This window comes from Mustelus asterias, chromosome 9 (assembly GCF_964213995.1).
Source record: "Mustelus asterias chromosome 9, sMusAst1.hap1.1, whole genome shotgun sequence".
Taxonomy (NCBI): domain Eukaryota; kingdom Metazoa; phylum Chordata; class Chondrichthyes; order Carcharhiniformes; family Triakidae; genus Mustelus; species Mustelus asterias.
In genome coordinates, this window is record NC_135809.1 from 105,185,931 (window position 1) to 105,307,826 (window position 121,896).

At 41.1% G+C, this 121,896-nt stretch overlaps 1 protein-coding gene across 1 annotated transcript; it reads right to left on the reverse strand.

Moving 5' to 3' along the window:
- Positions 1 to 31,923: 31,923 nt before the first annotated feature.
- rras2 (RAS related 2) lies at positions 31,924 to 121,665 on the reverse strand. Its single transcript, XM_078220746.1, has 6 exons — positions 121,274 to 121,665; positions 48,068 to 48,155; positions 45,696 to 45,798; positions 39,913 to 40,021; positions 35,103 to 35,221; positions 31,924 to 33,481 (listed from the first exon to the last, which is right to left on the reverse strand). The coding sequence occupies exons 1-6, from the start codon at positions 121,373 to 121,375 to the stop codon at positions 33,394 to 33,396; spliced, it is 609 nt and encodes a 202-aa protein (XP_078076872.1). The 5' UTR covers positions 121,376 to 121,665; the 3' UTR covers positions 31,924 to 33,393.
- Between the last annotated feature and the right edge of the window lie 231 nt (positions 121,666 to 121,896).

Sequence of the window (121,896 nt, forward strand, 5' to 3'; positions counted from 1 at the left end):
GATGGGGATGTAAGGCAGAAATTCAGGGAGTTAGGTTGGAAGCTTAGGGCTAGAACAAACAAAGTTGTTATCTCTGGTTTGTTACCCGTGCCACGTGATAGTGAGGAGAGGAATAGGGAGAGAGAGCAGTTGAACACATGGTTACAGGGATGGTGCAGGAGGGAGGGTTTCAGATACCTGGACAATTGGGGCTCTTTCTGGGGTAGGTGGGAGCTCTACAAACACCTGAACCAGAGGGGTACCAATATCTTGGGGGGGAAACTTGCTAATGCTCTTCGGGAGGGTTTAAACTAATTCAGCAGGGGGGTGGGTGCCTGAATTGTAGCTCTGGTGTACAGGAGGTTGAGAGCAGTGAGGTCATGGATGAGCTTTCAGGGTCGCAGGAGTGTACTGGCAGGCAGGAAGGTGGTTTGTAGTGTGTATACTTCAATGCCAGGAGCATCCGGAATAAGGTGGGTGAGCTTGCAGCATGGGTTGGTACCTGGGATTTCGATGTTGTGGCCATCTCAGAGACATGGATAGAGCAGGGACAGGAATGGTTGTTGCAGGTTCCAGGGTTTAGATGTTTCAGTAAGTGCAGGGAAGGTGGTAAAAGAGGGGGAGGTGTGGCATTGTTAGTCAAGGACAGTATTACGGTGGCAGAAAGGACCTTTGATGAGGACTTGTCTACTGAGGTAGTTTGGGCTGAGGTTAGAAACAGGAAAGGAGAGGTCACCCTGTTGGGAGTTTTTTATAGCCCTCCGAAAAGTTCCAGAGATGTAGAGGCAAAGATTGCAAAGATGATTCTGGATAGGAGCGAAAGTAACAGGGTAGTTGTACTGGGGGACTTTAACTTTACAAATATTGACTGGAAAAGCTATAGTTCGAGTACTTTAGAGGGGTCAGTTTTTGTCCAATGTGTGCAGGAAGGCTTCCTGACGCAGTATGTAGATAGACCAACAAGAGGCGAGGCCACATTGGATTTGGTACTGGGTAATGAACCAGGCCAGGTGTTAGATTTGGAGGTAGGTGAACACTTTGGTGACAGTGACCACAATTCGATTACGTTTACCTTAGCAATGGAAAAGGATAGGTATATACCAAAGGGCAAGAGATATTGACTATCTAGCTGATCTGTGCCCCTCATTATTTTATAGTCCTCTATAAGGTCACCCTTCAGCCTCCTACCCTGCAGAGAAAAAAGTCCCAGTCTATCCAGCCTCTCCTTATAACTCAAACCATCAAGTCCCGGTAGCATCCTAGTAAATTTTCTCTGCACTCTTTCTAGTTTAATAATATCCTTTCTATAATAGGGTGACCAGAACTGCACACAGTGTGGCCTTACCAATGTCTTGTACAACTTCAACAAGATGTCCCAACTCCTGTATTCAATGTTCTGACCAATGAAACCAAACATGCCGAATGCCTTCTTCACCATTCTGTCCACCTGTGTCTCCATTTTCAAGCAGCTATGAACGCGTACCCCTAGATCTCTTTGTTCTGTAACTCTCCCCAATGCCCTACCATTAACTAAGTCCTAGGATCTTTAAAACAGAGATCAAACTTTTCTATTTGATTCCAGGCAGTAACATACTTTGCTCGCTTGTTCGTTACCTTGGATGACATCATAAATTTTCAAAAGTAACTTGCTTAATTACATTGTACCTTTCACATCTCAGAATTGTCCCAAATTGAAAATAACAGTGTCATTGGGCTGACATTTCCGTTAATGTTTATGGCATCTCTTCTTCAAAAGAAACTTTGTTCTGATATCCATAGATAGTGTTCAGCGAGACAAGGTGGCTGGGGTATAAGAATCATCTGGGGGGGGATTCTGAGCAGACATCCACTTGGGTTTGGAGTAGCTGGTGTATCTTACCACAGTCCGTCTGTGTGTTAAAAGGGACTGTGTGTTACTGAGACCATTATAACCCACTATATACTTTGTAACCTCCGTTAACGTTATAATCTATGTTTGTGAAGGTAAGGGGGAGTAAAGGAGTATTGTATCATAATCAAACTTTTCATGTTTAATAAATGTGACTCTGTTTCTCCACATTTTTCTAAAAAAAAGTAAAAAGTTATGGTCTTTTCATTGTGGGATCTTCCCGTCCAGTCATAACATCAACTGGTCTACATGGAGATTAAAGTCACCATGTTATATTGCTTTTGTTACAAGCTCCAAAAACCTCCTGTTTCATGCTCAGCCCAATGGTTTAATTACTGTTGGGGAGTGGATAAACTATTCCAATCAGTGTTTTCTGACTTTCGCTTTTCCTGATCTTGACTCATATTAATTCTACTTCATTATCCTCTGAGCCACGATCATTTCTCACTAATGTCCTTAGAACCTCAACTGTTTACAATCTATATAAATGATCTGCAAGCAGGGACAGAGTGTAAGATAGTAAAATTTGCGGATGATACTAAAATAGGTGGGAAAGCAGGCAGTGAAGAGGATATAAAGATTCGACAGATGGATAAAGATAGGCTAGGAGAATGGGCCAAATTTAGGCAGATGGAGGTTAGTGTGGATAAGTGAGTGGTTATCTTTTTTGGCAGAAAAAATAGAAGGGCAAATTATTTCCTAAATGGAAAGCAGATTTAAAATGCGCCCGAGCAGTGGAATCTGGGAGTCTATGTTCATGAATCGTAGAAAGTTGGTATGTAGGTGCAGCATCTAATAAAAAGGCAAATGGGATGTTGACATTTATTGCAAAAGGACTGGAGTATAAAGACAGAGAAGTGTTGTTGCAATTGTATAGGGTGTTGGTGAGACCACATCTGGAGTATTGTGTCCAGTTTTGGTCTCCTTATTTGAGAAGGATGTGGTGGCATTGGAGGCAGTTCAGAGGAGGTTCACCAGATTGATTCCAGGGATAAAGGAGATGACAGATGAGGAGAGATTAAATCGTTTGGGCTTGTACTTGGTGGAGTTTAGAAGGATGAAAGGGGATCTGATTGAGTTATATAAAATTTTAAAAGGAATTGATAAAGTAAATGTAGACCAAATGTTTCCCCCTATGGTGCAATCTAGAACAATAGGTCACAGGTATAAGTTGAGATGAGGAGGAATTACTTCTCACAGAGGGTGGTGAACTTGTGGAACTCGCTGCCCCAGAGCGCGGAGTCTGAATCATTGAATGGTTTCAAGAGGGAGATAGATATATTTCTAATTTAAAAAGGGAAAGAGGGATATAGGGAACGTGTGGGGATGTGGATTTGAGATCAGGGAGAGATCATGATCTGATTGAATGGCGGAGCAGGCTTGAAGGGCTGAATTTGCCTACTTCTGCTCCTAATTCCTATGTTCTTCCTTTTCGATGATAGCTACACTTAGTCCTTTTCCAAAGTTTTCTTTTGCCTGAATACTGTTGCCAGTGCCCCATGATGTGAAACTCCTCCTTCCCACACAACTCTGAGCCACTCGTCTCATTCTCAAATCTTAGCTGGGAGTGTCGTAGCTCACCTACTACCTACAAGAGGTGTTGGTTTCACTTGATTTTTAAGTCAGTTTGCTGTATTGGCCATTTATTTTCATCGCGGCAGAGGTTTCAGGTAGAATTGTACTGCAAGTTATGAAACTTCAAAGACTAAAATAATTAAAGGAAAACCATACAGCTGCCATTAGAATTTAAGGTAAGAAGTCTCACAACACCAGGTTAAAGTCCAACAGGTTTATTTGGTAGCAAATACCATAAGCTTTCGGAGCACTGCTCCTTCGTCAGATGGAGTGGAAATGTGCTCTCAAACAGTGCAAACAGACAAAATCAAGTTGCAGAATACTGATTAGAATGCGAATCCTACAGCCAGCCAGGTCTTAAAGGTACAGACAATGTGGGTGGAGGGAACATTAAACACAGGTTAAAGAGATGTGTATTGCCTCCAGACAGAACAGCTAGTGAGATTCTACAAGCCCAGGAGGCAAGCTGTGGGGGTTACTGATAATGTGACATAAATCCAACATCCCGGTTTAGGCCGTCCTCATGTGTGCGGAACTTGGCTATCAGTTTCTGCTCAGCGACTCTGCGCTGTCGTGTGTCGTGAAGGCCGCCTTGGAGAACGCTTACCTGAAGATCCAAGGCTGAATGCCCATGACTGCTGAAGTGCTCCCCCACAGGAAGAGAACAGTGTTGCCTGGTGATTGTCGAGCGGTGTTCATTCATCCATTGTCGTAGTGTCTGCATGGTTTCCCCAATGTATCATGCCTCGGGACATCCTTTCCTGCAGCATATTTGCTACCAAATAAACCTGTTGGACTTTAACCTGGTGTTGTGAGACTTCTTACCGTGTTCACCCCAGTCCAACGCCGGCATCTCCACATCATTAGAATTTAATACAGTTAATTAGCATTTTGAAGGGTTTTTAAAATGAGGATAGACTTTTATCTGATTGGCAAATCGCCTCTATTGTCTTACACAGGAAGCTCATCATGGTGGGTTTGTAACCTACTGAAAAATATCCAAAAACAATTTAAATATTGTAGAAGTCAGAGGATACTGATTTACATGATTGGACAAATAAGCAGAGACACGAGGAAAAGGAAAAAAGTGTAAATAAAAGAAGAAATTGTTCTAATACCTCATTGCAGAGTGTTCCAAAATACTTCACAACCAGTGCATTGCTTTAAATGTCTTCATTATCATCGTCTCTGAAAACAGGGCAGCCAACATGTGGATGAATGAATGATTACATAATTCCTTTCTTTTTTTGGATGGCATTGGGAAAAAAAAATCCACCCGGCAAGTGGTGTCTGGAATGCGCTGCCTCAGAGTGTGGTGGAGGCAGATTTAATCATGGCTTTCAAAAGGGAATGGGATAAGCACCTGAAGAAGTGATAGTCATTACTCCATTGACCTGGCCTGGCTATTATCATTGTGTGGAGATGCCAGCGTTGGACTGGGGTGAACACAGTAAGAAGTCTCACAACACCAGGTTAAAGTCCAACAGGTTTATTTGGTAGCAAATACCATAAGCTTTCGGAGCGCTGCTCCTTCGTCAGATGGAGTGGAAATGTGCTCTCAAACAGGGCACAGACACAAAATCAAGTTACAGAATACTGATTAGAATGCGAATCCCTAAAGCCAGGCAGGTCTTAAAGGTACAGACAATGTGGGTGGAGGGAGCATTAAACACAGGTTAAAGAGATGTGTATTGTCTCCAGACAGAACAGCCAGTGAGATTCTGCAAGCCCAGGAGGCAAGCTGTGGGGGTTACTGATAATGTGACATAAATCCAACATCCCGGTTTAGGCCGTCCTCATGTGTGCGGAACTTGGCTATCAGTTTCTGCTCAGCGACTCTGCGCTGTCGTGTGTCGTGAAGACCGCCTTGGCCTAAACCGGGGGGGGGGGGGAGCTGCAAGTTAAGTAAAGCCTCCATTTTATAATTTACATCCTTGCTTTCAATCCCTCCAAGGTCTTGCTCCTCCCCATCTCCGAAATCTCTTCCAGCCCCACAGCTCTCCATACTATCTACATTCCTGTAATTCTGACCTCTGTTCCATCATTTGTGGTCATTAGCTACCAAGGCTCCAAGTACTAGAATTCCCTCCTCAAACTTCTCCATTATCCTTTTAAGTTCATACATATAGACTGCAGCAGATACCCACCACTTCCTCAAGGACAATTAGGGATGAGCAACAAATGCTGGCCGAGTCAGCAACGCCAACATTGCAAAAAGTGTGTTTAACAAAGGCACTTAACCTATCACTTTTGGTCATCTGCCTTAATATTCCCTCTCATAGCTTGGTGTCAAATCTTACTTTATAACAAAGTGATTTAGACAAGGTGAGTGAGTGGACAAATACTTGGCATATGCAGTATAACATGGATAAATGTGAAGTTATCTACTTTGGACAGAGAAACAGAATGGTAGAATATTATTTAAATAGTGATAGATTGGGAAATGCTGACATACAAGTGGATCGTGACATCCTTGTACACCAGTGACTGAAAGTGTTGTAGGTAAATAATACCTCTGAGACTCGTCGTGAGTCAAAGTACAGTGGTTTATTTTCACAAGCTTGTGGGAGAAGTCCGATTCCTAACACGGTCTCCAGACTTCGCGCTGAATACAAGTTAAGAGCAAATATTTATACATATATTTTCGCCCCTGGTCACGTCCGCATTTCCTCGTGATTATTGCTGCCTCGGCGGTTCCGTCCTTCGCGTAGTCCGTGTAATTGTAGCCATCTCAAGGCTGCAATTGTCTGTTCTGTCGCCTCTATGTGGCGGACATCTGTGGTTTGTTTATCCGGCATACAAGATTATAAGTTTGCACAAACAAGTTAACTGAAGTACAGGGGCCTATATAACAATTGATATCGGTATATGTCGGTAAGGATAAATAGTATATAATAAATATATATGAATCTATTATACGATCACAGAAGGCATGCATGTAAGCTCCACCGTGTTAAACAGAAGTACATAATATAAAAGAACACAAAATGGATACTAGCTTATACTAGCTGGGTTAGCCACATTCCTGAACACAATTAGCTGGGAAAATCATAAGCTTGTGTACAACAGCAGGGATAGCTGCTTCTCTTATCTGTTTTTGGATACACGAAAACAAGTTCTACAATGCCTTTTACAAATCTCTAAGTATTACAAAGTTCATTAATCCGTTCCCGTCTTCAGAAAGCAAGCTTTTTTTTTTGTTCATTCATGGGACACGGGCATCGCTGACTGGCCAGCATTTATTGCCCATCCCTAGATGCTTGAGGACAGTTGAGAGTTAACCACATCACTCTGGCTCTGGACTCAGATGTAGGTCAAACCAGGTAAGGATGGCAGATTTCCTTCCCTAAAGGGCATTTATGAACCAGATGGGTTTTTCCGACAATCAACAATGGTTTCATGGTCATCAGTGGACTTTTGATTCCAGATTTTATTGAATTCAAATTTCACCGTCTGCCCAGGTCCCCAGAACATTAGCTGAGTTTCTGAATTAATAGTCTAGCAGTAATGCCACGAGGCCATCACCTCCCCTTTAAGCATGCAGGTACAGCAAGCCGTTCGGAAGGGAAATAATATGTTGACTGGAATAGAGGAGCAAGGATATATTACCACAGGCATACAGAGACTTGGCAAGACCACGCCTGTGTGTAGTTTTAGTCTCCTGATCTAAGAAGGGATATACTTGCCATAAAGAGAGTGCAGTAAAGGTTCACCAGACTGATTCCTGGAATGGCAAGATTGTTGTATAAGGAGAGATTGGGTTGACTGAACCTGTATTGACTGGAGTTTAGAATGAGAGATCTAAATGAAACACAATTCTGACACAGCTGGACAGACATTGAATGTCACAGCAGGTTTGAAAGGTTGAATAGCCTATTCCTATTTTCTATCTTAACATTTCTGCGTATTGCCTTGGGATCTTGTATTGCAATAAAGGCAATATATAAATACAGCACCAGTTGTCGTAGTTTCTTGGATGTTGGCTGGAAAAGGATTTCAACATCAACCAGGGTGGAAAGGGGCTGTGGTACAGAGGGGGTGGCAGAAGAGAAATGTATCTGCAAAAACAGTGGGAAAGGGGTAGTTGATGTCATGGTTACCCAAGTGCAGGAGAGAAGTGCCAAAGTAAATTGTAAGTTGGAAGGAAATTGGCAGCAATCAACTGACTGGGAAGAGAGAAAGAATAGTCGGATTGTGTGAAAAGGATAGTGATGCGAGTGCCAGCGCAAACTGAGGATTGGACAAGGGTCGGAGAAAAGATTGGCATTATTACCAGGGGAGATGATAAATCAAAAATTATGTGAAGAGTGCTTCCAAGTCACTATGGCAACCACATACACCATTCAATACCATTTTAGGAATCAAATCTAGCAAGAGAGGCTGCCAGTAAGCAACCATAATAACTCCATTCTTTTACAAGGAGGGATCATTCCCACAAACGCTGTCAGTGTACTGTTGTACAAATGGCGAATTACTGAGTGTACCTGCAGCTTAAAATTTGACAATCCTCTGCTGTGCTTCTTCACCTCCCGAATAGCTGCTGGCTTTATGATCCAGTTGTCTGCATTTTTAAAAAATTGCTGGGAAGTTTTTGTTACATTTCAAATTGGCATGTACGTTTTTTTTTCCTAACTCAAAGATAGCGACAGTCTGAGAGATTAACGATAGAGAGCCCATGCCAAGGAAACCACTATAGTCTCAGTAAAGGAAAAAGACAGAAAAAAGGGAGAGCATAAAATGAAAAGGCGACAGGAAAGAAATTCTAGTTTGAATACCTCATCATCTCCATAACATGTTCCAAAAAGAAACACAACCAATGCATTATTTTTGAAGCGCCTTCACTATTATTGCTTAGGCAAACAGAGCAGTTAATCTGCAGTAAATGACTGAGTGATTATATAATTTTTCTTTTGGGATATTATTGATTGAGGGTATGTCGAGTAATATCGTTTGGTGTGGGGGTGGGTGGGATGAGCCAGAAACAATGAGCCACTTCACTGTAAAATTAGACATGATTGGACAAATGTTGCTGTTATTGTATTTTCCTATAATAGATCTTTGAGTACAATGCAGAGGAGAGAACTCGGGCTGAGTAGCTTACATAACTGCAACAGAATTCATGCTATTTTCCATCCAGTAATTTAAAATGGACACAAAATCAAGTGGGCTCAGTTATTCCACACCACCATCACAATGGGATTTAAAAAATTTTGCCATGTCAACAAATGCTTCCGAAACATATTTTGCACATATTTTCAAACGGGAACTCCTGTCCATATTCGATGCATTTATCAATTCCATTACTTATTACTCATCCACTTTTGATTTGATTTTTCACAGGTATTAGTATACATTGAAAAGTATTGTTTCTTGTGCGCTATACAGACAAAGCATAATGTTCGTAGAGAAGAAAGGAGAGAGTGCAGAATGTAGTGTTATAGTCATAGCTAGGGTGTAGAGAAAGAACATTTTAATGCAAGGTAGGTTCACTCAAAGGTCTGACAGCAGCAGGGAGGAGGAAGCTGTTCTGAGTTGGTTGGTATGTGACCTCCGACTTTTGTATCTTTTACCCGACAGAAATAATACTGAAAACTGAAATAATGTTTAAAAACAAGTTATTTTATTGCTTTAATTAATGGTTAATCATTTGAAGTTTGATTTATTCATCAGTTAACTGACTTATTCTCGGAGTTAAATTCTCTGCTGAAACAGGGTGTTTTTGGAGTGGGGTTTTTAGTTGTTGTTGTACAGGTATTGAGTAACAACTTGCATTCCAAGCACTTCACAGCATAATCAGAGAAGTATTGACAGGAAGCCAAAGGAGGAGACTTTAGGATGGGTGTCCAAATATTTGGACAAAGAGGAAAGTTCCAAGTAGGGTTTTAAAGTAGGGATAGTTTAGGGAGGAAATTCTCACACTCAGGGCGTTAATAGTTGTAGACATAGTGGAGTGAGGTGGGATGAAAGAAGTGCAAGGTGGACAAAGAACCAAAGTTGGAGAAATGCAGTACAAAGTAATTAGATATCTTTAGCATGTGCACTTGTTCAACAGAAGACATGTCAAGATGAGAATAGAGAGAACACAGAACTTTGTCAATGCAAATCTGCAGGAAATGGGAGTTCTGCAAGGACCAGGGTTCCAAGATGTGTGAGATGGCAGGGAAGGAGATAGGGGCTGCAAACTCAACACCAGCATACATGGTGAGACAGAGTCATTAAAAAAAAACACACAATAGCCCAACCAGGGCAGGCAAGCTAACTCTCAATGCTTAAATCTCCACTGCCTTGTCGATGTTTAGAATGGAGGAAAGTTATTTGCATTACTAATTGTTTGCTCAAAAGGATGAGGAAGTCGTAAAAGTCAGTTGTCGTGAGAGACAACCTTTCTGAAGTGATGAACGTCACAGCGTTATTTATGTCTATATGCCTGTGTCAGTCATATCTTAACCGGTAGCGCACTTGCCTCTGAATCAGAAGGTCATGGGTTGAAATCCCACTCCAAGATTTGATCTCAAAAATGGCCAACACTGCATTATAATAACGAGGGAATGGTGGACACTGCCTTTCAGGTGATACATTAAACTGGCAGGTTCTGCCTATCCTCAAGATCCCATGGCACGATTTGAAGAGGAGCAGGGGTGTTATCCATGCCAATATTTATCCCTCAAACATCATAAAAACAAAATTACCCAGTCTTTATTATATTGCTCTTTATGGGACTTCACTATGTGCCAACTGGCTGCTGCATTTCCTCCCTTTCCTACGCAGGGGTAAGATGATGAAACACCATCTCTCCTCACTGTCCAAGGCCCCAAATATCTCCTCCAGGGGAAACTATTACATGTACTACTTTCAATTTAGTTTCGTTGTTCAATGTGGTCTGCGCTACATTGGAAAGTCATGATGTGGAGATGCCGGCGTTGGACTGGGGTAAACACAGTAAGAAGTCTAACAACACCAGCTTAAAGTCCAACAGGTTTATTTTAATTTTAGGTTTATTATACAGGTTGGAAAGACCAAACGCAGATTTGTATGCTCGTGGAACATCTTCATTCAGTCCACAAGCAGGACCCAAAGTTTCCAGTTACCTCCCATTTTAATACTTCAACTGCAATATTAAACCTGAATCAACATGTGTCACACCAACCCAGCACGTAATATTTAATCACTGGTCCACCTCCACGTGGTCTATCACACAGGGATGAACATGTTACAGGGTGTGGAAATATATACCTCTGCTTGGTCATGGGAGAGAATTAATCATCCACCAGAAAACTTGCAAAGATACCTTTCCCAAACTAAATAAAGCTTCAATTATCCAAAGGATTTAACATTGAAGTTGTTTACTACCATGTCACTGTGCTAACCCACTCAGAGTGCTCAACACAAATTGATTTGTCACCTGTTTCAAATTATTACTTAACTAATTCTCAATGAGTTTCCAATCTAAATTATCTATGGAAATACAATGTCTCTATAGGGGAGGTCATGGCATAGTGATATCTTCACTGGACCAGTAATCCACAGATCCTTGTTAATGTTCTGGGTACCCAGGTTCAAATCCTACCACAACAGATGGCAAAATTTGAATTCAGTAACATCTAATGATGACCATGAAACCATTCTCAATTGTCATAAAAAAACAATCTGGTTCACTAATGTCCTTCAGGGAAGGAAATCTGCCATCCTTATCCAGTCTGGCCTACATGTGACTCAAATTTTTATCCTTATCGCTATTGTAATTTTAAACTGGACCTTTTCTGCTGAGTAAAGGAAATTAAGATAGCTGCTACAAGTCATCTGATCACTAGGTTGACCCTCCATCTGGGAGTTATCCCCAGTTGTTCAGGAATAAATTAATTATTTTCAAGTTTCTGAAATGTCACACGACATTTGCCTAGCGAGCTACTAACAGACTCGAATCACAACTAAGTGTGTTCAGAACAATTTCAAAGGCAACTATAGAGATGTTGCTGAATTTGATAAGCCAATCTTCCGAGTGGAGTCAGTAGGCCTATTAAGACAATAGGCGGAATTCTCCCATCCCACCCGTCACAGGAATTGTACCACTGTAGCGGCGGGGGGTGTAGCAGGCCACACAAAGGTCCATTGACCTCGGACAGGATTTTCCAGACTTGGGATGAGCACGGCCAGAAAATCCCACCCTCAACATAGTTGACATCCCTTTCAACAACTAATGGCCGAGACATTATCAATCCTGAAACCAGAGCCAATTCCAGATGCTGAATAAACATGCCTGTGAAGTCATTGCAGAGAAGGAAGGGTCTTTTAAACAGTTGAATATTACATCTCCGGTCATCACTGTCAGACTGCTGTTTTAATCAACTGCACAGAACTCCAGCAGGCAAGCCGGGTAAGCAGTCTCATTCCACTGAGCCTGCTTGATTCTCAAAGTCTCTGATCAATGCCTGCCAAGTGGCCTAAACACAAAAGCCCATTGTGCAGCAGCATCATTTGTTTCAAGGATTTTGGTATAATTTAACCAGCCGGATACTCATCAGAATGGAATCCCACCATGAAGGAAACACCCTCTGGACTCTGACTTTGGACTCGCACTCTCAAATGATTATTAGTGTTTATATAGAAAAACTCCTTTTCCTTATTTGCCAACCCCAACCCCCAACCACTTTCACTGCATGAATGTGTGCAGTGGGAAGTGACGAACACTCCTTTATTCCAGGTTTTGAATATATAAAATTAACTCACCCGAGTTCATTCCAACTCAAATTTGCTGTGGGTTCTTGGTAAAATTGACTCTCTCAACTGAGAAGGGCGACACTGTGGCACAGTGGTTAGCATTACTGCCTCACAGCTCCAGGGACCTGGGTCCGATTCCCGGCTTGGGTCACTGGGTGTGGGGAATCTGCACGTTCTACCTGTGTCTGCATGGGTTTCCTTCGGGTGCTCAGGTTTCCTCCCACAATCCAAAGATGTGCGGGTTAGGTGGATTAGCCATGCTAAATTGCCCCTTAGTGTCCTGGGATGCGTAGGTTAGAGGGATTAGTGGGCTAAATGTGTGTGGATACAGGGATAGGGCCTGGATGGGACTGTGGTCAGTGCAGATTCGATGGGCTGAATGGCCTCCTTCTGCACTATAGGATTCTATAATTCTACGAATTCAAAATTGGGAAAACACGCCAATGCTTATACTCTGAAAAAGTAATTCAAAACATCTTCTACTTACAGACAGATGGCAAGAGGAAATTAGTGCCATTTGAACTGTCCCTTTCCTGTCCATAACATCAACTGTGACTACTGGGACATCTGCACCGACCACAACTCCTTTTCCTCTTTCCTGACTTCACACTTTCTTCAGACATTATCTCAGGTTGAAGTAGGATGTACACACAGTCAGCATTCAACACAACACTGAATTTAACTTGCAATTCCATATTCTCTAGATCACAAAGAACATCCGCATCCACTTCCTTCACCCACCCATATCCATTCCAACCCGAGTCACCTAGGTGACATATCCTGTCACCCACAGACTCAACAATTACAATCTTCTCCTGGCCAGGCTCCCCATCTCTGTCTATAAATCCCTGCTCATCCAAACTGTTTCTCCCCATCTATTATTCCATATTAAGCCTCATTTCCCATTCACATTGACTTACATTAAGTCCTTGGGGCCAAATATATAGTTTCAACCTTGAATTTTAATCCCTCCATGGCCTTGCACCTTTCCCCGACCACACCGCTCTCCTATCAGTATCCATTCCAATAATTCCCAAGCTTCACTTTCTGTCTCCAGAATTGTGTGCGCCCCAATTCTCCAATTTGTCCCATTATTTGTTTTGTTTTTTTTGGGTGCCAGGATCCCAATGCTGGAAATGCAGCATTTGCCCTTTTGCAACCTCCCTTCATACCACTGAACCGTAGAAAGATTACAGCACAGAAAGAGGCCATTCAGCATTTCTCACCTGCATCAGCTGAAAAGAAACTAGCCATCCATTCTTATCCCACCTTCCAGCACCTGGTCTGTAGCCTTGCGGGTTACAACACTTCAGATACAGATCCAAGTACCTTTTAAGTGAGTTGACAATTTATGCTTCAACCACAACTCAAGGCAGTGAATTCCAGACACTCATCACCCTCGGTGAAATAGCTTTGCCTAATATCCAATCGAATCATCCTATCAATCAGCTTAAATCTGTGTCCCCTGGTAATTAACCTCCCTGCTTGGGGAAATAAGTCTTCCTTATTCTACTCTTATCAAGACCCACTCATAATTTTGTACACCTCAAGTCACCCCTCGGCCTCCTTTGCTCAAAGGAAAACAACCCGAGCAATTTATATAATGTGGTGACCAGAACTGTACTCAAAATTCCAGCTGTGGCCTAACCAGCAGTTCCAGCACTACATCCCTGCTTTTGTATTCAATGCCTCACTCAATAAAGGAAAGCATTCCATATTCATCCTGTAAAACCTTATCCATCTGCCCTATCTTCAGGCATCTGTGGACATGCACTCAAAAGTCTCTCACTTCCTCCACCCCTCAAGATCCTCATTTATTGAGTGTTCCTTTGTATTGTTTGCCCTCCCTAAATGCACTCCACTTACCAATTTCCCACCCACTCAACTTATCTATTGACATTATTCTGGTTCCACAGCTATCCTTTTCATTATCAACTACATGGCCATGTTTGTGTCATCTGCAAGTTTGCCAATCACATCTCTCACATAGAAGCAGAATTAGGCTATTCAACCCATCGAGTCTGCTCCACCATTCAATCATGGCTGATATTTTTCTCATCCCCATTCTCCTGCCTTTTCCCCATTACCCCTGATCCCCTTAGTCCAAGTCATTAATGTATACCACAAACAGTAGGGGACACAACCCTGAGCTCTGTGGAGCTCCAGCAGAATCCACTTCCCATTCACCAACATCTCTCAATTATTACCCTTTTCTTCCTGTCACTGAGCCAATTTTGGATCCAGCCCGCCTCATTCCACTCCAACCTATTGGCTTTTACCTTTCTGACTTCTGCCATGTGGAACTTGTCAAATGCTTTCCTAAAATCCATGTAGACACTACCTTCAACAACCCTCCTTGTTACTTCCTCAAAAAATTAAATTAAGTTAGCAAGACATGACTTTCCCTCAACAAAGCCATGCTGACTTTCCCCGATTAATCCATGACTCAGTAACAGTTATCCTGGCTCTCAGAATTGATTCTCATAATTGGCCCACCACCAAAGTTAGACTGAACAGTCTATTGTTATTTGGCCTCTGCCCCGCACTTTGTTTTAAAACAATGGTACAATAATTGCAGACCCCACCTCATCTGTATAGTCAGGATTGAAAAATGATCTTCACTGTATCCATTATTTCCTCCCCGACTTCCTTTCACAACCTGGGATGCAACCCATCCAGCCCTGGTGATTTATCCACCCTCAGGGACGTCAGTCCTTCCGGTACTTCCTCTCTCACTATTCTTATTATCTCTAATGTTTCACACTCCACCCTCGTTAATTAGAAAGTCCGCAACAGATGCAAAATACTCAAAAGCCAACACTACCCACATCATCTGCTCAACACAGAAGTTACCTTGTACATCCCTGTTAAGCCTTACCCTTTCCTTTCCAGTGTCCCAAATATTCCTGCTAAGTGAAAGAGTAATTTACTTCTATTTCTTCCAATTTAGTATGCGGTATTTACCTATTGTTCAAATTTACGCTGACCAGGTAATTGCTTTGCTCAACACATCCACCTGTGTGACCCTGAACTCATGGTCACTTGCCACTTGAATTTTCTGTCACTCTCTGACCTGGCATTCTGTACAGTTCCACTGTAGCTTGAAGAGCAGAACCTCATCTTTCTAATAGGGATTTAGTAACCTTCCAGCTTTTAACATTGAGCTTAATCACCAATCCCATTGCGTCTCAGCCATCAGGTACTGATTATGGAGGGTGACTGTACTAGGAATGGAGGTATAGGCTAGTGCTTAAGAGTGAGGCTCCCTTATCAGTAAGCGGTCGGCAGGGTAGTCTGCACTCTCTGGGGTCTACTTACTATCGTTCTCTTCAGCAGATTTTCCATTCTTCTCTGCCCCTCTCATCTATACTAACCACTTACCTCTTTTATCTTTATTGTTTGTTTCCAGACTTGTCTCCTTATCACCTTGTTATACCATCACTATCATATAGACTCGTGCCAATTATAGGCCTCTTTGGTTCTTTTCTTGCACCCTTTGCCCATGCTTAGAAGCTGTGTATCTGGATCATCTTCAAGTTCTGATGAAAAGCCAGAACTTTGAAATCATAAAACACATATATATATATATATATATATAAGGATATATATATATATATATAGTTGATTTAAATACTTAAAGCATTCTGCATTACCTTTATGTACATGTGAAAAAGAAAACCTGCATTAAAAGGTGGTGTTTTTAATTTTTACAAAGGGCACAACATTCTATAATTTTTTTTAAATAATCAAACCCTGTTCCAAATTTTCTGTGGTCCTCTATTCATCCTGGTGATGAGTGCAGATCGCCATTCATGCACTCTGCCACTAGAGGATGCTGTTTATCAAAGTGCTGAATGAAATCCCTTTTAAACAGTTCCTGAAAAAATTGAAAGTTTCACCTTTTAAAGCAACAAATAAATGTTTCCTTAACTTGTGATGCATGGTCTATTGTTAATTTTGATTCATTGTATCCCAATACATGTGACAGTGAAAAATATTGTTTCTTGCGCACTATACAAAGCCTACATGGAGGAGGAGAGGGTGCAGAATCTAGTAAACCCCATCTGGTTCACTAATATTCTTTTAGGAAGGAAATCTGCTGTCCTTACCTGATCTGGCCTATGTGCGACTCCAGAGCCACAGCAATGTGGTTTGACTCTGAAATGGCCTGGCAAGCCTCACAGCGATGCCCATGGAATGAATTTTTTTTAAAGTTCAACACCTTCGATGAATTTCAAAATGTACAATTTTTGTGAGGTGTATTCTCCAAGTAAATGTAATGAATGGTAAATATTTAACATTCATAAAAGGGTGCAGGATCTTTAAATGTAAAGAGATAGAGTTACTGCACCGCCTCTTACTCCAGCTCTGAAGCACCAAGTGCACAGTGACAGCATGCACATGAGAACATTTTTAAAATATACATTTAAAAGTATTAAATTACATGGTTAAAACAGAAATCATAATCAGCGAAGGACTCAGACATATTGATGTCTACGTGGAAAACACCAATTTTATTCGTGCCAGGCAAAAACTGAGCTTGGTTCTGACATGTTACAGAAAGTTTATGTTGTTACTTTCTGCTCAGCTGGATTGAACAAGTGTGGAATAAATTTATCCAGCAAGAAAACTCAGCAGATTCCTGCTGGATTTAATAGCAAGCATTTTGATTATATTACTCCAAATAACTGCAGCTTTATCATTTTAAAAGAGAACTTGGAATTTATCTAGCAGCAAAAATAATGTCCCAAACTACAAAAGAAGAAATAATTAAAAAGCAGTAAAGCAGCAGAGGCCAAGCTATGGCAAAAGATGTAGGACGTTTGGTCAAAGTGATGGGTTTATTAAGATTTCAAATCTTGAAAGATAAGCTGTGAAATGGAGAGAATATCAGATAATGGGGTGCCCCAGTCGCCCGTGTAAAATGGAGGCGCAAAATGTGTTGTCAGGGTACTGGAGGCTGTAGATACAGGGCAAGGTAAAGTCAGACAAGGGGCAGGATTTTCCCAAACAACAACTGTCATTTTGGGCGAGAAAACCGGTGTGATTTACACCAGACATGCTGGCGCGAATCAGATCACAATTTTCCAACACATAGTCATTTTCTTTTAGGAGACTGATGAGTTTCGAACTGGTTCCGAGATGGTCGGAATTTAAACGGGAAATAGGCAAATGGGTCAAATGCGACACATGATATGGTTGACTGAGTTTTGAACGAGTGTGAATTTATGGAACAAGGAGGGCAATAGAGGAATCAAAACTCGAGGTAACACGTGCTGATAAAACATTTCAACAATGGAAATGGGCAATAGCAAGATGGAAAGTGCCAAAATGCCTATGAAGGTATAACTGGCGGCCAAAATTAAAATGAATAAAAAGGAAAGAGGCACAAGATTGGATGCTCGCGCCCAAACCACCCCCTGCATGCATCACATCACTTACGCAGAAACCTTTCCTCATACAATAGCAAGGTTGCATCAGGCAACTGCAGGTAATTTAAGCACATGTTCTTCATACACACACACAGATACTTTTCCCTCCTCAATAAAGCCCAAAGATCAGCACTGTGCACCAATTCAAACCCAAAATCAATGGAATTTGAATTTGGAACATGCCAAAACTTAAGATTTTATTATTTCACAGTTCAAATAACACCTGAATGAAAATGAAACAAATCCATGACTTTGCTTTAAAACAAATCGATAATTAAGGTAAACTTTCAGTAGCAAATGGTTGATCATCTTGATAGTTTATAAAAGGTCTGAGTTTATTCAGCGTTATCCATACCAGTGATTTCAATAACTCCCAACTATTCAATGCATCTTCCAGAAGATTATAACTTAAGTGTTTAAATTGACCTTAGAAGCCTCGAAGAATCCTTCTGAAAAATAAAAATGGAGGTCAACTTCTACAGAGTACAAAATGGTGTAATGCCAGTGTTAGTGCCGGTGGCCACCATTCTGAAATCCAGAAAAGCCACCAGTTATTCAATTTAAATCAACATGACACATTTTATTGAATGAATGAATTCTACAAGGAAACCTTCAGCCACAATCAAAATGTTTTAAAGGCTGTTGTGCTTTCAACTGTCAAATTACTCGTTTTCAGCAGCCGAAAGAGTTTATCAAATCCCTCGAGTCGCTTTGGTAACAGCGTCATAAGGGATCCCACTCTGGATCAGATCTGATATTATCGAGTTCAGAATCACCCCTCCACAACATATCTTCCTCCCCACCCATTGAATTGGATATTGTGTATTTTTTGAACGATCTTATGAAAGTTTGTGCATTAATAGTATTCCAAAACCACACAAATCATCAAGTAGGCACAGCACGCATATTTCTACTGTCACAGGTTTTTCTCTATCTATCCAATTCAACACGAACATAACCCTTGAATGGCTTGTTGAAGCATGCATCCAAATATTGAACTATGGACCTCGTGGACTCCCTCGTATAACGGCAATGTGTGCGCGCTCTTCCTTCGCAATGATCTCTTGATTTCATTGGTTATATGGGCTCCGAACATGTCCCACAGTAATGAGTATGTGGTATTCTTTGTGTAGGCTACCTGGACACTTATTCCACACATTTAAAAGTCTTAAATTACATGGTTAAAACATAAATCATAATCAGTGAGGGACACAGACATATTCATGTCTCTGTGGAAAATACTAATTATATTTGTATCAAACAAAAACTAAGCTTGGTTATGGCATGTTTCAGAAAGTTTACATGGATAAGGTTTCAACAGCAGTAGACAAGAATGAAGCTTCCACTGATCTTGGTTGAACACAACCTATATTTATGTAGCACCTTAAACAGAATAAAATCAACCAAGCTGCTTCACAGGCACATTACAGAGCAAAACATGACCCAGAACTACACAAGGAGATAATAGGGCAGATGGTCAATTGCTGAGTCAAAGAGGTAGATTTTAGGGAATGTCTTAAAAGAAGAGAGAGGTAGAGGTCCAGAGAGGTTTAAAGGAGGAAGTTGGAGAACTCAGGGCATTGGCAGCTGAAGGCACAGCCACCAACGATGTGTTTAAAAATCAGAGATGTTCAAGAGACCAGAATTAGGGGAGTGCAGATGTTGCGACATTTCTCCGCCAGCCTCATAACCCACAGAAAAAGAGAGGAGCAAGTCTCTCGACGGATTTGAAAACTAGGGTGAAGATTTTAAAATTGATGTGTTGCTTAATTGGGAGCCGATGTCAGTAAGTGAGCACAGGCATGGGTGCATTAAACTTGGTATCAGGAAGGAAACGGGCAGGGGGAGCTCTGGATGACCTCAAATTTACAGAGGAGAGAACATGGAACATCATTGTTACCTTGACATTGATTATTCCAAACGCATAGAAGGAGGTTTCAACAACTGATGAGTTGAAGCGGGGCTGGAGTTGGGTGATATTATAAAGATGGAGAAAGGCACTCAGTGACACCCAGGTTATTCGGTCAAAAGCTCATCTCAGGACCAACTATGACACGCAAACCTGTATAGTCTGTTTCCATAAGACCATAAAACATAGAAGCAGAATTAGGCCCATCGAGTCTGCTCCGCCATTCAATCATGGCTGATATTTTTCTCATCCCCATTCTCCTGCCTTTTCCCCATAACCCTTGATCCCCTTATTAATCAAGAACCTATCTGTCTCTGTCTTAAAGACACTCAATGACCTGACCTCCACAGCCTCCTGCGGCAAAGAGTTCCACAGATTCACCACTCTGGCTGAAGAAATTCCTCCTCATCTGTTTTAAAGGATCGTCCCTTTAGTTCGAGGTTGTGCCCTCTGGTTTGAGTTTTTCCTACTAGTGGAAACATCCTCTCCACGTCCTCTCTATCCAGGCCTCGCAGTATCCTGCAAGTTTCAATAAGATCCCCCCTTATCCTTCTAAACTCCAATGAGTACAGACCCAGAGTCCTGAACCGTTCCTCACACGACAAGCTCTTCATTCCAGGGATCATTCTTGTGAACCTCCTCTGGAGCCTTACCAAGGCCAGCACATCCTTCCTTGGATACGGGGCCCAAAACTGCTCTCAATCCTCCAAATGGAGTCTGACTAGAACCTTATACAGCCTCAGAAGTACATCCCTGCTCTTGTACTCTAGCCCTCTCAACATGAATGCTAACATTGCATTTGCCTTCCTAACTGCCGACTGAACCTGCACATTAACCTTAAGAGAATCTTGAACAATGACTCCCAAATCCCTTTGTGCTTCCGATTTCCTAAGCATTTCCCCATTTAGAAAATAGTCTATACCTCCATTCATAGAGTCATAGAGGTTTACAGCATGGAAACAGGCCCTTCGGTCCAACTTGTCCATGCCGCCTTTTTTTTTTAGAAACCCTTAAACTAATCCCAATTACCCGCATTTGGCCCATATCCCTCTATACCCATCGTACCCATGTAACTATCTAAATGCTTTTTAAAAGATAAAATTGTACCCGCCTCTACTACTACCTCTGGCAGCTTGTTCCAAACACTCACCACCCTGTGTGTGAAATAAATGCCCCTCTGGACACTTTTGTATCTCTCTCCTCTCACCTTAAACCTATGCCCTCTAGTTTTAGACTCCCCTACATTTGGAAAAAGATATTGACTATCTACCTTGTCTATGCCCCTCATTATTTTATAGACCTCTATAAGGTCACCCCTCAGCCTCCTATGCTCCAGAGAAAAAAGTCCCAGCCTATTCAGGCTCTCCTTATAACTCAATCCATCAAGTCCCGGTAGCATCCTAGTAAATCTTTTCTGCACTCTTTCTAGTTTAATATCCTTTCTATAATAGGGTGACCAGAATTGCACACAGTATTCCAAGTGTAGCCTTACCAATGTCTTGTACAACTTTAACAAGACGTCCAACTCCTGTATTCAATGTTCTGACCGATGAAACCAAGCATGTCGAATGCCTTCTTCACCACTCTGTCCACCTGTGACTCCACTTTCAAGGAGCTATGAACATGTACCCCTTGATCTCTTTGTTCTGTAACTCTCCCCAATGCCCTACCATTAACTGAGTAAGTCCTGCCCTGGTTCAATCTACCAAAATGCATTACCTCACATTTGTCTAAATTAAAAGCCATCTGCCATTCGTCAGCCCACTGGCCCAATTGATCAAGATCCCGCTGCAATTGGCGATAACCCTCCTCACTGCCCACCATGCCACCAATCTTGGTGTCATCTCAAACTTACTAACCATGCCCCCTATATTCTCATCCAAATCATTAATATAAATGACAAATAACAGTGGGCCCAGCACTGATCCCTGAGGCACACCGCTGGTCACAGGCCTCCAGTTTGAAAAACAACTCTCTTCAACCACCCTCTGGTTTTGTCAAGAAGCCAATTTTGTATCCATTTAGCTACCTCACCCTGGATCCTGAGAGATTTAACTTTATGCAACAACCTACCATGCGGTACCTTGTCAAAGGCCTTGCTAAAGTCCATGTAGACAACATCAACTGCACTGTCCTCATCTACCTTCTTGGTTACCCCTTCAAAAAATTTAATTAAATTTGTGAGACATGATTTTCCAACTTTCAAAGCCATGCTGACTGTCCCTAATCAGTCCTTGCATCTCTAAATGCCTGTAGATCGTGTCTCTCAAAATAATTCAATTCCCCCTTCCAAAGTACACAACCTCACACTTTTCCACATTGTATTCCATCTGCCACTTCTTGGCCCACTCTCCTAACCTGTCCAGGTCCTTCTGCAGCCCCCCCTGCTTCCTCAATACTACTTGTCCCTCTACATAGATTTGTATCATCCGTTTCAGCCTCAGATAATTGCCAGGGAGAAAGGTGGAATGGTCGAGGACGGTATTTGTAGCAGGAATCAAAGACAATGTCTTTGGTCTTCCCAATATTTAATTGGAGGAAATTTCATTTTTTCAATCTTGGATGTCAGATAAGCAGTATAATAATTTAGAGATATTAGAGGAGTCAAAAGAGGCAGAGGCGAGGAAGAATTTGGGTATTGTAAGCGTACGCGTGAAAACTGATCTTTTTCAGATGTTGCCTCAAAGGGGCAGCATGTAAATAAACAGAGGGGGCCATGAATAGATCCTTGCAGAACACCAAGAGGTAACAGTGTAGGAGTGGGAAGAGAAATCACTGCAAATGATTTTCCAGCTACAATTTGGATAAGAATGGATCCAAGTGAGTGCAGTTCCACTCAGCATGATGACAGTGGAGACGTGTTGGAGGATGGTTTTCAAAGATTGCAGATAGGTCAAGGACGATGAGGAGAGAACGTTTACCTTTAGTCACAGCCACATAGGATATCTTGGCTTTGTTAAGAGCTGTTTTGGTACTGTTGTAGGAATAGAAACTTGATTGGAGAATTCAAACAGAGCTCTGGGAAAGTTGAACATAGTCTTAGGTGAGAATATTCAATGACTGGACAAGAAAGGGAGGCTTGAGATGAGGCAATATTGTTTTGCAAGACCCTTTGACAAAGGGTCATCTGGACAGGAAACGTCCGCTCTTTTCTCTCCTTACAGATGCTGCCAGACCTGCTGAGATTTTCCAGTGTTTTCTCTTATTGTTTTGCAGGGTTTGTCAAGTGAATGGTGCTTTTTGAGGAGACAGGTATTGACAGCAGGTCTGAAAGAATAATAGTAGCTGTAAAGAGAACTATTAACACTATTGGCTAATGTGGGAAAGGAGGGGGAAGTTGGGTCCTCAGCAGTTTAGTGGACAAGATGAGCTCAGAGCAGAACTGGGTGATAGGACAGAAACTAGGGAACAATACAAGTTCAGAGCTAGGCAGGGGAAAATTTCAGAGGGTCCAATTCAATGGGTTAGGGGAAGGATGTAAGTGGCAGAGGCTGCTGATTGGATGGTCCAAATGACAAAGTCCATGAGCTTTACAAACTTGCCGCTGGAGGCGAGGGGCTTTTAATAGGGTGGCTTGCAGTCGTGAAAAGAAGCCTCAGGTGGTTCATCCTGGAACAGTGAGCAGTTTTCACCAACATGAACAGGATCTGATAACGCTTCATGGGGCCCAATCAGACATGATGTTGACTAAAGCAATGGTAATCCACAACCTCCTTTCAAATCTGCACTTCTTGGATATAAGAGTGCCGATAGGAGGGAATAGTGAAGGTGACTTAATAATGATTTCAGTGTTGGCTTCCAAATTGTGCAGATGCAAAGCAATCCAGAATGCACAATGCAGGCATTCTTAGAGATATTGCAGTGAAACAAAGGCCTTGCCTAAGAGTGCGCGCATTGGTGGGGACTATGGCATTAAAATGGAAGTGAGGGCACAGTTGAGCAAATCAGCAGCTGCAGAAATGTCATGATAAATGGAGGGCTGAGGTGGTTACTTTGGGATTTTGAAGATCCCCTCCTCTACCTACCATTACCATTAGGCATGTAGGGACAGAGTCATGTGATACCAGAAGTGGGAAGAGATAGGCTTGTAGCAGAAAAGCAGATTCCTTTTCACTTTAAGGGTAGTTGCAGCTGGTTAAAGGCACAAGCCTGGAGGCGCTCTCTCTCTCTCTGAAAAGACCTTTCTGAAAGCTTCAAGGCAGTTAACCCAAGTCAAAAGGAAGTAAACCTGGATTTGCTAACTATTTTTAAAGAGGGGTTTAGTCTGTGAGAAATATTGATTAATTGGAACTGAATAGTAATTAACTTCAACTGACCAGAAAAACTAAACCTTGAAGTTGAGAAAAATAATAGAAATTTCAGCCAACACTGGTTGAAAGCAGATTAAAGGAATCAGCCATTCAAGCTCAGATCCCATTGGTGCAGTGCAGGCAGGCTGAAGATGACAGAGTTTGGATCCAAAAGCTCTCTGTTACTTAAAGACAACATTGGTGGAAAATAGAAAAAAATGGAGATGGTCATGAGCAGAGTTGAGAAGGTTCTGCAGGAGTATTTTGGTGGCAACTGTGCCCATGGAACTTGGGTTGGTTGTGTCCTGCAGCCAGTTAATTACAGGTTAAAGAGATAGCCAAGTTCTGCACACATGAGAATGGCCTTAACCGGGATCTTGGGTTCATATCACACTATCTGTAACCCCCACGATTTGCCTGGGCTTGCAAAATCACATTAACTGTCCTGGCTGGAGACAATACACATCTCTTTAACCTATGCTTAACCCTCTCTCCGCTCGCATTGTCTGTACCTTTAAGACTTGATTACCTGTAAAGACTCACATTCCAACCATTATTTTGTAAATTGAGTGTGTGTCTTTATGTGCCCTGTTTGTGAACAGAACTCCCACTCACCTGATGAAGGAGCAGCGCTCCGAAAGCTTGTGGCTTGTGCTACCAAATAAACCTGTTGGACTTTAACCTGGTGTTGTGAGACTTCTTACTGTGCTTACCCCAGTCCAACGCCGGCATCTCCGCATCCTTGTCAAAAAGGCATGGGCATAAGAATAAAAAAAACTGAACCATATTGAACCTGGAATGACTGGAGTTGAAAACATGGGCAGGGAATGAATAAAATGATTTTACTGAGGTTCAGGTAAGAAAAAGGTGTTGACAACAACTTGACAAGGAACAAAGGCTATCAGAAGCAGGGTCAGAAGGAAGGATTGGCATTCTTTCAAGAGTTGCTTGACTTTCTGGTCTTTGTTATCTCACAAAGAATTACTGTGCAATTTTGTTATACCAACAAGTCAGTCTAACAGGATTTTGCTGTAACAAAGCTATGCTGACATTTAAGTGGCTTTATTAGTCCTAATATTAAACATTTCAACACTTCTCTATGAACTTAAAACTTCAAAATAAATTGCAGACTCGCGTAAAGTCTGGAATTTCTTGAACTTACTCATGCGCAAACTGACTAAAGTTCAAACATTTTACCCAGTTACATGACAGTCAGCAAGAAAATGCTCATTCATTTTCAAGCATTCTCAGTGCTGATCCTCAATGTTCTTTTGGAAGAATTTTAAATATATTTTGATATTAATCAAATGTTTCGCAAGTAGAATCACATTATGGGAATCCTTGGCTTTGACGGAAATGCCAAACTGATGTAGAAACTTTTTTTAAAAATCGTAATAGTCTTGCAGACTAAAGCTGTTACTCATTTTTAAAATTGGTGGGCAAGCACTTGTGCAATCCTACTTTAATGGACGAGAGAGAGATGCAATTAACAAGGTGTCAAGCTCAATTTCCTTTGCCCCGTCACACCTGATGTCTTTTATTTCAGTATCTATGCAATGCAATTCTGTAGTCAACCTCCAAACAGAAAGCTGAGTTTGTTTGGCCCATATGTAGCCATACAACGATGTGGACTTCAGGTGGTTCGTGGACAAAGTATTCTTCGGTTCAAATACTTAAAGACGGTCACAAGAAGAAGCCTCAGAGAAAGCAAAATATTTGGCCAGAGACAACTTGCAATTGTGGTCAAGTTTTAATCACAATTCCAATTAATGCAGGTAATAACTCAACCAACATTTCTCCTTTGGATGTTAGCACATTTGTACAGATACCTCGAGTTAAAATTCAGATCCACATCTTGCAGAAATACAGAGTTCCAATTACAGTACACAAATGTATCCCAGTATTTAATCTTCTTTCCCCTTTTATATACACTGCACTGTTCCATTGTTAGATTGCAGGCAATCTTATCAGACTTGTCAATTCTAATTGATCATAGCAGTCTTAGTGATACTTCCTTAACACAGCTTTACTAACGATCAGCAGCCCAGCTAAGACAAAAGCAAAATACTGTGGATGCTGAAAGAACAAATAAATGCTGGAAAAATAATCTCAGCAGGTCAGGCAGCATCTGTGGCAAGTAACAGAGCAAACATTTAAGGTTAATGATCTTTCATACCATTCTGATCAACCCTTCATCAGAATGGCCATGAAACGTTATTAACCTGAAACGTCAACTTAGCTTCTCACCACAGATGCTGCCTGGCCTGTTGAGTTATTCCAATACTTTTTGTTCTTGGCCCAACTAAGTACCTACTTTATTAATAAAAACCTGTTTTAGTCAAATGCAATCAATTTAAATTTGAGAACTATGCAGGTTTTAAACACACCTTTTAAAAAGCAAATTTGTAACATTAATTTGTTTTGAACTGAATTTAGAGACAGCATTAATTCCCATTCCATGCTGCTTCATGTCAGACTTTAAATATACTAAGCTTGCATCTTCTGTTGATCAGTTCATCAGAACGAGCTATATTCAACACTTCCATAGGATTTCTGATAGAACAAGATATTCCACAGCAATTTATAGGTCATTGGATACAGAGGACAAACATGCCAGAAGGTAGCAAAAATAATGATCAGAGAGTGATTTCAATGCAAGGAAAATGGTAAGGCATAAAAGGAAGACAGCGATGGAAGTAATGTACTCAAACACAGCTGGAGAGGAACGCAAAGCTAGAGGGGGCAAAACAACTGAGGGATCAACTCAACAGTCTGGAAAAAATAAGGAGCCAAGCATCAGCCCTCTCCTTTCTCCACCTCTGGTGCTTGTCTTTTAACTATAGAGCACTTACAATACTCTCTATATACTGCTTGTCATGCCCCTTTTCCTTAAAACCTAACTGTTCAACTATTGCTTTTATTTATCCCTCCTAACAGCTTATTCAATGGGTTGGTGTCCATTTTCTGGTGAATACATAATTGCTTTGGGATTTTTTAATTAAAAAAAAACTTAAATTCTCGAAATATAAATTCAAAGTTCTTCCTGATGAAGGATGTATTCAAAATGATGAACCTTTGAGTTTTGCTCATGTGAAGACATGAGTCAGTGGTCGATGTGCTTCATAGAAGGCCACCAAGGAGCAAATCCATTCTTGATTTGGCAAAATGTGTTTACGGTCAGGTTTTGGCAGCAGTGCAGCAGATAGAAACAGAGGTGATGAAAGAAAGTGAGCAAATGAAGTTGAAAACTTGCGTGGGGTTAAGAATACATCAAGATTATGCATCTCTCAGCTGAGAAGAGGCTAAATATTTTGTAAATTACATTTTCGCGGGTGTAGGTTTCAAATGTAAACTGTTTACAGCTCGTAGTTCAAAATTGATTTAATATCATTGGAACATGATAAATGGTTTAAAATCACAGTTTCCAAAACAAAACTTAACAAAAATCAGCTCCCAAGGAGTTCATAAATATAAAAGATGATATTTAACTATTGCCTACTTTCCAGTCACATATTACATCAAGCCAATCCGTGATCTTCATTTAACAGCAGATGTGACCCTACATTTGTTAAACTTCGGTCATAAAGGCTACCCTCTGAAAATATTTCTGGTTGCTGCATCCATGACAGAGGAAACAAGATCTTGAAATTGTGCATCAGTTAATTTTGGATTTTTAATTTTACTAGTTTACCTTAATAAACAATCATACTTCAAACTTGTTCACAATAGATGTTTCAATGTCATTCGTGCTACAGGATTGCAAGCTCCACTAATTCATTGCACTTACTCTTTAGGTGGAGATGGGGTGGCACTTTGGCACAGTGGTTAGCACTGCTGCCTCACAGCACCAGGGACCTGGGTTCAATTCCCGGCTTGGGTCACTGTCTGTGTGGAGTTTGTACGTTCTCCCTGTGTGTGTGTGTTTTTCCTCTGGATGCTCCGGTTTCCTCCCACAGTCCGTCCACAAGACGTGCTGGTTAGGTGCCGTGCTAAATTTTCCCTCAGTGTACCCGAACAGGCGCCAGAGTGTGGCGACTAGGGGATTTTTACAGTAACTTCATTGCAGTGTTGATGTAAGCCTACTTGTGATAATAAATCAACTTTTTAATCTTCCACCTGAACGCACTGGAAAGAGGCATTATTTCTGGTTTCATTTTAATAAAGATTGTGATTACAGTGAAAAATTAGATGTGTTCAGTTATTAGTAAAATTCGTAGCATTAATGACAATTTGAGCATCCCAATTACATGAAATGAGATTGATCTGCTTTGCTTCTTCTCCTAAACTATAATTTAGAATGTCAGTTTTTCTACTCTAATCCAAATATCTTTTATGCATTCCTTCAAAATTCCTTCTTCCCTTTTAAGTTCGCCAGCTACCATTAATCATTGGATAGTTGAGTGAAGTGCTGTTTCTTGACCTCTTTACCTTGCTCTGTATATAGCTACTAACATAAGTATGTGGCACCCTATATTTTGTTTTGAGAAAGCACTCGGTTTCTGGTTAAAAGATCAGAAGAGGCACAACAGAGAAAAAAAACGGATGAAACCTAACTGGATCATCCAGCCGGCCCCATCCTGAAATATTGCTCTCGCAGGCATCATTAACCCAAGATCTTGTGTGTTCCAGCAAAAAGTAGGGACACAAAACAAAGCTATTTTAGGAAATTCCATAAAGTTCAGGAGACCATTATGATGTTCTATAACTTGAAATGCCTTCCACTCACATCAACTTGTCCAGCTTCCTTTGAAGGGCAAATTCACAACCACTGCATGTGTTAACCATCTACAAATGATGTTTGAAATATACTTTCTGGTACTGAACCTACCTCTATGATTTTATTTTGCCTTCAGATCCCCCTACATCTCTCTTCCCCTCCCTACCCAAATCATCTCAAATCTCTAACCCCTGAACAGAATCTATTTTCATCAGTTTAAAGATTCCAGCTTGTTTATTCCTTCTAAAAGCATAAATTGCCACACACACAGGTGTCATCCACAAATGCAAGGCCTATACACCTGATGCATTCCATCAAAATCATCAATAAAGGTGGACAGAAACAGCTGCAACAGAAATTGTTAAGAATTTCAAGTGATCAAACCCATGCAGAATTGCTTCTATCAATAAATATCCTCCTTGAACTCAGAGTCCAGTTTAAAATTTGACTATTATTCAGGCTGCAACTTTACTGAACAGCCTTTTGTGTAGGACTTTATCACAGACATACTGAAGTACAAGGCACACACTATCAAACAGGTTACCACCATCCACAAAATTTGTGAGCACTTGGGGGGGGAAAAAAAAATCAACCAAGTTAGTTGAGAAAAGATCCTAATTTTCATAAGCAAATTGTGTTTCTCAATGCTTTCTTCTCTTTGCAAATGGCATAGTGCATCTCTAATAATTTATCTGGCAAATGGCCTATAATGTCAGACTAAATAACTGTTTATAGCTTGCTTTTGACTTGTTCCCCTTAATTTAGGCAGCATGTGGACCACCCTCAAATCTATCTGAACAATCCCAAACTTGAACAAACTGTTAAATGCATGAGTCAGTGGTCAACAAAGTACAGATCCCATTGCTTTTAATACTCTTACTGTAAGTACCATCAAGCCCAGCAACCCAATCTGACTTAAAAGTCCAAATTCTCCATCAGTCTAAATGGATTCTATTTAAGCGTCAATCAGCCCAGGCAATTCTGCATCATTAACATGTCTTGGGCCTCGACCCAGACGTGCCTGCAGAATTTCCCCAAGGACCTGATGCAGTTCTTGGTAACCAAAACTGAACAAAACTATGAAAAGGCATGATTTCACTGCCATATTTATTCAATTGTATTCTTCATTGCTCTTTTGAACTGATATTAGATTAAGTATAATGGGTCTCATGTTTAATCTTGATAATTGTGTATTTGCTAAAATTATGTGCTCATGTTGGTTTGTCTGCAGATGTGATCATAATTTAATCTTACACCACACCTTCCTTGCAATTCAGGGAACTGATTATGATTTCCCATTGCTGAGTGTGGCTTACAAAAGGTATCCATTTATCATCCCATCACCCAGTGAATATCTTGGTAAATGCACTTAAATCTGATGTTCCAAGTACTGTGCTTCCCCATGTGAAAGTTCTACATAGATACTCAAACAAGCCTATATTCAACTACACTGATTGATTATTTTTACATACATACAATATCTTGGTTAATAATCCATATGAAATTACTAGCTGTGGGCCAGATTGATTTTTGGGTGGGGAGACACATTATTTCATGCTTAAAATTAGGTATGCCTCTCTTTTCACATTGAATGCCAGCATTCATTGCTCCTAAGTCAAGTGCAACTCCCACATCCTGTCATTTGCATTGCCATTCTGCCCTAACAGCCTCGGCTCTGTGGTAACCAAAGAAATGTGAAACCAAAATGGCTTAAAGGTGACACTCAATAACAAATTAAACAAAAACACATGTATAATCAGACAAAATACTTTAAAAGGCATCCTCTGATCAATGGCAGCATTCTGACCTCACTAAGTCAGAAAGCAGTGGGCTCAAGCTCCCTTCCAGCAGCTTAAGCATCAATTTCACCCGATACTTCAATGCAGTACTGAGGGAGGGCTACATTGCTGAATGTGTTATCTTTTGAACAGAACATTAAACAAAACGCTCTTTGTTCTCATCCAGTGGTGAAAGATTCATTGATAGTATTGTAAGAAAGGACATCTGATCATGGTTCTAATCAAACTTAATCCTTGAACTAAAATCACAAACACAAAATATCTGTTTAAGGGGCTTTGCTGTATGCCGGGTTGCACACAGCAAAGCCCCTTCCGATACGACAACAAAACAGCACTTCATAAATACTTGACTGGTTGTGAAGTGTTTTGGGACATGTGAAAGGCCGAATTGTTCCTTTCTTTAGAAAGCAATCACACACAAACATTATTTTCCTCCAACTACTTTGGTATATCATTAGCAGTATTTCTTGACAGTGGCCATGTTGTGTATTTTTAAATATGATGCAATTTAGTGCCAAATCTTGCATAATATTTTTCTGCAGAATCAGAATGAAGACCAGAACAAATCGAGAGAAACTGTTTCCACTGCAGACAAGATCATGGGTAAAAGCAAACAGAAGGATTGGCAATAGGACAGGTAAGAATTGTGCTGACTTAAGATCTAAACTGCTCCCCCTGAAAGGGTGCTAAAAGGAGTTCTAAATTGATTGACTGGCCTTTCCTTGCCCTTCATTTTTACATGTTCACACATTTAAACTTTCAAGTAGAAATTGGAGGTGGACTTGAAAAGGAAAACAAATAAAAACTATGGGTAAAGAACAGGGAAATGGTACTAATTGAAATGCTCCAAAATAGCCAGCACACATATGATAGGCGGAATGGCTTCTTTTGTTTAGCAATATTGAAATTCTGAATTCAATTTGAATTGCAGTTCCAAATAGCTTAAGGCAAGATTGTTCCCTATCTGCAACATTACAATTCATGGTTATATTCAAACACACAACAGATTTTGATGTTGGAAGGCATCAAACACACAACTTGATGTTGGAAGGCAACTCCAAAGACAATTTTGACAACCTTCATCCTCAAGCCAAATTTTGTGGTACGCCTGTAGTGACTTAACTCAACATAAGCAAGGTTAACCAACCTCCTCCCCCTCCCCCACCCCCCCCCCCCCCCCGCCCACAGCTTTTTAACCTATTTACCCGTCCATGAGGAATTCTCTCCAATGTGTTCTAGTGACCAACACAAAGTGAAGCTTCATCCCATTTCTGAAACGTTAAGTTTCTAAATCCCACAGAATTATTCTTTGCAACAATGAAATGGCAAACCCTGTGATTTATATACTATTCCATCTGCATGGTTAAATACACAATGCATGGAAGCTTTGCAAAAATATTCTACAGCTGATAAACTTAGCACACTGCCAACCTTTTGCGATCAGACATCAGGACTGCATATTAACAGGAACAATTCATCTCAGAAGACAGGAAAAAGCACCAACCTACCTTCCAATTGACAGTCATAAAATGTCAAAGGCAGTGATTACAAATAAATCTTGAGCCTCACACACCAATTAGCAGAAGGAAAAAATGTCGCAGCAAAAGAGGCAAAGATAAATAGGTCTTCCACTAAATTAATCATCTTTTATTCTAGCACCAGAAGCTATACAAGGATATAGTAAGACCAAACTTCAAGGAGTTGATGTATAGTCACCATCTGGATAGTTGTGTACAACCTTTCAGTGATCCAGCTCAAAGAACAAATCTCAAACCAAGTTACAAATCTGCTGAACTTGTACTCAGAGCCCACTCACAGTCAAACCCAAAAGAAAAAATCAGCAGGAGTTTCTCAGATTCCACACTTTTACATAATAGATCCATCTTCTGCAATGCCTGGTTGGAGCATTCTGGAAAAATCAAGTTAAACTCTGTAGGTCAACTTTGCAGGCACATGACCACATACAGCTGGGTATACCCAGCTCCTACGGGGACATTAGGAAAGGACTACCACAGTTTTGTAAATTATACCTATAATTTTGTCAGTTAAAAGTGAAATGTGAGAATTAAATACTCATCTTTACATATACACAAGTTATGCCATGAAAGCATATTTGTTTACAAACATATAAAAATACTTGTTAACTAGTTTGATAAGAAAATAATGTATAAAAGTATATAGCAAAACATTTAATCATCTTCATCAATGGAAGGATCAATTCCATCTCTTTATATTACATGAGGAAAAATCAACTACAATTTAGCACTTTGAATCCCTTATCCCGAAATATTCTCACATCAAAAGGAAGACAAATAGAAAGACTTGGAACTCCTCAACAATGATGTGAAGTTGCTTTTTAAAAAAAATCTAGAATGTTCATATCCAGTGAGATCACAGGTTCTTGGCCACATTATTTCTTGAAAATCTCTCTGGATTGTTTAAAATAAATACAGTAGACTGACTGGATTTGGCCACTGGAACAAACTGCAGCATTACATGAAACTCAGAGACTCTTAGCAACAATGAGGTGTTGTTTAAGGCTTATTTCTGTGTGTGTTATCCAGGGCAAAGAAATAACCAGTTCACCCTTACTTGCTGCCCTTTTCTTATCAATTTATAAGGTTTTTTTTTCTTGAAAATAAAGGATCCCTATGTACAATAGCTGATTAGCATGTAACCATACCACAAGAAGTTAAATGGCACTTTGGACAAGACGTGTGAGCATGGATTTTAAACACTTCACAAGGCAAGTTAGCTCAAATCAACTGTGTTTACATTCCAAATTTTCTTTCATGATTAGTAGAAATATCATTCCTCAAACAAACAGAACTGTGTGACATTCGAAGTAGCAGCCTTAGTGTTTGTTTTCTTGAAATTTAACCTTTGGCCTTGAGGAAAGAGGGGTGACAAAATTCTCTCCCCCCTCAAGAGCCTAACACAGCCAACTTCTTCATCAGACTAAGGCTCTCTGCGACCAAACAGTAAGCATGCAGGTAAAGAGGCAATACTGATAGACACAAAATGATTGAAGGCAGAAATAGGGACAGGTGGTTTGGCAGCTGTTGGGTGAGTACAGGAAACAACATCTCAAAACAGAACACAGTGACAGCCACTACTGTCTTTTTCGTTCCGTGAAGGTTCTGGAGAAGGAGGACATTCTTGCTCTTGAAATCTCCTACAGAGAGAGGAAAAAACACAATAGTAAATAATTCCCTCCCGGCATGAAAGCATGAATTTTGCAGTATTAAACAGCACAGAAGATGGTCATTTGGCCCATTATGCCAAAGCCAGCTCAATAAATGGGCAATCCAATTGCTTTTGCTTCATAACCTTGCAAATTTACTTTCGTCACCCAAATATCAAATTCCATTTTCAAAGTTGCTACTGAATTTGCTTCCAATACCCCATGGGGCAGTGCAATCCAGGTCACTATAACTCACGCCATATATTTTTTAAAATCTCATCTCGCCTCTGGTTCTTTAGCTAATTACCTTAGACTCATCTTCTGGTTACCAACCCTTAAACATCACTTTGCACTTCCCTGCATTAAAATTCATCTGACACGTCTTCCAATTTAATCAATTTGTCTGTGTCTTTGTAAAGTCTGCTACTATACTTATCACTGTTTACTATATGTTCAGCTTTGCTGAGATCAGCCCATAATGACCCTCTTCTGGGTATGCTAAACTGCAATGATGGCCCTCATTCTCAGCAAGCCAATCACCCTCATACTTCCTGACAGCACCGGTGTGCTTTCAGAGGTATTGTCCCCAGTTTAGAAATCTCTACCTTTAGCCAAACTATTTCTGAATGAGTTCCTACATTTGACAAGCAATCAATATAAATTCTTTTGTCATACATATTGAACCATGGCATGCTGAAAAGAAGTCACTCAAAAGTCAGCTATTTTCACAATTCATTCATGGGGTGGGGTGCCACTGGCTAGGTCAGCATTCACTGCCCATTCCCAATTGCCCTCGAGAAGGTGGTAGTGAGCTGCCTTCTTGAACCGCTGCAGTCCAAGTGGTGTCAGTACACTCTCAGTACTGTTGGGGAGTTTCAGGATTTTGCCCCAGCAACACTGAAGTAATAGCAATATATATCCAAGTCAGGATACTAAGTGGCTAGGTGGGAAACTTCCAGGTGGTGGGGCTTCCATATGTCTGTTCTCTTCCTTCTAGATGTTAGAGATTGTGGGTTTGGAAGGTGCTGTCAAAAGAGCCTTGGTGAGCTTCTGCAGTGCATCTGTAGATGGCACACACTGCTGCCACTGTGCATCAGTGCAGGCGTGAATGAATGTTTGTGGATGGGGTGCAATCAAATGGGTTGCTTTGTCCTGTTTTGCTTTCTCCACCAATGATCACAGACTGTTCTCAGCATGTGAACTTTAAAAAAGTGCAAAGATTGAGAAATCCAGAGGGACAAGAATTAATCATTGGTGTTTAAACACAAATTATTTCCCCCCCTCAATGTCCAATTGCATTTTCGCCATTCTTCCCGCCACCGCAATTTAACATTTGATTAAATGTCATTCTAAAATAAAATTTTGAATTGCATTTTTGCTGCTGTTGTACATCCCGATAAGTCCCTTTCCATTCAAGGAAATAACTTGAAGCATAAGCCTTTAAATCCAGAGCTTAAAAAAAACAATTAAGCCATGATGGTGAATCTCATCAGAATTTTTGTGGGAGGATTCCAAGTTACGTTGAGGTTTACTCTCCAGTGCAATTCTGAATGCTTCGCTACTATCCCTCCCAAAGCGAGGGGAGAAACCCTCAGATGCTAACAATTCCCACCTTATAACTCGGACTAGTTCATGAAAAGCTTGGTCTACATTCAATCGAATTTTGGCTGAAGCCTCCATGTATGTTACTTTGAGCTGCCGAGCAAGTTGTTGCCCTTCTTCCGATGTCACCTGTGGAGTTAAAAATAAACATTAGATTAACCAATGAAAAAAAGCCACTCTGCAAAGAAATTGAGTATTCTGTACAAGTTATATTGAGAAAAGAAACAACATTGGAAAAGGGAGGTGGTTTAAAAAAACCAAAAGGTTTGTGATCAAATCCTGGAATAAAACACAGCCAAGTAAGCCATGATTAATAATACTGCTGTGCCAGTGTTTACCCTCCAACAAATTCTTTAAAATTCCAATTACTCAGATTACACAATTGAATATGTAAACATTTGATACATCTAATACTTATCTAAAGGTTAAACTGAGCAAATACACATTTTCTAAACTTATGATGCTTTTATTGGAAGCAATGGCATTGTGTACAATATTTAGTCTGAAAGAGAAATTATTCCAAGGGCAAATATTACCCTTGGAAATATAAATTGATCCAAATTTGACATTCCCCACAAGATGAGCCCGCTTCAAAGTAGCTTTGCTCATTAAATTGAGGAAAGCTTGCTGATTGCTCATCTGTATAAAATAAATGACAATAACCCTGTATACATTACAAGAAGAACATATTGTGCAAAACCCTCATTATCATCTCATATAATGATCTTCCCCCCCACCATCACTTCCCATCACCCAATCAGGTTTACATTGCAGCATGATACAGGCTGAGTCATAAATGACATCCTCAGTGACTATGGTGATGATCGAACTTGCAGTCATCATCCAACATGACCTCTTCTTGTTCTTTGACTGTCAACTACATCATCCACTCCCAAGTGTTTCTTCCCTGGCAGTCTTGCTTGATTCCACTCTGGTTATCCAACTATCAGATCAATGCTCTGCAGCCCTGCCACATCCAATCATGAAAGATGGTGGTTAATTGAACTAGCCAGAAGAGGGGGGTCCACAAATATCCCCGTCCTCGATGATGGGGAAGCCCAGCACATCAGTAGAAAATACAAGGAAAGGGAAGAATACAATTTAGAAACCAGAAAATATGAAGCCAGCATGGTTTTCACAAAAAAAGGCTGCCATGACCAATTTCATTGAATGTTTTGAAGAGGTAGCAGAGAAAAGTGTAATAGAGTAGTAGTTTGAGATTTTCAAGAAGCCATCATCAATATTCTTCGATATTAAAGGCATACTGCAATTTATTGCACAATAAATGCCAGTGCCAACCACATCCCAAGAATGAAATAAAACAGCATCTGTATCCCTTCTGAAATTTAATCCAGGGTTGAAAGATTTGATATCTACCACTGATCCCCAACCAGTGATCCTTACTTTAAGGTGCACATGTGGGAACACTGGTGTGGGGAGAAAACGTGACCAAGAACAACAGAAACAAATAAAACTATTATGGCTCTTGATACCCACTCTAGAGATTCACAAATAACAAACGGTCACTTGGGTGGGCACAAGAGAATTATGGATCTTCGTGGAACTGGATTCTAGCAGTAGCACTGTCAGCAAGGAGGCACATTTTAAAACAAATAAGCAAGGAAAATACATCTGTCCAGTATAGAATGTATTTTGTTCCAGAGAAGCTCTAGAGTTGTAAACCTAGAAGCAAGGTTTTTATACTACGTTTTCTGACCAAATATTGATGTTAAAAACCTAACTATAACTCTGATTTGATTTAGGCTTATTTATATGCCATTCAGCTTAACTGTAAACCAAAATCAGTAAGATGCAAAACAATTCCAAAAATTACAAAGTTCTAACCTTATGTACACTCACAATCCACCAAATTACTAAAACCAAGTTGGCTCCAAACTGGTTATTCCATAGATGTAGAAACATAGATATACATCAGTAATGCAATATAATGGAACTGCAAAATGCTTCTGCATCTTCTCTGCCCACACTGTTTGTTCAGGGCAGGAACTTCTCCCATTGCTGCTCTCTCAATAATCAGTAGGTGGAGTGGCAGCAACCAAGGCTACACTGGCCTCCAATTTTCCTTTTTGTAACTGTTGGTGGGAAGAAATGCCTCCTCCATTTTCCATTACCTCAATTAGCATGAGCAGAAAAATTTATAGCAGTGCTAATGCAGGACACTACATGAGGCCGAATAATTATTCTGTTCAGTTGGTATGACCCCATCATTATTTATCTCAAATGATAGTACACATAGTTGCCGTTGAACAGTGGGAAATATTCGCCCATCGACATACTTGTGATATCAATAGTTCGGCCGAAATGATCTGGTATACCTTCCCACCAATCTTTTCAGCCAAACTATGTAAATAAGATTCAAATATGTGGTGCTCTAACTGAGCTTTGCAAAGCGCTCCGGGTGCAGGCCGGCAATGGGGCAGGGGTCAATGATGGCTTACTCCAAATACAGCCAGAATTTTCAATTAAATGTAATGTCAAAGAATTTTATATAGACACTTAAGTTCCATTTTAATCTCTCAAACACAATAGGATTTAAATTTTATTTTTCACACAAGTTGAACAAAGCAGTTTATGCTTCTCCCTCTCCAGTGCCAAAAGTTAAATTTGCATAAATGGAAATGAAGCCAGGAAAAACAATTAATTCGCACTGCATATCAGGAACTTAAGTAATTCTCTTCACCCAGGCTTCCTCGTCACTTGATCTACTCAAGTTGTCCAAAAAAAAAAAAAATCAATTTCTTCATCCTTTCCATATACTAGGCCTTTTAGCCTGTTGTATATTCTTGCTCAAGTTCAGAAAGATCACAGAATCCCTATCGTGCAGGGAGTGGGCCATTTGGCCCCTCAAATCTGCACTGACTCTCTGAAGCAGCATCTTACCACCCCACTCCCGGCCAATCTCATGAAATCAAACAAGATCGAAGTAAACACAAGAATTTCTATAACCATTCTAACGAAAGGTCATTTACTTCAAATGTTATTCATTTCTCATAAATACTGTTAACACTTTTGGCCAACATAAATACGTTTTGATTTCCTGTTGCTTGCATTGCTCAATTACATGAAAGTCATCACCAAGAGCAAAATATTTCAAAGCACAACTGTAGATTTAATTTTAAACACTGCCATGAACAACTGGGAGACATCAACAGTAAAGCATACGCTAGAGGCAATAAATAGTCACACCATTGCAAACAGTACAATAAACACAACTACATGAACACTTGTGATCCATAAATGCATAAGGCTATGACATACAATTGGTGCCTGAAAAGGAACTTAGCAGCATTACATTCATGAATTCAATAGTGTGTTTGGAAATGCATATTGAATATTCTACTATTCTAAACTTTCTACTTACTGTTGAAAGAAAGCTGTAGAAAGGCCAAAAGTGTGACTTAGACCATTGAAAATACCAAAGTAGTCCAACATGGTAGAATTCCTTTATGTCTCTTGGTAACACTTTATTTATAGTTTAACTCGAAGGCCAATTGGAAAATGTGAAGTACCATGAAACAAAATTGTCAGAATCCCTACCCAAAAACAGAATCAAGGGAAATCATTTAACTGTCTGGGCCTGAAAGCAGAATAGAGGTAAAGGAAATGTTTTTACAATTCTCCATATGCTTAAGTGAAACGTGTACAGAAGATGGTTGGTCATATTCTACGTTTGTTGATTATACTCATTTCTTTCCTCTAACTCAAAAAATCTTAACTGGATTGAAGTAAATCCAAGATGTAGGAGGATTATGAATATTCTAGACTTAATTTTAATACATGTTTTTGTAGTCAGAGGTTCACAGCATGGAAACAGGCCCCTCGGCCCAACCTGTCCATGCCGCCCTTTCTTTTCTAAAACCCCTAAGCTAATCCCAATTGTCCGCATTTGGCCCATATCCCTCTATACCCATCGTACCCATGTAACTTTCTAAATGCTTTTTAAAAGACAAAATTGTACCTGCCTCTACTACTACCTCTGGCAGCTTGTTCCAGACACTCATCACCCTCTGTGTGAAAAAATTGCCCTTCTAGACACTTTTGTATCTCTCTCCTCTCACCTTAAACCTATGCCCTCTAGTTTTAGACTCCCCTCCCTTTGGGAAAAGATATTGACTATCTAGCTGATCTGTGCCCCTCATTATTTTATAGACCTCTATAAGATCACCCCTCAGCCTTCTATGCTCCAGAGAAAAAAGTCCCAGTCTATCCAGCCTCTGCTTATAACTCAATCCATCAAGTCCCAGTAGCATCCTAGTAAATCTTTTCTGCACTCTTTCTAGTTTAATAATATCCTTTCTATAATAGGGTGACCAGAATTGCACACGGTATTCCAAGCGTGGCCTTACCAATGTCTTGTACAACTTCAACAAGACATTCCAACTCCTGTATTCAACGTTCTGATCGATGAGCATGCCAAATGCCTTCTTCACCACTCTGTCCACCTGTGACTCCACTTTCAAGGAGCTTTAAACATGTGCCCCATGATCTCCTTGTTCTGTAACTCTCCCCAACGCCCTACCATTAACTGACTAAGTCCTGCCCTGGTTCAATCTACCAAAATGCATCACCTCGCATTTGTCTAAATTAAACTCCATCTGCCATTCATCGTGTTTTTGCAACAAGCATTTGCCATTTTAGCCAAAATAGGCTATATTCATTGACATTTGTGCAGACATCAGGAAGCTACACATCAAAAATCAAAATCAATAATGCCTGAAGCCACCTGACTTTTCATTTTATTTGTGTTGCCTCCACTGAACAAAGCTAAAAGTTCAGAAATGTCACTTCATAGTGCTCACCTGCCTTTGATGTTCCAGGTCAGCTTTATTACCCACAAGGATCATAGGGAATTCATCACGATCTTTTACTCGAAGGATTTGTCTTTGGAACTTGTAAATTTCTTCAAAACTGAAAAGAAAAATAAAATTGCACAACTTAAACACAATTTTTGAAGTGTTCTCCATCCAAAGGCTTTTGAAGCCTCAATCCATATTCACCTGAATGGTTAAACACTTCTGATAAAGTGGAACTCGTTTCGATTCATACCAATGTCACCTTCAACTGGTCCTAAACATGTACCGTATTAACTCGTGGAGAAGTTGAACTTTTGAGACCGATGTTTTAGGAGAAGCCAAGAAGCCAAATTTTACACAGCAAGCACAGTGGAGATGGGTGAACAGGACTTGATGTGGGCAGTAGAGTTTTAGGTGAGCTGAATTTACTGGAGTGGGGAGGATGGAGTCTGTCAAAGACTGCCAAATCTGGAATTCAAATGCACAATTAGGTTTGACAGACAAGTTGAAGCTGGCAACGTTAAGACAGCTAATGGAATGTGATCTTCTATTTACAAGAGGTATTGAATATAAAACTAAGGATGTTGTGCTTCAATTACACAAGGCCTTGGCGAGGTCACATCATGAATATTGTGGGTCATTTTGGTCTCCTTATTTAAGGAAGTGGTTCAAAAGAGGTTTAGTAGATAGTCCTGTGAGGAAAGGCTAGACAGACTGGGCTTGTTTCCACTGTAGTTTAGAAGAGTGAGAGGTGACTTGATTGAAGTATAAAGATCCTGAATACTCTTGACAAGTTGGAAGTGGAAAGGATGTTTCCTCTTGTGGGCAAGTCCAGAAATAGGGGCCAAAGCTTTAAAATTAGGGGTCACCCTTTTAGGATGGAGATGAGAATTTTTTTCTGAGGGTTGTGTGACTTTCAAACTCTCTGCTTTAAAAGGTAGGGTTATAGAATATTTTAAAGGCAGAAGTAGATAAATTCTTGTTAGGCAAAGGAATCAGGTTATTGTGGGTGGATGGGAATGTAGAACTTGAAACACAAACAGATTCATCATGATCTTATCAAATGGCAGAGCAGACTTGAGTGGCTGAATGACCGACATCTGCTCCCATTTCACAGGTTACTGAAATGGAAACAGACAATCTTAGTGATATATAAAAAAGACAGGGTCGGAAGCTAGCTTGAGACGGAGTCTCACACCAAGGTTGCAGGCTTATGGTCTGCTCCAACATAACTATGTCTAGAAATTAATATGGATACAGAATTTGTAACAAGTGATGATTATGAATTTGGTCTTCCTAATATTGAACTGGAAGTATTTGTGGCTTATTCAAGAAAGACAGACAACACAAAGGCTATGGAAAAGTAGAGGTAGAAGCTCCTAGCTTATATGTGGAACCTAACCTTTCATGTTCTCAATTCACATTCTCCAGGGGCAACATGTACAGCAGCACGGGGAAGGAGCCATGGATAAATCTTCGGGGGACTCCTGAGGTAATAATGCAAAGGGAAGAGAAGAAATAATTACAGGAGAGGCTCTGGCTACGGTCAGCTGGTTAAGATGCAAACTGCATCACAGAGAGTCACCGAGGATGCCATTCGGTGCTTTGCTTAGGCTTCAGCATCAGATTGTAAATATTCAAATATGGAGTTGCAGAATAGGCAGGCATGAATTTGTAAAGTGATAGCATACCGAAAGATATTGGAAAGGGAAGTAGTTTGCAAGGGCTTGAGATTAAAAGGTGCAATTTCACATGAACAGGAGTTTGATAATGGTGATTGTGCAATCTAAGTGGACAGTACCCAAGGGGAAACATTAATTACAGTAACAGCAAGATTAGGATCCAGGTGGATAATCCATAGATGACGCCACAGAGTATTGTGTCAAGTACTATATTTTTCTGCCTAAAAGGTTGACAAATGGAGTACAGTGCAGCCCCGTTGTAACACGATGGTTGGGGTCCATAAAATGTTATCAGGGTCGCGCTAAATCACTAAACTGGAAATAGTAAAAAAAAGGGTCCAATGATTCATCGCATCATATCCAATTTCGCGCTAAAACCGGGCACCACTGTATAAGGTGGGAAAATGTGAAGCTGCTCATTTTGGAAAGAAGAAAAGAATAGAGTATGATTTAAATGCAGAAAAACTGCAGAAAGCTGCAACACTTATGGGTATTTCTGCATGAAACAAAGCTAGCGCATAGGTGCAGCAGTTAATCGGGAAGGATAATGGATGTTGGCCTTAATTTCAAGGGGGTCAGAGTACTAGAGTAGGGAAGTTTTGCTACAACTGGTGAAACCACATCCGAAATACTGTGAACAGTTTTCATAATCATAACTAGGAGTCGTCGTCGATGGCTGATCTCATCTCAGCCTCAGCTCCGGTTACCTGCCTGTTCACCTTAGCCCTGCAAACCCTTACTAATTAAAAACCTGTCCATCTCTTCCTTAAATTTACTCAAAGTTCCAGCATCCACCATGCTCTGGGTAATGAATTCGACAGACCCTTTGAGAGAAGCAATTTTGCCTCATCTCTGCATTAAATCTGCCACCCCTTATCCTAAAACTATGACCTCTTGCTCTCGATTGCCCAAGAGGAAACATCCTCTCATTGACTTTGTCAATCCCCATTATCATTTTGTACAACTAAATAGGTCTCCTCACATTCTTCTAAATTCCAGGGAGTATTAGGTCTAAACTGCCCAATCTCTCTTCACAAGGCAAATCCCTTTGATGGCCTAATTTAAATAAAGATATAATTTCATAGGAGGCAGTTCAGAGAAGATTCACTATGATCCCCAGGATGGAGGGATTGTCTTATGAGCAAAGATTGAACAGATTGGGACTCTACTCATTGGAATTTAGAAGAATGAGAGGTGATCGCATTGAAACAAATAGGATCCTTAAGGGACTTGACAGGGCAAATTCTGAGAGGGTGCTTCCCTTCATGGGAGATCCCAGGACCAGAGGGCATAGTCCCAGAATAAAGGGGTGCCAATTTAAGACTGAGATGGGAAGGAATTCCTTCTGAGGGTTGCAAGTCTTTGGAACTCTTTGCCACATGGTGCTGTGGGGACAGTTTCCTTGTGCATATTTAAGGCTGAGATTGATAGATTTATCAAAGGTTACGGGGAAGGGCAGGAAAGTGGACATGAGGAATGCTGGATCAGCCATGATCCTATTGAATGACAGAGCATGCTTGAGGGGCGTACTCCTGTTCCTATTTCTTACAATCTATGGTCTTACTATTGAAAGAATATCTGAACCATGGAAATGGTATGACAAAATTCCACAGGTCCGAGATTATGGTTTGAGGAAAGGCACTAAAAGGATATTATTTTCCAGCGAAACAAAGCAGATTGATTTGTGGGGTTGGATGAGAGAGGGCGGTGGGAAACAACCAAGTTTTCAGAATTTGAAAAGTTTAGGGGTAAAACAGCAAAACCTTTTTGTGTTTTTTGGACTAATATCAAGGAGGAAAGCATGTACTGTTTCGCGACTAGAAGGAACCATGGAATAGGATTAAACCTTATATTTTCAAATAATATACAAACTTAGGAGCTAATAATAGCAGTGCTGAATAATAACAGATTATTCACTGCAATTGTATTGCAAAATGGAGCAAATTCTTCCAATAACTAAAGTCTTATGAGCTTCAAGGCACAAAAACTGCACCTAACTGATGTGGATTCAAAGTAAGGCTTTGGGAATTGGGAGGTTAGAGAAAATGAAACTGAATTGACTAACCTGAGAATTAAAAGACAAGGAATTTGAACCCAAGTCTTCAGAGCATTATCCTGCATCTTTGGGTTACTCACTCAGTGACAAGGCCACACCACCATTGTCTCCTCTCAATACTGCCGAGGTGGGAAGAGGTTGAGACCATGCCCGCCTGGAATATTCCTCTCTCACTCTCCCCTGAACAAGAGCGTGAAGTCCAGCTGAGGGCTGCAGTTGGGGTGGGACGGTGGCACAATGGTTAACACCATTGCCTCACAGTGACAGGGACTGAGTTCAATTCCAGCCTTGGGTGACTGTTTGTGTGGAGTTTGCATGTTCTCCCTGTGTCTGCGTGGGTTTCCTCCAGGTTCTCCCATTTCCTCCCACAGTGCGAAGATGTGTAGGTTAGGTTGATTGGCCATGCTAAATTGCCCTTTAGTGTCAGGGGAATTAGCAGGATAAATCCGTGGGGTTACAGGGATAGGGCTTGGGTGGGATTGTGGTCAGTGCAGACTCAATGGGCCAAATGGCCTCCTCCTGCACTGTCGGGATTCTATGACCAAGGCACCACTCTGCACCAGCACTGACTCCTGCAGCAGAGGCAGCACCAGGAATCCAGCCCAGGGCAGGAAGGTGCTCTGCAGGTTTAAAAGGGAGCAGCTGCTACTAGGGGCACAACCTCTACATTTCCCAATCACAGACATTGAGCCAAAGTCAGAATTGATGGCACATTAGAGGAGAGGGGAGCGGAGTGTCAATGACAGGTCCGAAAAAAACTAAAAGGGCAGAATTCCATCAGCCAAAAGTCAGAATGCCACCAAATGGTGGAAATTCCTCATCCCTATGATAGTCCTAGTCATTGTGATGCACCAGGGCACTGATTATAGCCCAGTTTAAGCCCATCTGAACAGAACAACACCCCACTTATCCAGTCCGGGTACTAGTGCCCCATAAATTGGAATACTTCTTCCTGATTTTTGATCTAATTTATTGTCACATGTACTAACTAGCATACAGTAAAAAGTATTGTTTCTTACGCACTATACAGACAAAGCATACCGTTCATAGAGAAGGAAAGGAGAGAATGCAGAATGTAGTGTTACAGTCATAGCTAGGGTGTAGAGAAAGATCAACTTAATGCAAGGTAGGTCCATTCAAAAGTCTGATGGCAGCAGGGAAGAAGCAGTTCTTGAGTCAGTTGGTACGTGACCTCAGCCTTTTCCCCGAAGGAAAAAAGTGGAAGAGAGAATGTCTGGGGTGCGTGGGGTCCTGCCAAGGCAGCAGGAAGTGTAGGCAGATCAATGGATGGGAGGCTGGTTTGTGTGATGGATTGGGCTTCATTCATGATCCTTTGTAGTTTCTTGTGGTCTTGGGCAGAGCAGGAGCCATACCAAGCTGTGATACAACCAGAAAGTATGCTTTCTATGGTGCATCTGTAAAGGTTGGTGAGAGTCGTGGCTGACATGCCAAATTTCCTTAGTCTTCTGAGAAAGTAGAGGCGTTGGTGGGCTTTCTTAACTATAATGTTGGCATGGGGGGGGGGACCAGCTCAGGTTGTTGGTGATCTGGACACCTAAAAACTTGAAGCACTCGACCCTTTCTACTTCATCCCCGTGGATGTAGACAGGGGCATGTTCTACTCTTCCTGAAGTCGATGACAATCTCCTTTGTTTTGTTGACATTGAGAGAGAGATTTTTGTCGCTACATGACTCTGAGCTGTATTTAATTCTTTAATCTACTTGACCCAATGTTAATTGGCACGTAGCTCCCGTAACAACCCAGGGATTATTCCTGAGGGGTTCTAGGTTTTAGTTTGGACCTTCACTCCTCTCAGCAGAGCAACTTTCCTACTGCTGGCTATGCAGTTGCTTTTTATGTAGACCAAAACATCTAGATTCTTGTGCCTCCTACTCCAAGTTTGTTTCCAAGTACCGGGCAGGTAACATGACCAATCACCTGCTGACTTACCACAAAGAAACTGAAACCTACTGCTATTTTGTGGACCAAGGAAATGAAATTAAACTTCTCTAATGTAAATACAACACCTGCACCTTGTTTTTACACATACCTTCCTCTATCAGTAACAGAGAAGACCAGCAGAAACCCTTCCCCAGTCCTCATGTATTGTTCTCGCATGGCTCCAAACTCTTCTTGTCCTGCTGTATCTAGAACTAGATAGCAAACCGAAACTTCAAGTTAAGAATTATACGACAAAAGCACAACAGACAAAATATGGATCGAGCTACTGTGCTACGCAAAATGATCTGTTACTGTATTTCTCTCAACTGATGACATCAGAATGCAAAAGTCAACTTGACGAATCATATGCACTCCACGCAAAATAGCAGGTGCTGGGAAAATATTCTGATATTTTTCATTACAAAATTATCTTTTTGGCAAGATTCACAATTTGTTTTCAAGAGCAATTATGTAATTAGCCCTCGATCAACTAAAACCAGTCCATAGTTTTTCAGATTCATTTGGACTTCTAAGAAACTGCAAGAATTAAGAGAATCTGAGAGTACACAGACTTTGGCATGATGCCTGATGGACTAAATTACGCTCTTCTACTTTTTTACTCATCAAATATCAGGTTAGTAAAATTAATTGCAAGCCATTGCTCTTTGATTAACCAGTTACTGGAGGTTAACAGCATGCTGCAGACCAATTAATCAAACTCTTATCACAAGGTCAGCATTAACATTTTTTTTTAAGAGAAGGAAAACGAACACACATTCTGGTGAAACTTGCAGCTTCAGCCTTAATTATCCCCCACTGATTATTATTCATCTTAGAATTTATTATTAAACCGATTTTTCCTTTGAACAGTGTGAAACAAGATGCACCTTTCAGAAATTTTCATTAAATCATGTTCTCTGCAGCTCTACCAGCCTCAGCTGATGTCATTGTTGTCAAGTTGGGTGGAGAAGTTCCTTTATTGAGCCTTAAATGGTGTTTGTTTATTTTTATTGTGGGATGTTGAAGTTATACACAAGGCCACACTTGGAATACTGTGTACAGTTCTGGTCACCCTATTATAGAAAGGATATTATTAAACTAGAAAGAGTGCAGAAAAGATTTACTAGGATGCTACTGGGACCTAATGGATTGAGTTATAAGGAGAGGCTGGATAGCCTGGGACTTCTTTCTCTGGAACGTAGGAGGCTGAGGGGTGATCTTATAGAGGTCTAAAATAATGAGGGGGCACAGATCAGCTTGATAGTCAATATTTTTTCTCAAAGGTAGGGGAGTCTAAAACTAGAGGTTTAAGATGAGGGGAGAGAGATACAAAAGGGTTCAAAGGGGCAATTTTTTCACACAGGATGGTGAGTGTCTGGAACAAGCTGCCAGAGGTAGTAGTAGAGGCGGGTACAATTTTGTCTTTAAAAAAGCGTTTAGACAGTTACATAGGTAAGATGGGTATAGAGGGAAATGGGCCAAACGCAGGCAATTGGGGGTTAAAAAGGGGCGGCGTGAACAAGTTGGGCCAAAGGGCCTGTTTCCATGCTGTAAACCTCTATGACTCTGTTTTATGACCCTTAGGAGGAAGACCATGTGTTTTGAACAGTTCTAGGGAATTTAAGGTTTCATTTTCTGTTTTGGCTGGCAGCAGTTTGAGTTTTAGAAGGAACATCAAGCTGAAACGAAGTGTCTCTCTCTCTCTCTTTCAGGTTTTGAAAGTTCTGCTGGTTAGCTGAAAGCAAGGCTTCTTGCCTTCCTGGAGTAGACAATCTGCTGTTGCTGGCTTGACTAGAGTTCTCCCTGGTGTTCTGGGAAGCTGTTCTGACTTCAACCTGTTCTGGGTGTGTCCAGAGGACTGCTGGAAGTTACAAGCTGAGGAGTCAGGATTTTTCAATTCTCCAACCAAAGGACTCAATTCCAGCATCACGTGAGCATTAGTCTTTGCTGTGTTAAACCTGTGGAAAGGTTTTTTTTAATCTAAAGGAAGTTTTGTTTGATTGGAACATCTTAGATATATTTGTTAAGGATTATACATTAGAGATTGGTTTGCTTTTTATTTGTAATTTATAAATGTTATTGCTAATTTTCTTACTACACATTAACTATATTCTTAAACAAACTTTGTTTGATAAAAGCTCCCTAGTGGGTCATTTGAATCATACTGGAGGTGAACCATATTATGCTTATCCTAGCCAAATTCAAAGTGCAAAACCTATGATCCAGACAGGCTTCATAGAACAATTGAGTTTCTGACCTGAACCATAACGATGCCTAATTTTGAACCAATGCAATCCTCTTTTTTAAAACGTAATTAGATTCCCATTTCAGTTGAAAAGAAAATCTGTTTTTTAAGTAGTCAGGCACAGATTACTGCAGTGGACCACTCTACCCTTCTACTCGAATGCTCTCCCAGAGGTCTGCCCTCAAAATTTTAAAGTATTTACATATCCTTGGCTAATCCGGTTTCAGAATACTTACTATCTAATCTTGCTGCTCTGTCATCAATAACACATTGCTTGGTATAGGAATCTTCAATTGTTGGATCATAATCTGTAACAAAGTAAGACTGAAAAGAGAAAAAAAATACATTTAGAAAAATGTTTTCTTTAAAAACCAGAACTGCACCTGCACCCCCAACATTCTGATGCAATTTACAAGAGGATCATCACATATTTACAATTCAGCAGGCAGCTATTCAGTCAAATGCATCTCAGAATGACAATGCAGAAGTCTGTTATTCACCCGATACTGCTTCTTTCAATCTTTTTTTCTCGTGTCACCTCTGGTTCTTTTGTCAATGTGGTTATTACCTGTATATGTGACATCCCTGGGCACATCCCTGCCGGCCCTACCCGAGACTCCTCCCCCCCCGGTCCAGGTATAAAGGCGACTGCTCCCCACCCCCCTGCCTCAGTCTGGACCAGTTCATCAGCATGGGTGTGCTCCAAGTCTTTTGCTAACAAAAGCCTATTTGTTCTTGCATACAAACTAGTCTTTGCTCAATTGATGATGCATCAGTCAACTACCTAAAATCCATATCCTACAAACATAGAAAACAGGAGCAGAAATAAGCCATTCAGCCCCTCAGGCCAGCCCCACCATTCAGTAAGATCATCTTCTGCTTACTATGTCAACTCTTACCAAGGGTAATCAAAACTAAAGTGCTGACCACAAAATGCCAACCCTCCATTAAATCATTCAATGCTCCAGCAACTCTTGTGTATAATAAATTTCTTCTGACCTCTGTCTCATTGGAAACTTTTAAATCGATTACCTTTAAACTGTGCATGATTCCCCAGGCAGAAGAAGCGTTGTTTCTTTATTATTCACCCTGTCAAACCATTCCTATTGTAATAAATTTAGACTAAACCAGCTCTTCACTTTTACTTCAATGAAAAAAAAACTTGTATTTATATACTGTCGTGCCTTTCATGACCACAGAGCATCCTAAAGAACTTTGCTTCAAGGAAATACTGAATTTATTGTACAGGTTTCTTGCTATAATCCTAGAAATCAATGTGTGCACAACAAGTTCCTACAATCTGCAATAGGACAATAAGCAGATAATCTGTTTTGTGATGTTGACAGAGGAATAAATATTGCCAAGGCATAATTCCTTTGTTCTTCTTCAAAATAATGTTATTGAATCTTTCACATGCGCCTGTGAGGGTCTCCGTTTAACACTGCATCCAAAAGACAGAGCCTCCAACAGTGCAGCACTCCGATTTTTATACCCAAGTCTTAAGAGTTGGATTTGATCTGCATCACAACCATTTAACTCGAAGGCAACACACAATAATCTGCGCATCTCATATCTACCTTCATAATTACCATTTTGCATTTCCATTATCAACCAATGTATTCCCAGCACCATCCTGGATTTTGCCTATGCTGTATACTCACTGGGCTTTATTGTTCTTTCAATAATGGTGCACTTTTCAAACTGTAGCCTGACAAAGTTTAAAGTCTCTTCTACCCCCATTTACAAAGTCCAAGACTCTATCAATCTTTATTTTTGTTTTATCTAATTGTACTCACTTTCAAGGTTCTATGTCTTTGCATCTCTCGCCTCAATTATTCAACATCCTTCAGCTTCTTTCTATTTAGCATGTATTCACATTTCTTATTCTCCTTCAAAAATTGTGTCTCAGCTACGGGCTTATTTGGTAGCACTCTTGTCTTGGAGTCAGAAGATTGCAGGTTCAAGTTTTACTCCAGGCATTGGGCACAAAATAAATTAAGGCTCCCACTCCATTGCAGTAATGAGGGAGTACTGCACTGTCAAGGATGCAATCTATCCTATGAGACATTGAAGCAAGGCCCTATCCCTGGGCGAGGGTAAAAGTGATGTGGAGATGCCAGCGTTGGACTGGGGTAAAAGAGCAGTCAACATCACAAAAGAACAGACCACCTATCCCTTATCACCTGACTTCCAAGCAAGCCTGTTGCGCATGAACTGGCTGCCATATTTCCAAGCAAGCTTGTTGCACATAAATTGGCTGTTCCATTTCCAGTATTACAGTGACTTCACTTCAAAAGCTTTTCATTACCTGTGAAATGCTGCAAGATGTTCAGTGGGTGTGAAAGGCAATCGATAAATGCAAACTTTTTTCCTCTTTCAACGATATGTCATCACAATTGTCCACATTAAATTCCACCTGCTGCCAAGCTACTCCTCATGTTTCAATAATCCTTACGGTTTATGAAACTTTGTGACATCATACAAATGTCATCATATTTCTTGGGTCCAAGTCAATATTGTATCCTTCTCCCTCAATGAAGAATGCTCACACTACTAACCCTTGTGGTATACCAGCATCAACTCTCCAAATATTACTACATTTTCTCTTAAGCCATACCTACACCTGAATGGATAATTTAGTCATATTTTAACTTTGAATATAATTTGGATCAAATATAAATTTAAATAGCAATTTAATCTTTATTGAACAATAGCGGGTCCAAGTCAAGCAAAGCATACAACATCATAGTACTACAAGATGACATATTATAAAGCAAGCTGAATTACAGGAGATAGTCATAGGTCGTGTTCAAAGGGATGATCTCAATGCAGGCTGTTTGAATCTCAGCCAATTTCTTTGAAGGAGACACTGGCAGAGTCAATTTCACTATTCATCAAAAGCAGCTCTGAGTTGGTCCCATAATGTGCATCCATCCTCATACTCCCTGATAACTTTGCTGAATGCAAGTTAGAGCACCTCTAACTTATCACACACGACTTTCATTCTGCAGTTAATTATTGAACCATACAAATCTGCAGAATACATGTCCGTTTCTAAATATGTCAGTACAACAGTTCCAATGTAAACTTCAAATTAGTTTACATAGACAAATACAATTAAAACTTCTGGTACTTACATCATGTTCTCAACTAGGTAGATTAGCTCACTGAAGCAATCCAACTAAAACAGCCAGTGTTCCAAAGACAAGTTTCAGTTCGAACATTCATTGACCAAGTATGTACATCAAATAGAATGGTAAAAGTCTACATTAGTGTAATATACTTACCAATTTCCATTTTAACACCACATGGTATTAATTTGACCAAATGCCATCAAATTATTGACATGAGCTACAGATTTCCAGCTGCTACCTAACTGTTCCCATTTTTACCGATTAAATTTTCCAAAGATAGCAGTACAGTACATTCATAGAAACATAGAAACTAGCAGGAGTAGGCCCTTCGAGCCTACTTGCCATTCGTTTTGATCATGCAATTCAATATCCTGATTCCCCCTTTCCCCACATATCCCGGATCTGAACAGTCTCTGGGAATTGTCACATCCTGCCATTTCATGCAGTTGTATAGTTCCTATGCCTACTGTGATCTCAATCTCGTGGTCATTTTTCAGGATATGGATGTTTTGTTTCTTTTCCTTCTCATACGCCTTGTTTCTCTGTCTCTTTCTTTGTCCTGCACATCTTTTCCCAGTAATTTGGCTTTCCATAGGCTCTGCAGTTTGATCCATGTGTGGGCCATTTCCTTCTGTTTGCGAGCTGATCAACATAGAAACTAGAAGCAGGAGGAGGCCATTCGGCCCCTCAGGCCTGCTCCACCATTCGTTTTGATCATGGCTGATCATCGAATTCAATATCCTGATTTCCTTCCCGCCTCCCCCCACAAAATATCCCTTGATCCTTTTAGCCCCAACAGCTATATATAATTTCTTCTTAAAATCAGACAACGTTTTGGCCTCAACTACTTTCTGCGGTCGTAAACTCCACACATTCACCACGCTCGGGGTGAAGAAATTTCTCCTCACCTCAGTTCTAAAAGGTTATCCTTTAAGGTTACCCTTATCCTCAAACTATGAAAGTTTAAAGTTTTTTAAAGTTTATTTTATTAGTCACAAGTAGGCTTACATTAACACTGCAATGAAGTTACTGTGAAAATCCCCTAGTTGCCACACTCCGGCATCTGTTCGGGTAGACTGAGGGAGAATTTGAGCACGGCCAATTCACCTAACCTGTACATTTTTGGACTGTGGGTGGAAACAGGAGCACCCGGACAGAACCCACGCAGACACAGGGAGAATGGGCAAACTCCACACACACAGTGACCCGAGGCTGGAATTGAACTCGGGTCCCTGGAGCTGTGAGACAGCAGTACTAACCACTGCACCACTGTGTCGCCCCTAGTTTTGGACTCCCCCACCATTTGGGTCATTCTTTCTGAAACTAGCCTGTCTAAACCTGTTAGAATTTTATAAGTTTCTATGAAATCCCCCCTCACTCTTCAAAATACTTGCATTAAGAGAGCAGCCATCACAACAAAATAAAGTTATTTACAGACAATAAAGTACTTTTCAAGTATATTAACTGTTGCAATGGAGAAAACGCAACAGCTAATTTACCCACAACAAACTCCCACAAACAGTAATGTGATAATGATCAGGTAATCTTTGTGATGTTAACTGAGGCGTAAATATTGGCCAAAATTAAGAAAAAGGATAAATCCCTGTTCTTCCAAATAGTGGTGGGATATTTTACTTGGTCTAACGATTCATCCAAAAGACAGCACCTCCAACAGTACAGCATTCCCCAAGTATTGCGCTGGAGTGTCAGTCATAATTTGTGAATTCAAGTCCTGGATTAGATCTTTAACCCACAACTGTGACAGAGTCGAGACGGCTACCAACTGGCACCTTTGGGAAATGCTGCTCTTCCATTTCAGGCATCTAGGTCAGCATCAAACATTTAGGTAATATTACATTGCTTAGAACCACAGAATCACTACAATGCAGAAAGAGGCCAAACGGCCCATCAATTCTGCACCGTCTCTCCAAAACAGCAACCCAGATAGGCCCTCACCTCTGCCCTATCCCCGTAACCACTTGCATTTACCATGGCTAATCCACCTAACCTATACATCTTTGGACATTAAGTGGCAATTTAGCATGGCCAATCCACCTAACCTGCACATCTTTGGACCATGGGAGGAGCACCCGGAGGAAACCCACGCAGACATGGGGAGAACATACAAACTCCGTACAGTCACCCAAAGCTGGGATCAAACCTAGGTCTTTGGCGCTGCAAGGCAGCAGTGCAAATCACTTCTGGCTGTGCTAGAAGTTCCAGTGCTTTGGCAAACAATGTGTTTTAAACAGAGTCTGGAAACAACACACCATCAGGATATATTAATTTCTAAACATTTCAGAAAACATAAAAACGGCAAACTTTTCAAAAACAGCAGAATGCCAAGCATGATCACAGTGTGCACATTAGAACAAAGTTAAAATCTCATCCAATTAAAAAAAATGCTTTGGGATGGATGGCATATAGCTTCATTGATCATCTGGATATTGGCCAGATTACATCTGATGCTTTTAACACACAAGATTACCTCAAGACATACAATACCTATCAGCAATAACCACCAGTGTACAACTTATACATTGTCATACTCTAATACTAGGTAAAATGGATATTTTGAGAACTGAGTGGTATAGTGGCTATACGCTGGCTCTTTAACTTTTAGATCAACATTAAACCAGAATGAGATGATCTAAGTTTCCGCTCTGCAAGCTCAAAGTACCCCATCTTAAATAAGTCATTACAGTCTTGGTCCAATTTCTACTGCACAGAAAACTTTCCTAATTTGGACTGGAGGTCAGATGACCATATCTTTGGTAAAGAAAACGTCATGCCGATGCATTTCATTTTCAAGTTATTGATAATGCAGAGGTATCTTTTGTATTTGCCAAGACATTCCTGATTTGAGGCTGCTTGATACCGATGTTGGTTACCCAAGCTGAAGGACTCCATTCTGCAGCAACATCTTCAAATGAGTTCAAATTATATTGAACTCATTTGAAGTAATCCTGCTCATGATACAATAAATACATTTGCAACACAATTTTAAAAGCAAATATTGCATTTTCATATTTCCCAAATATGGATATGGGAAATATTTCCCAAATTAATACTACTTTTGAACCCAATTTCTGGAAAGCACTAGCAAACCCAATAATTTCTTTTAAAAAAGTGCTAGACTATTGGACATCGAACCAAAATGAACATCTTCTTGGCAATGTTAACTATTATGCATTGCGTACCATCTCAAATGTACAATTTTTAACTCAGCCAGACAACCCTGATTAGGATAGCTAATAATGCAGACTGGTCACAACAAGGAAAAGCAGGGACAAGCAGACAATTCAACAACAACACAAACTCTGTAGAAGGAAACCCACGTGAGATATTAATCTTACATTGTCCACAATAAGAGACACGAAAACTGACACAATTTGCAGGATCATATCAACTATCTGAGATGATTTCAATGTGACCTCATTCCTTTGAAGTGCCAAGCTTGAAACTGCAGGACGGTTCATCAGTAGCTAAACAAACAGGACAGCTATTGTTGGTTCAGAGGCGCCAACTACTGTTTTAATGGTTCACGAGATGAGATAGAGGTATTGCTCAGTTCATGGACTAATAAATAAATAATAAGGCAACCCTCAGCTTCTCATTCCTTGATTTAAAAGCAGAGGCATATTTCAGTTCAAACTGTGGGTAGTTTGTCAGCCATTCCCCATGCAAATGGCTGACAAACTACCCACCAACCCCCAAAGCTCCAAAAACTCACCCTCCTTCACAGTGATAAACATCTCAGTTGCTATGGTTCTTTGCAATGTGTCTTGCATTTACTTTCAGCAGGAGGGAAGGCACAAGGCCAGATGTTGTTGTAACTAGGGTATATTCAATTTGGACTTGTGCAGTGGGCAAGTGTCATTATAATGCTACCCGATTAGTTCAACCTAAAACAGTATAATGTTGCCCGGCCTGCAAGTGTTCTCAGCATTTCATTTATATTTATTGCCTCACTGTTGACTTCAGAGTGATAATGGGCACAAAAGGAAGCCACTTGAACTCCATACTGGGTTCCCGGCAGAGAAATTCAGTCAATCCCATACCCCTGCTCTCTTCCTGTATCCCTGCAAAGTTATTTCCCTTAAGGGCCCATTGAACTTCCTTTTGTAATAATTGATCACATCAGATTCCACCACCCTCAAGTATGCCAGGTCATTGCTAAAGGCTGATGTTTCTTACTAATAGGATGCCACATCTACAAACTTTCAACTTGTCACTCCATGGGAAAAATATTATTTCTGACCTTGCTCAGATGACTTTCAGCTTCCAGAATAAACTAAGGCTTTTGCAAAGAGACATACTGTCAAGAAACTTCTATCACTTTCCCCATCTCAATAGGAGGGTAAACACAGCCCCCGATATTAAAGTGAAAGATCAAAAACTCAAATACAGGAGATAAATTATAAGGACTGCTTGATTATTTGAGAGCCAGGTTTGAGAACTTGCAGAAGCCGAGAACCTGATTCATCTTTCTTGTAACCCCTTCATGGTTGATGTGGTCAACAATGGCTTTCCAATTCTCAAACCTCTGGCTACTAAAACATCTGCTGTAGAAATGGAACTATTGGACTTCCAGGGGGATGAAGTTCTAAAGATAATACATAAATCATAATCTATAAATGAGTTCTGGAAGCCAGTGTCCAAAAGAAAATGTCCTAAACTCAAGAAAACCAACTCATTTCAACTTTCAGCACCATATTCTGCTGTGAACCATGATACTCCATAATGAAGTTTGTAAAGTCAGAGTATTGTGCAGTTGATGGCGCTCCTTTGTACAGCCTTCAGAATACATCAGTCGGATTTTCAAAGAATGTTGGTCAGGATGGAGACCCACAAGGCCTCTACAAGCAGTAATTAGCCGTGTGAGGTTGGTTCATTTCGAGACATTTGAACATCTAATGATTATTGTATGCTCTCAAGTTCAGTAAGTTTGGCCACCCCGATCCTATACCAATCACCAAGGTATGGGGTGAGTTCAAAAGACATCACATGGAACTGAGAAGTGGAGATCTTAAAATCGCTCTTATGGGTTGACCTGGTCAGCAGTCAATTCAGAATAATTCATAGGAACTGACAACTCTCATAGACTGGAAAACTGTTGAGCTCTCTGCTCCCAGATGGTTCAAAGCTCTACTAAGCACCCAACAGCTTTTGACAATTAATTTCTGGACCAGAAAGAGGACCAACCCAGTCTCATGACTACCTGGATGATGTCCTGCTCAAACAAATATTTTCAAAACAATTGCAATCACTTATCCAAATGGAATTGGGAGTATCAGTCTCGAAAAATGTACTTGAGGTCATATTGCCCTTCCCACTGTTAGTCCTGAAGCAAAAACAGTGGTAGGTGTAAAAAGACACCAAAAAGGATTCCCCAAAGCTGAGCAAATAAAACTCTATGTCAATCACTAACGAGTGAGGTAGGACAATTCACAAAAGATTCCAAGGATGCTAGGTTTCTCCAGCCCTGGTCAGAATTTATCAAAAACCTTCGTCCACGGGACTTGCATGGGAGCAACTGAACTCAAAATTGACAAATACTGACTTCGACCTCCAGCAGTGTGACTAAAACTTTTATTAGTCAAATAAAGTGGTGATGGTAACCAGACTGCCTGCTCCTCCTGTCCAAAGGGACAGCAGTCACAATTTCAGAGCCAAAGTCAACACATCCAAAGTCAGTAGTGAAGTTACAACATGGCCATGCTAAACCTATTGTTTGTATTCTACATTGGAGGCAACTATGCTTGCATACACAAGTTAGGAGTCATCAGCCAAACTCCACAGCCTGAACAACATGGGAGTGCAGCAGCCTTTTAACAAGCTATGATGGCTTGTCACGTTGTGTCTAAGTTGGGTTCCGGTTGACTGAAATTGCAGGGTTAAATAAGCTTCAAAAATTGGCAATGTAAACAATTTTCCACATTTTCAAGTAGATGCCACAGTTGTAGTTGTACAGGAACAGTCTGGTTATGGGTATGGCAAGTTCTGGAGCTCACATTTTCAGTAGTATTGCCTCTCTATCGACACCCCTTGTATCTCCTCTCAATCTACTATTCTCTAGGGAGAAGAATCCTAGCTTCTCTAATCTATCCACACAAAAGCCATCTCTCATCATTGAAACCAAACTCACACTTTTCCTCCACCATCTCGAAAGCCTTGACATCCTGCCTGGAGTGTGGCACCAGAATTGGACATAATAGCTCAGTTGGGGTCAAACCAGAGTTTTTTTTAAAAAAGGGTTTTTTTAACAACTTCTTGGCTTTGTATTCTAATGCCTTTATTTGGAAAGCCCACGGTCCCATATGCTTTTCAAGCACTACCACCCTGCACAGTCACCCTAAAAAGATTTGTACACTTATACCCAGCATCAGTTTCTACACTTCCCTTAGCTCCCTTTGTTTTATCTTACCATCTCCTACTTGCTGCCAAACGTTATCGCTTCACATTTTTCTGCACTGAATCAAATGCCATGTGTCACCCATTCCACAAGCCTGTGCTCTCTGGAAGTCTCATGATCCTCCTCAAGGTTCACAACACGTTCAAGTTCTGGACCATCTGCAAATTTTGAAGTTATAGCCCTGTAAACCCAAGTCTAGGTCATTAAAATAGCTCACCAAAAGCAGTGGCTCGAATACTGACCACCGAGCATCCCCATTGTATAGCTTCTTCCAGTCCAAAAATCAACTTTTATCACTACTCTCTCTTCTCTATTACTTAGCCAACTTTGCATCCACCCTAACACTTGCTCTTTTATTCCATGGGCTTCAATTTTCTTGACTAGTCTTTCGTGTGGCACTCTATCCAATGCTTCCCCTCCCCCCACCCCAAAGTCCAAATACACTATTGCATTACCTTCCTCAACCCCTTCCGAGTTTTTCAATGCAGAAACAATCAAGTTAAACATGTTTTGGCTTGAACAAATCTGTTGGGATTGCTCCAATTAATCCACATTTTACCAAACGACTGTTAATTTCATCCTAGACTACTGTTTCTTCAAGCTTTCCCACTACCTCGGTTAAACTAGCTAGCCGACAATTGCTGGGCTTATTGTTGCACCCTTGAAGAAATAATATTTGCAACTCAGCAATCCTCTGGCTCCACCTCTCTCTCTCCTGCCACCACCTGTGTGAATGAAGATTGGAAGGTTACGGCTAGTACCTCCATACTTTCACTCCTACTTCCCTCAACATCCTCCGATGACTTATCATCTTGAAGTACAGCTAGCCCAAGATCACTGTTTCATCAATTTTTAGACCAGTATCCCACCTACCTCCTCTCTCATGAGGACCTGGGCAGCAGGGAGCCTGATCACCCTCGACCAGAGCAAGCCCTTCCATTTGGAGGTAAGCACAACTCATCAGGGCTTGGTAGCTGCCCCATGCAAAATCAACACCATTTTAAAGCCTAATTTTTGGGAGAAATTAGACAACTTTTTAAAAATATGACTGCGCTATAGAAGGCTCATGGTACTGAGCAACCACTTATTCTAAATGTGTGTGGGGGAACCTCCCACCCATATTTAACTCCTTGATTTACAATTTAATATTTGAAAGAAAGTAACCACTACTTTAAGAGCATTAACCCATTTATTTTTAATGGAGTGAAGTTTGGGCATGCAGCTTCAGGGGAAGCAGGAGCAGAATAGATTTAGGTTCAAGTAAAATGTTGAAACATTAATGGGAGGCATTACTTATCGCTCAAGTTTCCTCTGTGACCTGTACGCTTCAGAACTTGTTCAATCATTCACCGAGATCTCAATCAGTATAAGATTCAAATCTTAAAAGCATTTCAAAATCTCAATTTATGATTGTCTATTTAAACTTGGAAAAAGTAAAAGCCATTTTTAAAGATACAAATAAATGCCTGGCTTTTGGTGTTTTCTAAAGCTTCAATAAAAACTCAATTGAAGTTTGGATCTTAAATTCAATAAATCTCACTAAAGAAATCTTGAATCCTGTGCAGTAAAACTACATTTTCAGTATGGCACAGGCTTATATACTAGTGTAGTGTTCACACGTACATTATTCAGAAGAATATCTTTCTCTCAATTTCTCCCTTTCACTCCTACCATTTGCAATGAAGCAACAGCACTGTTCATTCATATAGCTCACTAGAATAGGGAGCTAATCTTTTTAAAATATTCTAATTAGTAGACATAATTAAATTTATCAAATTTTCCCTGATTTCAAAGACTCAAACTTACACATTTGCCATGCAAATCAACAAATACTTCACAGCATAATGAATGGCTTCTCCCTCCAGAGTCTTGTCTCAGCAAAGCTCAGAACAAATGAATCACAGGAAGGAAGCCACACCCTCAGCTACCCCCATCATCCCAACAGCCCATTATGTATGACCTGTTAAACAGCAATAGTTGCTAGATAACTTACTGAAAATAGATTTGGAAATATTTTGATTTAAATCAAAACACGATTTGATGATCACCAATATTGACCAAAAAAGCCATATTTTCTTTTATCCACTTCTGCACCAAAAGGAGTTGCAAAACCCAAAAGAAAGTACCATATTGGGGAGAACATCACTGGAGTTATCACTTTGAAAAAAGCATTAATCTCAAATTTGAATGTTGGTTAAAACCGGAGAGAGTTATAAATCATGAAAACCCAAACAATAAAATAGTATATACATATTAAGATTCTTAAGAGGCCATGGAGTCATCAACTTAGTATCAATTCTTCGACTCATGGCAACTTTTGTGCACCCATTTTACTTTATTCTGAAGAACAATCTTTGTTATCTCGAAATTATTCTCCACCTATCATGACATTGCAGCCAAAACCAGAAATCAAATAATTCATGTCAGAGTCCATATCCTTTAATACACAAAAAATAGTGGGAATACAAACATAAGTAGCTATTAATTATTTTGCAAACCATATCTTGCACATCAAATTAAACTTAGCACCTGGCAAGCCTGTCGTGGAAGAGCTATTTAGTTCTGAAGTCATATGGACTCAAAACGTCAACTTGCTTCTCTCTCCGCAGATGCTGCCAGGCCTGCTGAGTTTTTGCAGCGTATTTTTAATTTCAGATTTCCCTTTCATTTAAGCCTGTCTTGGAGTTTTATCTCCATTCAAACAAACAATTTATGTCAGTCAAAAAGGAAGAAGAGGCTGAACGAATGAATTTGTGCTTGCAAAATCTTCCATGGAGTTTTGGGGGGGGGGGGGGGGATTCACGAAGTCACTGCTTCAATCTGCCAATAAATGCACAGTTTCCCAAGGTAAGGAGATCCTGGAACAAAAATCGTGACTACAATGCAGGAAGCTACTGATTTGTGCAATACTGACGACACTAAAATTCATAAAAACCCATCACTCCGAGACCAAGCCCATGAAATAAAGAAACAGAAAGAATGTATGTTCAATCATTTAAGACTAGAATCATAAAACGGTTACAGCGCAGAATGAGGCCATCAAGCCAAGATCATCTCTCGGCAAGAGCAGTGAAGCTAATACCACTGCCCCACCCTTTTCAAGTCTTATCTAGTTGCCTTTTAAAAACCATGACTGAATTTGCCTCTAGGCAGTGCATTCCAGATCATAGCTACTGGCTGCATTAAAAAAATCCTCATGCTATCTTTTGCTCTTCTGCCATTCTGATGACATTAGCAACTTGCAGCGTAGAATACCTACACAGATTTTCAACTTTTAATGTTGCAATATACAAGACTGAGAAATCTCAGCACATTTACAGGGAGACAATCATAAAAATGAGAGAACACAAGATCCCACTTGCAGGGAGCAGATAGAGTTACAGCTCAACTTGTTTAACACATCCATTATCAAGCAATATTTGTAATTGTTGAAGTAAACTTCAAACTTTGCCAAACAACTTGTGCTCCATTTTCTGAAATATTAAGCCAATGCAAATCAGGATGCAAAGCCCGTGTGTGTTAAATGCAGGGAGATGCTTGCGAATGAGTGCTTAATACTCTCAAAACACATTTAAAGACTCAATATGGCAATCTGGAGAATGAACCTTTGGACCTTTGTCCAACAACGTTTGTCAGCTCAAGTTCTTCGCAGAAATTTAACATTGAATGACAAGACAAAGCACAATTAGCCTCTTGCATGGTAACTTACCATGTAGCTAAATTGAAAATTCCCCACACTGTTGCATTAATCTCCTTGCACCATTAGAGATGGCTCACATGGTCTTACACAAGTCATCTGAAAAACTGAAATGCATCCTGCTCAGTGATGAAGTGCCTCGCCGAATTTGTGCTATCACTGAAAATTTAGCAGTGCAGCTTATTTCTCAGTTAGTTAGCAGCGGATTTCTCAACACAATTGGGTGAAAGTATGATTTACATAAGGTAAGTTTGGCACAATTATTTCATAGAAATCATAGAAACCCTACAGTGCAGAAGGAGGCCATTCGGCCTATCGAGTCTGCACCGACCACAATCCCACCCAGGCCCTACCCCCACATATTTACCCGCTAATCCCGCTTAACCTACGCATCTGAGGACTCTAAGGGGCAATTTTTAACCTGGCCAATCAACCTAATCCGCACATCTTTGGACTGTGGGAGGAAACCAGAGCACCCGGAGGAAACCCACGCAGACATGAGGAGAATGTGCAAACTCCACACAGACAGTGACCCGAGCCAGGAATCGAACCCGGGACCCTGGAGCTGTGAAGCAGCAGTGCTAACCACTGTGCTACTGTGCCGCCCTAAATCCTTTTGTGAAGGATTTGTTGTGCTGTTTGACATCCAACCCACATGACTGGCACACAGATCTGTGAAGTGTTAAATAGCTATGTGGTTGTAAAAACTCGACTGGGCTAATTGCAAAAGAATCAGAAGCAATGGGGCAGCAACATGACTGGGAAAAACAGCAGAGTTGTTAGAAGGATAAGGAGGCAGCTAGTCAGGACATTGTTTGGAATCACTGTTTTATTCAACACAAGTAATTGGCATTGAAAGGAATTCCATCCAATCTTGAAGATGCGTTCAAAGGTGTTGTGAACTTCATTAAATGTAACATTTTTCAAAGCTGTGTGTGTTCTGAAAAGGGGGCTGAGCACACACATTTATTGTCCCACACGGGTACTTTGGCTGTCAAGGGGATGGGTGCTTGGCAGAGTGTACAGAGGAATGAAATACACACTTTCCTCCTTGAGAAATGGTACACTCTGGCTAATTCAGTGACGAAAAATGGCTTTTACCTTTTCAATCCTAAATAGACAGAGCCTAAAATTGTAAGGAAAGGTTTCTGATTTTTTTTCAGCGCTGGGAACAAATAGATGGTTTCCAAAAGCTGCTGCACCTGACCTGTGACAGCGCATTAAAAAGATGCCTCAAGTTCGTACGGTTGTCATTCTGGATTAGCATCTCCCAGGAGTGCCCATTGGTGGATATAACAAACATTTTGATTCTATTGCCCTTCACAACGACCTACACAAGGTAGGATTTTCTGTTTTGACAAAGCTCGTGCCTAATATGCACATTGCCCTCTCATCCTGTGAACCTGATTGGAGAACAATCATGAGGACTACGCAGGCTTACCTGTCACATTGAGTGAACGAATTTGGTACACATCTGTACAATAGTGAAACATACACGAAATACCATTTTATGACACTGCCTTTTCCAAAGTGATTTATTTGCACCTAGTTAGTTTTATAATCAGCTAGTTATTATTGAGATCGTGTGGGTGAACCATTTGGTAACAGTGGGTTGCCTGAAAAACGTTTTGGAAACCACTGATCGAGACACATCCAAAATTTTTTAATTGACAACTTAATAACCCACACAATGAAGAATGCAACAGTACAAATTTTACATCCAATTGCAAGGTAAATGCAAACATTTGATTTAGATATTGGTAGGAATCTGAAGTAAACAGTATTCAAGCAAACTTGGAATCAATTAGTTAAAAGCTAACTAATCTTTCAAGGTCAGAGGTAGACGTGTGAAAGCAATAAACAACAGAGGGTCTTCTATCTAAGCTAGTAATCGAACAATGTCTGTCCTTGTCTCAACAGAAGATTTAAGCTGTAATTCCCACATGAAAACCAAAAATAATTCATGGGGACAACAAGCAAAAGAGCAATTATATCCATTGAAGATTTAAATTCTCACCAGTCACAGTATCAAAACAGGGATCTGGGTGTACAAGTACACAGATCACTGAAAGTGACAATGCAGGTGGAGGAGGAGTCAAGAAGGCATACGGCATGCTTGCCTACATCGGCCGGGGCACTGAGTTTAAAAATTGGCAAGTCATGTTGCAGCTTTATAGAACCTTAGTTAAGCGGCACTTGGAATATAGCATTCAATTCTGGTCGCCACACTACCAGAAGGATGTGGAGGCTTTGGAGAGGGTACAGAAAAGATTTATCAGAATGTTGCCTGGTATGGAGGGCATTAGCTATGAGGAAAGGTTGGAAATACTTGGTTTGTTCTCATTGGAACGATGGAGATTGAGGAGCGACTTGATAGAAGTCTACAAGGTTATAAAGAGGCATGGACAGAGTGGATAGTCAGAAGCTTTTTCCCAGGGTGGAAGAGTCAATTACTAGGGGGCACAGGTTTAAGGTGCAAGGGGCAAGGTTTAAAAGGAGATGTACGAAGCAGATTTCTTTTTACATAGAGGATGGTGGGTGCCTGGAACTCGTTGCCGGGGGAGGTAGTGGAAGCTGTGACTTTTAAGGGCATCTTGACAAATACATGAATAGGATGGGAATAGAGGGATATGGTCCCCGAAAGGGTAGGAGGTTTTAGTTAAGTCGGGCAGCATGGTCGGTGCAGGCTTGGAGGGCCGAAGGGCCTGTTCCTGTGCTGTAATTTTCTTTGTCCTTTTATTTTATTTTGAAAGTAAAAAAGATAGTTAATTTGCATTTCTGTTTGAACTATCCCGAAACATGCCATTATCATGGCTATGGCCGTTAAAAGATTCTTCTGTTTAATTTAACTGGGTTTTTCCTCACAGAAGGCAACTGTAGATTTTGTCTTCTGTAGGCTGCAACACTGAGTCAAGTCCAGCTTGCATCTTAAATACTAAATTTATTGTTCATCATGCAAAATGTGGATGGGGGTTCGAGCTTAGTTTGGAATTCATGAGGGAGAGAGAAGCTGGAATATTAGTCTGAAGCTACATGAGAAAGTCTGGAGTGGTCCTTGAAGAGCCTTATGCAGAAAGCAGTCAGCAAAGTTAGTTTGGAAGGCTGTGAGAAGACCGTTAAGGATCCATCAGGAGCCAGGACAAAAGCTGGGAATCTCCACAGTCATGAAGTCTTTAAGGAAAAGTTGGATGATCACTGAGCCAAAAGCTAAATGCAAAGATCCCCCGTAATTCTCATATCTTCAACAAATTCCCCTTCAACTTGATTTAGGTTTGCTTATGTCAGTCACCGCAGTAGTGGGTCGGATCTCAAACAATGACAACAGAGTACAGGAATGAGATACAGAATATGGTGAACTAGAGCGACAATAATCTCTCCCTCAATGTCAACAAAACAAAGGAGATAGTCATCGACTTCAAGGAACGTAGTGGAGGACATGCCCGTCTACATCAACGGGGACGAAGTAGAAATGGTCGAGAGCTTCAAGTTTTTAGGCGCCCATGTCCTAGCCCCAGTCCTACAATCTGTCCTAGTCCCCCCCATGCCGACACTACAATTAAGAAAGCCCACCAACGCCTCTACTTTCTCAGAAGACTAAGGAAATTTGGCATGTCAGCTACGACTCTCACCAACTTTTACTGATGCACCAAAGAAAGCATCCTTTCTGGTTGTATCACAGCTTGGTATGGCTCCTGCTCTGCCCAAGACCGCAAGAACTACAAATGGTCATGAACGAAACCCAATCCATCTCACAAACCAGCCTTCCATCTACTGACTCTGTCTACACTTCCCACTGCCTCGGCAAAGCAGCCAGCATAATTAAGAACCCACACACCCCAGACATTCTCTCTTCCACCTTCGGGAAAAAGATACAAAAGTCTGAGGTCACCTACCAACCAACTCGAGAACAGCTTCTTCCCTACTGCCATCAGACTTTTGAATGGGCCTAACTCGCACTAAGTTGATCTTTCTCTACACCCTAGCTATGACTGTAACACTACATTTTGCACTCTCTCCTTTCCTTCTCTATGAACAGTATGCTTTGTCTATGTAGCATGCAAGAAATAATACTTCTCACTGTATGCTAATACATGTGACAATAATAAATAAAATCCAAAAGCTAGAATAGTGAGAAATGAATAAATTCTAGAGGACTGCAGCATACCTTTGGATTAGTCTCAAAAGAAATGAACGAACCTTCAAGATCCTTGTAACGTACTGGGGGAGGGTGGGGGGGGGGGGGGGGGGGGGGGGGGGGAGAACGGGGACGCAAGTGAAGAGTGGAACTGAGCTTATAGCATATGACTTTGTAAATTAGTGTTGTTTTGCTGCTTGCATTATTTTTTTTTATACAATAAAGTTTTGTCCAAAATTGTGGAGTCTTTTGTGTAGTTCTCAGGTAATTACTGGGTGTTTGCATTTCTGTTTAAATGTTAATGGTCTTCAACAGGTTTGTTACAATAGCTGCCATTGGAACATTTAATTCACAAATGCAGACAGACACATCTAAATGCTATTTACCATTTACATTTTGAGAGTCCCATTTTTCAGGTAAAAGGTTTAAGGGACTTTTAAGGGGCTTTCAACTCCGAATGTTCACAATTCAGAGGCAGCAAAGAACGGGGTTTACTTTCAACTACCGACTCTTGCAGCTTCTAGAGCAGTTGGTTGGCGCACACTGACTCTGCAGTTTGTTCCAATCTTACCTCCATCATTTCAATGAGAAATTAAATTCCCCAATATCAGTGGGCAAATTGTACTCTGTTCTAGCACCAGTGCAGAAAGATGAGGTAACGCCTATTTCAAATCCTGGTACTTTGGCATGCGATATAAATTACCCAACTGAGATCACTGAACTTCAGATAAAGATTACGCAAGTCTAAACTTCAGCTGAGCCCGGCATTCAAACCTGGGCATTTTGAATAATTCTAGAACAATAATAGTCATGTAATATATCCTCAGCCACCATGATTAAAGCAACTGGCATGGAGAAATTACAAAGCTGACCTTTGAGGCTACTGCAACGACAACTGTTGGACAGTTGGCTTATTGCACACACAAAGACCATATTCAGTTATGTCAGAATTGGTCAGTAGTGATTAAAAGTATTAGCTTTCAACCTGCAACACAGTGGGGTCAACTTGTAATTTTTTTTAAATGGACTTCAAAAATGTTTTTACAAACCATTTCTTTGGGCTCTCGTGCCATGGAGAAGGCAGTTGCACAGGGTTTTTCAGGTCTTTAGAATTGTCAATTCAGCTGCTACAAGTTGAAAAATCTAACCCCCACCCTCCAGGAAAGCATTTTGACTCAAAAATCACATCTTCCAGTCACTGATGCAGAGTTGGCATCAAACTCTGACTTGCCACTTGTTGCAAAGCACAATCGAACATAAATCATCACTTTACACTTATCAGAAATTTTAAACATTTCATAATTTAACTGGGCTGAATCAGATGTTAAAATGAGCCATTGCAAGTTGCGGAATGAACTTTCCACCCCTCCCACAATGGCCAAACTGTTTAACAAACCAAACTGCAAAGCTTACAAGTCCTGAATTTCTATATTGTGCCGGCAATTTGAATTAGATACACTTATTGTGCTGTAGTTCCAAGGCAAGGTGTTATATTACAAGCCTGTAGGGCAAAGACACATAGCTATACTAACCACATCCTTGCAGCATAGCACTGGCATCATTTCTGCAAGGCATCAACAGCATCAAGAAAATGGAACAAACCGATGAAAGACTGGCTATTTTAATATGTAATTGAAGGTGACATTGTTTTAAATGAATCACTGCTGCAATTTTGTTCTCTGCTCAAGCTCCTTAAATGCTTTCGCTTTTTGATAAGAAATACAAAAAAAAACTTACATGGCTTCTTTAATGAATCAAAACCATGTGAATGAAAGGATATGTTACTCAACTACATTTTGTTTACAAATAACAGAAATGTATAGAAACAAATTAAAGGATTAGCTTTAATCCTATTTTCAAACTCTTGCAAATGCATTTTCTAATGTTAAATAATGCAATGTTATCACTCTCAATTAGGCATTCTCCCTTCAGCCACATCCAATCAATGCATGCTGCTTGCCAAAGTAGTCAATTCTTTTAGAGAAAAGCTTAAGCATGTGACTTTATGTACATTTTCCTTCAATGATCAACCTTCAAATTGAGATTCTCGCCAAAAAATCCAAACAATTAAAAGGGGCAGTGTCTCAAGTTTAAATAAGACAAGGTGGGATAGGAGTGGGGTAAATGATTGGTAACTAGGTGTTCACCTGAACTCAGGGACCAGGATAAATTGGTCCCGCTATTGTGAGCATGATGCCAATCCAGGGGTATGGAAGTCCACAGGGTTTTAAAAACCATCTCATCCCTTTGCCTTCACACAATTTTATCACCACAGGGCAGGGACCATCAACACAATCCCAGTGAGATTCCAACCATCTCCCCATGACATTCAATTGGATTACCATTGTTGAATTCCCCCACTATCAAAAGCCTGGGGTTACCTGTTATGTTTGCACTTATCAACTTATGGTGCCTAAAGAACCATGAGGTAGGCTTGGTAACTTGAACACTGGGAGCTCATTATTGTACGTGTGCACTATTCCACAGTCAGATCTAAGACTGCACAACCGGGTCCCACACTGGAAGGAGTAATCCCCCCCAAGGGTCACCTCTCCCGCGAGCCAGTACACACCCCAAACCCCAACATACATAGCCTTTGAGCTGAAACAGAATTGGACAAACCATAAATTGGGTCAGAGTCTGGGAATGCTGCAGAGTGCAACTCTTCTCTTGACTCTCCAAAGACTCTACAAGGCACAAGTCGGCAGCGTGATAGAATACTCTCAATTTGCCTGGATGAGTGTAGCTCCAACAACATTCAAAAAGTTTGAAACCATCCAGGACAAACAGCCTGTTTGATTGGTAATCCATTTACCACTTTAAATATTCACTTTTCCCACCACCAACACACAGGAGCAACAGAATGTACCTTCTGCAAGATGCAATGCAGCAATTCACCAACGTTCCTTCACAGCACCTTGCAAACACACAACCCTGACCACCTAAAAGGACATGGATAGCAAATGCATGGGAACACCACCACCGGCACCCTCTAAGGCATACGCCATCCCGATTTGGAACTAGATCACCGCTCCTTCACTGCTGTTGGGTCAAATGCCAGAAACTCCTTTCCCAACAATACTGTATTTACTTACACAAGGATTGCAACTACTCAAGGCGGCAGTTCACCACTACCTTCAAGGGAAATTAGGGATGGGCAATAAATGCTGGCCTAGCCAGTGATGCCCATACCATGAAAAGAATAAAAAAAAGACAATGAAAATGGGATGTTGCATTCAATAGTCAACCACCTGCCTCTGCTTCCTCCCACCACTAACTGATGACCATTGTTCCCCTTCTGATCCTGAAAACTCTAAAATGGGTGCAATGGGACCAGAGGAAACAGGATACATCCATCCACGAGATATATTGTCACCATCTTACCTGAAAAAGCAAAGCTCAGAGACTGGCACCCTGCGTAGCTGAGGGAGTAGAACGGTGCATGCTGAGAAATTCACTGAGCACAAATTTTGCAGGATCAAGTGCAGACAGATAGGACAGCTCAGGAATTAACACTGGGAGACAAACTCGTATGTGGGTAAACAAAAACAGACTGGTGGCAGTTCAGTGAGGCTTTTGCCACCTGGCCCTGGGGTTCAGCTTGTACTCTTGCTCATAAGGCATTAAAAACAGGGTCTGAGAGAATATACCATCACTTCTATGGTTCTGTAAGTAGTCTCACAACACCAGGTTAAAGTCCAACAGGTTTATTTGGTAGCACGAGCTTTTGGAGCATTGCCCCTTCATCAGGTGAGTGAAGAGTTCGGTTCACAAACAGGGCATATATAAACACAAACTCAATTACAAGATAATGGTTGGAATGCGAGTCTTATCAGGTAATCAAGTCTTTTCAGGTGCAGACAATGTGTGAGTGGAGAGAGGGTTAAGCACAGGTTAAAGAGATGTGTATTGTCTCCAGACAGGACAGTTAGTGAGATTTTGCAAGCCCAGGCGAGTTGTGGGGGTTACAGATAGTGTGACATGAACCCAAGATCCCGGTTGAGGCCGTCCTCGTGTGCGGAACTTAGCTATCAGTTTCGGCTCAGCGATTCTGCGCTGTCGTGTGTCATGAAGGCCGCCTTGGAGAACGCTTACCCAAAGATCAGAGGCTGAATGCCCGTGACTGCTGAAGCGTTCCCCGACTGGAAGGGAACATCCTGCCTGGTGATTGTCAAGCAGTGTCCATTCATTCGTTGTCGTAGCATCTGTATGGTCTCGCCAATGTACCATGCCTCGGGACATCCTTTCCTGCAGCGATTCAGGTAGACAATGTTGGCCGAGTCACAAGAGTATGTACCATGTACCTGGTGGATGGTGTTTTCACATGAGATGATTGCATCCGTGTCAATGATCCGGCATGTCTTGCAGAGGTTGCTGTGGCAGGGTTATGTGGTGTCATGGTCACTGTTCTCCTGAAGGCTGGATAGTTTGCTGTGTACAATGGTCTGTTTGAGGTTGCTCGGTTGTTTGAAGGCAAGTAGTGGAGGTGTGGGTAGGGCTCTGCATGAGAAAGGAGTCCCAAGGCACAGCCACAGGGTAGTACTTGTTTTTCATGAGAGATGCACCATCCTCTCAGAATGCCAGCATGGCTACTGCACATGACAACATGGCTGCTGCGCTGCCACACTCTTAACCAGTGCCCCCGTCAACACCAGCTCATAGAATCTGACAGAACTAAGTATCATAGATATATTGCAGTTTGTAGCTGGGCTCTGTACAACTAGCATCATTTAAGGTTATCCACCACAGTCATGTTAACACCTCAATGGAAGTTTCAGCAATTTTACATCTTCCTTGCTGTAGCCACTGGGCTGTACCTTATAATAGCACTAGCATAACGGAGTACCGTAATACAGACATTAGGACTTTGAACAAGGGTGACTTAGTTCTCCATGTTCAGCATAAGCAGTGAACATTGAAAGTTAGCCACGAAAAACATTCTTGCTTCATTAAGAGCAATGCACACAAATTTGGACTGTTTAAGAAATTGGACTACAAGAAACATGAGTAGGCAGCCAGTCAGCTCTTTGAAGCTACAAAATCATAACTGATCTATTACAATAACACGTCATCTTCCTGTGGCTCCTCAACTTCTTCCTCTTGCTTCGGCTCCAAGGTGCAGTATTCAGCACCCAAGTACAAGAGTTTGACACCTATTTAGCTCTAGGCTACATTGAAGCATCATAGCACAAACCCACGACCCTGAGTAAATGTCATCCTCAAATCAAGGAACAGTTGATGACAATTATTGAAATACACTTCCCAACAGCAGTCACGTGCCATGTGCTCAGGGATAAATCTGAAAACACAAATTTATTTTGTCTTTTAAGTTGTCATAGTTGTACATCAATCCTAATTATCACTTCAGATCCCTGGGAAACATTGCTATCACATCCCATTGATGATAAAGCCTTCAACCTCTGCTCCACTTTGTATATCCAAACCTATTTTCAGTCCACAAAGCAAAGTTGTCTCCAACTCTATGCTTTTTATTAATAATCTCTTGTGCAGAAACTTGTAAATGTTTTCTGAAAATCCATTTGGTAACACCATAGCTACGCCATGCTAGCGGCCTAGTCACTCCATGCTAGTGGCTTAATCAAAAAACCAATTAGATCACCAAGGTACGACCCACCTTTCATAAGACTCTTCTTACCCTCTGACCTTTCAGAGATGCACCATAGAAAGCATTCTTTCTGGTTGTATCACAGCTTGGTATGGCTCCTGCTCCGCCCAAGACTGCAAGGAACTACAAAAGATCATGAATGCAGCCCAATCCATCACACAAACGAGCCTCCCATCCATTGACTCTGTCTACACTTCCCGCTGCCTCGGCAAAGCAGCCAGCATAATTAAGGACCCCACGCACCCTGGACATTCTTTCTTCCATTTTCTTCCGTTGGGAAAAAGATACAAAAGTCGGAGGTCATGTACCAACCGAACGGACTTACCTTGCATTAAGTTGATCTGTCTCTACGCCCTAGCTATGACTGTAACACTGCATTCTGCACTCTCTCATTTCCTTCTCTATGAATGGTATGTTTTGCCTGTATAGCGCGCAAGAAACAATAATTTTCAATGTTAATACATGTGACACTAATAAGTCATTGCATTTACACTTTTCCCCACACTGTTAGCTTTTGCATTGGAACTTGCAGTTATTCAGTCATCAAAACATATCTCTCCAATGGACATGGGGTCTGAGAGAACAGGGCAAGTCATGATTGTCTCCTTAAACAAACCAGATTGAAAAGATTTGAAGACTCTAAACCAGGAATTGTCAAGTGAGAATGGTTAATACAGAAAGCTAAAGAAAGATGGGATTATACAATAAGGGAGAGGAGACAGATAGGTAAAACATTAAATTGTAAAAAAAATTTCAAAACTCTAACACTTTGTCAAATCTGAAATAAGGCTCCAATGACCCTAAACTCCGAATTTCCTTTAAAATCCTCTTAAAAATATACTTTGTTGAACATTCTTATCCTACCATCGTCTTTAACTCAGCATCTTGTTTTAACATTATGACTCAGCAGTAAACATTCAATTCACTTTGCAAAGATAACACCTTTAGATAAAGGCAAGCTGCTGTTTAAACAGTTCCAGACTTTACCCCCACCGCCCCCTCCCGCCATGGTCTTCTGATGACAAAACAACAGTATTACCACTGACACAAAGCAACAAATAGGTGTTTAGACAAATAATCTGAAGAACAAACACTGGTCCATGGGTACAATAATCTGGATTAGAAGCACTCTTACTCCCAGAAAATGCATTTGATGCTGAAAGAAAGCTTTTTTAAAAAAATTATTCATTCACGGAACATGGGCGTTGCTGGCTGGCCAGCATTTACTGCCTGTCCTTGGTTACTCTTGAAGGGTAGTTGAGAGTCAACCACATTGTTGCGTCTCTGAAGTCACATGTAGGCCAGGCAAGGACAGCAGACTTCCTTCCTTAAGAGGACATTAGTGAACAAGATGGGTTTTTCCGACAATCGGCAAAGGTTTAATGGTCATCAGTAGATTCTTAATTCCAGATTTATTTTTAAAAATCGAATTCAAATTCCACCATATGCCATGGCAGGATTCAAACCCAGGTTCCCAGAATATTAGCTGAGTTTCTGGATTAATAGTCTAGCGATAATACCGCTAGGCCATGACCTCCCAACTGAACGGTGACAAGTGATAGGTGGGTGGATGAAAGGTGAAACAGTAGCATCAGGGAGGGAATGGACACTCATAAAGCAGAGTCAATGGCAAGAGTGATGGAAGATGAAAGCAAAAAGCAAAATACTGCGGATGCTGGAATCTGAAACAAAAACAGAAAATGCTGGAAAAGCTCAGGAGGTCTCCCCACAGATGCTGTCAGACCTGCTGTGATTTTCCAGCATTTTCTGTTTTTGTGATGGAAGATGGAAGCTGATAATGGAAATAGTGGAAATGATATTGATATTGACTGATTGAGAAAGCTGGGGTGGTAAAAGATGAGGACAAGGGAGAACTGTGTGTCTGTGCGAGGAAAAAAAAGTCAGGGCAAAGAATGGTCAAGGACTATTATATTTGATCAATGTAATGTATTTACAAGTAAACAAGAGATTAAAATTGATTTCCCAAATGTAGGAGAACGTTTGCAATCATTCCACTTTCTTCTGTTATGATGGTGTGAAGATTGAGGTTTTGGTTAGAGATGGTTCAATAGAAGTAGACTGCCTGAACCATGTTTCTAGTTATGAGGGGTGGAATAAAAAAGTGACTTCAAATTTCAGTCAGAAAAGGCTGATGAACACTTTTTTTTTTCTCCACTACTGTGGTACTGTGCTAATACCAAAGTAAATGCTGCATCATTCATGGTGACAACACAAATAGCTGCCTATGGCATTTGTAGTGTCCTACACCAAAACTGCAACTTTCCTATTACAAAGGACAACAATCCCAGGGGGAAAGAGTACCAGATCACCAGTGAAATCAAAGAATCCCATGCAATTAAAATGAAATCGTAAGCAGAGTTTTCAAAAGTCAACTCAAAACCAAAATAGGCACAACCTTCATTCTGGCAAGTTTAAATAAAATGTTAAAAAACACAGATTTGTTGCACCACACACTACCCAAGCACGGGCAAACATGTTATAAGGCCACCACTTTAAGGTGCAATTGTCTTCGATCCCCACACAGCAACTTCACAAGGACTTTTGCAGCCTTGCTTCTGCTCAGATTAAATCTGCAGTGAAGCAGGTGCTTTTCAAACAACTTTGGCAGAACTCAAGTTCAATGTTTTGTTTCAAAACCTGCACACCATACAGACCATGCTATTTCGCAACAGTCAAATGCTCAGATCTTTGTGATTTGACATCAGCTCCAATACACACTGTGAACATAAAGTACAGAATTAGAAGAGGCTTAAGACCCAATCAAGTCTGTTCCTTCTGAAGAATACACAGTGCACTCCATTATCAACTAGACAGTTCATCTTCTGAAGAAAAATCTTGGAAGATTCTCCCTGACCCTCAAAATATCAAAAGCAAGTGTTATAAAGCAGAGATTGATCCTCCTCTGAGCACTAACACCAAAACACCCAAAGAGGAGTACCTCACCCTATAATCTGTAAAAAGTGTGTGAAGCGCTGTGACCTGTTCTTCAGCGACTTCTAGTGGTTAAACAAAAATAAATCCCTGACACCTAACATCAACACGTAACAATTTACCGAAGTGATTTTTGATTTGATTTGTCACATGTATTAGCATATCGTGAAAAGTATGGTTTCTTGCACGCTATACAGACAAAGCATACCATTCATAGAGAAGGAAACGGGAGAGTGCAGAATGTAGTATTACAGTCATTACTAGAGTGTAGAGAAAGATCAACATAATGCAAGGTAGGTCCATTCAAATGTCTGACGGCAGCAGGGAAGAAGTTGTTCTCGAGTCGATTGGTACGTGTCCTCAGACTTTTGTATCTTTTTCCCGACGGAAAAAGATGGAAGAGAGAATGTCCAGGGTGGGGTCCTTAATTATGCTGGTTGCTTTGCCAAGGCAGCGAGAATTGGAGACAGAGTCAATGGATGGGAGGCTGGTTTGCGTGATGGATTGAGCTACATTCACAACCTTTTGTAGTTTCTTGCAGTCTTGGGGAGAGCAGGAGCCATACCAAGTTGTGATACAACCATAGAACATAGAACATAGAACAGTACAGCACAGAACAGGCCCTTCGGCCCACGATGTTGTGCCGAGCTTTATCTGAAACCAAGATCAAGCTATCCCACTCCCTATCATCCTGGTGTGCTCCATGTGCCTATCCAATAACCGCTTAAATGTTTCTAAAGTGTCTGACTCCACTATCACTGCAGGCAGTCCATTCCACACCCCAACCACTCTCTGCGTAAAGAACCTACCTCTGATATCCGTCCTGTATCTCCCACCACGAACCCTATAGTTATGCCCCCTTGTAATAGCTCCATCCACCCGAGGAAATAGTCTTTGAACGTTCACTCTATCTATCCCCTTCATCATTTTATACACCTCTATTAAGTCTCCCCTCAGCCTCCTCCGCTCCAGAGAGAACAGCCCTAGCTCCCTCAACCTTTCCTCATATGACCTACCCTCCAAACCAGGCAGCATCGTGGTAAATCTCCTCTGCACTCCTTCCAGCGCTTCCACATCCTTCCTATAGTGAGGTGACCAGAAAGAATGCTTTCTATAGTGCATCTGTAAAAGTTGGAGAGAGTCTTGGCGGACATGCCAAATTTCCTTTTGAGAAAGTAGAGGCGTTGGTGGGCTCTCTTAACTATACTGTCACCATGAGGGGGGATTAACTAAACTAACAAACCGAATAAATCCCTTCTATTAACTATTCCTGAATAAAACAAGATTCTACTGGTATGCTGTTCAAAAATACAATTCCCATTCATTAACAAAATAGAATTTAGTCACTCTCTAAATTACAACCAGGTTTCCTCCTGGTGCTCCGGTTTCCCCCCACAGTACAAAGGTGTGCGGGTTAGGTGGATTGGCCATGCTGATTTGCCTCTTAGTGTCGGGGGGAGGGGGGCTAGCTAGGATAAATACATGGGGTTATTGGATAGGGCCTGGGTGGGATTGTGGTCGGTGCAGACTCGATGGGCCGAATGGCCTCCTTCTGCACTGTAGGATCTATGATTCTATGAACTGGCAAGTTCAAGCTGATACCCAGGTGTACTAATGAGGCAATGTGACATTGTTGGAAATGCCAGTCTTCAGCCGAGTTATTTTATCTGATGAGCAATTCAGCTGAATATTGAAGATTCCATGGCACAATTTCAACAGGAGTAATGTATTCCTCCAGTTTTCAGGGAGATATTTCTCGAAGATTACCACCATTGTTTATTTTATGGCAATTTACTGAACCTTGTTATGTATATAACAGCAGTCACATCTGCTTACTCAACAGCATAGGCTGCATATCCAGAATTTAGTAGTGTTGTATTGGGAAGTTCCCAGAGAAATGTAATAATTGCTTTTCCTCAGTGAACTAATTTAAATACATGTGTCCAACACTTCCTCCATGTATGTTTTGTAAAGAGGGAAAAAAATAACTAAGTCTGATTTGAAATTCCAGGGCTATGCAATGTGGCCATATTTTCTAGTGCTCTACGCCCGCTTCCCAACATTAGTCAAGGTCATGGACTACAGCGATTCAAAATGGTTCACCATCACTATCTCAAGGGCATTTTGGAATGGCCAATAAATGCTGACCATTTCATCCACATCCCATGCAAAAATGTTAAGTCTGCTAGAGCCACCAACTCCAAAAGGCAATGGCGCATTGTTTAACCCAAACGATTACCAGCAGCATGACAAACAGTGAATCATCGCATATCCTAGCCACTACATAATTGAAACCAATGGAAAACATGGCTAAATTTAGATAGTGAATTCCATATAACAGCACTGACATTCAGCACGTCGATCAGATAAGCATTTACCCTGATTTACTATTCATTGCATCAATCAATATATTCTCCAGAGCATGCTATGACACACCATGGGAAAGAGAAAACATCATTTAGCTATATTTTACATGTCTTACCTGAGCAAATTCTAATATAGAAGCGCTTATGAACAACTGCTTAATTGAAATCATGCCACTGTATTTATAGGAAGCCAAACCCAGAAGTGACTGTGAGCTGTCCATTCAGCAGTCCATTGTTTCAATGGCTTCAGAAATCACAAGAATGAACCCACAAAAATAATGCTGTTACAAGCTTGGCAGTACCATAATAATCATCTGCTTTGCAACAGAGGCCAGCAAGGAATATACACCAGCATAACTATACACATTATGTTGTATGCTAAAAACAAACCATTACCCCAATCTCTCCCTCAGATAATAATCTTGATTGCTGGGCTAATTGGTCTAATTTCATACAAGAGAAAAAAAATCAAGCAAAATAAATCAAACATAAGATTGGCATATGCCAAAATGAGTTTAAAATCAGCTGGAGGCCAACCTGGAGGTCTAATTTCACACAAGGGAAAAATATATATATAATAAAGCAAAATGATTTGGAGACTTCACATTTTTCACCTTCACGATTCATAACAATGCTTTTAGGACTTTGGTATTGCACAAAAGGCTCTTCTAACACCCATTTCTTTTGGAGATTCATGTAAAAGGTTTTGCCCCAAACGTACACTTTGCAGTTGTCACATTGTCAACTGGCTGAAAATAAAACAGTAACAAATCATATAAAGAACAGGTGTGGTCATACAAATCAGCAGTGAATAAAGTACGTATCAAACTTATGAAAGACTTGTATGAAGCAAGGCAACCTATTCTGAATTTGCAGTATTAGGAAAAGGTAAAGGCAGATAAACAAAGATAAACTGCTGCACTAGTGACAAAGAGTTAACGTTTAATAGGCTGCCAATTAAGCGAGCTGCTTTGTCAGTGGGAATAAGGGGTTCTTTTTCAGGTTGGTGACCTGTAACCAGTGGGGTTCCAATGGGATCAGTGCTGGGACCACAACTGTTTAGAATAAACATTGATGACTTGGAGGAAGGAAGCAAATGCACTGTAGCCAAAATTGCAAAGAAAGGTGGAAAGGCAAGTTACAAAACAACACAAAAATAAGCTTCATAGTTCACAAACTGAACTGCAAGTCATAGTTTCTATGTATACAAAAGCTTTATCGCCATTTGGAATGAAGAAAGACAGGGTAACAATATGTAAAAGCTGTTGTAAAATTAACTCAAGGGCATTCAAGATCTACAATGTCATTAAGTTCAAGTTATCATAAATTGTAATACATTAGTTGTGTCATAGTTATGGCAGCTAAGCATAACAAACCAGAGCATCAACAACCATATATTAATGTAGGCAATGAAGCACAGGTTTGATCAAAAGTGAAATTATTTTTCATTACAAATGGAATCTTACTTGACTCTGGTTCTGTACATATGCTCTTAGAGTCACTCAACTCATTAAATTTATTTCAAAATTCAAGCAATAAACATCTGTAATGTGGTTTCATTTAAATTGCTCAATGCATCTTAACAGGTCTTGAAGCAAAACTGACCTTGAATGAACTTGAGCAACTTAGATTAACCTGGACAAGATTTGAGGTCACGTTATGCAACTTTAATTATAGCTGGTTGAGGCCTAGGCCAAATGTATGCTATACGTCTGGATTCTACTACACAAGGCAAAAGTTTTAAACTTGAAAATAATAAATCATTCTGGACATTGCTTCACCTAGCTGTTTCACTACTCTGAAACGGCACCTCTTTGTCCTTACATTATAGATTAGCTTTGCAATGATCCAAACAATACTACAATACAGATTTTTTTCTTCATTGAAGAGATGTGGACATCACCAGTAAGACGAGCCTCAGCAAGTTGCTGCAATGCATCTTGCAGATAATTAGGAATGGATAATAAGTGCTGGCCAGCCAGAGACAACCCCCCCGTCCCATGAATGAATAAAAACACAAGCAGGCTGCTTTGTGTCAAGTTTCTCCATTTTTGTTGGATTCGCTCTTGGATGTGTTAATGATACCTCTCGTGATGGTAAAATTCTGCAGAGATGGTTTTAAAAACCTCATGGATTTCCAGAACTCTGGACTACATTCTTCCCATAATGGGGTGTCCAATTTATTCTTGTTGAAGCTGCAATCAAACCAGGCAAGTGAAGTGTCTGTATTACATAACACTCCTGACTTGTGTGTAGACAAGAGACAAGCTTTAGGGAGTGCAGTGGCAAGTTACTCTGTAGAATTTCTACCCTCTGACCTGTTCTTGTGGCCAGTATTTATATGACTGGCTCAGTTCCATTTCTGGTCTATGGTAACTCCCGGGTGTTGATAGTGGGGATACAACAACAGTAACACCATTGAATATCAACTGGAGTTGATTAGATTTGCTTGCGTTGGTCATAGTTATTGCCTGGCACTTGCATGGTGCAAATGTCACTCTAGCACAAACATTGTCCAGGTGTTCCTGCAGGTGGGGATGGACTGCTTCATTATCCAGGGAGTGGGGAATGGTACAAAACACTGAGCAATCTAATACTCCTCCCACTTCTGACTTACGATGGAAGGAAAGTCATTGATCAAACAACTGAAAATGACTGAGTCTAGAACAATGTCCTGACTACATCCTACTGCAACATTGAGATGATTGGCCTCCAGTTACCATATTCATCTCCCTTTTCTCTAGGTATTCTGGCCAGTTTAGACTTATTCTCCTCCCCCCCAATTCCCATTACTAACGCTCCTCGATGCCGCACCTGGTCAAATGCCAACATGTCAGGGGCAATGGTTCACCACATCTCTGGAATCAAAATTTTTGGCCATGTTTGGACCAATGATTTAATGTGGTCTGGAGCCAATGATTCTTGAGTGTTATTAGAGCTGCACTCATCCAGGCAAGTGAAGAGGATCCCATCACACACATGACTTTGCTTTGTAGATGGTAGACAGGAGACAGTCTTCGTGGGGTCCAGTGATGAGTCAGTGCCGCCGAACAGCACAACTAATGACAACTTCCATTCCTTTGCTGAAGATTGAAAATAGACTGATGCAACAGTAATTAAGCAAACCAGATTAGTCTTGCATCATGTGGACATCATATAGCTTGAACATTTTCCACATCTGTATGGTAGATGCCCGTGTTCTAACCGTACTGGAATAGCTTTGCTAAGGAGCATGGTTAGTAATAAAATGTAAATCTTCAGCAGCACAGCCAGAACGTGGAATGTTGTCAGGGTATACAGATTTTGCTGTATCCAATTATGTGCAGCCTTTTCTTGTTATCACGTGAAAGCAATAGTCTGTTGAAGACAGGCATCTATGATCCTGGCATGCTTGGGAGCAGACTGAAATAGATTATCCACTTGGCATTTTTGGCTGAAGCTTGATTGAAGAAGCTTCCTTTGGTTTTTGCACTGACACGCTGTTGCACCATCAGAGTACATGGATTTTGCAGAGTTTCCTCCTTCTGTTATGTTACGATCCCAGTTGATGTTACTACTTGACAGGAAGGTTCCAGAATGGAACCTGTGCCAAAAGACTAACTTTTACTTTTTTCTAACACAAGTTGGAGAACAGGACTGCCAATTAGCTTTTAGCAATAAAACATTTATTAAACATGACAAATTTGACTCCAATGCAATACCCCTTCACACCCACTTATCTTCACAGATGCAGAGACTTTAAGGACGACAGGTTACAAAATTATCTGATGCTATAAGGTATTCAGTAAGCAAATAATCCTTGTAATCCAACAGGCTAACTGTTGTCAGGCAACATCTTACTCTGAAACCAAGTGGCAGATGCCACTCAAATCAATCCTGAGAGTTTCTCCTCAAATTTCACTGCTCTTCCCAGGTCTGACTTTCATTTCAACAAACAGTACCCTATTCCAATTGCAGGTCCTCTGTTCCTTTTTACTTCAATCTTCCTGGAAACGTCTCTTCATTCTCTAGTTTCTAGAACTAGCAATTCTAATTCTGGGAGGTGTGTTCTTGCCCTTTACTCCACTGTAGAGCTTTCCTGCTTCCAGCAGGACTTGGAGCTCTTCACTCTCTAGCTTTCTAGTCCCAAATGCCTTTTGTGTTCAGTTAAACATACTTGAAGGTTTTCTCCTAAAGGTGGCCCCTGTTGCTAAGCAACAGCTTATTCTTTCCCAAGCTCATGTTTACTTATCCTGTTGTAAACACTCAGCACATTAGAAAGAGTTTGAAGCTGAAACCAAAAACCCCCAGACATGCGAACACCTTTGTCCAACAAGAATCTAACTTGGGTTGTACCCTTTACTACACAGAAATACTAAAATAAACTCATTTAAATCTATATCTTACTTCTAACATTCAGCAATACAAATATTGAGACCGCACCTGGAGTATTGTGCACAGTTTTGGTCCCCTTATTTGAGGAAAGATGTAGTGGCATTGCAGGCAGTTCAGAAGAGGTTCACTAGATTGATTCCAGAGATATGGGGTTTGTCATATGAAGAGAGATTGAACAGTTTAGGCCTATACTCTCTGGAATTTAGGAGAATGAGGAGAGATCAAATTGAGGTATACAAGATGATAAAAAGTATGGATAAAGTAGACGTAGGACGGATGCTTCCTCTTCCGGGGCATTCTAGGGTGAGAGATCATAGTCTGAGGATAAGGGTTAGCAAATTTAAAACAGAGTTGAGGAGAAACTGCTTCTCCCAAAGAGTTGTGAATCTGTGGAATTCGCTACCCCAAAGCGCGGTGGATATTGGGACAGTGAGTAAATTTGAGGAGTTAAATAGATTTTTAGTTGGTAATGGGTTGAAGGGTTATGGGGAGAAGGCAAGAAAATGGGGATGAGGAACATATCAGCCATGATCAAATGGCGGAGCAGACCCGATGGGCCGAATGGCCTAATTCTGCTCCTGTATCTTATGAACTGAAATATAGCCATTTAAAACGACCTCTGTCCACCACCATTCACAACTAGATCTGCAGAACTTTGATCCGAAAGGTTGGTTATAGTATCACTTAACACTGTCTGGAACATGTGTCCGTGGTTTACTATGAAAGTCCTACGTTGTGACTTCACCAGGTTGCACCTCATTGATAGGCATGCCTGGTGCTGCTCCTGGTATGCTCTCCGACTTGCCTCATTCAACAAGGGTTTGTGCCCCAAGCTTGATGGCAATTAGTGAGTGAGGGCTATGCGAGAATGTGGAGGTGACAGCTTCTGATAAAATACAACTCTGCTGTTGCTTCCAATGACAAGGGTACCTCACGGATGCCCACTCATTTTGAAGCTTTTGAATTCAATTCAATATACAATCAGTCGTTGTTTGAAAAAGCAAGACATTTTTGCTTCCAACCTACTAGTTTTGTTCCTCAAATCTGACAAATAAAGAGCACAAGTCTGCAAATAGAAGCAACAATTTTCCAGTCACTACTGAACAGAACATCTAGGTTTGAATAACTTAAGCTACATTCCTAAATCGGAAAATGCGCTAAAAACATTGGCACCCGTTGCATTTTTGCCAGGGATTTTTTTTAAAAATGCCCCATGGAGTTTGAAACTGGGAAAGGGGTAAAGGAAGAATTTTGTATTTTCAACTTTTAAATCTACAGTAATACACTAGTAATCAAAACTAGAATTATAAAATGAAACACACTCACTTTTAAGGAAACAATTAAAAATAAACAATTTTCTTGGAAGCTAGCCTCTGTACAACAGTGACTGTCTTCAAACACGTAACACTTGAGGTTAACTCGCTTACAATTTGTTCTCATAAAACCCGTATACGGTCGATCAACGTAACATTCACAGGAGAAAGAAAATAGCTTTGCTCACTTAGTGAAAACAGCCACTCTCATCTGCACTTACTGAAACCACATTACTTTATAGATGATGATGATAAAGGTTATTTAGTGCACTATGTTTGGAGAGCTCATACAGACACTTCCGATATACCACAAACTTAAGGGTTCAGACAATGAATTAAAAGACCTTGGTAGTACAGAAGTTTAAATCAAAACAAAACTGGTCAAGATAAGGAACAGTTTATCTTGTGACTGATGAAAGGTTCTACAAATAACCGTGCGCAGGTTGAACTGTAGCCTGAAAAGTCATTCCCGCAAGAGCTAATTTTTTTTATACATATACACAAAATGTCATACAATGCAGCCATTAATTGTGCATCTTCAAAGACAATTCCAAGGAAGAACCAATATAGTAAATTGAAATTACTCCAAATATTGGCTAACATTATTGGTCTGAAACGACCAACACAACATAGAACATAGAACAGTACAGCACAGAACAGGCCCTTCGGCCCACGATGTTATGCCGACCTTCATCTGAAACCAAGATCAAGCTATCCCACTCCCTACCATCCTGGTGTGCTCCATGTGCCTATCCAATAACCGCTTAAATGTTCCTAAAGTGTCTGACTCCACTATCACTGCAGGCAGTCCATTCCACACCCCAACCACTCTCTGCGTGAAGAACCTACCTCTGATATCCTTCCTATATCTCCCACCATGAACCCTATAGTTATGCCCCCTTGTAATAGCTCCATCCACCCGAGGAAATAGTCTTTGAACGTTCACTCGATCTATCCCCTTCATCATTTTATAAACCTCTATTAAGTCTCCCCTCAATCTCCTCCGCTCCAGAGAGAACAGCCCCAGCTCCCTCAACCTTTCCTCATAAGACCTACCCTCCAAACCAGGCAGCATCCTGGTAAATCTCCTCTGCACTCTTTCCAGCGCTTCCACATCCTTCTTATAGTGAGGTGACCAGAACTGCACACAATATTCCAAATGCGGTCTCACCAAGGTCCTGTACAGTTGCAGCATAACCCCACGGCTCTGAAACTCCAACCCCCTGTTAATAAAAGCTAACACACTATATGCCTTCTTCACAGCTCTATCCACTTGAGTGGCAACCTTTAGAGATCTGTGGATATGGACCCCAAGATCTCTCTGTTCCTCCACAGTCTTCAGAACCCTACCTTTGACCCTGTAATCCACATTTAAATTAGTCCTACCAAAATGAATCACCTCACATTTATCAGGGTTAAACTCCATTTGCCATTTTTCAGCCCAGCTTTGCATCCTATCTATGTCTCTTTGCAGCCTACAACACCCCTCCACCTCATCCACTACTCCACACAAGTTTTATGAACCATTCTTAAAGAACAGACTTCCAAGCAATCAAAACAGCCAGGATTCATCTACCCAGAGTTTCAAAGATATTCAACCATGTACTGAGTTGTGAAACACATTCAAATTTAAGACCTGTTCAAAACAATATATAGCTGCCATCATACAAACAGAACACAAAAATTATAAACTCTTATCTGAACACCCTCAAATTGATTACGCCATTGTTGCTGGCAAATTATTGTGGTCCAGATGGCAGCAACCAAACCAAGGTCAATTTAGAATGATGTGATAGGAGCAATGGAAAGTGAAAAAAATATGCAAATCACCAGAAACAACAGCCAGTCCTAAACAACTTGAACAAACTGCACAATCACTTAGCAGTATAAAATTTGAAAAGGGTAATTCATTTCACAAGTTGATATGGCTTACCATAAATCAGAGTAGCGTCTAAAACTGAATGAGAAACAGCTCAAAAAATGCAATTGCCACTTGTGCCAATGACTGAGACAAAGTTCAACAGCAAGCAGAAACAAATAGGAATTGAGGCAAAGTGGAAAAATTGCATCAAATGGAATAATCTTGACAATTAATTTCCAGTGACAGAAGTTTTTGCTAAGATGAAGCACCAGATTAAGCCCAAGATGGGATGTAGTATCTTTTCTTGCCAACAATCTTATGCGTCTCTCTCATAGAATCAGAGTGCAGAAGAGACCCTTCAGTCCATCCAGTCTGCACCAACATGAGAAACACTTGACCTCCCATCTGATCCCATTTATCACTTAGCCCATAGCCTTGAATGTTATGATGTGCCAAATGCTCATGGGTAAACCCACCTCTACCACCCTCCCAGGCAGCACATTCCAGACTGTCATCATACTCTGGGAAAAATGCTTTGCCTCACATCCCCCCTAAACATCCTGCTCCTGACCTCCATCTTGTTTCCTTGTGACTGACCTTTCAACTAAGGCGAACAGCTGCTCCTTATCCACTCTGTCCATGCCCCTCAATCAAGTTGCCCCAAGTCTTCTCTGCTCCAACGAAAACACTCAAACCTCTCAAATCTCTCTTCATAATTTGCATGTTCCATCCCAGGCAGCTTCCAATAATGTAGCAATCAGAACTGAACAGTACTCTAGCTGTGGCCTCACTAAAGTTCCATACAACTCCTACATAACTTCCCTGCTTTTGTAATCTATGCCTCGATTGATAAAGGCAAGAATCCCATATGCCTTTTTCACCACCCTTCTGCCTTCAGAGATCAATGGACAAACACACTAAGGTCGCCTTGTTCCACAGAACTTCCTAGTGTCCATTCATTGAATACTTCCCTGTCAAGTTACTCCTGCCAAAGTGTATGACCTCACTTTTCAGGGTTAAATTCCACCTACCACATATCTGCCCATTTGACCATCCTGTTTGTACCTTCCTGTAATGCAAGACATGCAACCTCACGATTAACCACCCGGCCAACTTTTGCATCATCTGCAAACTTGCTAACCCTACTCCCCACATTGTCATGTATGTCGTTTATATAAATGACCAATAATATGGGACTCAGCACAGATCTCTGTGGTATGCCACTGGGCACTGGCTTCCCAGCACTGAAGCAGCCTCTCGTCATCACCCTCTGTCTCCTACAACTAAACCAAATTTGAATCCACTTTATCAAACTACCTTGTATCCCATGTGCTTTGCCTTCTTCATAAATCTCTGATGTGGGACCTTGTCAAAGGCTTTGCTGAAATCAATATGAATTACATCAACTGCATTACACTCATCTACATACTTGGTCACCTCAAGAAATTCAGTCAAATTTGTTTGGCATGATCTCCCTCTAACGAAGCTATGCTGACTATCCATGATCAAGCCTTGCCTCTCCAAGTGGAGATAGATTCTCTCCTTCAGAATTTTCTCCAATAGTTTCCCTAGCACCAACATGAGACTCACTAGTCTGTCATTCCCTGGCTGATCTCTACAACCCTTCTTAAAATGGAAGAACCACAGTAGATGTTCTGAGTCCTCTGGCACCTCCCCAGTCTACCTTAGCCAGATCCTGCCTCTTTTTACTGAACTCTGCTCTTCCCCAATCCAATTTGTTTTTGCAATTTGTCTAATTCTTTGTCCATAACAAGCTTAAATTGTACCATGCTGTGATTGCTACCATTAAAATGCTCCCCCACTACCTCAACCACCTGCCCGGCTTCATTCCTCAGAATTAGGTCCCACACAGCTCCTTCCCTTGTTGGACCCTCTACACATTGACCTAAAAAAAGGTTTCCTGTACACATTTCAAGAAATTCATTCCATCCAAGCCCTAATTGGAATTGACAGTGTTAATGTTGGGGAAGTTGAAATCACCTGCTATAATTAAACTGTTATTTTTACATATGGGGAGTACAAATTGGATTCAAATTGAATTGAGTTTTTGAAGCAAGGAGATGGGTTTGAGTCTACCCGGTCCAGAAAACAAAAACCAAGCATCAGATCAAGACCAGGTGCAATGCCATTTCTTATCAGCTTGGATCTTGCACGTCTCTCTTCTGGGGGCCGTGAATTGGATTCAATTTGAATTGGTTTTTGGAGCAAGCAAGGAGATGTCCACCACTCTGTGCATTGACTTTGTAACTCAAAGAAGAGTAAAATTGTAAATCTAAAAGATGAGCCTGCTGTGGCTCAATTGGCTGCATTCTCACCTTTGAGTCAGGAGGTTGAGTAGACATTCGGTTTGCTGGAACATGTGAGAGCACAATTAAGAATCAACGACATTGTTGTGTGTCTCAAGTCACCTATAAGTCAGATTTGCTTCCCAAAATGCATTGGTGAACTACTTTGATTTTTACAGTCATGGCCTGTACAATGATACCGGTTTTTAAAATTCATTTTATTTTATTAACTGATTTTGAATTCCCCAACTGCCATGGTGGGATTTGAACTCCTCTCCAGGTGCTAGCCCAGGCCTCTGGATTATCAACCTAGGGGGGCACGGTGGCAGTGGTTAGCACTGCTGCCTCACAGCACCAGGGACCTGGGTTCAATTCCCAGCTTGGGTCACTGTCTGCGTGGAGTTTGCACGTTCTCCCCGTGTTTGTATGGGTTTCCTCCCCAGTCCGAAAGATGTGCATTGACCCGAACCGGTGCCAGAAAGTGGCGACTAGGGGAATTTCACAGCAACTTCATTGCAATGTTAATGTAAACCTTACTTGTGACTAATAAATAAACTTTACTTTACAGTAAGAGAACCACCAGGCTTCTGTGCCCAAGTACTTGAGCAAAGAGACACTACAGAATGCTCTGTTCTTAAAGCCCCATGCTGCTATGGTCAATTCAATTAAACTTCTTGTCAACATATCCCCAAACATGCAATGGGAAAAATCACCATTGGTGAAACCACCGAGGGTCATCGGGGATTATGGGCATCCTTCTTGTTGGAGATCATTACTTAGCATTTAATGACACATATGTAACTTGGCTTCTCAGCAAAAGTTGTATGTTGTCACTGTTCAGCCATAGACTGCCTTGAGTTGTTTCATCAGAGGAGAGCTGAACACCAGAGTCATTCGTGAACTTCCCAAATTATGCAACTATGCCACAGAGCAGGGTACTGGCGAAGTACCTGAAAATGATTGGTGATTTATCATTCCCTTTCCCATCCCAACAGGGCACAAAGTCTCTCAAGGGTCAAAATAGAAGAGATAAGAAATCTAAAACACACCCGAGTAGATCAAGCATCAAGCATGATAATTTGAAATCAACTGTGATGGGACATTTAAGGCTATTTCCTCTTTTCCCCCCCCCCCCCCCCCCCTGTCTGCACAAGGAAGCCTTTTATAGACCAGGTACAGTACAATCTAGCTAATTTAATTCACCAGTAAAATAGGCTCAAATTCTGACAATTCAGGCCATATTAAATTTGACTTTCCAATTTAAATGCAGCATTATTTAAGGCAGCACGGCTGCACAGTGGTTAGCACTGCTGCCTCACCGCACCAGGGACCCGCTTCAATTCCAGCTTTGGGTGTAGAGTTTGCACGTTCTCCCTCTGTCTGTGTGGGTACCAAGGCTAGCATGGGTGGAATTACGGGGATAGGACCTGGGTGGGATTGTGGTCGGTGCAGACTTGATGGGCCAAATGGCCTCCTGCTACAGTGTGGGGATTCTATGATCATGTTTCTGTTTGGAAACAGTTTGCTAGTTTCAAACAACTTTTTTTGAAGAAAGGAAGCTTCCAAGCCAAGTCTCCTCACGAGACAACAAAAAATAGTATTTGTCAGCCCTGACATCAGTATGTTGGATATCTCAAATTCTAAACAAGTAATTTAAAGTGAAGCAGCTTCTTCAGACCAAGTAAATGTCACATGCACAAATTCAAGCCAGTTTCCAAAAAAAAAATTGGACAGGTGGAGTGGAAAAAGGTGGCAACTATTCTATAGTCAGAATTCAGGCATGTTATTGGAAAATCAATGAAATGTTGCTGCTAACAAATACCCTAAATGTGCCTGGAAGTCCTTAGTACAAATATAATTGCAAAAAAAATGTAAGCAAAACAGTTCAAGTGTTTATGGAAAAAAAAATTTCACCATGAAGGTTTTGAACATCATTCTAGGCATACCAGTAATCAGTCCAAATCAGTATGAACATGTTTATCAAGTTTAAAACAGGTTTGATAATTTCACAGCTATACAACATTAGTATGTATAAATGAAGACATGACACTTTGCAAACATGGTATCCTGTAACTTTAGTAGTTAATCACTTATGAATGCAAAATAGAACATGACTTTAAAATTAACAAATCCAATGTGTGATTAGGTGGTATTAATTTCATTGCGAAAAGGTAATCATCTGTCAACTTATGTAGGCACAGAATTAGTTACCAAACTATGAGGTACAAATCTCATGAATGGCAATCAGATCATTTTAGCTCTGCTATTAATAAATTTGACTTTGAATCAGAAGGTCATGCATTGAAGTGCAACACCATGACTTAAACTCAATCACAGCCAGGGGTAAGTAAACAGCACCAACTGAGCCACATGTGGTTCTTTTGAAGCAGCAGCATAGGTTTTTGAATTATTTTTTCAGATGTCCTTCTCACACAGTCCTAATAGGAGAACGGAGGAAAATAAACCAAATCAACCACAGCAGAACATTGACCTGATTGACATAAATTAATTACTTGTGAAATACTATTTGCTGCTGGGAGTTCAGGAATAACCTGTGCTATTCACAGCCAAAGCACAACACTATTAAAAACTGTGATCCAAATTTGGAATGCAAGTTTCTGAAAAATTAAAAACCTGGATTTTTTTTTCTATTAAAATCGGTTTTGAAACTCAATTCTGCCCACGCTCCTTCCCATGCTGGATTAAATATCTGTATTTAAAATGTGTTACTGTCAATATTTCAATTTCAGAATGCAACAAGTTGCACAAATTGTGAACTGGAGCAAGGTAAACTCTGCTAAATCATTCATTATTTTCTCATGGAAGGGCACTAAACTGGACTTGTTTGAAAAATGTCTGCTAAATACTGAACTTCTGCATTCAGTGATACGTTTGGCATTCAGTTTCATTTCATCAGTTTTGAATTAGGTCACTCAAGATTCTCAAATCTGTAGTTGTGGAAAAATTTCTTTGGCTTTATACATTTTTGCTGATATTTCCAGTTTGAATCTTTTTTCTCTATAAAAAGGGGATAAGTAAAGCGACTATGGATTATGCTAAAATTCTGAATTAATATGAGTACAGCGGAAATGTGCTTTGTATCAATCTTTGAGGGAATTAGAAATACCATTTGCCATGACCAACTGTTTGGAAACCAGTCTGTTCAGATCACTGATTTTATTTTTTAAACAATAATTTCGAAAATGAGATGCACAACTTGGGTGGTTCATTTTACTTGAGTCATTTCTGATTAATCTTACTTGCACTGGACTGCCAAGCCCAGCAGGTCGAGCTTAAGCAACTGTCTGAGGTTTAAAAGGCCAACAACAGTTGTCATCGTTGCCAATGTCAGAACACTCAGACCTGCAGCAGAAAAAAAAAATCCAGATATCATAGATACTCTGGTTTGAGAGAGAAAGTCTTCGTCCAGGAGAATGAATATCACAAGGATTTCAAAAACTCACTACATTACAGCTTGGATCCACTCTTCTATTTTGTTTTGTAATGTGCAGTCAAATCTTCCCCCTGGATTGAGGGACTCATCAATTCATATACTTACAAGTCTAGCCATAATATTTCTCAGAGTGCCAGCACTGAATCACCATGTTATTAGGGAGATGAAGAGAAAACTTGCATACAAGTTGACAATGGACTAACCTAGAAATAACCAATGGAAGGCACACGATGTCCTTTGCTTCTGGTCAAATAATAATTCTAACAGCTATACCTTTCAGTACTAGAATGTAAAAGCAGTTTAAATTGCTGCATATGACACAGAATAATTAATCATCGAAACCAGAACAGAATTTCAATGCAGTGCTAAATAAGTCCCGCAACTTCAAAAAAGGAGCCATTCTTGGATAAGACATTAAACTGTTGTCCCATCTGCAATTCTGGTGGATATTCAAGATCACATTCCAATTTTCAAATGAGTGGAAAGTTCTCCTGGTTTCCTGGGCAGCATCCCTCCTGTAACCTTAATCAAAGGCAGCAAAAAAAAAATTAACTTCTCATTTATCTCATTGCTGCTTCCTCAATTTTACTGTGCAGAAATCAGCTGCATGCAGCATTTGTGAAGGAGTTTCTAACAGGGCTTCGCCGAGAAAACTAGAGACTCATCCAAGACTTCATTGTCAGACATGCAGTTTGAAGGAACAGATATGGAGGTACTGTAAAGCTGGGTGTTACCTGCACACAAATGATAATTGAACTCACAGCTGAGGATGGTCTTGCTGAATGTGGATGAGGAAGAGGGGAGAGGTGGGTCCAAGGATAGATTCTTTTAAAGTCCAGAGGTTAACTTGGTGGAATGGGGAGAGGTATTACATTCCAAACTATCAAGGACAGGAGAAAGCAAGAGCAATAAATTGGAGTTCAACAATGGAAGAGTCACCGAAGGAAGATGACATTATCAAATGGAGAAATCAAGGAGCAATGATGTGCCACAATCACCAGAGGTGAATGTTTTGACACTTCAATTAAGGCCTTATCAATACAATGAAACAGACATACCTGGGCTTAACGGTTTCAGGTAAGGAACTACTGGAGAAAAGGGCATGGAGTTGGGAGGAAGCAACATTCTCAAGGAGCAGAAATGGAGATAGGCAGGGAATAGAAAAATTCTGAAAGACTCAAAAATGCTTTGAAGAGACTTCCAAAAAGCATCCTTTAAATTCCAAGCTCTGACAAAACTTGCAGAGTCGATAAATGTGCCACCACCCTGCAGGCAAGCTATTACTTGCTCACTCAAGTATGCATGTTAAATTCCTGTTGTCTCAACCAAAACTGCAGAATACACTTCAATCTCAGCAATCCACACCCTTTACCAACATAATCGACTTGACCATCTACAAGAAACAATGGCTTAAGATAAATCAAATACTCCCATTTTGATTTTAAACACAAATAGCTTTCTACAGTCATTCAAACGTTATTGCTGCAAACAAATCAAGATGACCAAAAGGTGGAAAGCAAATATCTTCACATTTTGCAACAGATGAAAAAAGCTACAGATACTAGATCACCACTAAGCTGTTCGTGGATGACCAAAAACAATTGCACACTATATACCTTCATTGTAGAAAATGTTCCAAGGCACGTTTCAGAACAAGTACAAAAATAGGGCAAGAGTAAACCGATTTTTTAAATGATGCAATGGACATAATGGTGGTGGGGGTTGGCCATCTAAAGTTTTACTAAAAAGATGAGAAGAAAGGTTTTCAAGGTGGGTTATGAAGGCAGAGAAAAATTTAGCAAAAGAATTCTGGTGAATGGGGCCAAAAGAGTGGAACATTTTTCCACCAAGCGTATATCATATACAGGAAGAAGGGGTGAGAAAGCAACAGCACAAGTAATCAAGAACCTGTCAGAAATTTGTGTTCATACTTGGCATATTAATTTCAGTTACAGTACAATATTCACACGACAAACCTTGGACCCCATAAACAGAAGCACAAAGGAGTTTTTTTTTAAACTCCGAAAGTCAGTTATTGCTAGAGGGGAGGAAGGATATGATAGTAGAACAGTCAAACCACAAGTCGGGACAAATCGGACCAATTAAGGTGTGGGGACCGCAACCTTAAGGAAAGGATACTGGCAATATCAAAGTTAAAAGAGGGGACTGAAACACACAAGAAAGATTGAAAAGCAGTATAATTTTACCTGTGGTGCCAGAACATACATCACTGTTTGTGGGAGTGTGTGTTTAAATTTGGCTGCCATGTCCCCTAATTACAACAGTGACAGCACCTCAAAGGCACTTAATTGGCTGTATAGCTCTTTGATGGATCTGGTGGTGGTGAAAAGAGCTCTGAACATGCATTTTTTTCTTTACTCAAGTCTATTTTTCCTCATGTAATTATTAGCATAACTCTCAATGCCTTTCTCTCTCATATCCTTAACAAATTTCCTCTTGTCTCTATACGATTCACTTCAACTCATCTGTGAATTGCACATTCTCAGCACTCCCCTATTTCTTGGCAGCTATCTTACATCAATTTTGCCCTTCCATTCTTCTTAAGTGGAAAAATTATCCGTCAACTCAATCAAAACCTTCATCATTTTAAAAAGTTTTATCAAATCATCTCTTTACCTTGCCCCATTTCAACAGTTTAACTTCACAGTTCCAGGATCATCTTTATGAATCATTTTTGCATCCTTTACTTGATACCTTCTTCTCTAATACAACAATTAGGACTGCACACGTACAAGTGTGATCTGCTGACTTTGAAATTTTAAAGGCCGTGTTCAATTCTCGACACTACATTCTACGAAGGATTATGAAATGTATGAAAAAGAATAGATTTGTTATATGATTCGAAGAATGAGGGACTTCAGTTACATGGAGAGATTAGAGAAGCTGTGGCTAAAAATAGATTTAAACAGGAGGTGCTCAAGGGGAAATAGATAGAGTAAATGAGGAGAAACTTACACCAGTAACCTGTCTAATTTTTGATAATAGGCAGAAAAACTATTGGTGACATGGGGGATAAAAAAAATACACAGCAAGTTTCGAGTTGAAAAGCATTTCCTGAAAAGGGCAGTGGAAGCAGATTTAACAGTAACTTCGTGACAGTTTTACTTGGAACAAGGAACATTGTTCAGGGCATGATAAGGGGGAGGGAGGGCAGGGGGAAATGGAGCTGGCAAGCAGACCTAGCTCTTTCAAAATCTTTAGCACAGGGACAATGCTGTATAATTCTAAGAAAGAGTCCATTTATATCATGTATATTGCCACTACAACTGTAAACCTTCTTGGAACTTGATCTTCGTGTGTTTAAGCCTTCATTGAATTTGAATGATTTAATTAACCCCAACATATCCTGAATGCAATCTATAACTGTGGTTGGTTTTGGAAGCATTTAAAGTTACAAACTGCAGAACTTTGAACGATTTCATTTGATACTATCTGAAAGTACAGAACTAGACATCACCACCAGACCCTCCGCCAATTATTTTTCCACCTCTCCCCCAATTGCAATCGCAGCAATGCAACACCATGTCTGCGCATCAAGAGCCCCTTGTCCAAGTTGCCAAATTTACAAATGGATTGAGACAGTAAATGACCGTGTTATTACTATGCTGAGTACAATCCAGAATGCACATACATTCTGACAGCAAGAGTGTCCAACTGGTCTTCCGAGGGATGATCTATGGCTCCAATTACTTCCTTCCCTTGCCAGAGGCACATAGCCCAGTTGATTACTCTTACTGCTTCTGGTCAAAAATCAACCGACTAAACCCAGGACAGCAATTGAGCATGAATGTTACCGAGTCTGTATGGGTCAGTACCAGTGTGCACCAATCTACGGAGTTCCTCGGAAGCCACGTCAATGCCTTTCAAGGAGCGAATGTCAATTTAGTTCAGGTTATCAAGCCAAGATTTCAAAACACACCATTAATTTACTCCACAGAACACAAAACAATCAAATCACAAGTAACTGTAACTCTCAAAAAAAGGGTGTGTACTCCAGCAAGCTGGGGTTTAAGATTTCAAGATCTTCTCTTCAAAGTAAAGAACGCAATGCAAGAAAAAAAACAGCATATCTGCAGAGAGAAAACGTAGGTTGTTTCAGATGGAGGTCATCAACAGATGTAATTAAGAGCTCCATTCAATGTTGGTTCCATACTGTGTTTTGGTGGTGAGCATTTTTTGTAGAATTTTCTCCAGTTATTCCAAGTTTTTCAATTTTGAACTTATCTGAAGTTCAATAAAGATGTTAAGTCAATGGTTATTCAATTCCTCATTTTTTTAAAATTGCAGAAGTGTGCTCCTTTTAATGCAGTTTTATTTTAAAAAGGACCAGCAACTCCATTTACAAACCAAGTGAAGAAAATCACCAAATTAAAGAGGCAGTATCATACTTGCATCCTAAAGACAAGTTTCCAAATTATCTAGGACTGAGTTAGCCTTCAAATCAAACTTGCAAAGACTCTGGCTTACATCTTTATCGGCAAATGATGCGCTGAAACCATGCAAAGTTTAGTTATCTCTTTCCAGTGTTTAAAATCAATTTTGCATGCTTGGTTTCCCTCCTGTTTTGTGAATAATTACTAAAAGGGAGGTACGTACCACTTTTTGGGAAGCAAATATCAAGTCTCAAGTTGTCTTTGTGATCTTTGAGAAGATACTGACATAAACTAATGCAATCTGGAGATCAGATCAGATTTGGAGGTCAATGACTCAAAAATAAATGGGGAAAAGGCAGCATGCTGTTAACCACCAATGTGCTATACTGCATTAAAATTGCCATCAGCTGAAGAAATCTTTGTTTTCCTAATTTCACAGTGAAGCGATTGAACTTCAACTGCATACCAATTTTCTTACGAAAACACGTTTTTTTGAAACTATCACAGGTCCTACCACAAATCAGTTTTTTTATTAAGGGAACAAAGTTCTCTTTTTTTAAAAACAGATTGCAGAGATACCACTTCACCAGTTCAAAATCTAGAAAGAGCGAAAAACTATGCTCACTTCCTCTGATGGGATATCAAGTATTTAAAAATCAATATTTTAAAAAGCCATTGTATACAACCAAAAATTTTCAAATATGGAGATAATCAGTGATAGGATCCTAGTCTAAATATGCTGCGATACATATTCTAGCAATAGATCTAGCAATGAACAATTTGAATTAAATTGCCTGGTTTAAAATCTTTTCATAAAACACACTGTTCCATGTCCCACAGTAATTTACATGTGCACTTAAAAGTTACTTCAAATAGTGATCATACTGTAAACAAACTTGGTACTGAAAAGCTTCAAAAGCATTTTATGAACTGCATCAACAAATAAATGCCATTGTATAATACCAAATATACCGAATATTAGATTATTAGTAACAAGACTGATGACTCGTGTGAAAACAATTTCAAAGTTTAAACTTTTGTTAGCGACATCCAGTGTTGCAAAATCTTAATGCACAAGCTTTCTTTGCAGATTGCCACGGCTAATTGAATTCTGTTGTTCTCTTGTGCTACCAAAAGCAGGATACCACAATTTAAACAAAACAAGTCAATTTGAAAAACGTGCTGAACGATATCAAAACCACAAACATGATGAAAACAACGTGCAATTGATCAATGCTGAATTGGAGGCATGTGGATTCAAGTGTCAAAAGGAAAAAACACCACCCTGTGTTAGAAACTCAGAATAAGCATATTTGCACAAACTGCTCTTTGAGTCAAGAAGGAAGTTGATAAACAAATATATTGCAAGAAAATTTAAACACTTTTAAAATGCTATCATCCTTCACCAAGTTACAAATAGTACTACCACACTGACATGTTAGCACTGTTTTAGTCTGCAAACAGAATTAACTTGCCGTGAAAAATAGAACCGACAAAGCTGCAAAGAGAGCACTGTTTCCAGAAGCCTTATTCTAAGTCTCGCATCCAATTATTCAACCAATCATTAGGGAAGAAGCCAGTTCCACCGCCCCCCACCCCCAAATCAGCAATTTATGCACTGTGTTGGGGATAAAAGATAAAGATCAAAATTGTGTGACATGTCAATTTATCACTCAAATGCTGACTATCCAATTTAAGGTTGAAATTTTATGTTTCTTTCTCCATGGATGTTGCCAGGCAGACAGATTTTTTCTAATATTAATTATCCAATTTCCCTTCCAGTCCCCAAATTAGCTGAAATTATTAGCTCCCTCTCCTCAGGCACCATCTCCTTCCCATTCAAATTTGCCATTGGCACTTCACCCCAAAAAATGTCTTGGTCCTTGTGTCGTTGGAAATTATGAATCCTAGAGTGCAGGAGGCCACCATTTGGCCCATCAAGTCTTTGAAAGAGCATTTTACCCAGACCACACCTCCACCCAATACCCATAACCACTCGCATTTACCATAGCTAATCCACCTAACCTGCACATTTTTTGACAGTGGAAGGAAACCGAAAACAACATATGCAGACATGGGGGAACATGCAAACCCCAGTCACCCAATACTGGAATCTTACCCAGGTCCCTGGCACTGTGAGGCAGAAGTGCTAACCACAGCAACCACACCATCTCCAACCTCCCTTTTATTTTTAAATTTCTTGAACTTGACAATAGTTCAGAATTTCATACTCATCTTGCACACACAACCTGTTTGAACCTCTTGAATGAGATTTCCAGACCACCACTGCATTTGAAACAGCCCGAATCAAAGTCACATATGACAACTTTGATGACTGACATATTGTCTTCGTCCTTCTTGGCCTGTCTGCAGAATTTGGCACAGTTGAGTGGGGCTGTCTTTGCCTGGTACGATTCTTAACTATCCAGACTTGGTCTGGATATCTTCTGCAATGGCACCTCACCCAACTCTGCAGTCCCCAAGCAACTACACTTGCCCCTTTCAAAGTTCTCATCAAAAGGATGACATCATCGAAGGAAGTATGCCAGGTTCTACATGTACACTGACAACATCCAGCTTTAATTCATCATTGCAACAAAGTGCTTGGCAAATGGCTGCCCAAGATCCATTTGTGAATGGGCCAAAATTTAAGATAGCAAAGACTAAAGACATGGTCTTCAATCCCCATCACAAACTCTATTCCCAATTAAATTCCCCTCCATTACTATTGTCTCAGGCTCATTCGTAATATTCACAACCTCAGTGTACTATTTAATCCCAAACTGAATTTCTAGCCCAAAAGCCTGGACACAAAGATGGACCCTTTTACCTCGGTAACCCATCTGATCCTCAAATCCTCATCCATCCTTTTTATTAACTCAGATTTAACTACTCCAATGCTTATCTATCTCCAATCATAAACTCTCCATAAACGTGACCCATCCAAACCTGTATCAATTCCTAACCACCCTTTAGCCTAGTGCTCACTGATGTGCGTTAGTTCCCGATGCCTCAGCTTTAGAATTCTCAGTGTAAAAATTCCTCCATCACTTGGTCTCTCCCCAATCCTGCAACCATGTAACTTTGTGTTCCTCCCACTCTAGCTTCTTGGGTACATTCAACTTCCTTTGTCTTCACATCTTTCTTTCTGCACCTCCCGCTGTCCTGCCCACTCGCCAAAACCATGTCTTGAGCCATCAAGACCCAAAAGGTCTGGAATTCTCTCCCAAGCCTCTCCACTTTACTCTCTCCTTCACTAGCTTCTGAAAATCTACCTCTTTGGCCAAGCATCTCAATATCTCCTCCTCTAGGCTTGTCTGTTTAAGCTCTCAAGTTTTCTAGCACATTTTAAAAATGAAATCCTTTAGAAAAGGCAATTTATCATTTTTCTCATCTGTATGCTCTGGAATCAAAACAACATGCATCTAAAATTAGGTTTTTAATAAATGAACTTGCGAGTTTAGAAGCAGATTCAGACATGTATTGTATTGAAAAATATCCAATAGATTGCTTACAGGTAATAGAAGGAGCAATTAGACAATGTGTGCAGACAGCTATGGTCTGAATGCTGCAACATTAACAGTGCACTCAAGTCTGAATTTTTATCAATTTAAATCTGAATCAGGTTTTGGACTTGGCACATAATCATAGTCGTAGAGCTTTACAGCACAGGAAGAGGCCCTTTGGCCCATTGAGTCTGCACAGGCCATCAAGCACCTATTTATTTGTAATAAGTCCTCGGAGGCAGAAATCCCTTTATTTACAAGATCCAACAACGCGATAGAGTGCTCCGAGTATGCGGTCCACATCCAGAGTGCCAAAGGAATGGATTTTCTTGTTTAAGTACAGAGCATGGGGCTCCCGGATTAAAGCCCAAATTGATGGTCCAATCAGGGACATCTTTTAGTGATTAATATTCAAACAGGCCAACCTCAATTGCCTGATTAGAATGTAATGATTTCAATCCCAATCAAGGACCCCAAGCACCGTGGACATTCTCTTTTCCACCTTCTTTCATCAGGAAAAAGATACAAAAGTCTGAGGTCACGTACCAACTGAGTCAAGAACAGCTTCGTCCCTGCTGCCATCAGGCTTTTGAATAGACATACTTCATTAAGTTGATCTTTCTCCCCACCCTAGCTATGGCTGTAACACTACATTTAGCACCCTCTCCTTTCCTTCACTATGTACAGTATGCTTTGTCTGCAGAGCACACAAGAAACAATACTTTTCACTGTATACTAATACATATGACAATAATAAATCAAATAATTTTCCAGGACTTGGTCCGTAGCTTTGTATTTCAAGTGCTCATCTAAATGCTTCTTAAATGTTATGGGGGTTCCCACCTCTACCACTCTTTCAGGCAGTGTTCCAGATTCTCACCACCCACTGGGTGAAAAAGTTTTTCGTCAAATCCCCTCTAAATCTCCTGCCCCTTAAGTCCATCTCCCCTGGTTATTGACCCTAGTACTAAGAGGCAAAGTTCCTTCCTATCTATGGCACTCTCAATTTTGTCCACCTCGATCAGGTTCCCACCCCCCTCGCCCATCATCCCCCTCTCAGTTGTCAGAAATTGCTAACTTGCTCCATATAAAGAATTTTTAAAATTTCTATTTGTAAACAACAATGATTCTAACCAAAAAACTGACTGGAAATCAACGTCGCACTTCAGTTGCAAATCTGAACAAGCAATTTGCATTAACTTGCACTTTAACAGTTCACTATAAAGCAATTCACAAATACAGCAACACCAACAGCTATGTGAATTTCTAAATACATTGTAACAATGTTCAAGACTGCAACAGCACAGCATGTTCTGAGACTTGGACAAAGAATGAAAAAGCTCTGCCAACTCCTTACCACGTAGTCGAAAGAAAAGCAATCCAAATACACAAAGCAGCAGTTATTCCATTTCACTCCCAATGAACCTTATGAAGTGCATTTGTAATTTTCATAACCAGCTTAAACTCAATTGGGAGGTGTGGGAAAAGGAAATTCAGATTGGACAAAGGTTGAGAAAATAATTACAAATGATATATTGTGGGAGGTGGAACATGGTGAGCAAGTGGAGTTGAGATATAGAGCAGTTTTAATTGGCAAATTTGACAGGAGTGGATGCAGGCCATTGAGCCTATGTTCTAAATCTATAGCATATCTGTAAAGGGCTCAGTAACAAAAGCTAGGATCTTTTCTAATTAGGATGTCAAAATATCACTCCCCCTTTCTGGATTCATATCGTCTATACTACTCCATTACTACCCTGAACCAGAAACAACTAACTTACCTCTGATCTCAATTTGTTTATTTCAACACCATGAAACCAGCAATACATAATTTTCATCCAAAATTTCAATTTAAAACTAGTTTTTTTTAAAAATCAGCCCAACAACCCTTTTAGATATGAAAACATTACAATTCAATAGCAGTTTTTGAAAATGAAATACCACATTTTAACATCTGCCATCGGTTACCAACTGCCAGCATTACCACATCTAAGTGTGCAAGCTGCTGCTACTTAAATTTCATTATTCAAACAGTAGTTTAATCGATATACGCCCTCACCTGCACATTATCTCTAGCCACATTGATAGTGTTTTGTTCACATCCCCTCATGCAAGAAAAACTGTTTTGTTCCAAGCTATTAAATCCCATCCAGAATGCTAAAAACTGTAAATGTAATTTGCTAAATATTCCATACATCAATTCTACAAGATTTACAACACTGTACAGCATGTCATTTTCATACAAGTCATGCAAACTGTTACATTGATTTAACTTGAATGTAAAATTTACATGTTGACCAATAAAGAGTTTCATAAAGGTTTGTCAGTTGTCACCTGATATTTGAAAACTACACATTCCATGAAACATTCATGCTCTTCATGTTGAAGGATTAAGGACTCAGGTTAATACAAAACTAAACCCAGTAATGATTTGCTGCCTAGTCACTGTTCAGACAGTAAGCTGTTGGAGTCAATTCATTAAGGGAAGTGTTTTACTGATGTTTTTTCCTGTTATTTCAAGTCAGAAGAGTAACTGATGCATGACAGAGCGAGAGCCAACAACAAAATCACCAATATGTTTAACCCTAACTGCCACATTTTTCCATAGCCTCAACAACAAACCTTTTATTGCATTACTCAAGATCTCCAAATGACTTAATTAGTAACAAATTAACATCTACATTGGAATCTAAGACAAAGTTAATTAGAAGCATAACATAAGCATTGTGCATTCTTCAGGTGTCTGTTTCTCCATTCCAGAGCATGCGAGCATGAATGCTGGATTCTCAGTGTTGTTTCAACTATTTGCTAGTTAAAACAACATTTTAAGCAGCCCCCCATTCACAGATAGTAAAACAAAGGGAGGATAATCAACTTCCTGAGAGGTCAAGTAAGGGGAGACCCCAGAGTGTACCACTGGTTCCTCAAACCAAACTTTTACAATGGCAAACTACCTCAGTACTTCACATCTCATAGTACATTAATCCTGTACTTTCACTCAGGGTTATAATAATCTTGGTTGGTAACAGAAATTCCACCCAATGCAAGATTTATAGCACACAATTATATAAGTTATCACAGTCCAAGATTTTATATTGAATAAACAAGCCCAGAGACACTTATAAAAAAACATTCTGCTGGTAATACAAAGTGTAGGATACAAGCTTTAGCACAATTCTCCACCCCCACAGTGAACTTCTGAAATCAACTACAATGCTGTGCAATATCACAGGATTGGTGCTTTTGCACACATTTGAAGAAATAAGAACAATGTCCAAAACAACACAGGCAGAACTGAGAGATCGTTATCTCTTTAACACCCCCCCCCCCCACCCCACACCCAACCGCCACCTCCCCCCGCTCCCCAGCAGTGAATTGTGCAATGCGTGGAAAAATTCTTTTGAATTTCTCTTTGAATGACTTTACTAGAATCACATGGTACTCACTAACAAATCTGTTAAGCTGAAAATAAACTTTTTGTCTGTAAAACCAAATCCTTGATTTCTACCGTTTCAGCAGCACCATGTTTGGGTTCCAGAAAGATCTACAAGCAAACCAGTTAATTGTAAAATCATCGAACAAGTTCCACGATAAATAATATTTATCTTGACTGGAGTCTGCGCAATCAAATTTTTCATTTCAGACGCCAAAATAAAAATGAAGCATGCCAGTTCTATTTTTTCATCACAAACACTTGTGTAAAATGATGTGCAAGTTATGAATTAGGAACCTATCCTGGTTGTGAATAGCACAACTTTCTGCCAAAAATATACTGAGTTTAAAAAACTCTTGCAAAAATTGATTAGTATTTCTGCAACCCAATCTAACATATCTGTCCCATCCACTAACAATTTATCCAGCAAAATGGACATGACCTCAGGAGCAACTGAATACAGTGCAACATTAATCATTTTATAGCACGAATGATGCCTTATACAAAATTACTTAATTGCTTTTATATCCTTTTATAAAGCCAAGACTCTCATAAGCCTTGAATTTTAAATTCAACTTTTAAAGATGTATATACCAAAATCACTAAATCCAAGTTCTTTGCTCAGTTAAGGAACACAGTGCCGCTCCAACAATGCTCAAGTTGGACACCAGCCAGGCCAAAGCAAACCATCCACCACTGGCAGACTGAGGCCTGTTACAATTCCCCGATTCCCATGGAGGAAGCGCAAACCAAAGTAACCAAACTAGCGCTAAAGAATAAATGAACAAGATTTCACTTTAACACAAATCACAATTGATGCCAATTAGACAGGAATCAACAGGCCAATGACACCATTTTTAAAAAATCACTTTCAATCGTCAATACAATTAAGATATATCCACAAGCATAATCACAAGTTATGTATGCAATTACACGGCTACAAAATTCCACAATATGCTGTGTTTTTAAAAAACATTCACAACAGAAAGGGTTTCCAACAACCGCTTTCAGCTTCTGGTTTCATTATCATTAGCAATGCACACTTCGACAAATCCTCTCTCCCTCTCATTACAACAGTCCCAATTGGTGTTATTTTTCAGAGTTCCTTTGCAACCATCCAACCAATAGTTTGCCCATTTCTGGGAAAACACCCACTCTCTAGTCTTTCCAACCTTTGCAGTTTTCCAGGTTTTAAAGGTACTGCCTTTCACCTCATACCAAATTATTTCCTTCTTCTCCTTAAGAGATCAGTGTGTTCTCCTATGTTTGCTTTCTCTGTGGCGCCATGTGGGCCTTTACTCTCCAACTCCTCCGTCTAACCATGCAACATCTGTAGCTTAACTTTCTTCCTGTTGGTACTAGGTCAAGGCTTACAAGGTTATATAGACCAGTACTTATTATCCAAAAAAAATTACAATTGCTGCAAACTCGAACAAAATTCAGATTCAACTGACATTCAACCTTTTACAAGTTCCTGTCATGGTGCTATATCCCCATTCCTCATTGCCACTGGAAACTCTGTGTACTTGTACGCCATGGACTGCAGTGGTTCGAGAAGGGGCCTCACCATCACTTTCTGGATGGCAATTCAGGAGAACAATGCAAGTTTAACTTACCAGTGATGTCCACATCCCCTGAATGAAAAGAAAACTTCCTCCCCTCCCTCTAAATGACCTTCGCATCGGCTCATTCCACTAACTAACTCATGTCTTCCAGCCAATTCTTGCAGTTTTGCATGCTTTTTGGCCAGTGTCGCATTTACAAAATTCAATGTCATTGCTCTTGTACTCATGACGAAAATCATTTCAACACAGACAAAAAAAAAGGAGATTACACTGTTGCTACAACCTGTGCTTTATCAATCTGAAATAAGCCCATTCACCCAATTCTGAAAATTCATACACATCCATCACATTCCTTCTTAAATCCATAAAATCTTATTAAATAGCAAAAATCATTAACCTTAAGGATGCAAACAACATTTCAAAACTGCAGGATATTACGGATGAACATTTTGCAAAGATTGGTAATAAGTGGTAAATGTGTACATGTAAGGAAATAAAATGCATTAGGTGTTTCGGTTGGAAACATGAGATGGTTAAAGAAATGAAGTGATACCAGATGGCACAACAGAAACTGAAGACACAAAACAGCTTGAAAAGGCAGGCGGACACTGGATGAGAAAGGCAGAAATGGAAGCACAAGAAACTAGCAATACCACAATGGTTGCAGATGCCCAGGAGCCTGCTTGCAGGGTGCAAACCACCGCACTGTTCATTTCAAAAGGTCACCACTTCAGCAACAGCACCTCTTGCCAAAGAGAAAGTGGAAGCTTTCATTAGGATCTACCGTTAAAGTCAGTATCAAGGTCAAATGGTTACCAAGTGCACAATAGCAAGATACAATGCTGCTCTTCAAATTTGTGTCAAGCTTCATAAGAATAATATGTCAAAGAGGGGCAGGAAGGTAGAGGATGCACTTCTACAGATCAGAAAAACAGTCATCTAATCTGTGTGTGGTCTTCCCAGAAGAGATCACACCATGTTCTCTTTCTTTTTAAAATATTTGTTCATCTGTAATATCCTCCCATTTAACAGATTGCTCTACAAATGCTGCCCAACCTGCTCAATGTGTTCAGTATTTTGTTGGCAGTACCAGTTTACTTGTTAGAGTACAAATTCCAATGTATATCTCAATCACAGTATGAAGTCTCACAACACCAGGTTAAAGTCCAACAGGTTTATTTGGTAGCACAAGCCACAAGCTTTCAGAGCGCTGCCCCTTCATCAGGTGAGTACGAGTTCTGTTCACAAACAGGGCATATAAAGACACAAACTCAATTTACAAAATAATGGCTGGAACGAGAGTCTTCACAGGTAATCAAGTCTTAAAGGTACAGACAATGTGAGTGGAGAGAGGGTTAAGCACAGGTTAGAGAGATGTGTATTGTCTCTAGCCAGGACAGTTAGTGAGATTTTGCAAGCCCAGGCAAGTCGTGGAGGTTACAGATAGTGTGACATGAACCCAAGATCCTGGTTGAGGCCGTCCTCATGTGTGCGGAACTTGGCTATCAGTCTCTGCTCAGCGACTCTGCGTTGCACACTTGGTGTGTTCCCAGCCTCCTGGCTTTGACAAATGCTTCCTTTTTCTCTTTGACTCGGCTCACAATATCTCTCGTTATCCAAGGTTCCCAAAACTTGCCATACTTATCCTTCATATTCTTGCCATACTTATCCTTTAATTCATATTCGTTCTGAAACGTGTACAAGTAACCATAATTTTACTCAGCATTTACAGTACAAAAATATGGAAAATACCTCTGGTCCAGCCAATACAATTATTATGTTTACTGTCCGAACTCCATCCAAATTCTTGTGATCCAGTCTGGTGGTGGGGGGGGCATATTAAAGCAGAGGCCATTTTGGGAAGGAAAGATCAGGCAAATTTCCCTCTGACTAACCAGTGCAGGAGATTCCCTGGCCATGATAATACGGAATTGTATCCGTTATAGGAAATGGTCTCCAACCCAACCAGATTCAGGTCCTGCTTGTGCTCGAAAATATTCAAATTGGAATTGACCACAGAAGCCAGTACCCTGTTCCAAGTCCATTATTCTGTGAAAAGGGCCACTTTGACATCCAACTTAAATCTAGCCCCAAATAACCTAAAAATTGTTACCTTTGGATCTCTCCAACATATCTGGTCAGAACAAACCAACTCAAACACAAACATAAGACTCAATCAAATTCACCCTTCAATTTATAGTATCCCAACTCTGTAGCCTATCTTGATAAATTAGACACTTCAAACTGGAAATAGGAGCAAATTTCATGTGTCTACAGCAATTTAAAGTGGCTGCTATTTGATTACAAGATGATATTAGATTCTTTACATCATAAAAACCTTCACATTTCAGTCATGAAAAATGGCTTATAAGCAGAAACCCAAGTCCCTTGGTCCCACCTTTGCCCCCACATGCAAATAACCTGTTATTAAACATTTTCCCAGGCACACATATGAAGAGCATGTATTTGAGCACGATGCCAGAAGTTTCCAAACAACCATGGCATTGTCTCATTACAAATCACCATGTGGAAAGATGGGGTAGAGACCAGATGGAAAATAACCACAAATACAACCCAGGTAACAGACTAACACCGATAAAACAGAGTAGATAAAGTATGGATGGACATGGTCTATTTCAGGTTTATAATACTGCTGCAAAAACTACATCTAATAAAAATGCACAAAAGAAACTTAGGAGTGCATATGGTCTTTCATTTCACTTTTTGAAGTAACAGTTGCTATTAGTCCAAAGATGTGCGGGTTAGGTTGATTGGCCAGGTTAAAAAATTGCCCCTTAGAGTCCTGGGATGTGTAGGTTAGAGGGATTAGCGGGTAAAATATGTGGGGGTAGGGCCTGGGTGGGATTGTGGTCGGTGCAGACTCGATGGGCCAAATGGCCTCCTTCTGCACTGTAGGGTTTCTATGGTTTCTTCTATGATTTCTATGATTTTCAACCACACTGATTTTTGCAACATAAAACCAATGTTGATCAGTTGAGAATGTCAATTTTTTGCAGTTCTATTTACTTATTCTATTAAGTGACGATTAAAAATTGAAATCACTGTTAAAGGTTTTCATAATTGTTCTTGTAATGGAGCACTTTCCTAACCAAGCAGTACTTTCCCCAAGAATGAATTACCACCACACAAAATGATCACCAACTTATAACCCAATGTTTATTCCGCATCAAGATAGAGATTTCTTCCATGTATGATCCTGAACCGAGATCACTGTGGAACAGCAGTACCAACTGTTTTCAATTTAAATAAATCTTCAATGTCAAAAATCAAGTGATTAAAACAAATATGTTCAGAACTTAAACAGGATTTCAAAACAAATTCTGTGATTACCTCATTTGACACTGCATGTGCGCACAATATGTCTGCATGAGTCAGGAATCTCTCATCAGAATTACAGGAAGCCTCAAAGTTAATTGCTCCCAGGTCAGAAACAAGAGCTCCTGAAATGAAGAGCCTCAATTTGATGTTCCAAAAATACAGCCTCATATTACATTAAATAGAAACTGTTAGAATCAATGCCTGTTATTTGTCATCAGATGCTTTCAAGCATCTAGATCAGCAACCATTTAGATCAGTTCTTTCTCAAATGTTCTGAAATCATGGCCTGCCGAGACATCTCTATGACGCAGCATTATAAAATTAAAGGTGCAGTCACTTTGTGTGAAGGTCCATGCGGTGGCATTAGTTCCTGCAGCTGGTCTAACTTACTTGATCACAACCTGAAGATAAACTGCCAAGATCCACGACAACCAGCTTTTAAGTAACTGTTTTCTCCTGTTTTTCCTGTACCAGCAATGGCGGGTCTCAGCAAGTTTATTTTTAGGATATGGCCAGCTGTGCAGAATCCATTCAGTAGAAAATGCCATTAGCACTGGACCCCACAAAGAAACATCAAAATAAAGCAAGGCGACCAGTAAACGAGAAGGTAAATCACATGACTAAGCTCAAGATGGACATTTTGGCTATAACAACTGTCACTGAACTACTAAAACAACTGCTCAAGATCTCAGCAGCAGTAACTGAAATAAAATGTCAGAATTATTTCAAAATACAAAACATTTCCTGTAACAAAACAGTTGCTCCAACAAAATGCACAGTTTTGCTAAATTAACATAATACAACCATTCATTCATAAAGCACATTAACATAGTAAAACAAGAGACTTCAGAGGAGCATCAAACAATCTAAAACCAAAACTTGAGAATTTAGGCCTTGGTCAAAAGTAGGCTCTGAAGGAAAAGTTTACAGGAGAAAAGCAAGAGCTGGAAAAACTTGGGGAAGGAATTCTCCAATTTAACAATTTAGGAGTGGGAAGAGAAACCATTGCTTTTGAGCACACATGCAAAAATGGAACCAGACAAAAGCAGTCCCAGTCAGCTGGGACTACAAAGAGGGGTGTTGGAAGAGGTTAGCGTGGTCAAACATGTTAAAGACTACAGACAGAGTGAGCAATAAAAGCCTACCATGATCAGTTACAGGGGGCATTATTTACAATATGAATAAAGGCTGTTTCAGTGCTGTGGCATGACAATAACTTCAGAAACATGAAAACATGATCATTTTAATTTGGGTAAATTATTCAGCTAAAACAATAGGTTCACTCTAAACCTGATTTAGTACAATAGTCTTTGAAACATAAATAGCAAAACAATCTAGATACTTGACCCCAATAGATTACATAGAATATCTTTAAATTCTTTTGTGGGATGACAGCTTTGCTGGCAAGGCCAGCGTTTGGTGTCCATCCCAAACTACTCTCCAAAAGGTGATGAGCCGGCTGCCTTCTCGAACCACTGAAGTGTACGTGGGGGGTGCAGTCCCACGTTATTGACCCAGCAACCGTGAAGGAACAGCAATATAGTTCCAAGTCTAGGTGGTGTGTGGCTTGGAGGAGAACTTGCAAGGGTAGTGTTGTCATCCTAGTGGTAGAGGTCAGCAAGTTTCAACAAGAAAATACTGAAAGCTAGATTTGAACTTCTAAATTTCATAAATTTGGGGGGAAAATTGCTTGGCTGGAGGATTTACAGGACTTCATTGTATGTAGGTTTATTGACATCATCTCATAAATGAACGCATAAGCCATTAAGTTTGCCATATTAAAAAGCATTCTTGCTATCCACCCACAGAACATTTTACAAAAAAAGTGGTCATGTTCTTTGTTGGATGCTACTTAATGTTTTTCTTGCTTAACAGATATTTTAACAACTATGGGTGTAAAAACCATTGATCTGCAATATTAATTATGGTGTCTCACAGCATATGCAATAATACTAGACAATGGAAGTGAAATCGAGCCAATTTTCATTCAGCTGAACTTCTGCACACCTCAATTAAATATGGAATTTGTTTTTAATGCACAAGGTATATTGGGGAAGTGTGTCTTCAACACATGACCAATATAGAATCTAGTAAGCAGGTATAGTCAGTCATTCAAATTGCATAGCTGAAGCTGATGAAGCACCCATTTCCCCACAAGCCAACCATGAAGATCCACTCCATCATAGATTTTATCTGCTCTCCCACCAACTCAATGTCTACATATTTTGCTTACCAACCTCAACAAATACCCTCCAACACCAACAAACATTCTAATATAAGAAACTTAAGGAAACATGGCTACAAATGCTCCTGTTGACTATATGCTGAAGTGTGCACACCCTTAAAACCTATAACATTCAATCCTATTCCCAGGAAGAGAATCTTTAAAAAAAAGAGATAAAAGACAGAATCGATGGCTTTTGACAGGAGTCTGCCTCATATACCAACTGCTGAATTGCAAGAAAAACGAGAGAGAAATTTAAGACAGGTTATACTAAATCATGCCTTCGAGAGCTGTGTTCAGAGTGCAAGCAAAGCTGTCCAAGCTGGGTCTCGGAATTTAAAGTTCATTCTTGTAACCAAGAGACTTCAGTCCAAGAATCAACCGAAATACACTAAACATTTTCAAATATGTACAAGTTCTTCTGCAAGTGGATGACCAGAATTGTGTACAATATTTTAAATTTGATCAAGTAATACAAGAGATACCCAGATAATGCACAATGATTGACTCAATCCGCAGCCAAAACACTTCAATCAATACTATAAATGAAGGATATAGTAGCCTGGCCAAGGCCCTCGTGCCATCCCCACCCCCACACACACTTCCATTTCTTCCGTCAGGAAAAAAAATACAAAAATCTGAGGACACGTACCAACCAACTCAAGAACAGTTTCTTTCTTGCTGCCAGACGTTTGAATGGACCTACCTTGCATTAAGCTGATCTTTCTCTACCCCCCAGCTATGATTTTAACACTACATTCTGCAGTCTCTTCTTTCCTTCCCCATGGACAGTATGCTTTGTCTGAATAGCGTGCAAGAAATAACACTTTTGACTGTACACTAATACATGGAACAATAATAAATCAAATCATTTATCCTTCAACCAATTATAATCTGGTTAATACCTCATTATTGTTCGTGGATTTTGCAGTGCACAAATTAGTTCCTTCTTTCCTACATTACACCGGTGACAGAACCTTAAAACAGTATCATTGGGACATCCAGAGGTCGAGAGGCATCAAATAAATGCAAGCTTCTTCGATCATTCATGCTTACCATGCGAGTTTTGCTGCAAAATTTCCATCCTGCCCAAGCTTTTCATTTTTCACTCATCAGGACGATGTGCAAGAATACCAAATATAAAGGGAACAACAATTTATACTGAGAAGAGAGCACCAATTGGTTGACAAATGGACTCTAATTTATAGAGGTGTGGTCATGGAGAATGCACCAGTTAACTGCCAAGTTTTGTTTGGATTCAAACCAGATTGGTTTAGACATTGCCCTGGGGAATGAACCAGAGATTGGCTGTCGCCCACTTTATTTAACTGAAACAGGTGCAATATGTGTATATGCTCTGCCTGCGAAGTACAGGGCCACGTACAGCAATATATTGAGCTTCTAGCACATAATGCAAACCCAACTAAGAATCTTAGCACACAAGATTGTACAGCAAATGTTTTCAAATTGCAAAATTACACTGAGTTTTGCAAGCAAGGGTTCTGTTATGGTTGGTACTGGAGCAGCACGTTGGCACAGGGGTTAGCACTGATGCCTCACAGCGCAAGATTCCCAGTTTTGGTCACTCTCTGTGCAAAGTCTGCACATTCAAGTCTGCACAGGTTTCCTCCAGATGCTCCCGTTTCCTCCCACAGTCCGGCAGACATGCTGGTTAGGTGCTTTGGCCATGCTAAATTCTCCCTCAGGTGAAAACCAAACAGGCGCTGGAGTCTGGCGACTTGGGGATTTTCACAGTAACTGTGAAAGCCTACTTGTGACACTAATAAATAAACTCTAAACCTTTCCTGTTGCAAACATCCAAGGGGACACGTTTGTTTGATGCGATCCACCAATCTTTGGGTCATATGGCCTACATACTTAGCATCACACCAGCACTGAAACCCATGCCACTTTACTCATGTGTGTTAGGTAGAGCATCTTTACTGGTGCATGCCATTGGTGCCTCTTCCAGAGTCCACTTGCCAACTGATCAGTCCTCTCTTCTCAAATATAAATTGTTGCTCCCTTTCAAATTTGACATGCTTGTGAATTGTCCTGATGGGTGCAAGATGAAAAGCTTCAACAACATATTTTTGCAAACATTTTCTGCACTACAAAACATCTTAATATTCTGCCATGCTAACTTTCAGAAACTGAACATTAAAACTGCAAGGAAACTCGTGCATCACAAATAAAACAACTAAAGAGATTGATTCAATTAAGTGTTTATGCACAGATACTGCACCCAAAATATTTTGCAACGTGCAAATTCAGTTTAATCAATAATAGCCCTCTTCAAGTAATCAACTAAATAACTCCATGGATCAGACCATTGGACTATACTAGCTGAAGTAGAGCATGCAAGGACAGCCCAAAGAGAGTGAGACGGCATTTACGAGATGGCCCAAGACCTCAGGTTCAGTTCAAACTTGTACCTGGCAGGAATAGGAAGAACCGTTCTTGAAGCCATGTCATTTGTTATAACTGTCACAATAAAGTAACATGTTCCTGGTAGTTTAAAGATTTATAAATGAGCCTTCAGTACTTGGTTGAGCTCAGCATCAATCTGTCATCAAAAATGCATCAATTCAACATTACTTTACATGTACTCATGAAATAAATGTTTTTCTCACTTCTTTTCATGCCAAATACTTATATCAACTCAATCCATTTTCTCCAATGAGATCAGATTCAATCAACTGAATTTGTTCTTAAACTTAAGGACATCGATGTTCCAAATCTGCATTTGTCTACTTGCATCTTTCCTTTAATTAAAGCAAAATCTTTCCTTCAAAAAAAGATAAGCACAGTGCGGAAGTAGAATTTCTCCTCCATTATGTCCAAAGTGCAACCTTCAAGAACGGGCCTACATTTTCTGGAGTTTAGAAGAATGAGAGATGATCTCATCAAAACGTCCAAATTTTAAACAGGTTAGGCGCAGAGAGCCCATTTTCAGTGGCTGATGAGTCTAAAACCAGGGGTCAGTCTCAGGAGAGAGATGAACCATTCAAGGCTAAGATAAGGAGAGATTTCTACACTTAAGGTTGTGGATCTTTGTAATTCTCTATTCCAGAGTTTGGAACCATATGAGGCAACCATAAACCAAAATGTACTGAATTACCCCAAATGAAAAAACTACCAAGATTACACTTGTTGTAATTTTCTAGTTTAACAGGATTCAGAACCAAACTAAAAAGTGCCTCAAAAATAAACGTAAATTTCAGTTTAAATAGCCGACAACAAAAATGCATCTTGCATAACTACAAGTAAGCCCCTTCAGAATGTATGGCACTCTGTAGCAACAGTATCAGCAACAATGTATATCATAGCCTGGTTCCACACACATGAGGACGGCCTCAACCGGGATATTGGGTTCATGTCTCACTATCTGTAACCCCCACAACCTGCCTGGATGTGCAAAATCTCACTAGCTGTCCTGTCTGGAGACAATACACCTCTCTTTAATCTGTGCTTAATGCTCCCTCCACTCACATTGTCTGTACCTTTAAGACTTGATTAGCTGTAAAGACTCACATTCCAATCATTATTCATGTAAATTGAGTTTGTGTCTTTGTGCCCTGTTTGTAATCAGAACTCCCACCCACCTGACAAAGCGACAGCCTGTTCCGAAAGCTAGTGGCTTTTGCTTCCAAATAAGCCTGTTGGACTTTAACCTGGTGTTGTTAGACTTCTTACTGTGTTTACCCCAGTCCAACGCCGGCATCTCCACATCATGACTCTGTAGCAATACAGTTCCACCACAATATGCTGTCCTTTATTCACATAGGATAAGTTAGGAGTGCTATCCGACAAATAGTTTTGACCTCAGTTTCGCAGGCACTATGGTCATTAGTACGGCAGACTTGTACAAACCCTCTCCTTGGATCATTTCAGGCCTCAAGGTATAGCTTTCCATAGCTATTTTCAGCTGACCAACAACATCCCACTTCAACCACATCTGGGAAAACACCCAGCTCTTCAATGTTGCCAAGCTATTCACAAAGCCCCTCTGGTTTTAGACCCTTCTGAGCCAGCTTGCAGAATGCCTAAGATCTCATATCTCCTTTTCTGCCATACAGAAAAACTGACCTCTTGCGGAAGCATGTTTCTCTTTCTGTCTGAATCTGGGCCATCACCCTCCAGCTCTCCTTTCTGTCTGCCAGCCACAGTTTATTTCACTTTCTTCCTGTTGGCACTGCTTCCAGGTCAAGGGTCACATTTATTATCCAGAAAATGCAAAGAAACATTTTTAAAAACTGCAAATTCTACTGGCGTTTTAAATAAATTAGAAATTTACTTGACTGTACTACTTCTGGGTCAAATGTTATCACACTATGGATGCTCAAGTGACAAGTACATTCAAAACAGAAAAAAATCAGGACAACAAATGCTATTGTCCAGGACATTGTCATACCACCACCAATCAGCGTCTAGAATGCAATGGCGGAGAGTGTTGATCAGTTTGTGCTTTTAGGCTTCACAAACACCAGCAATTCATCACATGATGCCAAAATCAACACACACATTGCAAAAGCTGCAGCTGTTATGTTCAAGCAGTCTTTGGAAAAACACCTTGACCAATAACACAAAACTGCGAGTATATTACGTCTGCATCCTCAGTGCACTCCTCTGCAATATATGCTAGGCAGAAGTTTCCATCTTTTCCATCTCAGACTCAGCTTCAGCATCTCTTGGCAGGTGAAAAGTCACCAATACAAAATAACAATTAAAGCTGGGAAAGAGGGGTATGGTTTTTATATAACATGGAATGGAGAATCAGTTGTTTGCTTTGTCCCTGATGCATTACTTTAACTTCTTGAACGTACACCATCAGGGAGTGTGATTTTGCAGAATCATCTTTGTTCAATCATCTAATGAACGTACTTAAGCTCAACCAAACCCTGCTGCATCGTATTCCAAACCATGTCCTACTCACCTTCGAAGAATTACATTAGCTCCCAGCAACGCGTTTTAAATTTGCATCTTACATCTAAATTACTGTGTGCCCCCAAACCTATCACTGCCCATCTCCCCACCCATGCATCTGCTCCATCCCTGACACAGCAGGAATGTACAAGAGGCCAGAGTTCAAAGGAAAGCAGTGCATTTGATGGGTTATAAAGCTGGGGCAAGTTAAAGAGATAGAGGGAGGCAAAGCCATCAAAACTTTTAACACAAAGATGAGAATTTTAAATTTATAATATTGGGAATGCTACAACTAATTCAGCTACTAGCCAGTAATTGAATTTCACCAGTTAGACAAGGTACCAGCTGCAACACGTCATTGCATTCCCCACCCAAGCCTTGATCTGGTACCCATTGCTTTAGGCTGAACTTCAATCCAGTGCTGAGCACCAGCAAAAGGTTTCATGAAGTAAAACAAAAATGATCACATGTTGGACTGGAGACGATTCTTTTTAGATGAATTTTACTACTTTTTAAAATTCAAATTACAGGACATGGGTGTCGCTGGTTGAGCATTTATTGCCTATCGCTAATGGTCCTCCACTTCAGAGGGCATTTGAGTCAACCACATTGCTGTGGCTCTGGAGTCACATGTAGGCCAGACCGGGTAAGGACAGCAGATTTCCTTTCCTAAAGGACGTCAGTGAACCAGATGGGTTTTTCCGACAATCAACAATGTTAAAGTTTATTTATTAGTCACAAGTAAGGCTTGCATTAACACTGCAGTGAAATTAGTGAAATTCCCCTGGGCACCACACTCCAGCACCTATTCAGGTCAATGCACCTAACCAGCACGCCTTTCAGACTGTGGGAGGAAACCGGGGCACTGGAAACCCACGCAGACACGGGGAGAACATGCAAACTCCACACAGACAATGACCCAACCCGGGAATCGAACCCGAGTCCCTGGCGCTGAGGCAGCAATGTTAACCACTGTGCTATCGTGCCGCCCTATGGTTTCATGGTCATTATTAGATTCTTAATTCCAGGTCTTTTTTATTGAATTCAAATTTAAACCCTGCCGTGGCGAGATTCGAACGCAAGTCCCCCAGAGCATTAGCTGAGTTCCTGGATTAATAGTCAAGCGATAATGCAATTCGGCCATTGCCTCCCGTTGAGACAGCACCATTGCATTTCTACATCAGGAAGGGATGCCCACTCGTGTGTGAAATGGCTGCACAGCACTCAAACCCGGCGGGAGGGATGTGAGACCCCACCAATAGATTGATCGGCCATGATAAATTGCCCAGTGATACGATCTGGGTGGGATTGTTTTCGGTGCAGGCTCGATGGGCCAAATGACCTCCTTCTGCACTGTAGATTATATAATTCTATGAAGGGGGCCTCAGAAGCAAAAATGGTTGAGAACCCCAAGCTAAACGACAACCAAGTAAAAATATTACATGCATCCCCACTGGCGTTAAGTCGTAAGTATCTGACGGTATGGTATGGGGAACAGAAGTCAGGGCCAGTTTCAATCTTGAGCTCTGAAGATAGCTTGCCACTCGAAAGCCACTGCTCTAAAAGGAGAAATCTAGATGATTGTAACTAGTGAGGTCAGAATTTAACTATGTACTGGTGGTAAATTGTAGGTTCCAGATTAGCTTTAAAAAATGACTTTGCATTCAAGTATGCCATTTTGTCTTCACATACCAGATTCAAAAACTTGTTTTACATACATACAATGTAATCCATGGCACTAGATCTTTAACATTTTGTTCTCCTACAGCTTGACTCCAACAACCAGGCCATATAACTAGTACTGCAACAACTGTTGTACATTTCACCATTTGCTTGCATCCATGATATAACAATGTGTTATTATGGATAACAATAAAACCTTTTGAGGCAAGCCAGCTCCAAAAGCAAGATGGCGAGCATTGTCAAGAATCAATCTTGCTGACCAACAGAGATGACGAGGCACTGTCACTGAAGAGTGGGCCCAAACACGCCGGTAAAGCCAGCTACTCGAGATTGAGGTGCCTTCTTTTAAATCCGCCCAACAGACCGAGAAATAACACCTGCTCCTCATGGAGATCCCTGGGGGCAACCTGTGCTGGGGGTAATGCCAGGCCATATCCCTCTCCCACAGAGGAGATACTCACATTTACGCTATGTGAGCCTGTTGGGAACAGAGGTACGGAAATTTAGCGGAGGGGGAAGATCTGACAAAGCGGGTGTTTAATAAGTCAAATTTATTTAAATACATGTAAATCATGTTCCCGTCCATTATGGGCATGAACCTGATTACATAGCTCCAAGAGGTGGCAAAAATCTTGCCAGCAAGATTCGTGATTTCTGCGTTTCACCAGGTCTTGAGCCCCCTCCACCAATCCCAGATGGAAAGTGTGGGCTCAACAACGCCCCCATCCTGTGCTCATTTGTGAAGATTCTTTGCAGGTTCAAGGGAGGGTGTTGCTTGAATTGCACATTCACATTAGACCCCTTGTAGAGGTAAACATGCAAAAATGGATCTTTAATCACCACATAAAAGCTGCAAGCATAATTAATGGTAAGCACCGCTGTTTCACTGTTGAGTACAAAATTAAAGTCCTGATGTCATCAGTGCAGTAAACAATGACACTGACAAGATATTCAATAATGTGTTGTCAGAGAATATAAATTGACATTAAACATTACAGAATTCATTAAATATATGGTAGCAGACTTCCTATGGTGCTGCTAATGTGGATGATCCGTTGTTTTATAAATTGCAGAATGCGCTTCTACTAAGCTGGAGCATTAGCACTGTAAAAGTTTCAAGTTTACTAATAATCTTCCTTCTTAAAAATTGAGTTATTGGTGTCAACAGTAAGGCCTGTATTTATTGCTCATCCTCCGCCATCTCAAAGGATGTGATGATGAATGTGATTATTGTAGCCCTGTATAGTGCAGGTATTCATAAAATGCAACAATCAAGGGACAACAATATAGGTACAAGTCAGTATAGTGTGACTTGAAAACGAATTTGAGTGTTGATGGTCCCTCCTGCTCCTTTGTTCTTCAGTGATCGAGGTTGAGAGTTTAGGACATGCTGCCAAAGAAGCCTCTGCAACTTGTTGCAGTGTACTTTGCAGAGAGTGGAAGGAGTGCATGCTGAAGGTAATGAATTGACTGCCAATCAAGATGACTGTTCTGTCCTGAACGGTTTTGAGTTGCTCAAGTGTTGGTGCAGCTGCATCCATCCAAGCAACTGGGGAGGATACCATCACACTCCATAGAGATTCTTGGGGGGAGTCATCGGCTGAGTCACTTGCTACAAAACATCTCGTGACCTGTTCCAATACCCACAGCATTTACAAACCAGACCAGTTGAGTTTCTGGTAAATAGTGACACCCGAGTTACTGCAAGTGGGAGATTTGGTGATGGCACCTCCATTAGATGCCTTCATGTTATACACCCAGCAAAAAGCAAATTACTGTGGATGCTGGGGAAGGGTCACCCGGATTCTTTTAGCTCTATTCTTTCTCCACAGACACTGTCAGACCTGCTGAGATTTTCCAGCATTTTGTTGTTGTTTTAAAGAAAGCATGTTTGGTAAGGTTACCAAGAGGTTACAGACATTCTAGCTACTGTGTCAAAATACTGCCTTTGTTTATTGTCACAGCACTCTATAAATCACTTCACAAGTGCAACATTTCTGTGACAGTATTCTTTCCACTCGTCAACAACCTACAAAAATACAAAATATTATACACGAGAGCGCCGAAATGGTGCAATTTAGAAACTAAGTGTTAAAATTTGACTCAATGCTGCAAGGGAAGTGGAATGCTGGCTATAGTCAGTGACAGCTGGAAGAGTGCTGACAGTTGTAAGCAGATAGTGGTTGAAATGTTGCAGCTGCTTAAATGGTACAATACATAAGTTATCATAAATATACAAATTTACAAAACAAATCTTTTGCTCGCCACCACATTGCATCTTCGAAATGTAAAGAAGCACAGGCTATTTGGCACCTCCAGCATTTTTTTAAGACAAACTCCTTCTTCAAAACAGGGAAAGATTCTTCAATCAAGTCAAATGAAAAGATCACACCAGTCACAGTTAAGAAAACTCAAATCAAAACTCCAGGAATACGGTAATCATTTAAGTAGAAACGGAAGTCGGCAGCATCGAAGGTAGATCACGACAGTGATGAAATCCCCGGCTATCACATACAAGCCAAAAAAATGAATACACTGGCCTGGTGAGGTTATATGCATGGCTTCCTCAATCTAAAGTTTCTATTTGTGGTAAACGTACCAGCTTCCCTCAACATTACAGATATTGTTAAAACCTAACATTAAAAATACAAACCAACTAAAGAGATGCGTTTCAACCCCAACACGAACTGGAGATCGACTTGTTTAACACGATACCTTCAAATAAAATTTTCCAACATTTCCACCCAAATTATATTTCTCACACTAAGACAAGTTGAACGGTGTTAGACATTGAAATGCCACCAGGGAAACAGCCCAAAAAAGACTGAAAAAAATGGTTATTCCCCAAGGAGTGGGGGAGAAGAGAGAGTGCTGCTTTTTAACAATTGCTTTTAAAATCTGACGCCCACCAGAATGGCAGGTTGACAAAAGTTGGGCATTAGCTGGAGTTAAAATTGTGCAGCACCCAACCCTGACCTCGGCTCAACAGGAAGGAGGCAACTGGACAGAGTGAGAGAGAGAGAAGAGTGAGAGAGAGAGAAGAGTGAGAGAGAGAGAAGAGTGAGAGAGAGAGAAGAGTGAGAGAGAGAGAAGAGTGAGAGAGAGAGAAGAGTGAGAGAGAGAGAAGAGTGAGAGAGAGAGAAGAGTGAGAGAGAGAGAAGAGTGAGAGAGAGAGAAGAGTGAGAGAGAGAGAAGAGTGAGAGAGAGAAAGAGAGAGGAGTGAGAGAGAAAGAGAGAGGAGAGAGAGAAGAGCGAGAGAGAGAAGAGCGAGAGAGAGAAGAGCGAGAGAGAGAAGAGCGAGAGAGAGAAGAGCGAGAGAGAGAAGAGCGAGAGAGAGAAGAGCGAGAGAGAGAAGAGCGAGAGAGAGAAGAGCGAGAGAGAGAAGAGCGAGAGAGAGAAGAGCGAGAGAGAGAAGAGCGAGAGAGAGAAGAGCGAGAGAGAGAAGAGCGAGAGAGAGAAGAGCGAGAGAGAGAAGAGCGAGAGAGAGAAGAGCGAGAGAGAGAAGAGCGAGAGAGAGAAGAGCGAGAGAGAGAAGAGCGAGAGAGAGAAGAGCGAGAGAGAGAAGAGCGAGAGAGAGAAGAGCGAGAGAGAGAAGAGCGAGAGAGAGAAGAGCGAGAGAGAGAAGAGCGAGAGAGAGAAGAGCGAGAGAGAGAAGAGCGAGAGAGAGAAGAGCGAGAGAGAGAAGAGCGAGAGAGAGAAGAGCGAGAGAGAGAAGAGCGAGAGAGAGAAGAGCGAGAGAGAGAAGAGCGAGAGAGAGAAGAGCGAGAGAGAGAAGAGCGAGAGAGAGAAGAGCGAGAGAGAGAAGAGCGAGAGAGAGAAGAGCGAGAGAGAGAAGAGCGAGAGAGAGAAGAGCGAGAGAGAGAAGAGCGAGAGAGAGAAGAGCGAGAGAGAGAAGAGCGAGAGAGAGAGAGAAGAGCGAGAGAGAGAGAGAAGAGCGAGAGAGAGAGAGAAGAGCGAGAGAGAGAGAGAAGAGCGAGAGAGAGAGAGAAGAGCGAGAGAGAGAGAGAAGAGCGAGAGAGAGAGAGAAGAGCGAGAGAGAGAGAAGAGCGAGAGAGAGAGAGAAGAGCGAGAGAGAGAGAGAAGAGCGAGAGAGAGAGAGAAGAGCGAGAGAGAGAGAGAAGAGCGAGAGAGAGAGAGAAGAGCGAGAGAGAGAGAGAAGAGCGAGAGAGAGAGAGAAGAGCGAGAGAGAGAGAGAAGAGTGAGAGAGAGAGGAGTGAGAGAGAAGAGTGAGAGAGAAAGAGAGAAGAGTGAGAGAGAGGATTGAGGGAGGGAGAGGATTGAGGGAGGGAGAGAGAGAGGATTGAGGGAGAGAGAGAGAGGATTGAGGGAGAGAGAGAGGATTGAGGGAGAGAGAGAGAGGATTGAGGGAGAGAGAGAGAGGATTGAGGGAGAGAGAGAGAGGATTGAGGGAGAGAGAGAGAGGATTGAGGGAGGGAGAGGATTGAGGGAGGGAGAGGATTGAGGGAGGGAGAGGATTGAGGGAGGGAGAGGATTGAGGGAGGGAGAGGATTGAGGGAGGGAGAGGATTGAGGGAGGGAGAGGATTGAGGGAGGGAGAGGATTGAGGGAGGGAGAGGATTGAGGGAGGGAGAGGATTGAGGGAGGGAGAGGATTGAGGGAGGGAGAGGATTGAGGGAGGGAGAGGATTGAGGGAGGGAGAGGATTGAGGGAGGGAGAGGATTGAGGGAGGGAGAGGATTGAGGGAGGGAGAGGATTGAGGGAGGGAGAGGATTGAGGGAGGGAGAGGATTGAGGGAGGGAGAGGATTGAGGGAGGGAGAGGATTGAGGGAGGGAGAGGATTGAGGGAGGGAGAGGATTGAGGGAGGGAGAGGATTGAGGGAGGGAGAGGATTGAGGGAGGGAGAGAGGATTGAGGGAGGGAGAGGATTGAGGGAGGGAGAGGATTGAGGGAGGGAGAGGATTGAGGGAGGGAGAGGATTGAGGGAGGGAGAGGATTGAGGGAGGGAGAGGATTGAGGGAGGGAGAGGATTGAGGGAGGGAGAGGATTGAGGGAGGGAGAGGATTGAGGGAGGGAGAGGATTGAGGGAGGGAGAGGATTGAGGGAGGGAGAGGATTGAGGGAGGGAGAGGATTGAGGGAGGGAGAGGATTGAGGGAGGGAGAGGATTGAGGGAGGGAGAGGATTGAGGGAGGGAGAGGATTGAGGGAGGGAGAGGATTGAGGGAGGGAGAGGATTGAGGGAGGGAGAGGATTGAGGGAGGGAGAGGATTGAGGGAGGGAGAGGATTGAGGGAGGGAGAGGATTGAGGGAGGGAGAGGATTGAGGGAGGGAGAGGATTGAGGGAGGGAGAGGATTGAGGGAGGGAGAGGATTGAGGGAGGGAGAGGATTGAGGGAGGGAGAGGATTGAGGGAGGGAGAGGATTGAGGGAGGGAGAGGATTGAGGGAGGGAGAGGATTGAGGGAGGGAGAGGATTGAGGGAGGGAGAGGATTGAGGGAGGGAGAGGATTGAGGGAGGGAGAGGATTGAGGGAGGGAGAGGATTGAGGGAGGGAGAGGATTGAGGGAGGGAGAGGATTGAGGGAGGGAGAGGATTGAGGGAGGGAGAGGATTGAGGGAGGGAGAGGATTGAGGGAGGGAGAGGATTGAGGGAGGGAGAGGATTGAGGGAGGGAGAGGATTGAGGGAGGGAGAGGATTGAGGGAGGGAGAGGATTGAGGGAGGGAGAGGATTGAGGGAGGGAGAGGATTGAGGGAGGGAGAGGATTGAGGGAGGGAGAGGATTGAGGGAGGGAGAGGATTGAGGGAGGGAGAGGATTGAGGGAGGGAGAGGATTGAGGGAGGGAGAGGATTGAGGGAGGGAGAGGATTGAGGGAGGGAGAGGATTGAGGGAGGGAGAGGATTGAGGGAGGGAGAGGATTGAGGGAGGGAGAGGATTGAGGGAGGGAGAGGATTGAGGGAGGGAGAGGATTGAGGGAGGGAGAGGATTGAGGGAGGGAGAGGATTGAGGGAGGGAGAGGATTGAGGGAGGGAGAGGATTGAGGGAGGGAGAGGATTGAGGGAGGGAGAGGATTGAGGGAGGGAGAGGATTGAGGGAGGGAGAGGATTGAGGGAGGGAGAGGATTGAGGGAGGGAGAGGATTGAGGGAGGGAGAGGATTGAGGGAGGGAGAGGATTGAGGGAGGGAGAGGATTGAGGGAGGGAGAGGATTGAGGGAGGGAGAGGATTGAGGGAGGGAGAGGATTGAGGGAGGGAGAGGATTGAGGGAGGGAGAGGATTGAGGGAGGGAGAGGATTGAGGGAGGGAGAGGATTGAGGGAGGGAGAGGATTGAGGGAGGGAGAGGATTGAGGGAGGGAGAGGATTGAGGGAGGGAGAGGATTGAGGGAGGGAGAGGATTGAGGGAGGGAGAGGATTGAGGGAGGGAGAGGATTGAGGGAGGGAGAGAGAGGATTGAGGGAGGGAGAGGATTGAGCGAGGGAGAGGATTGAGCGAGGGAGAGAGGATTGAGGGAGAGAGAGTGATTGGGAAGTGTGAGGGGTGGAGCCTCATCAAACTTCCCCTCAATCCCTCCCCCCTCCATCGTTGAAACAGACAAACTCTTGGTCAATGAGTGAAGGCAGCCGGCACTCAGACACACCCCGGCCGGAGTGAGCGCCTCCCCGGCGGGAGGAGCCGAGACACCAGCCGCAATCTCGGCTCCGGATTCACCATTGCCCCCGCCCCTCCGACTAGGCCGCAGCCGCGGGCTGGAGTAGTTTGGATGTGGGTCGGTGGGGCGGGCACTGACCTGGATGAACTGGATGGTGAGAGCGCTCTTGCCCACGCCGCCGCCCCCCACCACCACCAGCTTGTACTTCTCCTGGGCCACTCCGTCCCTGGCGGCTGCCATGGTAACCGGGCCTGGCGCCTGAGGCCTGGCCGCTTCCTCTCTGCCGGGGTGTCCGTCTGTCCCGCGCCGAGCTCCGCAGCGACTCGCACACCGGGGGAGGGGGGGGTGAGGGGACAGAAACTTCAAGGCGGCAAAGACGTGATTGAATCAGAGGGATTGGCCAGGCCGCTGCTCATGGAAGCGGGAGCGGCAGCGCCGGGTGCCGCCAACACACCGAATGGAAACCCGGGCAGCGCGAGCCGCGACTAATGGCACCCGCCTCCCTCCCGCAGCTCATCAACATTATAATCAGATGCAAATCCACTGCTGCATATTCATACCATCCCAGCCAATGGCAGGGCTCCCACACCGGCCGCTCCGACAATAACTGATCCCCAGAAACTGAACCCACACATAGTGAACCCCCACACACTGAGCCCCCAAACACTGAACCCACCCACACTGAACCCACAAACACTGAACCCCCACACACACTGAACCCACAAACACTGAACCCACCCACACTGAACCCACAAACACTG

Excerpts from the sequence above, each read along its gene's own strand:
- rras2 (XM_078220746.1), bottom strand. The coding sequence starts at position 121,375 with ATGGCAGCCGCCAGGGACGGAGTGGCCCAGGAGAAGTACAAGCTGGTG. Across the intron at positions 48,156-121,273 it reads TCACCATCCAGTTCATCCAG|TCTTACTTTGTTACAGATTA; the intron begins GTCAGTGCCCGC and ends TTCTCTTTTCAG. Across the intron at positions 45,799-48,067 it reads CAGAGCAGCAAGATTAGATA|TTCTAGATACAGCAGGACAA; the intron begins GTAAGTATTCTG and ends TTTGCTATCTAG.